This window comes from Phodopus roborovskii, unplaced genomic scaffold, assembly GCF_943737965.1.
Source record: "Phodopus roborovskii unplaced genomic scaffold, PHOROB, whole genome shotgun sequence".
NCBI classification, from domain to species: domain Eukaryota; kingdom Metazoa; phylum Chordata; class Mammalia; order Rodentia; family Cricetidae; genus Phodopus; species Phodopus roborovskii.
The window spans coordinates 50,932,624-51,036,891 of NW_026126517.1; the positions used below are offsets into that span (position 1 = coordinate 50,932,624).

The 104,268-nt window shown below is 44.2% G+C and overlaps 3 protein-coding genes across 4 annotated transcripts; 2 read left to right on the forward strand and 1 right to left on the reverse strand.

Moving 5' to 3' along the window:
• Positions 1-12,170: 12,170 nt before the first annotated feature.
• Mapk6 (mitogen-activated protein kinase 6) lies at positions 12,171-33,502 on the reverse strand. Of its 2 annotated transcripts, none has more exons than XM_051197958.1 (6): positions 33,354-33,502; positions 21,586-22,761; positions 19,565-19,709; positions 17,607-17,771; positions 16,005-16,206; positions 12,171-14,420 (listed from the first exon to the last, which is right to left on the reverse strand). In XM_051197958.1, the coding sequence occupies exons 2-6, from the start codon at positions 22,138-22,140 to the stop codon at positions 13,319-13,321; spliced, it is 2,169 nt and encodes a 722-aa protein (XP_051053915.1). In that variant the 5' UTR covers positions 22,141-22,761; positions 33,354-33,502; the 3' UTR covers positions 12,171-13,318. The 2 variants fall into 2 exon arrangements, with proteins under 2 accessions (XP_051053915.1, XP_051053916.1); XM_051197959.1 differs by lacking the exon at positions 33,354-33,502 and adding an exon at positions 32,690-32,997.
• Positions 33,503-59,294: 25,792 nt separating this feature from the next.
• On the forward strand, positions 59,295-83,994 carry Leo1 (LEO1 homolog, Paf1/RNA polymerase II complex component). Its single transcript, XM_051197960.1, has 12 exons — positions 59,295-59,451; positions 62,990-63,751; positions 66,133-66,237; positions 67,848-67,942; positions 68,968-69,113; positions 70,149-70,233; positions 73,234-73,328; positions 73,787-73,921; positions 74,864-74,999; positions 76,260-76,446; positions 78,470-78,567; positions 83,755-83,994. Exons 1-12 carry the CDS (start codon positions 59,394-59,396, stop codon positions 83,854-83,856), a joined length of 2,004 nt encoding a protein of 667 aa, XP_051053917.1. The 5' UTR covers positions 59,295-59,393; the 3' UTR covers positions 83,857-83,994.
• A 4,031-nt stretch (positions 83,995-88,025) lies between these two features.
• LOC127231701 (RNA polymerase-associated protein LEO1-like) lies at positions 88,026-100,207 on the forward strand. The gene is made up of 9 exons (XM_051197412.1): positions 88,026-88,115; positions 88,741-88,886; positions 89,795-89,879; positions 91,653-91,747; positions 93,240-93,374; positions 94,941-95,082; positions 97,228-97,375; positions 98,757-98,858; positions 99,970-100,207. The coding sequence occupies exons 1-9, from the start codon at positions 88,035-88,037 to the stop codon at positions 100,014-100,016; spliced, it is 981 nt and encodes a 326-aa protein (XP_051053369.1). The 5' UTR covers positions 88,026-88,034; the 3' UTR covers positions 100,017-100,207.
• The last annotated feature ends 4,061 nt before the right edge of the window (positions 100,208-104,268 follow it).

The following is a 104,268-nucleotide window of genomic DNA, read 5'->3' on the forward strand; positions in this document are numbered from 1 at the left end:
CCTTCCATGGCCCCTGCATCAGCTCCTGTCTCCAGCTTCCTTCTCAGTCAGTTTGAGTTCCTGCCTTGGCTTCTCTCGTGGACTGTGACTCAGGATAGGTAAGCCGAGTAAACCCTTTCTTCCCCAAGGTTGCTTCTGGTCATGGTGTCTATCACAGCACTAGTAACCACAACAAAGAAACTGGTACTAGGTGCTGTCCTGTGACAGACCTGAAAGTGTTTCAGGGAGAGTTGTGGAAGGACTTTGGAACTCCAGGCTAGAAAAGCCGTTGAGTGTTCAAATTGGTGAGCTGTTGCGAGAACTTGGAAGATTAGAGGATAAAGCTGTGAGTAGTGTAGATGAGCAAGGCCTGGTTGATGAAATTTCAGAGGGAAGCAGTTTGGGTCAGCTGGAGCTGAATCATTACTTTGATTAAGACGGGACCTGCGCTGTGGGGCTGGAGAGATGGCTTGGAGGTTAACAGTTCTTAGTGCTCTTCCAGAGGGTCTGGGTTCATTTTCCAGCACCCACATCAGATGACTCAACACCTTTGGTAAGTCGTTTCAGGGGATTTGACTCCCTCTGACCTCCACCAGCTCCTGCATACAAGAGGTGCACATAAACCCACACAGGTATGCACATGTGTGCGCGCGTGCTCACACACACACACACACACACACACACACAGTCTTTAAAAGAAAGGAGGAGGAAGGGGGGAGGAAGAGGGTAAGGAGGAGAAAAAGAGGGTGAGGAGGAGGGGGTGAGCAGGAGGGGAGGGTAAGGAGAAAGAAGGAAGAGGAGGAGACCAGCATTAATGATGTGAATTCTGGGAAGGATCCCTTGGAGTAGCACACACAAACTGTGTTCCAGAGGAAGCCAGGTGCTGGCAGCCAAAGTTGGTAGTATAAAAGTCCCCCAAGTGGTACTAGTTTGAAGGCATGAAGTGGTCATGGAGAGCAGCTGGGGTCCCTGAAGAAAGCCAGGAGATACCGTACATCAATAGTAGAGCCAGCCAGAGGCTAGGAGACAACTGTGTGAGCTGCAGACGGTGGAGCTGAAGAAATGGCCCAGACCCTTTGGAAGAGCTCAGGAGACCATGAGTGAATCCCAGACATTGGACACTGGAGTATTTGACACTCTCTGCCTCCTGAATGCTGGGATTGAAGGTGTGCAGCACCACACCCAGCCTTCCCTCAATAGGTCTGCTTAGAGAGTCCCAGAGTTTTATTTTCATTTTTATTTAGGTCTAGGAATGTTTTTTTTTTTTCTTATTTCTTTGATCCATACATCATTATTGTTTAACTTCCACAACTTTGTATGTTCACCAGAGATTTTTTTCTGTTGATTTTAAACTTTATTGTGTTTAGGTAGGAAGCACTGAGTTACTTCAATTTTTCTGAACTTGTTGAAATTTGTGTCCCAGGATGTGGCCTACTTAAAGCAGCTTCTAAGAGTTGCTGAGTAGAATGTTGTTTGATGTTTGAGAAGCATATTCTGTAGAGAGTTAAGTCCATTTGATGTGTGATGCCATTTAATTCTTATTTTTCTGTTTTTAAATTTTAATTTTTTATTTTTATCCAGACAGCCTGTGTATTGGAAGAAGTGGGGGGTGTTGACATTCTCTACTATGTGTCTTTAATTCTAGAAGTGCACTTTTCTCTTTTAAAACATTTTTTAATTTATATGCATTGGAGTTTTGCCTGCATGTATGTTTGTTTTGGTACCCTGGAACTGGAGTTACAGAGAGTTGTGAGCTGCTGTGTAGGTGTTGGGAATTGAACCCAGGCCCTCTGAAAGAACAGTCAGTGCTCTTAACCACTAAGCCATCGTTCCAGCCCCAGTAGTGCACTTTTTATGAAACTGGGCACATCAGAGTTTGGTGCATATATGTTTAAGATTGTAAAGTTTTGAATTGTCCCCTCAATTAGAGTGAAACTTCCTCAACTCTTATGATTAGTTTTAGTGTGAATCGGGTTTTGTCAGATATTGGGATAGCAATCCCCACTTGCTTCCTGGCTCATTTTGATTAGAGTGCTTTTATTTCTTTAAAGTGTTGCCTATTTTAAAGCATATTAATGTTTATTTTTAGACAGCAGAAAGATGGATTTCTTTAAAAAAAAAAAAAAAAGGTTTAGGATTTATTTTGGAGACAAGGAATATGTTGACCTGGCTGTCCTAGAACTCATTCTGTAGAAGACCAGGTTGGCCTTGAAATCACAGAGATCCACCTGCCTCTGTTTCCCAAGAACTTGGTCTAAAGGCATATGCCATCGTTTTGGTGTGTGTGTGTGTGTGTGTGTGTGTGTGTGTGTGTGTGTGTATGTGTATGGGTTTTTGCCTGTATGTATGTCTGTATACCATGTGTGCAGTGTCCATGGATACATCAGATCCCTTGAAACTAGAGTTATGGTTATTAGCCATTATGTGGGTGCAATGAATTGAACCTGGGTTCTCTAAAAGTGCTCTTACCCACTGAGCCATCTCTCTTGCCCCAGATTTTGTTTCTTAATCTATTCATCCAGCCTTTTAAAGTTGTTTTTAAAGGATGTGTTGGATGCAGTCATTTTGTTGTCTTATTGCTATTTGTGTTATTAGTCATACTTTGTTTCAGTGATAATAGATTCATTTGTTTTCTTTCAACAGCCCCTTGGATATGCTTAGTCCTCTCTTCAGGCTGGAGTATTGCTCCCAATATTGCTTAGGGTTGGTATGCTGGATATGAACCTATCAAAATTTTATTTCATTTTCAGCTATGACAGATAGTTTTGCTGGGTACACTAGGCCAGATTAACATTTGTGGTCTCTTAGAAAGTGGAGTGCATTGCCCCAGGATCTTCTGGATTTCAAAGTTTCCATTAATAAATCAGATGTTGGGGCTAGAGAGATGGCTCAGTGGTTAAGAGCACTGGTTTTTCCTCCAAAGGACCTGAGTTCAATTCCCAGCACCCACTTGGTGGCTCACAACCATCTATAATGTGATCTGATGCCCCCTTATGTCATGCAGATGTACAGGAAGACAGAGCACGAAAATACATAAGTAAACATTAAAAAATAAATCAGATGTTGCCAGGCAATGGTGGTGCATGCCTTTAGTCCCAGCACTTGGAAAGCATAGACATGCAGATCTCTGTGAGTTCAAGACCTGCCTAGTTTACAGAGCTAGTTCCAGGACAGCCAGGATTACAGAGAAACCCCGACTCGGGGAAAAAAAAAATCAGATCTTATTCCTTTATATGACTTTTGTTTTCTCTCTTGCTGTTTCCAATACTCTGATGTATAGTGTTTTGAGTATGATATGCCATGGGGAGTTTTTCTGGTTCTGTATTTGATGCTCTAAGTGCTTCTTGCATCAGTATGGGTGTGTCTTCCCTTATTTTGGGGAAGTCTTCTATGGTCCTGTTGAAGATCTGGTCTGTGTCACTGACCTAGAACTGTTCTCTTTCATTTAGGACTATAGTTTGAAGATTTTGTCTTTTCATGGTGTCCCAGAGTTCCTGTATACTAGTCCTTTCCCCTCATAACCTGTGTATTTGAGCGTGTGTGCATGTGTGTGTGTGTGCACGCCTGCTTGCACATGTTTCATATTAGTTGTTTATGTAGTCTAGTTCTTCTATTTGAGCTTCAGATGCTAATATTCTGTCTTATACTTGATCCATCCCCTGAATTTTCGAGTAATTTCAATCCCATCTCCATTCAGGCTTGTGTGCTCTTTGGCATTTTTTATTGAATTTTTAAAATTTTAGATTGTCATTTCATTCAGCATTGTTTGCGTTTCCTTGGGCATTGTTCCAATGTTTATACTTTTATTGCATTTTCTTAAGTTCATTGAGCTGTTCATCTTTAAACTCCTTCAGTTCTTTGAAGTATGTGTGTTCTTTAAAGTTCTGTGTTCTGAGGTCCATCTAGGTAATTCTACAGGACTGGTGGATTGGGGAGGTATACTGTCTTATCTGTCATATTGTTGGTGTTTTTGGAATGACATCTGGGCATGTGGGCTTCTTGTTACTTCTGTATCAGATGTGGAGTCACCAGGCTGGGCTGTGGTGTAAGATGTGCTGAGCCCTATTGAGCCTGGAGGTTGGATGTGGTGCAGGCAAAAGTCATAGGAGGGCTGAGCTGGGCTGTCAGGCAGATGGTGGGTCATGGCCAAAACCTGGGAGTTGGGTGTATGTGTAGAGCTGGCCAGATTAAGCCAGGGCCCTAGATATGGGACCCAGGCTACATCTGTATTGAGGTTTAATAAGGACCAGGAGAAACAGATAGGCCAAATAGATGTTTTTAGGGAGAAATAACTTACAACATAGACAGATGAGCACTAACAGGTTCCTGGTCCCAAGGATGCCTCTGGATGTTCTCCTGTCCCTGTGCTGCAGCAAGAGAGCTCCCAGAGCTCCTTCCTCAGACTTAGTTCCCCCAGGTAACATCAGCCCCTGTCCACACCCCAATGGGCATGGTCTGTGCCACAGGTGCGGACAAAGTGAATATCTCACTACACATCTGGGGATTGGAGTTTGTGTACATAGGATAGAATCACACACGTCAGGCTGGGCCCTGGATCCAGATGTGCAGGTTGGACTGGGTCTGGAGGTTGGATGTGGCATGGAGGGACGAAGTCAGGTGGTAGAGGGGAGCCTGTGTCGACATGTACCATGTGTCCTGGCCAAAGCCTGAATATTGGGGGACTGATTAGGCCAGGGCACTAGATCTGGGTCCCAGACTAGATCTGGGGGTGGGGATGGTGTGAGGAGAGGGAGATCAGGTGGTGAGCTCACTGGGCTTGCCCTGCTGCAAGACTGAATAGACTTCTAGTAAAGAGCAGAGGGACAGTGATACAACCATACCGAGAGCTTCCAGGCAGTGGGTAAAGTCAGGATATAAATCTAGACTAGAGAGGGCTGGAGCCATGTGATGTAGACTGCAGTGGGAGAGGGGGAGTGCATGCCCCAACAGTAAGGGGAAAGTCATTTCCACTCTTGAGCAGCCCAAGGAGTGACATGGTCTGTTTTAAAGGATCTAACAGTAGGTTGAGAGATGACTCCAGTTAAGAGTGCTTGCTGTTCTTAGAGGTCCTGGGTTCAGTTCCCAACAACCACATCAGGTGGTTCACAACTGTCGGCAGCTCAAGCTGCAAGGGGATCCAATGCTTCTTCTGGTCCCTGAAGGTGCTCACGCGCGCACGTATACACACACACACACACACACACTCTCTCTCTCTCTCTAGTCTCTCAGTTTTTTTTTTAAGGCTCAGTCTGGTTGAGTATGGTAGTTTGTGTCTATAATCCTAGTACCTGTGAGGCTGAAGCAGGAGGATTGCTTTGAGTATTAGAATGGCCTGGGTAGTAATAAAGTAAGAGCACATCTCAAACCACCCAAAAGCAAATAAATTGAGTTTAAAAACATAAATAAGTGGCCTGTTTTAGTTTCAAATTGAGACGATCAAGGCATCAACAGGGAACTTGTCAGGATGCTATTCCAATCCCTGATGGTGTCCTGCATCTTATGGTGGCCAGAGCCAGGGAGGCGGTAAGAGGCTAATTCTTGTTATTGCCACTGGACTCACTGATGGGTCAGGTATGGGTTCCCAGAAAAGGAATGTCATATTTACCCAAGCCCCCCCCAAAGGAGCTCTGAGTTATTAGCATTAGGTTCTAGGCAGCAAAGGGCTCTGGTTCCAGACCCCAAGGCTTTTGGCTTCCTGATGAAGATGTTTGGAGTAGGGGACAAAGCAGACTGCATGTGGCAAACCTGGAAAGTGGACAGGCTTTTAGGGATAGAGGGCTGCCCACACGGAACTGTTTCAAGCAGGAGTCCAGGTTTGTGAGAAAGTCTGAAAAATGAGCCCAGGGCTACAGCAGAAAGCCCTGATCATTGAGGAAAGTTTTAATGTGGAGCGATGACTTACTAAAGGTTGTCAGTCACAGTCAGTTTTCTTTGTTTCCACCTCATCTAGGAAGAATTAATAGTCCTGGCAGGACACAGATTCTAAAGATACATTTGTGCCACCCCCAATCTATCAGACTATGGAAACAATGGACTCCCCGAAATTGGAATTTCCTTAGTTGTCTCCTGCTAGAAGGAAAGGCTGAAGGCTGGTACTGGGGGGTGTGTGGTGGTGGTGGGGAGTTGTTCTGGAAACAGATTTACAGCTTGTCAGACTGTCTTGAAGGAAAGATTGGAGGCCAATCAAGGACAAAGGCAGGACCACACCTTGACTGGAACTGTATTTCTGCATACCTCTGGCCCCTTACATAAGCCAGAACCTCATATTAGGACCCAGAAGATGAATTTGGGAGGGAGGCAAGGGGGGGTGTCACTGGACCTCTTGATTTGTTCATCTTCCAAATCTATCCCTTTTTTGCTTTTTAGTAATAATTTCCCCCTTCAGCAGGCCTATTGAAGGCAAATGGCTGAGCCTGGACTATTAGGGGACTGTCAGGACCTAAGTTAACCCTAAGGTGTAACACATGGGTAATTATTCAAATAGGTCAAATGCTATAGAAAACTAAGGGGGGGGGGGACCAGAGAGATGGCTCAGGGGTTAAAAGCATGCACCGCTCTTGCAAAGAACCTGAGTTCAGTTTTCAATGCCCAGGAGAAGCTAACAGCTGCCAGTAATTCCAGCTCCAGGGGCATCTAATAGTCCTGGTCTCCATGAAACAGCACTCATATGCCATACCAAAACACAGACACACAATTAGAAATAAATCTGGCCCAAGAAAGGTGGTTCAAAGGTGAAGAGCACTGACAGCTCTTCTAGAAGACCTGGGTTTGAATCCCAGCATCCAGATGGTGGCTCACAACTCTGGATATGACACCTCTCCTGACCTCTGAACGCTAGGCACACCTGTGACACACAGACATGCAGGCAAATCAAATGTATACAAAGTACCAGTCACCACGCTAAATAGCTTTATTCATAGTGTTGTCATTTGATCCTTACAACAACCTATGAATTGCACATCGATGGCCCCATTTTGTGAACAAGAAATCTGTGCAGGAACAAAGCTGCTAAGCTGTAGGACAAAGCTTGAGGTTTGTTCAGGACTCAGCTCTGAAGCACGCATGCTCAGCACCAGGCACTAGTGTGTCATCTAAGCTGCAGCTGAACTTAGGGAGAGGCCCAAGTAAGGCAGGTGTGGGATTGGCAAGCGCAGGCAGAGGTAATCTAAATGTATAGACGTTAGTCTGTGGTTTGTTAGACATGAAAGGGGGGCTTGGGATGGAGTTTAAAACACAAGGGCTGGTGTAGCACGAGCAGAGTCCCATCACCTGGTCTACAGCGGTGAGGGAGGTGAGGCCCTCTGGGTGCTGATAACTTGCATACCTGCTTATGTCTGCTTGGTAAGGTTAGTGGCACCAGGATGCATCATGGCAGACCTCTGCACTGCAATGGTGCTGGACTGGACTGGAATGGACAGTGCTGTCCAGTGGGTGAAGAAGCCCCACCTCCTTCCACAGGAGCCCCTATTACCACCAGATTCGGGAAGAGCACCCAAAAAGCCACTCTTGGCCTATCTTTAAGGAGACCACTTCAGGCCTTGTGAGCAAGGAGCTTGACAAGTAAACCTTGGGATTCCAATACTTTTGTTTCTTTTATCAGTCAGTGTATTCCAAAGGTTTGAGTCTAGCCCAATCCAGGCATTGTAGAACCTGAGCATAGGGAGGGCTTTTGTGATGTCACATTAAGGGATGAAGAGTCTTCCTCTTGCACTAGTTTAGACCTGGATTGAGCCCAAATGTGAATTCTCTATTTCTCTTTGTGTATGTGTCTCCCATCTGTCTGTGGTTTGTGGCCTGTCTGTTTGAAGTCTGTCTGTCCCTAACAAAAGGCTTTACTCTATTTATTGAACATCACAGAAAACATGGTATGGCAAAAGAACATTGTTGATGGGGGTAGGGCCTGGAGAGATGCCTCAGTGGTTGACTACTCACTGCTCTTCTGAAGAACCAGGGTTCCGTTCCCAGCACCCACACAGTGGCCCCAACCATCTGTAACTCCAGTACTAGGCAATCTGATCACCTCTTCTGGCCTCCACAGGCATCAAGTACACATGTGGTGTACACACATACAAGTAGTCAAAACATTATTTTTTTTTAAACTAAAAGAAATCTTGCCGGGTGGTGGTAGCACACGTCTTTAATCCCAGCACTGGGGAGGCAGAGGCAGGTGGATCTCTGAGTTCAAGGACAGCCTGATCTACAGAGATAGTTCCAGGACAGGCTCCAAAACAATACAGAGAAACCCTGTCTCGAAAAACAAAAACAAAACAAAACCAAACAAAAGAAGAAAAAATACTTTTAAGTTTTACGAAAGGATGTTAATGACCCAAAATAGCACTCAAAGAATGCATTAGCAACTTATATCCACATGTTACTTCCAATATTCATGGTGGATATTTGCTTTCAGGGACTGGAGAGAGTTCAGTAGTTAAGAGCACTGGCTGCTATTTTAGAGGACACAGGTTCAATTCCAGACATCCCTGTGGACACACACGGATGCCTGAAACTCCAGTTCCAGGAATCTCTTTTTTGGCCTCAGTGGGCACCAGGAACCCACATGCAGCTCCAACACCCATGCACATGCTTTTAATTAAAACTTATTTATGTTTGTGTGCATGCCACATGTGTGCAGTACCCACAAATGCCAGAAGAGGGTGCCGGGTTTCCTGGAGCTGGAGTTGTAGGCTGGGGTGAGTGCTGGGAGCAGGTCCTCTGGGAGAGCGGCAAGTGCTCTTAGCTGCTGAGCCTTATCTCTAGCCCCAAAACTACTCTTGCTGGTGTGGTGGCATACACCTTTAATTCCAGCACTTGGGGGGCAGAGAAAGGTAGAGCTTTGTTAGTTTGAGGCCAGCCTGATCTACACAGTGAGTTCTAGGACAGTCAGGGCTACGTAAAGACCCTGCCTCAAAACACTCAAAACAGTAAAAGTTGCTTTCAACCTACTGGTTGTTTTCAAATAATTAACACACATACACACACACACACACACACACACACACACACACACACACACCACTCTGGGTCAGGGTCATGGAAAAATGATTTAAGATAAAAGCTATGCGTTTAGCTTAGGTTGTAAAAGCTGACTGCGTGGGGCACAAGGTTGGTTCTCTTAAAGGCAGGTTAGACTTATACAGGCTGAGCTGAACATACTAGGACAGCACACTGAGTCCGTAGTTTTAGATGATCTCCAGGTATGTTATGGCTTGGCTTCGAGGTCCAGCAAGAGTCCAGTCCCTGACAGAGTCAGTCATCGGAAGAGCTCCCTGGAGGGCTGCTGCTTATGCTATCACGACTGAACACACTGTCCCAGTCTGTCTGTCCAGGTCACTGGATTGTCAGGCCAGGTGCTTTGCATCTCCAAGTTAAAAAGGAGCTTTGAGCTGGGTGTGGCAGTACACGTCTATGCTCTTGGCGCTTAGAAACTAGGAGGGGTTCTCGAAGGCTGGCCTTCTCTGTCTCAGAAGAAATAATGTGGGCCCACCACAATCGACAGCCAAGTGACAGGAAGAGTCAGTGATGAGAATCCAGAACTCAGACCTCCCTATTCCAGTCTCTACTGAGACTTGAATAACTAGAACACAAACAGGTGAAATGGCTGAAATGAATTACTGTACTTGACACATCTGTGGGGGGGGGGGGCTTACATTGGTTTTGACTCATAGTAAATGGGAACTGAAAGGATGAAATAAAGACATGAACAGTTCAGCCTACGGTGATGACAGGAATCAAGTATGTTCTGTACACTATACCACAGCATCTGAATTTAGAATAACTGTAAAGAATACTGGGCAGGCTTTTAATTTAGAAGTGACAGTTAAGTTGCTTTACTTATTTTTGTTTTTAAAATAGCATTTGATTCACAGTTCTCTTTCATTACTTAAACAATGGGTCACAATGTAAATTACACGGCACACTGCTGATTTCAAAACCATGTACTTACGGAACTACCTAGGAAAGGCCAAGCACTTACTGTCATCTCTTAGTGCAGCCAAGAACTAGGGAAATAGCTGTATAAGGCGGCTGCCAACAGTGTTGTCACATTTCTAAAATAAGTACAGGTGAACCAGTGCCTAGCCATATGAAGCTGTGCTTGACTTTCTGTATGTATGAGTGTTTGACTGCATCTATATCTGTTCAATACTTGTGTGCCTGGTCCCTGCACAGGACAGAGGAGGCCATTAGACCCTTGAAACTGGAGTCAAGGAGTGTTGTGAGCCATGAAGTGGGTGCTGGGAACCATAATCCAGTCCCCTACAAGAGCAGTAGTCCGTTCCCTTAACCACTCAGCCATCTTCCCAGTCAATACTTAAAAAACAAATGAAACACCAAAAAACTAAAGAAAATTTTGTGTGTGTGTGTGTGTGTGTGTGTGTGTGTACCACACAGTACAGGTACCTCTGAAGGCCAGAAGTGGTTATCAGAGCCCCTGAAATTGTTGTTACAGATGGTCCCAAGCAGCCCCATGTGTGCTAGGAAGTGAACCTGGGTCTTTTGCAATAGTAGCCAGTACTCTTAAACCCTGAGTCATTTCTCTAGCCCCAATTTGTTATCGTTTTATATTTCATATGCATTAACAATCTGTGGGCTGGCATGGTGACACCTGCCTGCAACCTTTGCACTCAGAAGGCTGACACAGGACTGAAAATATGAGGGCAGCTGGACTATTTAGTGAGAGAGAGCCCAACCCAAAGAATTCAAAGGCAGGGAGATGGCTGAGAATGAAGATGACTGGATGCTCTTCCTGAAACTCCAGTTTCAGGGGATTTGACACTGTCTTCTGGCATCCTCAAGCATCAGGCACAGAGGTGGCACACAAGCACACATGCAGGCAAAATGCCCTCCTAAAAATTTTAATTACAATTAAAAAATAAATAAAATATAAAAGTTTTAACTTTGCCAACAGGACAGATGTGAAGTAGGTTCTGCACATGTCTGAAATTTCTATCAGTTTAAAACAGAATGTTACCATCAATGTTTTATATATAACTCCTATGGTAACTGAAAAGAAAATGCCTACAGAAGGAACACCCCGAGACACAAACACACACACACTACAAGATACAAAACAATAGTTACAGATAGATTAGGATTCCTGAGTAAATGGCAATGAGTTTTTAAAATCCAATTATATGCTATATAAGACTCATGTATATGTCTATCTAGATCCATCTTACCTTACCTGTAGCATAACAGACCTGTAACTCACTGTAAATCAGGTTGGTTCTGACCTTGGGGCAATCTTCCTTCCTCTGCTTTCCAAGTGATGAAATTATAGGCAGGCCCACCACCATGCCTAGCATTCCAAGACTCATCTTAAATATGAGCTGGGGTTGGGGATGTAGTTCAAATGGTGCATATTGCTTCAATATGCACAGGCCCTCGGTTCACTTCTCAGTGAACTAAAATGGGCATGGTGGCTCATACCTATAATCCCAACAGTTGCGGGGCAGAGGCAGGAAGATCAAAAATTCAAGGTCAACCCAGCTTGGATCCCCACAGTGCAAGCATGTTTTACATAGTTCCCAAGTCGTTATCTACCATCCTCTTCCTCTGATGGCTCTAACAGTCCAAATCATTCATGAAAATTCAACCAATACTGCTGCTAAGTTGACATTCAGAAGCAAGCTTCCCAGGAAGAAGGAAACCCTTGGCTTCTCTCAGATGGAAGCATTTCACTTATTTACAGACATGTTGCTCATGTACGGCAGGTTGGTCTTCCTCTCTTGATCCCTTACCACCACCTACTGAACGCTGGGTCAGGCATATACCATCATGCCCAGCTTCCAGGACTAGTTCTTAAAGAGAAGGTGACCTACTGAGAACAGATAGATGCAGGTTTCTCTGCATGGTTCAATGATGCTTCACCAGGCTGTAATAGCCTTGAGATGCAAAGAATTTTTATGCAGACAAACCACCTTTCTTTTTTGGCCTCTTAAGAGTATTTCCATTAAAGATGACTAAGCTTTTGACCCTGATCTTCTATACATGTCAGGCACATTCCCATCCCCAGCATCCAGGGCCGTGTGCTCTGGCAGCAGAATGGACACACCTGGTGTTAACTTCCCCTCTGAAGAGTGAAACAGGAGCAGTACCTCCTGGCCATCTTAAAGGATAGCCAAAAGATACAGACAGGATTCAGCAAAATAAAACAGATGAAACAAACTCTAAAAGACTGAGAAGCAATATGCTACATTTAACCTAATTTTATTCATGCTTGCCTAGGGATGGGGAATAGATCATTCAATAAAAACATACAGTAAAAACGGGAGTGGGGAGGCTTATTATCATGTACAATGTTTAAACTACAATAATGATGTACCTTAATTACTTCCATGCACACAAGTCTAACATTACAAGTTTTTAAAAAATAAACACAATTAAGACTTCTAGGAGCATTTTATAATAAATTCCTAATTTTTCTTTGTAGATAGATCAAGCACCTCCAAAATACAGATTCCTATACACAGTGAGTACTTTACTTAACGTACATGGACAGCCTCAGGACAAGCTGACGTCAAGCCATCAGCTTGGCAGGCAACAAACCATAGTGCCAAATGGAAAAACAGGGCAGTTGCAAATAAACTTAGGGCAGTTACAAATAAACTTAAAACTAAGTTAACTTTTATAATTAAATACAGAAAATATACTGATTTGCTAAAAATAAATAAATGTGATGTATTAACACTTCACTATAAAGAATGAATACCAGGACATTATAAATGGTGAACGAGTCTCAATAGTTTACTACGATAAACGCTGGCTAGATAGAAGTGCATATGCCGTGGAGCACTATGGGTGGTTCATGTTTCGCCACATACTTTTGTTACCTTGAGGTAGATAACACATGTGTACCAAATTCGGCATTCGTTTTCAGTTGCTGCTGGTATCATGTGTCTTAAGAAATGTGTACAGTATGAAAAACTTGAAAATACTAATGAATGAAAAATGTTTCAGGAAAAAAATAGATCTTTTCATGCAATTATGTACAGTCTCACTGTGTAAGTTTCAAGGCAAGGTTTTGTTTCCTGTAAAGCAGGTCACTGGTCTACGAGAATGTCTATTCACCCTAGCGCATCCTGTCTCCTCCTGCACTGCACTGTTTGCTCTATTCTTTGTGTGTGTGTGTGTGTGTGTGCAAATGACATGCCAGTTCAAATGAAAACTAACTCACATGTACAAAAGTCTGCATTTTACAAACTGAGAACTCAGAAAAAAATCCTTGCAAATTAATGACACCTTCTGATTCAAGTAAAAAAAAAAAAATGACTTAAAACATTAGTGATAAAAAAGACACAACACATTTCATGAAGAACAAAGAGAAATGTCTGCTGAGTGTTTAGTTCAGATGTTTCAGAATGCTGCTGTATGTCTTGTGAGGGATTTGAGGGGAAGATTTCATAGCGGAAGGTGTTAACGTGGCCTGGATAGACTTGAGTGGGGACCCCACTGGACTGTGGAATTGCGGGGTGCCTATGGACTCTAGCTGCTTGCTCAGGAGGATCTCCCCATTGCTGTTCAGAAGCCCTGCCTCTCGTCCTCTCTCCCCACGCTTCCCTTCCTCGACTGGCTCAGTTTCTAGCATTTCAGAATCTTCCTTCCTGCTAAAGAACTTGTCCAAATAGCTGGTATATGTGTTCTCCTTCTCCACGTGCTCATCCTTCCTGACCTCACAACAAAACTGACTGATGAGGAAACACTCCTCCCCACCGCTCACAAACTGGCTGTCCCACGAGGACTGATACAAGGCTTCCAACTGAGCCAAATTGGCCATTCCCTTTTCTTGCTTCTCTCGGCTCACTGACTTGGATATCAAGCTTTTCAGTTCTAGCTGGGACACTGAGCTATTCAAGTCATTTAACTTGTCAACAACATCAGTAGGCTCATGCTGGGAACTAAGCTGAATAGTTCCTGCAATGAAGGAGTCAAAGTCAAAGCCCTGGCTCTTCTCCCTTTCCTTCTCTGCCAGTTGCTGGGATGCTTCCTCCAGCGCTATCTGCGCTTTTACCAATCCGTTCCTCTCACATTTTGACTTGCCTTTCTTATCGGATTTTTCTTTACTTTGTTCCTTCCAGTTGGAAAGATCTATAATAAGTTTGGGCTCATAGTAATGGTTAACTTCACTCTCCCTCCACACCAAGTTATCTAAGTATGATGATGACCTTGTCTTGTAGTTACAGGTGTGGCTACACTCCAGATCACAGTACTTGTTCTCATGGTGATCCGGGTACTGCCAGCAAGGCTCGGCAGAGTAGCTAGTGTCAAAGGCGGGATCCTCCAGATACTTCTCTCGGTCTCCATCCAAGTATTTTCGAGGATCAACTTGAACTTCTTCTTCATCGGTAACATCAGACAGAGCTCTTGGGTCAAGCTGAACCTCATCGATATCAAAGTTGTTATGAATAGGCCAGTCATGCTCCGAGAACTGACAATCATGATACCTAAAGAAAACACCACACATTACTCCATGTGATTTCATTTTCAAATGCACAGTGTGTGCTCTCTGTGGAAGGATTGAGTGCTTTTGTTTGGCTTGGTTTTTAGGAGTGAGTCCCACTATACAGCCAGGCTGACCTCACACTGGTGATCATCCTGTCTCAACCTCCCCAGTACCATATTAGAGGTGGATGCTGCCCCACCCAGTTCTGGTGTAAAAGCCATGTAGGGTTTGTGGGGGATAACAGAAGAGAAATCGAGGAGCAGTCCCTCCTGCCAGAATTTATCATCACCATCTGGAAGCTGTGCTACTAATTAAAACACCAGAAGGCAGCATCTGGTGATTTTGCCAACAGAGTACCAAACTTCAAATTTGCTCTCTATTCTCATCCACAGGTAATTAACACTTTATGCCCAAAATCTGTACATCTAACTGTGAGCAAATATTTTATGAATCTTGGTTCCACTGGTAATAAGGTAGCTGAGTAATGGGGACGGCTTCCCGGAACCTATCACCATCTGTGTGTCCTGTTTCTTTCTGCTTATTGACACAGCACAGCAAGGCAACTACACCACACCCAAAGGGAAGCAGACTGACACACTGACAGAGGTTGGAGAACAGGAAGGAGTCAAAAGAGATGAGGACTTAAGTATACTTAAGAGAATGTACATGTCAGGAAATAGTAGGGTAAATGAGAACTGTATTTAGGGGACAGAAAATGACAGCTAGATGAGGTGAGTACACCAACATTGATGAGCAGAAAACATTCTGCTTTAAGTACTTCTGTTTCCTTTAACTTGGTCAAAACAGGGCATCACCCTACAGCCAGGGTAGCATCTACCTCTCCAGCCTCCAGGAGGTATTACTAGGGTTAGCTTAACCTTTCAAAACACAGAAACATGAAAACTTAAGTCTCACCCGTGATTCTCAGTCCTGGATACACACCACATCCCTGAAGACCTTGACTCTACTGGGTGGTATAGGCTAGCAGGGTTGCACAGCTACACCTCCCCACCAGAAAGTTAGAAATACAAAGGAGGCTGAAGAAAGCAGTGTCTTAGTGAATGTGACCCACTCTGTTCATAGCACACAGACCAGACAAGCTCTCCACTGAACTAGTCTAAGCTTTTATATCATCTGGAAAACATTCAACTGTCACATGCACAGAAATCAAAGAACTTCCTATTCCGATACTGAGTCATCTTACCAGGTAAGGTTTAGTCTTGAGATCCAGGGAAAATATATAGTTATCTTCAAAGCCTTGGGGTTTTATCCTCACAATGAAAAACATTAAGTGTGTAATTATACTATTTAAAAAAACTGGCTTTGTAAAACTAGTTTTAAATCATTCAGATTTTCAACCATCTAAAAATTTTAATTACCATGCTTTACTGACTGCTTAAGACAGCACTGTTCTTTCCTCAACAGTAGTACCTAGTGATGAATTCCATAGAAGCCAGTTCAAGACAGTGACTTAACACAAACCCCAAAGGCATCATTATTAAAATGTTAAGACATCTATAAACATAAGCATACAACATAAGATGAGCTGAAAATTCTATGTTTTTCTAACTTAGAATGAATTTACCTTTCCCAGTTATAAATGTGACTGTGTGTTTCATCCATAAGCAAAATATCATCAACTTCATCTTCTATGTGAAAAGGATGGCTTGAAATTGGCTCGTCCGTTGGAAAAGAGTAGATGCTCATGTAGGGATGGGAAAGTGCTTCCTCTGCTGTCAGCCGGTCCATGGGGCTGAACGTCAGAATCTGTTCCAGGAAATCCAGTGCTAAGGGAGAGAGGAAAGGTTTACAGTCTGTTCACCTGAGAAAATGCTAGTTTCATTAAGTACAATGTGTCTAACCAGGCATGATAGTGCACATTTTGTTTTCAGGGGAGGGGCTTTTTTGAGACAGGGTTTCTCTGTGTAGCCCTGGGTGTTCTAGAACCAAGAGATCCACTTGCCTCTGCCTCCCAAGTGCTGGGATTAAAAGGTCTTTGACTACATGATTCTGACACTTTCATGTATCTTACTATCTATCGTGTGCATGTACAGAAGTGTACATAGTCATTATGATACTGGAGGTCAAGCAGAAAGCCTGAGCATGCTAGGCAACTGGTCTACCACAGACACAAACTACTCCGGCCTAAGTATTTTTCCTTCTTCAAGAAAAGGTTACCTCATTACAAGAGAACTACAAAAGTTGAAAACTTTTGACCAAGCATGTCACTCCACTGAGATGAGAAATTAACTATCTTAGCAGTTGATGTAGAAACTTTAATATTCAAGACTGCACAAACTCCTATGTCTAGCGCTTCATATTCCTAATATAAATCCACAAACTCTTACATACTTTGCTCATTTGGATTAATATACTGGCATTTTGTTCTTTTCCATGTCACGAAGATCTCTGCCTTCTGCCTCAATTCTTTCTCATATCTAAATCTCAGCCAGTGAGAAGACTCGGGGAGTATAGGTGCTTGCTGCCAAGCCCAACAACCCAAGTGTGGTCCCCTGGACTACCATGGTGGAAGATGACCACCCACTCTTCTTGCAAACTGTCCTCTGACCTCCACATGTATGCCTTTGCATACACACACAGTAAACTTTAAACATTCAAATGATGGTTTGCTTTTATTTTAGAATAAGGATGTCTGTGTGTGACATGCAAGCCTGATGCCCATGGAGGTCAGAAGGTATCAGGTCTCTTGGAACTGGTTACAGTTATAAACCATCATGTGGTGCTAGAAATTGAACCTGGGTCCTCTGGTAGAATAGCCAGTAAGTCATCTCTAAGCCCCATGAAAATTATTTTAATACAGAAAATAATGAATCACATTCATAGGCATTCAGTAAGCACACTTAGATCAGTGTCTAACACTCACAGACCTCCACTGCACCTAATTGAGAACCAGACATTCAACGTGCTTACTCACAGGAGGTGGAAAAATAAACTGGAAAATGGGATCAGAATCAAGATGGGGTATGTTTTCTAAACTCCAGGAAAGCAAAGAAATAGACTGACTATATAGTTCAGGGGCCAGGTCAAGAGGGAAATGCCAGAGTTAAAGAACTGGCTTCACCTGAAGTCCTACAGACTCTGGGAAAAGATAACTACAGCTAAGATGGAAACAGGCCCAAGCCTCCACACTCCATAGAGATGAACAGCTACTCTCAAGTCACAATACCTTCTCGACTAATTCCCGGAAGCAGCTGAGTTAACGGTTTGTGTGGCTCAGTCATGTCGTTTCGAATGTAAACTGGGATCACGCTGAGAAGCTCCTGACGATCTTCCTCATGCACAACAGGAATAGATTCTAAGATCAGCTGCATCTGTTCAAGTTCATGTGCACCTGAGTGAAACCCAGACACCAGAGTGTAAACACATAGTCAACACTTCTCTGCATCTAGTCTAAGAGTTGTCCTTGGTTCAGCATGAGGCTGAAATGACAGTGTATAAGTTGAAGAAAATCACAAGGTAGTTCAAGTTTATGGTCAGCTCACTGTTTAAAAAATAAAGGTGTCTTAGTATTCAATTCATAAATAAAAACTTAACAACTGGACAGCCACAAGCAAATTAATGAAACTGGACCCCTTCCCTCATAACACACACACAAAATCAATCCCAAACAAACCCTTCTCTAAATGTAAAAAGCTAGAACTATAAAGTGTTTCGAGAAAGTATTGTGACCTTAGAGACTAGTTTCTCAGATATGCTAAGCTAACAAAAAAGACATCTGTTGGCCTTCAACAGATCTAAATGTTCTGTGCTTCAAGACACTGTTATAAAAGGAAAAGACACACTGCACACAGCATGGGAGAAAACAAACTATAACTGATAAAGACTCCATGTCCACAGTATGTAAAGAATTCTTAAAAATACAAAATATAATCCAATTAAAAGTAAAGGATCTGGGTGTTCTATAAAGAAGATATTAAAAAGGCCAACAAGAGACTGGGCATGGTGGCTCACACTTGTAATTCTAGCAGCCAGGAAGGCTACCTCATGAACTGGAGACTAACCTGAGCTACAGGGTAAGATCCTAGTCTTACAAACAAGACGTCAGTAAGCACACTGAGATACGCCCCCTTTCATATGCTTTCACATCCACCAGGATGATCACACTCAAAGAGACAACACTTTAAAGTGCTGGTGGTAATGTAAACAGAACCTTCATCCAACCTCAGTTAACTGGAGAATGTACAACATACCGCTGCTTTAGAAAACTGTCTCCCAAAATTAAACCTCAGTTACCATGTGTTACATGGCTGTTTTATGCCTGGGCATGTATACCCACCCAAGAGAACTGAAAACACGCTCACATAAAAATTGGTATACATACGTTCACAGCAGTATTGTGATGATGAATGGAAAAACAAAATGTGCCTGTATCATATTGGGGAGTATCTGGCATACGCCAAGTGCAACACTGACGTGCACAACATGAATAAACCTCTATAAAACACTGCCATGAAAAAGCAGCCTGTCTGTCACAAGAGCCTAACATGTGGTTCCATCCACGTGGATGAGTGGGTGCAGGATCTAGGGAAAGGGAAGTAACTACTGTCAGAGGGTTAGCTTCAGAAAACGGAGAAGCTCTGACGTTTATAAGACACCAACTACACAAGTGCTGGGTTTTGTCCCAGTGGCTCCACCAATGGTAGGCAGTAACTCTAACACTGAGCCACATCTCAGTGTTCAGTATGTGAACTAGGTATGTTTCTCTTAAAACATACTGGCTTTTTCCTCTGTCTTTTAAGGGATACGAGCTTCCACATTGTGAAGACGCCCCCACTGTCCAAAGGAAACCTGGAGAAGGGGACAACAGAAATCTAGGATTTTCAACAGTAAATTTACCAGGAAATGACTAAACACAGGTTGCCGACAAGAGTCTGGATCCACAAATCACTGAAGTTTAGAAATAAGCTGGCACATAATAGAATACTAGAGTTCTAACTAAACACTAGAGCAACTTAATGAATATGTGAATACATTTTCTCATTTCTTAAGCAATATTAAACACTGTTTTATCTTTTTGCATCTGAATATTCCAGATTATATTAAGTTCTTTGAAATCTTACATAACCTTGCCTCAGAGATAAATGGAAAATGACTTCTGGTACGATTTTCCCCACTAATACTGACCTGCAAAGAGGGTTTTACCAGTCAGCATTTCAGCAAAGATGCAGCCCGCAGCCCACATGTCAATGGCTTTAGTATAATTATTAGGAGAAAGTAAAAGTCGTGGAGATCTGTACCATTTGGTAACCAATCCTTCAGAAAGATGACCCTGGAAAAGAAACACCAAACAGACTTCAATTTCCCATACTTTAGGGAGTGAGTGTGTGGGAGGGAGCACTCATTCTCCAAAACTGTAAAATTTTCAATTACTGTTAATTTCAAGGCTCTTACCATCTAGAGGCCACAACATTCCCTTAATGATGGATATGCCATCTCTCAGATGACTATCACAAACATGCAGAACAGAATACACCGTTAAGACCTTAATGCCAACTCTCCGGCAAGTTCAACTTGTTTCAGAAAGAATCAAGTTCTCACCTAATTAAGGAGCAGGCCTGCTTCGGATCAGAGGGAAAGGTGGGGGAGAGGCAGCTGCAGCGCCTAGCTATCACACTATTCTGCCCCCACCACACCCCACTCCTAACCAATGTCCACTTGGCCTTGCTCCACCCTCAGAACAATACAGACATTGTCCTGGTGGATACTGTTTTGCAGGTCAGCACACTGGACAAACCATGAGTCTGCTTAGGGACACACCTAGGTGATTCCAGGGGTGTCAAGGAAAGGTCTGGGTGTGGCTCCTTCCAGGGCTGGGGCCATGCCTCACTGTGCTCAGCGGGGACTCGACCTCTGCGTTAAAAGTTGTTTATTAATCTGTGGGTGAGGGAGGAGGGATGGAGGGAGAGCCAGCAACCACACACCACAGTGGAAGTGTTGAGGTCAGAGAAGAGCTTGGAAGAATCCATTCTCTTCTACAGTGTGGGTTCCAAGGACTAAACTAGGTTGTCAGGCTTGTTGCAAGGGACGTTTCTGCTGAGCCAGCTCACTGCCTCCCCCTCCCTTTTATGACTGGAGTGAAGATAACCAGTAAGACAACATGCATGGATGAAGATCTGTTTCAGACATGGGCTATGGAATGAATGCCAAGTAACAGAACTTGCTCTAAGGGGTTCTTTGTTACCAAATCAGTTCTATCTCAGTATTTTACTTATTTTATTTTATTGAAACAGAGTCTCACTGTGTAGCCCTAGTTGATCTGATTTTACCTGTCTCAGCTTCCTAAGCACTGGGATTAAAGGTATGCACAACCATACTCAGATGACGTTCATATTTTATTTTCACTTTTATAGTTTAAACATTAAGATTCTACCTAAGATTTCAATTTATAATCAAACAAAAGGCCCGAGTTCTCCTTGGAAGACACTATTAAGTTCTTATATGGAAAAAGTTTTTATAAAGGGAAGTTGCTATGAAGTGAATCTTTTTTGTCTGTATTTAATTGCCAGTTGTTCACAAAAATTTAAATTTCAAACTAAACTCCATTCAAATGAGGTAAATGAGGTATAGTATAGTATGGAGTAGTACAACATCCTCAAAAGAACAAAAGACAACTTAAACATTGGAGAAACTTCTCTCACCTTCAAAATAGGACACCAGACCCAACATAAAAATATGGAACTCTGTATGGCAGCATGTGCTTGGAATCCCAGTATTTAGGAGGCTGCAGATACTGAGTTTGAGGTTAGCCTAGATTATACACTAGAGTCCAGGGCAGCCCGATTACATAGCAAGACCCAGTCTCAAAAAAAAAAAAAAAAAAAAAAAAAAAAAGGCCAGGCCGTGGTGGCACAAACTTTTAGCACTCAGAAAACAAAGACATGTGGATCTCTTTTGAGTCCAAGGCTAGCCTTGTCTACTGAGCTAGTTCCAGGTTAGCCAAAACTATACAAAGAAATCCTGTCTCCAAAAAAAAAAAAAAAGTTGTACACTTCAAAACTTTGATACTAACACACAGCCACGCACTCTGAGAAAATTGTATGTAGCTAGGATTCCACCCCACCTGGAGATTGTAAATGAAAGCAGACCTGCATAAATCAGAAAAAGACACACCAGTTGAGAGGTTGGGCAGATAGTTTCCCACATACCTTATGGGAATAATGAGGATCCATGATCCGTGCCAGACCAAAGTCACCTATCTTCAGCACCAAGTCTTCAGTGTTAATGAAAAGATTAGCTGGCTTGAGATCTCTGTGCAGTACATTTGCAGAATGGATGTACTTGAGCCCTCGTAGCAGCTGATACATGAAAAGCCTGGCATGCTCTTCCAGTAAAGGGCCCTGCTCCAGCACGTTTGCCAAGTCCGTCTCCATGTACTCCTGAACAATGTAGACGCTGTTCAGCTCCGTGAGAGAGCCCACATCGTCTGTTAGCTGGCTTCCACTGGGACCAAGAATCTCAAACACTTTCACAATGTTATCATGGTCAAGTCTTCTAATAATTTTGATTTCACGGAGAGCATGTTTGACGCTCTGGGGATCAGTGAGGACAATTTTCTTGATGGCTACTCTTTTGTCACAGTCATTGTCTACAGCAGAAAAAACCAAGCCATTGCCTCCACAGCCCAATGGTTTTAAGTCCATGTACCTAGAGCCCAGATCAAAACCATGAATGTTCATGAGACTTTCAAATTTCTCTGCCATTTTGAAACCCTTACAATAATTGCCTTTTCCTTTCAAATTGTTGAACTTGTGTAAACAAGGAAGAAAACTGGCATCAAAAGGAAAGATCTCTCAAAAAGGGAGAAAAACAATTCCGTTTCCACAGCACGATGGTTTCTTGATGTTCATTGCAGATGCCAACCAGGCCCGCTGAGTTCCCCTCAGACTTAAAGCTCAAAAATCTCTACTCATACTGAGAATTAAAAAGATTGCAGTGCTCATAGTTCAAGGAAGGGCAGCAACTCTGCAGACATTTAAAGAAAACACTCAAGAAACTCAAACGGAATGAAATGACATACTATGCACTCAGATATACTATGCTGACTGACTTAACATGGAACAAAACTGTGAATAAATATGCACTCGGCAGGCCTCCGTGGACATCCTCTCACAGTGCAGATACATTCAGTGTTGGACTGGTCCTGAGCAGCATTCTAAGGCGCTGGGAAGCACTCGTTCCCTTTGCTTCCTCTTCCTTTGTTGCTGTATTTCAACAGGAAGCCCTGGTGATGTTGGCTGACAGGTATCTTTTGTTAGTGATCAGGTGGCTCCAGCTCACCACAATCACAATCAAAGCTACCGTCCATCTTACTCTGATACAACCTGGATGAAAAGAAAAGGAGGAGAAAGGTCACCACTAGAGGAGCACTGTCCTCTATCTGTACGACGACATGGCAGTGAGGCAGTGAGCAGGGAAAGACTACAGCAGGCATGGTGGCACAGGCCTGTAACCTGCGGAGGCTGAGGCAAGAGGGTTGTTTGGGAGTTCCAGGACAGCCTGGAGCAGATGGAGCTCTTCAGAGTTCTTTAAACACCAAGTTCAGTCCAGCCAGCACTACAAAGTGACACTCTGTCTCAGAAAGTAAAAATTAAATAAATACATCAGTAAAAGAACTTTAAAGTAACATGACATAAGCACATGAAGGAGGGAATGAACAAGTAACATATCCTTGGACCCAAATATTTTTCTTTCAGGTAAGCTCCTAGAGAAATGTTTGCCAATAAACACACAAATGTTTTCTCTTTATGTTGTTGGGTTTTTGTTCATTTGGGCTGTTGGGGGGGGTAATGCCCCCATTCTATAGAAACTGGATATTCTGTTCTAACTCCAGTCAAGACTGTATCAGAGAGGACTTAGTGCAAGTTTACATCTGAGGTAACAGCCCTAAAGGTTGTGCACGAGCACACACACACGCGCCCACACATACACACACACACACACACACACACACACACACACACACACACACACACGAGTCTTGAAAGCACTCTGCAGCTCTCAGGGTAAAGTGCTCCTCCACCCCATCCAGCCTGCTCGTGCTGCCTGAAAGGCTCTAGCCCACTTTGCTCATCTCTGCAGTCAGGAGAGCAGTCTGGGTTAACTGGAACTCAGCCAGCTGCTTTGGGAAGGGACAGGTTGAGCTCTACTCTGTACCCTAAGCCTGGCACAATGGCGCTGTTATCAAATTCACTCTTGTCTGTGATCATGCCTCAGACTCTCTAGTTACTGAGTTCCCAGGGCACAGAAGGCCACAGCTTAGCTACCTGTTCATAGGCATTCCTGAAAAAGCCCTTGCTCCTCAGGTAGGTGCCCTTTCAGGATCTGAACCTCAAGGCGACCCAGTGGTACCACCCAGTATTGGGTGAATCATCTCAGGAAGCCAGAGAAAAACAACATATAAATGCCAAGGCCTAACAGCCTTGTTTTTCACACAGTTCGTATCAGTAACTACTCAGCTACCCTTCATCCCATCATCCTTCTTCTTTCTGGCCAGGACTTCATGTGGGATGGGGGAATAGAAAGCTTCATTATGTAGCTCTACTGTTCTGGAACTCGCTATGTGGACCAGGATGGCTTTGAACTCACTGAGTTCTGTACCACCATACCTGGCTCAAGACTGTTTCTAACATGCCACATTGACCTAAGAGTAAAGAAACACTGGAACAAACAGGACCATGAAACATTTGAGTATTCTTCTCCAGAAGCATTTGGATGTCTAAGGATCTCCACCAGATTTCTGCAGCAGTCAGAATTATGGCCAGATAATCCCCAAAACCTGGTGACTTACTCTAAGTCACAAGAGTTGTTCTCTAAGCTGGTGAAGACACTGCCTTTATCATTGATACTCAGCATCCACAGCCCTCCCGTCCCCATGACACTTTTACCAACTTATCACAGACTCAAGCAGGTCACAGTCTCACAGACATACCCAAAGGAATTGAGGAAGTGCTACCCCAACCAGGACCCAGAAGCACAGAGAACAAAGACATTAACAGTTCTAAGAGGCTGTATCTGCTCTTATTTCATCAGACAGAGTCCTGCATGCTCACCATGTGCCAGCACTGTCTTCAGGCAGTAAGGTATAATGGAAACAAGAGAAAGAACCTGGTTTCAGTCCTGACTCAGAGCAGCACCGAGTCTGAGCTCTTCCCTCCTGCTCACTGTTTCCTACTTACTTCTTCCTCTCTTACAGCGTTCTCATTTTCCCCAAGGTTATTCTTCTGATCCGCTACTCTTCCTCTCCCACGACACCATTCCTCTCCGCTTATGGTGACTGACTGCTTTAAATCAAAAGGTTTGAGTCTAAGCAGTTTTACTAGCATTTTCCATTACTAGGTGCTCTATTAAATGGTACAGAATGGAAAAAAAAGGAAAGAACAAACAAACAAAAACAACACAGCATATCCAATGAGGTGACAAGACATTTAAGGGAGATAAGCCCCATTCTCCCATTTTTTCCAGAATCAGAGGACTAGCCTGGCCACTAGAGAGAGTGTGAAGAAGCAGCCAGCATTTCACTGTCCAGGCAACTCCCTCAGGAGCCTCACTCACCCCGCCGTGAACACACAAGCTTGTCAACAGAAAAAAGCAACCGGTAGATTTCAAGCCCAGGGAGAACACTCAGCTTTGTTCCACTCCCCTTCTCCTGTATGGAGGTGGAAGGACAGACGCCCGACAACCGTGCTCTGCACAACCACAGAAGCAGCCTCTGTGAAGGCTGCCCAGGGAGCCCAGGCATCCCCAAGGAGGTCAGTCAGACCTCCACACACAGTGCCTTGAGAAGGGTCTGGAGCACCGAGGCCGCACTCCACAAGCTACAGGTGAGACTGACCACCACTGGCCTGCAGCTAAGCCTGGTCAGGGCACAGGACCTTACAAAACGTGTTTAGAATCAGAGGCTGACTCACACGAGCTTCCACTCCCAGCTACTCAGAAGGCTGAGGCTGGAGGCTCAGTAGTGCAAGGTGGAAAACGGGTGGAAGTAAGCTCTCAGGTGTCCTGAAGTTGATTCCCACCCTTCAGTCCCAGGAGATCTAACACATTCTTCTCACCTCCAGCCACTATGTACAAATGTGGGACACATACATACATTCAGGCAAAAGGTTCATACACATAAAGTAAATAAAAATCTAAAAAAAAAATTATTAAAATAGCAAGCCTTGCTAGGTGGTGGTAATACACACCTTTAACCCTAGCACTGAGGAGGCAGAGACAGGTGGATCTTTATGAGTTTGAGGCCAGCCTGGTCTACAGAGCTAGTTCCGGGACAGGCAGAGCTATACAGAGAAACCCTGCCTCAAAAAGAAAGAAAATGTGAATCCCTTCAGAAGAGAAGATACCATGGCTGTTCTTGTGCCTGGCAACAGAGCAGAGAACACGGAATTTTCCACTGATAAGGGTTAACAAGAACTCAAACTTCTAAGGAACAGTTTCATGGCCGAATGTGGACCCCCCCCCCCCAAGGCCACCAGCACAAGGAACTCACAGGCCCTTTTCTAGAAAGTGGTCTTTAGTGAGTACCAAAGACTGAGCAAGTCAGGTGTGGTGCCACACTCACCTCTAATCCAGGCACTCGGGAGACACAAAAAGGGTGACAACTCCAAGTGAGGGCCACCAGAGGGCTACATATGGAGACTGTTTGCAAAATAAAAGGGCCAAAACCCCCACCATTTCCAAAGCAGCTGCCCTCTGAAAGTGGGGCCAAGACAGAAGCTAAGACAAATGCCTCCGCAGTATTCCGCATATTCAGAATAACAAGTTCATATTCTCCTAAGGTTGAGCCAAGAAAACATGGGGCTGCACTGGAAAGCAAGAGAAAAGGTCCTGCTGTCGGCCAGAAGCCAGGCTTGAAGCAGAGACCTCCAAGGTTTGGGAAACCAAAAGAACTTCAGAAATACATGTCAGGACATTTTCAAAAAACAATTAAAATAAGGCAAAAATTTCAAAATCAATTAAAACAAGGCAAAAACAAAACAAAGACATCAACTCAGAAGTGAATTGAAGCAAACCAGACACACACACACACACACACACACACACACACACACACACACACACACACCCGCTTTTAAAGCCAATCAGGAGAAAGAAAAGAAGTATGTATCAGGGAAGAAAAGGAAGACTGAGGGCTGGTTATCACTAGGAAGGACACTAGCAGTCTGAAGAAAGGCAGAACAGCAAGGCTGTCTGTCACCAGAGAAGAGTGTCAAAGACTTTATAAAGCATACTACAGATCACAGGATTTTCCATGATGTTCTACCATATACTGCCCCACAGGGTAGCCATAAGCCACAGGCAGTAAGTGAGTAACTAAAATACGACTGACTCCACTGAAGAATTCTCTCATTCATTCATTCATTCTTACGGTACTAGGGAATGAACTGAGCCTTGAGCATGTTAGGCAAGCATTTCATCACAGAGCTACACCCTCCACCCCCAACAATTAAAGGGGAATAATGCCTTCAGTCCCAGCATAGGACAGCAGAGACTGGTGGATTTCTCCATCAAGGACAACATAAAGAAACCTTGCCTCAAATATAACAAACAAGTTGTTTTTTGGCTACAGGTACAGCTCAAAGATAAACTACTTAACCATGCACAAGGCCTTGGCTTCAACTTCTATAACCAAAATAAAATAAATTATTTAAATGCCTACATGTAGCTAATGGCTACTATATTGGACAATGTGCTGTGGAGCACATTGGCATATTTTAAAAACAACCTAACAAAAGGTGAAACTGATGATGGAGGTCAAGACCATAGGAGTAGGAATGCAGGGAGGCGGCTATGGATGGATATGGATGAAGGACAGGTAGAGCATGCATTAAGCCTGGTGAGAACCAAAACTCAGAAGAATACAGGAGTCAAGCAGAAGGAACATAACTCATAACTTAGTCTGTATCTATTACATTAAAGGCATTCTCTAAGTGACAAACAGCTCATCTTACAAGGAGCACAGATGCTTCCAAAGGTGAGGTCATCTCATTAGGTCAAATGGACAGTAAAGCCAGGATCTGGGCACAATAGTCTGTTTCTGGAATCAGAATCCCCCCATTGCATATGGTTTGGGTAAATTTTGCAGAGCAATGACCAAAATCCCCAAAAACAAGCTAAAAGAAGAAATTATTTATTTTGACTCAATTTCAAAATGTCATTCCAAGTCACAGCAGAGCAGGTAACTCATGGAAACTAAGTATAGTCTGGGGCCAGAGCAAGTAATAACACCAAGGCCATGCCTCTAATGACCCACTTCCTTCAAAGATGCCACCTCCCACCTTTAACCAGCCCCCCAAAATGCCAACAAATTATATGTCAAGGGATTAAGTCACTGATCAAATCAGAATCCTCATGAACACACCAGATGTATGCTTTAGTGATCCTGTATTGTCTCTTAATCTAATTAAACTGACAACCAACAGACCACACATCTCTACTGAGAGCTTAAGACCTCAATTTCTGCACCTGGAAATTAAGTACACAGCAGGTCCACCTGGCAGTTACCTACAGAACCAACAAACCTGGAGGGACTAGGCCGAGGGCAAGACTATCAACAATGACCATAAAGTAACTCAGAAAACTTAACTCCTTTGTATTATATTTGATCCAAGTAAAAGAAACAGTAAGAAATGTACATGCATTCTTGCAACTTAGATTAATTAGCTTTACTGAACAGGAAATTGGCACCACTTTCTAACAGTCATTAAAAGATGGTTTAAAAAAAAAAAACCTACCATCTCTTCAAATTGTAGATAAAGAGGGAAGAATTACCAAAATGAGACGCATTATTGAGGATTAGCTAGTTTCAAATTTAATAAAAATACATAGTTAGGCTAGGAATATAACTCAGTTTATAGACAGTGTGCCTAACACACAGGATGCCCCAGCCTCAGTCTCCAGAAACACAGAAAACCTAGTGTAATGGTGCACACCTGTAATCTCCGATGGAAGTAGGAGATTGAGGCCAGCCCAGGCAACAGGGTGACTCTGAGGCCAATCAGGACTACTACCTAAGGCTCTGACACAAACCAAAACAGAAAACTAGAAGTAATTTCAAATACCTTTAATCCAAGCATTTGGGAAGCAGAGGCAAGTAGATCTCTGTGAGTTCAAGGCCAGCCTGGCCTATAGATCATGTTCCCGAATAGCTAAGACTACACAGAGAAACTCTGTGCCTCAATAAACAAGCAAGCAAATAAATAAGTTCAGTTTCTCAGAGGCATCGTCCCTTGTCAAATACTTCATCATCACTCTGGCACCCTGGGACCTCATTGGTCAGCACAAAACAGAGCACTCCCTCATCACACAAGCTCTACCCAACAGTGATTATATATTCAACTTTACATTCACATTTTTCAAGAGAGCCAAGAGAAAAAACAATTCATAAGACCTGGGTTTGGCAAACCATTCCCTAACTAGCTGAGGCCATTCATGTCTCTCTCAGCCAAATGGATGTGCATTCAAGTCACAATAATGCTAATATCTAGCTTCTAATTCACTGGGTCTGGATGAGCCAAGGGTCAGAACCTTTAACCAGCTCCCAAGTGATATGGTCTTAGATCATACTGGCCCTCAGTTTACTTAACTGTCAAATGATGTAGCTGGAGCAAAATGTTCACGTCACCCTTTCAAACACTCACATTCAGTTTTATGGTCGTAGAGGTAGATTTCCTTGAAGTAAATGTTGAGGTTCTTACATCCTAAAACCTTTTTATTTATTCCTGTTGTGTATATGCCCTGTGCATGTGAGTGCATTTGCCATGGCATGAATGTAGAGGTCAGAGGACAACTCTGGAATCAGTTCTCTCCTTTCACCCTCAGATGAAGTTACTGAGATCCATCTCAGGTCAACAGGCTCACCCAGCAAACACCTTAACCTGCCCCTGGGCCATCTCACCAGAGCAACATTCTTTCTCTTTGCCTTTTTTTTCCTTCTTCATATTTCTTGAGACAGGGTTTCTCAGTGTGTGTAACAACCCTAGCTGGCCTGAATTCACTCCGTAGACCAGACTGGCCTTGAACTCACAGATGTCTGTCTGCCTCTGCTTCCTGAATGCTAAGGTTAAAGGTAGGCATGCACCACCATTTAAAAACAAAACACACACAGAGTAAACCATAAACTCTAGCAGCCAAGCATGGTGTCACATGCCTGTAATTTCATGAGGCTAAGGCAGAGGGATTAAGACATTTGTGGCAAGCCTGGGCTATGTAGGGAGCTGTCTCAGCAAACAAAATTGGGAGGGGTGCCTTTCAAGGAGACATACTACATTTTCCAAACAAAATTCATGAAGAGAAATTCACGGAGCCTCTGGCATCAGCTCACTGAAGCGGCTCCCTGGCAATAAGCCATGGGGTACAGTAACATCATTTTTATATTTGTAAAGTCTGAGTACTAAGCAATAAAACTGACCAAGACCCTGATACTGTAGGCAGGTTATAGTCTAAGAGTCCACAAAACAGCCCGCTGGAGCCAGCAGAGGACTGTCAACACTGTCACAGAGAAGTGACTTTAGAGGCATCTTCCTGGTTTCACGGGAGCCCTGAAGTAACACAGGCTCACAGGAACAGAGCAAATAAGGAACTGGAGAGCAGAGAACTGCCTACCTCACAAAGCAACACCTTAGAGAAAGCTTGTTGTTAACTCCTGAATTACATATACCAGTTAATAACCTGCATTTAAAAAGCACGCGTGCTCAACTTCTAAGTAATGTGATGCTTTAAAAAATCTCAATCCTTTTACATTTGTATGTTTGTGTTTCCTTTAGTAGATGACATTAAGTATGAATTAATCTTTGATACAATTTCAAAATGTCTCCAAAGATTTCATTCAAATCCACAACACATTTTACTGCCCAGGAAACTTCCCAAGAAACTTTCAGAGAATGGACAGTCTATAAGGAACAAATGGGGGAGGAGATTTTCATTTATTTCCTCAGGAAACAAAGCGTCTTCTGTCTTGTTTCCCCTCAAATTTTTTTTAGGCAGGTCTCACTATATGGCTCTGGCTGGGCTGGAACCCTCCAAATAAACTGGTCTGTCCCAAACTCACAGTCCTGCTGGGTTCTGCCTAAAGGTGGGGGCAATTCAAAGGTGAGCACAACCCCACCCCCACCTTCCTTCAATCTTCTTTTAAGCCAGTTTGTTAAATGCTGGCCATAAAATATGTTCAAATATCTATTTTATCACCAAGCTTCAGCTTAAGTCCTAATTTTGAAACTATTTATTCATTCAGTTTATCTATTTAAAAACTACTGATTAAAAACAGTGCTTGTAACAATGCTGGTTGCAACTTGTCTTTATTAAAATAGAAAATTTCCCCGGGGCTGGGGAGATAGATGGCTCAGCAGTTACAAGCACTGGCTACCTGGGCTGCTCTTCCAAAGGACCCAGGTTTGATTCCTAGCACCCACATGGCTGCTTACAACCCCCTGAAACTCAAGTGTCAGGAGATACAATGCCTTCTTTGGGCTTCTCTGAGGATAAAAGGCAAATGGTTCATAGACATACATGCAAGCACAACATCCATAACATCCATAATGATAAAATAATAACTTTAAAATACAGAAACTGCACAAATATCACAAGAAAACACTATGTATGTTTAACAGCTCCTACTAAACACTCAAACCTTCTAGAGATTATAAAGATAACTTGTACATAATAAATACTAGTCCATTTCCAACAAGACTATAATGTACTATCTGTCTTTTATAAATAACTTGCTAACAAATATCTTAATGGTAGCCAAAGACCTGTTAGTATCAAACATTTAATTTTGGCAACTAACTAGCAATTGACTCTACCTTTTCTCTCAACAAATGTTATACAATTGTTACCTGTAGGGTATGGATATCCTTTTAAAGGGCAACTTAAGAAGCCATACTTTCGAGGGGGGTAACTATGATATGGACAGAAACACTTTAACCTATCATTTTTTAAAAAGAACGAAAAAGAAAGAAAGAAAGCCACGTAGTAGCAGCGGCAGTGGGCAGGGTGAGTCATCATTCGCTAGAAACTTGCAGCAGTATTTCCGAGCCTCCTCCCACCCGACCCCAACCCCTTCACAAGGTACTCTGAGTCAGCAAGCCTTACTATTTGGTCAGTTAGGAATTCTCACGATGCCTACATAACTTATGTAAAATGCTGCAGCGTTTTTAGCGCTCCCACTTTAAAACGGTTGCCTTTTCTACTGCAAAATGAAATGTTCTTCAAGTCAGTCTCTCCAGATTCTTTTTTAATCACCGAAAGTGGGCAGGCTACTTTTAATCCTCTTCTGCAAATGACTAAATTCCAAAATACCCTCACAAAGGAAGCTGATTTTAAACAATTTTTCATTTTCCAGGGTCTTTTTTTCTGAACAGTAATACTGAAGTGACAGAATAGTCTGCTTAAATCTGGCAAGCTTCGGAGATGACAATTATTGATTAGGACATCAGTAAGCAATATTTATGATGGAATTAAGATGGACTAATTCAATATATATGTTGAAGTATCTTACAAACAGTTTTGTAACTACAAAGCTAAAGCTATTTTTCTTTCACCCAATTCAAAATTATCTCCAAACACCAAAACCTGTCATTTCTAAAACGCTGAAGCTGAGGATAATGGTGCACAGGTGTTAAGCCCAGCAGGAAGCTGAGGCAGGAGAAGCATTTCTCAAAGCCTAGCTTGGACTACGTGGCGTGGCGAGACCGTCTCAACAAACAAACAACAAAAACCCTTTGAGGGCCGGACCGTTTAGACCCTACATTCTTCTCTACTCAAATCATTCTTTTCAACTCAGTTCTCCAACGTTAAAAAGACAGAACGTGGAAAAACCAGAATTTTACCAAAAGAAACACGCCAGAATAAACAACAATTAGAAAATTATTCTGAAGCTAGTTGCTCCTCGTTTGATGGCCTGTGAACACCCTCCCCCCCAATCATCTGTAGCCATAAAAAGTTAATACGGAGACTGCCTCGGGACTCTTAGCAACGAACATGAGCTGTTCAAATACAGTAGACCTCCTAACTCCCCCTTACCAGGTCCCTTCGCTCGATCTTTCCGTACTTTCAAACTGCAGAAAGGTAAAAACACGGACGGAAGCAATCTAATCTAAAGGAGCCTGCTGCACGCAGCTTCCCCAGGCACCTGAGCCTGAAGAGGCCAGGCCAGGGAGGAACAAAAGGCGGCCGAAAGCCCTCCACTCCACACAACTCCCAAGCCGGATTATAACAAGCTCCAAGTGAGGAGGCCTGTAACCGGTAACGTACGTTTTCATCTGGGTTGCTTTTCCGGATCACACCTTAACGTCCGGAAAGGTGTCAGGAGCCCTGTCTCAGGCCGGTCGCCGGCACCTCGTGGACCGCCAAGACACAAACTTGGGCGGACTTAGAGGCTGGAGCAGAGCGCCACGCTACGTGCCGGAGACTTTGCCCGGCCCGAGTCAGCTGAGGCCGAGTCACCCGGGCGGGCTGGGGGAGGAGACAGGAGAGCGTTAGGGAGGCAGCGAGCCAGGAAGGCAAACCTCCGCTGCCTCAAGCGCTCCTGGACCACCGCCCTCGCTTGCGCGCTGGCGGGGGACTCGAACCCGCGGAGCCAGCCAGGCGCGGGCGGCGGGGACTCGAACCCGCGCCACACAGCCCGGAGCAGGCGGCGGGGCCGGCCTGCTAAGCCCCGCGGCGGGCTGCCCGGCGAGGGGCGTGCCGGGTGGGAGGGGCGCGCCGGCCGCGCCGCCAGCCCCACGCGGGGACCCGGCCCTCGCAGCCGGCCGCGCCGCCCGGGCCGAGCGGGCACACGGAACAAAAGCGCCTTTGTTGAGTGGCGGCCGCCCGGAGGGTCACACACAATGGACGCGGGAGCCGGCGCCGCCGCCGGGCCCTCCGCCGTTCCCTCCCGCGCCCGCCCGCACACGGACACACACACAGACACACTCACGGGACTCCTCCGACTCATCGACAGAGTGCAGGGCCCGCGGACAGCTCCCAGGGTCGGCTCAGGTCTCCGGCTGTGCTGGCGGCAGCGGCGTCTCGGAGGCTCTCGCTTTGCCGCAGTCGCCGCCATGTAACCCCGACCCGCGAGAGAGGGCGCGGAGAGGAGGCGGGGCCTCGCGGAGGCACGCCCCTTCACGTCACAGGCTCACTCCACGGCGGCCCCGCCCCCGCCGGCCGGGAGTTGCACGCGCCGGAATTTCCAACGCCCGTGACTACGCGCGCCGCGGGGGCGGCGGGAGCTGCACGATCCCTGCTGGCGGGTATGCCCCGGCCTCAGCTGAACCACCGGGCAGTGGTGTCGCATCAAGTGACCCGGCAGGGCGAGGCTGTGAACGGCAGCTTGTCCCCCCCAGTCTGTTGGGGCGAAGAGGCCGAGAGTTTTAACGTGCTAGGCCAGGTGCTGCTGAACAGATCGGCCCCGGGTGGTGGAGGGAGGCTCCTGGGATCGGTCCCCTGAGGCCTGTCCGGTGCTTCCAGAAGCATCCACTGTAACCCAGGAGGTGACTAGGTGAGAGGGGTCATGAGAGAAGTGTGAGCAAAGACCCAGGCAGGAGAGTGGCTGGCTTGTTGAGGGAGCTGGGACCGGGCGTGTTAGCCCTAGGTACTGAGAAAGATGGATCGCTGCTCTTGCAGAGCTTTGGTAAAATATGTGTTTAGAGATTTAAAAACACAGGGCTTGCCTAGGAGTGGTGGCGCATGCAGGAGTTTCTCTGCGAGTTCGAGACCAGCCTACATAGTTCCAGGACAGCTTGGGCTACAAAATAGACCCTGTCTCAAGAAGAAGAAAAGAAGTTTGTTGGTATACCCCTATGATCCCTGAACTCCGGGAGGGGAGACAAGAAAGGTCAAGAGACGCAGGTAATCCTTGGCTGCATAGTGAGTTCAAAGCCAGCCGGGATTACATGAGACACTATCTTACAAAAAGAAAACAAGAAATTAGAAATTTGTTCAGCCCTTTTTATCAGTGATAATTGACCATCCTAAAGTCTGACGCACAGCACTCCATTATCCACTGTATACAGCAAACCCCTTCAGAGATACACAGTCACTTAAAGTTAAGAGCTTGAGATGAGCCTCAATATTTTCTAATACAAGAGATACATTAAAATAATATACTTTGTGAGACAGCATCTCACTATAAAATGCAGCCTGCCCTGGCACACCTAATCCTCCTGCCTTAGCTTCTCCCAGTGCTTGGATTATAGGCTTAGGCTGCTGAGCCCAGCCCTATTATATTTAAAGCAATACCATCTGAATACCAGGTGTGTAAAGGAGACAGCGAGTGATGCCGAGAGAACAGCAAGATTTCCAGCTCACGGATGCAGCCTGTACTGCACTGTTCAGCTCCACGGGCCCTGCTCTGCTCCGCCCTCCCCCCATTCCTCTTCAGGGTCTCTTCCACATTTATCTTCCTATAATGTCTGGGCACCTGGGGGTAGTGGGAATGAATAGCAAGCAGTAAGTCTTCCCACAAAACGTTCATAACGTAGTATTAAAGACCCAAGTAAGTTACTGGTCAGGCAAAGCTAACCTTATTGCTTTATAGCATTCAAGTACATGATGTTAGGGTTTGTAGTATCATAAGAAAGGTCTGGGTGAGCTAGTTATAAGATTTGGGGGATTTGGTTTTAAGGCAGCCTTTCAGCAAAGGGACTTGACTGGGAATGAGTGATGTAACAGTTTAGGATGGGAAAGGGGAAAGTTTTGAAAGAAGCCTAGGAGAGTGTAATGTTGGATAAGCCCAGTAATCTTTCTGAGGAGTGGGGGTGGCTGTTTATCTGGATATCTGGATGAGTTTGGCCACTATTGCAGCTTTCCAAAAAAAAAAAAAGGGGGGGGGGCTTTGAGGAAGTCCATGCCTGAAAGTGCAATAAAATATTTGCAAATTCATCTTCCTGATTGAGTTCTTCAAATTTGTCATGCATACGAACCAGGTGTGGTGAACGATTGCAGTCACAACACCCTGCAGGCTGAGACAGGAGAATGTTGAGGTGAAGTCAACCCTTGGGGTTCATAAGACTAGTCTGCAAGGCAAGCAATCAGGCAAGGAAAGAGAAAGGAGGATGGAGAATGGAAATGACCAAAATGTATCATATACATGTGTGAAATTGTCAAAGAATTTTTAGATAAAGATCACGTTTATATGCACAGCTGAATTGCATTCATGTTAACACAGCTGGGTTCAGTTCTTAATCCTGTTGAATGAGTGTAAACAGTCTAGTTCCACTAAGGTCTTGTTTTGAAGAGGGTTATTTTGAAACCAGATCTGTCAGGGAGGCCCTAACTGGCCTCAAATTGTTGATGGTCTCACCTCAGCCTCCCTGGTGCTCCACACCTCCACACCTAGCTGCTCCAAGCAATTTGGAAGCTGTATATGTCAATCCTTTAATGAATAGGGAAGTTATTTTTGTGGGTCATGACCAGCAGATTTGATTACCAGAACAGCAAAAAGCTAAAAAAGAGAACACCCCCTACAACAAGAAGGGTAAGTAACAATGAGGCTTTCAGCAATTCAAACTACCAAACATGGGCCATGCCATTATGTACTGCTGAGAATGATGAAACCAGGGCCTGGGGGCTGGAGAGATGGCTGTGTGCTTTTCCAGAGGACCCAGATTCAGTTCCTGGCACCCACATAGCAGCTCACAACCATCTGTAGCTCTAGTTCCTGGGGAACCCAACACCCTCTTCAGGCACATGGTGTAGAGACACACATGCAGACAGAATACCATATACATAAAATTAAAAAAAAAATCTTGCCAGGTGTCGATGGTGTACACCTTTTATCCCAGCACTGGGGAGACAGAGGCAAGAGGATGTCTGATTTGCACAGAGAAACCCTATCAAAAAAAAAAAAGTTTAAAAAAAATCTCAAAAGATAATTTAGAAGACAAAATAACACTAGGAATTTCGAATAAAGTTTCAAGGTAGTCAAAAGAAAAATCAGGGCAATGGAGAAGTGTTTCAGAGGTTAAGAGCACAGGGTGCTATTCCAGAGAACCAGGGTTTGATTCCCAGCACCCACATGGCCATTCATAACCATCTGTAACTCCAGATCCAGAGGTTGCATCATCTTTTGGCCACCACAGACACCAGGAATGTATATGGTGCACAAACATACATGCAGCCAAAACATCCTTACACATTTCTTAATTTAAAAGAATGGCATCAAAGCTAGACAGATCTATAATTCCAGCACCAGTTAAGCAGAAGCAGGCAGATCTCCCTGGTGATGATGATGACGACGACTATGTGTGATGCTACCCACAGAACCCAAGGCTTCTAAATACTAATCTAAATACTAAGCAGACCCTCTGCTACTAAACTACAGCCTCAGCCTGCATCTAGTTCTTTGAATTGAAATGGCTGACATCAATAAGGCTGAAGACCCCGAGAGAGTAGGAGGAGCTATTGTTTCTGCCCAACTTACCCTGTTCTGCTAATGATGGATACTCAGAAAAGCCACACACAACTTAATTCTCTTCCATGTTGAGTAATTCCTGTTTGCAAGTCCAGCTGGTGAGACAAAGGAGCATGGTGTGAACAGAGGATAGAGACCGCACATGCACTGGATCTTACCACTCCCCTCATTAGAGCATTCTCCCGGACCACAGCACAGACTTCTGGTGGAACTATAGCCATCAGAGTTCACAGCTGTGAATCCAAGGGAACTGTGCTATCTGCAGATGAGTGAGTAGGGAGTTGACAGCTCCCAGAGGCTGTGCTTTCCATTAAAACCAGAACTTGAAACACAAGCCATGCACTCTGAGACTCACAAGACTGAAATGTGGCAACATGACCACTCTTGCTTTGTTCCCTGTGCTGGCCAAACACCTGTCCCGAGGACACTTCTAACCAGTCCTTCCTTACGCTTCAGAAACTTTTGGTAGAATGTGTATTATCAAGAGGCAAAACAATAAGGTTGAGTGAGTTTTATGCAGGTTTCTGGCTTCCCTGGTCAGAACAAAACATGCAAAAATATTTGAGCCCTGAGACAGAAACTGGGACACTTTGGTAGGTACATGCAAAAGTTAAGTGCTTATGGTTACATGTAACCTTTTTCTTCAGCATCATCTTAACAAATTGAAACAAAAGGAAGAGTTCTATATTGACTACCTTTAACAGCACTCCTTTCCTTCCTTCCTTCCTTCCTTCCTTCCTTCCTTCCTTCCTTCCTTCCTCCTTCCTTCCTTCCTTCTTTCCTTCTTTCCTTCCTTCCTTCTTTCCTTCCTTCCTTTTACTAGGAAACCACCCACCCCTGGCATCTCCCCAGTCCCTGAAGGAGGTGGGTCAAAGAAAGACTCCTCACTTACTGGCACCCCCCTTACTTCCTGAGCAAGCCAGAAGAAACTACCTCTTACAATCTCTGGAGGATCCAAGACTGTCTGTAAGCCAGCTGCCACACTTGAGGCACACTCCCTGTAGTGACCACACTTGAGGCTTCATTATTCCAAGAGTTAAGTGGGGAGGAAGAAAGAAGTTGGTACTTATAGTGTCTGTGGGGGACACAAATTAGAAACCAGCTCTTACAAACTCATCCCAGCCACAGACAAGGACTGTCTCCCAAGTTCAGAAAAACCAGCACCATCAAGAAGGATGCAAAACTGGGGCAGATACATGTTAACATGAAGTTCTTAACAGTGATAACCTCACTCTGTCCCATGGGAAGAGTCCAGCCCTCTGGAGTTGCAGCTGAAAGAACCTGCTTGCTGCTCCCTGGGTAGACAGTCTCTGGAGACCAGTACTGGCAAGGCCATGGTTGACTAAACAGATGGTAATCCATTAAGGATACAGAGATGACTGTGCTGAGCAGAACCCAAGACTTAGCCTGTCTGCTATTCTCTGGCTGTGTTCATAAATCTTCAGGTTTGACTCACTGACTCTGGTGTTGGCTGTAGTAGTCATTTGGTAAGTATTGAAAATTTAGTATTTTGAATATTACCCTTGCCAGCTACTGCCCAAACTTAGGGATTTGGCAGCAAGTGGTTTTACTGCAGAGCCATCTTGCCAGCCCTTCCTGTTTTTCACGGTTGTAACAGTGCCTGGCATAAGTCATGGCATATTATTTTAGCTTATGGTTTCTAAGGCTCCATGGCCATCTGACTGTTGCTATAGGGCTTTGAGGGGCAGAATGAGGATGCCAGGGCCAAGATAGACCCTCGTAGTGCCACTCCCATCCTCAGCAGCCTGCTCTTTCCAATTAGACCCCATTTGTGAAGTTCTAGCATATCACACCCCCTAGCACCATCTAATAATGTTTGCTCCCTCAGTGGGTAACTTTGCATGAACATCAGAACCCTGTGGGTCTAGTCACATTCTAAAAGTCTGCAGCACATAAACCTCGGGAATACTCCCCATCTACACGGTTGTAGGGATATGCCTCATTATTTATTTCATCACCCTGGTGAATTATCAGACCCTCTCAAGGTTTCCCAGAAGAGCCATCCCATGAGTCTGAGTAATGCTTCATTATTGTCTTGGACAAAATAATACTTTCAGCTGTGTTCTGACTTCTTAGTAGAGCAACTTCAGTGAACAGTCAACTCTAACTCAGGTTCAATTCTTGGAACAAAGCATGGCTTCCAGCTCATCCAGCACTCACTTTCACACTAACGGCCTAAATGAATTGTTCCAAACAGCGCCCTCCCACCCACTCACACGGCTTTGTGCAATTTACCTTCAGTTTAGATACATCTGCTTGGAATTCATTACTGTGCTGAGAGCTGCAGGACATCTTCAGCCCAATGACTTCTCCTACATGAGCTCATTTTCAGTCTGCCCTCCAGCAGCAGTGATTCGTGAGAGCTCCACTCAGAAAGCACCAGGAGCGGCTGGTGTCCATCTGGTACCCTGATACCAACAGCATTCACCAGGCCCGGGGACTGGCTCCACTTCTGCCCCTTAGTTGTTTGACTCCAGGCAAGTAATTTCATCTCCGGACAGTAGAAAGAGCACCCACCTCTCTCCTGCTGCAGAGCCATTCTGAGGGTTTCATAAACTGCTTGTGGGAGAGACACACAGGATGTTCACGTCTCCAACCAGAAGCCTATTCTGCCCACATGGCTTCCTGAAGTTGGCCTGTTCTCCCTCCACTCGCTGCATTCATTCAACACTTACTCTCTGAGTGCCTACTTTATTGGAGGTAGAACATTTCCCCAAAGCTGGGGATTCAGTTGTGTGGCCTAGCACTTGCCCAACATACATGTGGTCTGGATTGGACACCCAACAATAGGAAGGGCAGATAGAACAACTCTCTCCAAACCTTCTGTTCTGGGAAGGTTGGGAAGTTGTTGTTTGCAATGCGTGTCTAATGCATCAGTGGATAGCGACAGTTTTAAAGCATGGAATGCATTGCTTCTCAAAGGCATGATGAAATAATGAGGCCTGACACACGCCCAAGCACATCACTCAGGGACAAAGGGCCAAGCAGTTACCTATATCTCTCCCTGGAAAGAAGGTATGCTTTCTGCTCCCTGGGAAGCAAGTATGCCTTCTGTTTTTGGCCAGGAGAGGTAGAAGAAAGGTCAGGACAGTTAGGGCTAAGAAGACTAGGAGAAGCACACTAGGGTGATACCAAGGTGACTGGAAACTTTGCCATCCCCAGTGTCTAGTACCATCCCACACATGGCAGCTTTCATGCTCTGTAGTTTAGCCTGGGGTCAGTTGGAGCAAAGAAAAAATTTTCCTACGTTGAGAAGCCTTTGCTGAAGGATTACAGCTAGCACTTGTAAAGCAAAGACAAAAGGGTAAATATCCTTGGGGTAAAGAAAGAAAGGAAACATTTTAAAAATGACTTAGCGGGACAGCAAGGCATGCAAGAATGAGAAGGAAGAAAATAAATGACTCCTTCCTGCCTCCCTCTGTGACTCAGAGATAACCCCTAAAAATAGTCACCATACCAGTGTGGAGAAGCTGAGGAACACTCATCTTCGAAAGTTCCATGATGGCTGAGGAAGGGTAGGAACAAAAGGAAGGAGGTAGGAACTAATTTTGATTTTGATATCTTTTTTTTTCCAGCAGAGGAGTGTTTTTTGAGACAGGACCTCAGTATGTGGCCTAGACTAGTCTCAAACTTCAGAACCTCCTTCCTGCCTCACCTCTGCAATGCAGGGATTACACTGTACATAGGCACCCCTGGCTGAGAAACAGCAACTGCATGCCAAACAAGGCCCCCACCCCTACTGTACCTCCAGCCTTCTTTCATTGCTACTTCATAACTTACTGTAATTTTGCTGTTATGAATCATAATATATCTGTGTTTTCTGATGGTCTTAGGTGATCCCTGTGAAAGGATTGTTTGACCCAAAAGAGTCACAACCCACAAATTGAAACACACAGTTCTATAAGAAAACAGGTTGAACAAGCCATGGGAAGCAAACCAATAAGCAGCACCCCTCTGGTCTCTGCATCATCTGGAGCTCCTGCCTCCAGGTTCCTGCCATGCTTGAGTTCCTGTCCTTTCTTTGCTGATGAACAGTTTTGTAGAAGCATAAGCCAAATAAACCCCTTCCTCCCCAAATTGCTTTTGGTCATGGTGTTACATCACAGTAATAGAAACCATAACTAAGACAGAATTGAACCCAAGCATTCTAGATAAGTGCTCTTAACCACTGAGCAATCTTTCCAACCATTCACCCCATTATTTGTAAGACTTACACATTTTATTGCATTAGGAAGGATGAAGCTCAACTTGTTGCTTCAGGCTGTCTCCTACTGAATCTCCTAGAGATCCATGATTTACAAACTCAAATGGATTTTCATCTTTTCAACTTTCCTATGTCAGTATTCTTTTTGGAAAAGCTATTATTATTATTATTATTATTATTATTATTATTATTATTTCAGACTTAGAGAAAAGTTGTATATCTGGGCTGAGGATGTGACTTACTGGTGGGGTATTTGTCTAGCATAGCAGAAGCCCTGGGTTCAATTCATACTATTGTAAAAGACAAAAGGGGCCTGGGCAGTGGTGATTCACGCCTTTAATCCCAGCACTTGGGAGGTAGAGGCAGGCGAATTTCTTTGTGTTCAAGGCCAGCCTGGTCTTCAGACCTGGTCTTTAGAGGAAGTTCCAAGATTGGCTCCACAGCTACTGAGAAACCCTGTCTTGGAAGGAAAAAGACAAAAAGGAAGAGATAGCTCAGCCAGTAAGAGCACTGGCTGCTCTTGCAGAAGATCAGGATTTGGTTCCTATCCCTCATGTGGTAAGTCCAGTTCCAGGGGAATCCGACACTCTCTTCTGATGTTGCCTGTACCAGGCATGTACAGAGTACACATACATATACAGAAAAAAAATCACTGATGCAAATAAGTATAAAAAATAAATAAGGAAAAACTGTCCACACATAGCATAATATTTTTTCCCTATGTGTTTAAGATAGAACCCAAACCCAAGTTTCATGTAAGTGCCCTACTGCTTAGCTCCCAGCCAAACATTCCAATTTTCACCTGAACAATTAGTGTAAGTTGTCAACAAAACACCTGTGGTTTAGAACATTGGCTAACTCTGTCTTTGAGAAAGAACTTGGTGCATAGCTGTTGGGACTGTGGTTGCACATGGCTGTCAATCATTTCCTTCAGCGTTTGCCTAATATGCAGAGAACATCCTTGCTCGGGGAGATACACCTTTCTCCAGTGGCCCAAATCCATTGACTGTCAAAGCAAAACTGGAAAGAGCCAAGTGCATTGGCCTGCATGGGGTCATGCTGTGGGCCTTTTCTGTGTAAGTGCTCCCTGGTGGGGTTAGCTCAGGCCATCAGTCTGCATCTCATTTTAGCTCCTCCTGCCCAGTCCTGTTTCCTTCCCCTCCCATCCACAGATGTTAATCCCAACTGCTCTCTCTAATAAATATCCTGAGCACTGAGTCTGTCTCAGTCTGCTTCCTGAAAAATCCAAACTCCTGCAGCTGGAGCCAGGGGAGGTCTGAGAAGTCAGAGGTCAGACAGGGTTTGGAGCTGGCGCATTCACCATTGGCAAGACAGACCACAGGTATGATGAGTGACAGATGGAGCACAGATAGCCTTTGGCACAAGACAAGCAATTAAAATACATTGAAAGTATCTTCTTGCTCACTTAAAAAAGATTGATTTTCTTTTTCTGTGTGTGTGTGTGTGTGTGTGTGTGTGTGTGTGTGCGCACATATGAATGCTGGTGCCCATACAGGCCAGGTTTCAGTCCCCAACCTAATGTAGGTGCTAGACATCAAACTCATCCGGGTCCTTTGCAAGAACAGTAAGCACTCTTAATCCCTAAACCATATCTTCAGCCCCCTCACTTTTTTGGTTTTTTTTTAGGACAAGGTCTCAAGTAGTTAAGGTGAGCGACAAGCTTCCTATGTAGCTAAGGTTAATCCTGAACTCCTGATCCTCCTGCCTCCACTTCCTGGGCACTGAGATTATAGGCCTATATTACAACACCCATCTTAAAAAGACTTTTTTTCCCCAACACAAAATGGAGGACTAGAGAGACAAAACAGACACAAGGACTAGCAAAATGGCAGATATAAATCCCTCATGTAAAATGACTCAGCCAGGTGAGTCAGTCTTTGTCATCAACCACCCCATGGCAGGCACAACAGATGCATGAGTTAAGTGACCCTGTGGCAGAATGAGACTCTTCAGGACTCAACTACTTATTGCTTCTACCAGTGTCCAACTTGACAAGAGAGACCCATGTAAGCCCCTGGTATGTCATCACACCCCAGGAGACCATCTAGTGACAAAAGCTGGGCTCTTTGGAACCCTTCTTTGGTGAACGATTCATTCTAACAAGAATGGACAAGTATTTGGGTGAGTGTCTTGATTGTCTCATCCCTCAAGCATCACCCTGGGGTTCTGGAATATTCTATTAGCATAGAATCTCACAGAACATTGCATCAGACCAGGGGACTCGACTTGCAACAAAGAAGTGATGGTGGTGGATATCTGACATGGAATCTTCTGTCTCTATTGCTCACCAGCTGCATCAGTGTCTGCTTGACTGCCTCACTCTGCAGATGGAATACCATTTTCCAGGTTGCCTAAGGACAGAGACTAAGGACAGAGAACTTTATTTATTTATTTATTTTTACTATGGTTCTGTGTCTTCAAGCAGGAAGAATGTGTGGACCCAGGAAGCAAACTTGCTATCACTGCCCTGGGTCCCAGATCTACTCCTGCTGTTCTGATTCTATAGGACTAAGGGACCTGGTTTCTATAATGGAACTCTTTCCACCAGGTGATGCAGCACAAGTCCCTTTGAATAACTAACACTAGCTGCTGCCGGAGCACTTTGTGTGTCTGGTATCCAGAGGCAAAGGGAACAGTTTCCCTGGGGACATTACCCGCATCATCAGGACCCTCCATATCCAATAGCAGATCAAAGTGTGGTTCTAGATTCAGACCTGGACCATGGAAATGGCTCAGTTGGTAAAGTGCTTGCTTTCTGAATGTGAGCCTCAGAATCCATGTGAAAAGCCAAGTGTGACAGCATGTGCTTGTAATGGTTAGGACAGGAGGATCTCATTGAACTCACCAGCTAGCCTGCCCTACTTGGTGACTTCCAAGCCAGTGAGAGACCATATCTCAAGTTGTCTTCTAGCCTCCGTATGCATATGGACACATGAGCATGTGAACTTATACACACCCAAACACGCACACAGATAACACAATAAAAATTGGTCCCAGCACTTTCAGCCTGGTTGGGGGCACTATGGTTCCAGAGCTTCTCATGGGTCATTTAAGGCTGCTGATCATCCTTATAACGCGTGTTTCCTTCCTCTAGGCTTGCTTCCTTCTCTTCTCTTCCCTTCTACAGGTGTCAATTTCAAAGGCACTCCCTAATAAACATCCTGGATGCTAAACGGTGACTCAGAGGCTTCTTCCTGTGGAGTCAAAGCTATGAAGACGCCCTGTTGTCCCTAGAACTGTGATGTGTTTTTCTAATGAGAACACTCAGAGCATTTCAGCAAAATCATCTAAATCAGGATTTAACAAGTTTGCCTGTGATCTCCAGACTCCACTGAAACCTTGAAGTTCTGGGTAGGAGGGAGAACTGTGGTTGGAACGTAAAATCAAATTTAAAAATGAAAAATAAATTGTCAAAGTTCTTCATGTTCTGTGTGTGTGTGTTGTGTGTGTGTGTGTGTGTGTGTGTGTGTGTGTGTGTGTACTCGTGTGTGTGTTGTGTGAGTGTGCATTTGCAGGTCAGTACATAACCTTAGGTGTCACCTTATTTTGAGACAGGGTCTCTCACTGACCTGGAACTCTCCAAATACAGGAACTGACTGGAGAGAGAGCCTCAGGGCCTCCATCTCCCAAGCCCTGGGATTCTAAGTAGACACCACAATGCCAGACTTTTCCACATGGGTCCTGAGGCACAAACTCATACCCTTATGTTTGCAAGGCAAGCACTTCACTGACTGGCCTGTCCTCCTAGCCCCAATCATACAGTCTTCATAGTGAGAAAGATCCTTCCAGAAATCACACTTATGTTTAGATGGCAAGGCTCTCTGGTCTGGATTGTTTGACTTGTTTTGTTTTCGTTATATGACTATTGATGTGTAAATGTATGTGTACATGGAGTGCATGAGGACAACTCTGTGGGGTCATGGAAGCCATCCTCTCCTTCCACCTCTATGTGGGTTTTGGAGATTGCATTATGAGCAACATTACCCACTGAGCTATCTCACCAGCCCCTCCTATCCAACACTGAATAGTTTCTTAGTCATTCTTTCACTTTATATAATAATCACATATGCAATGTTACATAATACTCACATATGCTGCAGCCCAGGCTGGCTTCAGACTTCTGCCTCTACTTCCCAAGTACCACAGTGTGCACCACCGTGGTGGCTTTCCTTTGGCTGTCCATGACTCAACAGTTTTCAAGACTATAGACCACTTCCTTTTGTAGAATGCTTTTGAGTTTAAGCTTATCTTGCAACACAGCAACTGTGAAGGGAAATCTCCAGCAATGAACTGCACTGGCTACCACACCTCCACAGGTGGCTCCGTGTCTGTTCAGGTGCCATGCTCCACAAGCATGGATTGCCATCTTTCAGGATACAGAAAGACAAAAATCAAAAACTGGAGTTTTATCATAATTAGATTCAGGCCTTGCACCTTTGGCAAAACTACCAGAGAAGCCACCTTACGTTGCATCCAAGTGGGTGACACATGACAGAGATTTGTTTCAGCAGATGTGGGTAACTGTGATCATTTTTTTAGATGGTGACTGCCAGGACTTCTGTGAAATTACCTTTTTCCTTTGTAATTAAGCCACACATTAAAACTATGAGTAAATAACATAAAGAGTAAATATTCTAGTCTTCATCAGACCTTCATCATTCCTTCATGTCTGCATTGGATGAAGGACTCCTGTTTCATTCAGTAAATTATAATCCATAACTTCACTAGTTTAGTTTGTTTTTTGAGACAAGTCTCCCTACATAGTAGCCCTAACGGTTCTGGAACTCTCTATGTAAATCAGGCTGGCCTTGAACTCACAGAGATCCACCTGCTTCTACCTCTCAAGTGATGGGATTAAAGATGTGAGCCAGCCACCATGCTTACCTTACTCCCTTGTTTTACTTTTCCAGAATTTTCACTTCCAGCTAGTAGGAGCCTGTGCACATTGGCCTCCTAATCCTTTAGCCAATTTTCATTGTGTCTTTTGTACTTCCTTGTTCACTGTGCAAGACACTCCAAGCTTACTAGGTATCTTCCATGCCCCAACCCTTCAGCCATTCTCTTAGAAGTCAAGATCTGGGCCTTACATGGGTTACTTACTCTTCTGACTGTTCATGGGCCCACTGACACATACAGCTAGGGAATATAGGAAATATTCACATGCATGTACATGTGTACTTAATAAATAATAATGTACACATTTAGAGCTATAGTTATTTCTAGACTCATCTGTGTATATCCAAAGTAATATCACTCTTACCTCTGATTCTAGCCCAACTTGACTAGCTTAGGTCTTCTCATTTCCCATGTGAGCAAAAACTATCTCTACTGGTGAAACCTTGGGTCTCCGTGACTTATCTAATCAGTCATTCTGTGTTAACAACCTCCCCCGATGGCCTGTGATATTGTGAAATATAGATTTGGCCTTTAATTTCCTGAGGAACAATGGCTGCTAGGAGAATCTTTTTTTGTTTTTGTTTTTCCTTCCCAATTTTAGTCATTGAGCCTGGTTCTTGACTCAGAGATCTTCAGGCTTGTGTAATTTATTGAGTTACTGCCACATCTAACTCAGGACCTCTAAGTTCTTGGAATTTCCTGAGGTGAATGCATCCTCTTTTGTACCAAGACAACTCTTGACATGTTCCTGGATAGCCTCAAGATGGAGCTGGTTGCCAGGGGAACCAGCCATGTGGTCAGATGGGGCAAGAGCTGCTGAAGGTGGATCTGAACATGAATGGCCAGTGTTGTAAGCAATACTGATTCCTTTTAGTGCTTTTTAAAAATTCTTTTATTTTTCAAGACAGGGTTTCTCTGTGTAACAGTCTTAGCTGTCCTAGAACTCACTTTGTTAATGAGGTTGGCCTCAAACTCACAGAGATCCTCCTGCCTCTGCCTTCCAAGTGCTGCAATAGTGCTTCCTAATGAAATGTCCATAAAACTTGGAGGGACAAGGTGTGAAGAGCTTCCAGGTCACCAGCTGGGGGGGGGGGCAGGGCACTCAGAGGGTACGGCATCCCTGTAACCTCTCTCCTATCTCTCGTCTAGCCAACTACAGCTCCTGCACTAGATGTTCTAAAATGTGGGTGAACATCAGCAAAGTGTTTCCCTGAGCACAAGAGCTGCCCGGGTAAACTAAGCAAACTTAAGGGCTGTGGGAACTTAGACCTACAACTTATGTCTGAAGCAACCCCAGGATGGCTTGAGAGGTGGGGGCAGTCTTATGGCACCACACCCTCAACCTGTGGTTCTGCCTCTTCTAGCTGGAAATTGTCAGAATTGAATTGCAGGAGTCCCTGTCCGTGTACACTGAGGAACCTGGTGTCAGAAGTGTTGAGTGTGTGACTGAGTCAGAAGGACATAGTTCTTTCTCCTATGGCTTGCTCTGTCCCCTGCCCTCCAATGCCATCTTCCTCCTCACCTGTCCTGCAGGTGCCATGGACCTTGCTTTGACCCAGTGCCCTCAGGCAGCTTGACCAACGCACCCCGCAGGCTTCCTCTCTTCTTTCCCTACCCTTTGCCCCGTGTGTTTTACTTTCCTGGTTTTCAAAGCCTGACACCTGGCTCCCTCTCTGAAGGGACTCCATCTTGTCCCAGAATGCTCCACTGGTGTCCCTTCCCTTGTAGGGGTGCCCTCTCTCTCCCACAAAGTCACCCTCTGAACAGAATCCTTCTTTTTCCTCCTGACTTAACCTCCTTTTCAAGACCAATTTCCCACCCAAACTCTAGGCCACTAGTGGGCCCGAAACCTCCACCTTGCTTGGCTCCCACCTAAGTTTGTTCTCTATTGCTGTAACAATAGAACTTAAGTTGGACACTTCAAAGAAGCAAGACATTTAATTAACTCACTGTTCTGGAGACTGATACTCTAAGATCAGATGGTTTCAGCTACATCACACCATGCCAGATGGCATCATGGCAGGAGTACAACACACAGAGAAGCCAGGCAGCAGAGAGGCCTTTTTTAATGACAGCTGTGCATCCTCTTGAAAACAAACTCCCCAATTCTTTCCAAGGGCAAAACCTCTGATGATTTAACAACTGCCTTCAACTCCAGCTCTTAAAGGTCCCACACCTCCCAACATCAACCCACTGAGGCCCAAGCTTCCCCCAATGAAGACACACCCAAACCACAACAGCCCTGCACAGGGTTTGATTTGTGGAGGAAGGGGAGGGAGGAGCAGAGAGGAAAGTAAAAGAAGTGACACACCATTAATCACTTTTCAAGTTTTATTTTTGGGGGACAAAGTCTCATGTAGTGTAGGCTGGCTTCCAACTTGCTTGCTACATAGCTGAGAATGACATAGAACTTCTGGTCTTTTCTCTACCTCTTGAGTGCTGGCATTGCAAGTGTGCACCATGCCTGGCTCGTGCAGTGCTGGGGTCAGACCCAGGGACCTGAACACCAGGCAAGCACTCTACCAACTAAGCCACACCCCCATTCCTCAGGTTCACTTGCAATAAACATGATCTTGGGATTCAGCTCCATTTTGACTTTTGCCTATATCTGCTCGTTATCACATCTGTTAAATTTATATTTGCTAGAGGAGCCAAAGCCGTCAGCCCAACTCATTCTTTTAGTTTTTGTCTTTGTTCTTTTGAGACAGGGCATTGCTACATAGCCCAGGCTAGCCTCCAACTTTTGGCATTCCTCCTGCCTCAGTTTCCGAAGTGCTGCAATTACAATCATAGGCCATCGTATCACATCTGCCCACTCTTTATGATGCCACAAACTCTTCTAGCAGAACCTCCACAGCTCACGCAGGGCAATAGATAACAGCTGACCCCTGGAATCCCCCTCTGTCAGCAGATGTGTCAGATTAACAGATAGGGGCATGGGCAGCTGCTAGGAGGAAACAGAACAGAAGGCAGGAGGCTCCAAGTTTACCCCTAGAATGGTTGTTCATCTAGCACGTGGTGTGTGTGAGTGTGTGTGTGTCCATCCATGTGTGTCTCTGTGGGACAGAGGCCTATGTTTCTACATTGGATATTTTCCTCTATTGGTTTCTACCTCTTTTCCCCATTTCTTTTCCTCTTCCTTCTTTCCTCCCTCCCTCCCTTCTTCCTTTCTTTTTTTCCACAGGTTCTCTCACTGAAACTGAAGATTGCTATTGTGACGAGGCTGGCCTGGGAGCCCCCAGGGTTCACTGTCACTGTGCACCACTTCTGGGGTTACAGATGTGTACCAGCATACCACATGTGGCTTTTGGTGTCAATGCTGGGACCAAACTTAGGTTCCTATGCTTTACCTACCAAGCCATCTCCCTGGAACCCCAACTGCCTCTACATTTCTTTCTCAGTATTTACTTGGGTGCGCGCGCGCGCGCGCGTGTGTGTGTGTGCGCGCATGCATGTGTGTGTGTGTGTGTGTGCTGCACATGCATCTTATTGTGGCACAGGCACAGGTGTGGAGGTCAGGGGACAAGGTCAGAGGATAACATCCAGGAGTTAGCTTTCTCCTTTCACCATATGGGTCTGGAGAGCAAAGTCAGCCAGGCTTGGCAGCAAGTTCATTTGTCTGAGCCATCTCTGCCCATAAATTTGTGCTAGATTCTCTCCCTCCCCCTCCTGGGTCTGGCCAAGGTCACTTTTCCTCATGTATACCCCAAGTTATCTGTGCCTTATTCATGAAGATTCTTCTCTCAGGCCTGTCTTGACATTGCATCTCCAAAGATCACAGCCCTGGCACCCTTAAAGGTACCCCACATGCTACCCAAAGCCTTGCCAGTTTTCCAAGTCTGGACCCTGGTAGAAATTTAGGCATCTGTGACATATATCCTTTTCTGTTTTATATTCTAATTGCCACTCATAAGAAATAATAAGACAGGTGCTATGTCTTTCCCATGGCTTCATTCCCTAGAGAGCTTGTACATAGTAGCAGTTAGACATGTTTGTTACACTGAAACAGCAAAAAAGTTTATATGTGTCTTTCTCTGAGATAGGATCTCACTTCTGTAGATCTGAGATCTGCAGATCTCACTCTGGAATTCTGTAGATCTGACTGGCCTCAAAGACACAGAGCTCTGCTTCCCTTTGCCTCCTGCTTCCCTTTGCCTCCTGCTTCCCTTTGCCTCCTTAGTGCTGGGATTAAAGGTATGTGCCACCATACCTGGCCAATAAAAGTTTATACATTTCTTACTGGCACACTTTCTGTAGCAAGCATAAGACCTCAATTTTCTACCTTAGGGAAGATACTTTCTTCATCTGAAGGCAAGAAAATTAAAATGTTTGCCTTTATCTCCCAGGATCTGTGTTATTACAGAGTTAAAACCCACTCACACTGCAAATTCAGACTTGACCATGTAAGTCCATTTTTTTTTTAAATCTGACCCAAATGGTATTCCATTCTAGCATTTTAAAGCTATGAAATATTGACATATTTTCATTTCCCAGAGAATATATTATTCGTTACTTCCCTATTGCATAAAGTCCTATTTTCATCTGCAGAGACATGGTCCCAATTCCTCACTCCTGGTAGGAATTACATAACGACAGCAGGAGAGCAGCCTGCTTTCTTTGTGCTGGTCTTAGCCTGGAATCTCATAATCTGTTTCAAAGCAGGGCATTAGGGAAAATCTGGCTGGGCTGCTCTGGCAGACATTTTTTCCATTTAACTATTTAGAGCGAGAAGAATCATTTTGCTTTAGTCTTTTGCACACTTGGGATGACAGGGTACTATAGATCTGCAGAGTGGGGCTCCACCAAGTTCAATTTTGAGTGTGTGTTGTTTCTCTCTATGCCATCTGATACTGATCTTACTGTGTTCAGCAGCTGAAAATAAAGACTTCTGGCATTTTCCTCATGCCCAGTCATATTGCTCTGAACGTCTGTTTGTCCCTACTGACCTAATCACCAAGTTATTAGAGTCAGCCATCTTAGGAATTTTAATCTTTACATAAAAGAGAAAGAAGGGCCAGAGAACAAGCCAAGACGTTCCTTCAACATAGAGAAAGGCTTCATGCCAAGCTCCCACATCCTTATCCTCATGACCTGTGAAATGTGACCCACATGGTGAGAAAAGACAATGCAGCTGTGGTTAAGTCAAGAGCTGTGAGGTGGGCCATAGACCCAGTAGCCTATCCCCTCAGAGGACAGAGGCAAAGGGAGATTTGATACACTAAAGAGAAGGCAATGAGACCACAGATGGAGAGACTCTACTGATGTGGCCAGAGGCCAGGGAGTGCTGACTGCTATCAGAAGCCCACCAAGACGAAGGAACAGTTTCTCCTGAGCTGTGCTGAACCCATTTTCCACCACGAGACTGAGTTTCCAGCCCACAAAACTGTGAGTGGTTACATCTCTGCTGAATTCAGCCACCAAACTGTGGTCAGCCACAAGCAAATAAAACAGTAGCCTACCCCTGAAATGTTTCTATCTTTGCTGCTTTCCTTTTTGAGCCTGTGTATTTTTAAAATCCCATTTTATCCTTTATAATATGTCTTCTCTAAGAAAACAACTCTCCATGTTCTTTTCAATTTCCTTAGATGTTGGCTTTCAGACTAATTTAACAAACATTCAGCAGTCATCTATCGTGGGCCTGGAATGTTTAGGCACCACTATAGGGAACACAAAGCAAAAGCATACAGCCTGTCCTTAGGTGTCTGTAACTAGAAAACAGTTTTAATAATGCTTATACCCAATGCATGATAAAATGCAAAGGTAAGAGCCAAAGCCAGGATGGGCTGGAGTTATGGGGAAGGATGGAGGCTCTGTGAGGGGGGCCTGGGGTGTGGGGGTGGACTTGAATGAATGAGCAGACCTTGCTGGAAGACACTGGGACAAAGAAGACTTCAGAATTCATCTTCTAGTCTTTCCTGAAGTCTCTCCCCACTTTCATTTCTTTCTGCATTGAACAAGTAACCTAGATTCTTTTTCTCCTTTTGTGTCCGGGGCTATGGATTGAAGCTAGGGCCTAGTGTTTACTAAGGAAGTTTTCCACCACTGAGCTACACTGCCAGCTTCTTTTATTTTGAGGCACACAATCTTGCTAGGTAACTCAGGCTGGCCTGATATTAGGGATTCTCCAGCCCTCACCACCTGGGTGGCTAGGGTGATAGGTGTGTACACCAAGCACCACAGGATATCTCTTAGTACATTTCAGAAACATAAAATTGTACCACGACGTGCCTCTGTAATCTTATACCCAGAGAAAAGCTTTGCTAGCAATTCCAAGTATCTTCTTCAGGCTTTACCCCTGCACACACAGCGATATGTTTAGGTAATTGTTACTGGAATGACAGCATGGTGCACACATTCTTTCCCTACCTGCTGTGAACAGAGAAGAACAGGGCATTTTTAAAAGATAATTCATCTTTGGCAACACACACAGATTTCCCTAATCTCATTCTGATCACATGCTTTAGAAAAATCACACTTTTCTAACCACATAATGGACTGTGCTGAGGAAAGAAGCGGGGGCAATGGGGAGGAAGAAGGAGGGAGAGAAGTTTTTTTTTAAAACAATGATCTGAATAAACATAGGATGATGGGGAGGGTGTGGAGAGATGGCTCAGCTGTTAAGAACACTTGCAGAACACCTGAGTTCAGTTCCCAGAACCCACACCAGACAACTTGCAACTCCTGTAACTTCTGGACTCTGATGGGACTGAACTCACATGCATACTCTCATTCACATACATATATACATAACTAAAAATAAAATTAATTAAAAGTTAGAATCAGGGTCTGAGGACATAGCTCAGTTATCAAGTGGCATGTGTGTGGCCTGGGTTCAATCCCAGCATGGCAAAAGTAATTAAAAGCACAGTGTGGTGGCTCACACCTGTTACCCCAACACTCAGAGGCTGAGGTAGAAGCATCTATATAAGTTCAAGGCGCCAGGTGGTGGTGGAGCATGCCTTTAATCCCAGCATTCAGGAGGCAGAGGCAGGCAGATCTTTGTGAGTTTGAGGTCAGCCTGGCCTACAGGGTGATTCCCTGTCTAAAGAAAAACAAAAGTAAATTCATCAAGTAAAATCAGTACAAATCAGAGTAGGGCACAGTAGTAGCTGCCGAAGTCAGGGACAGGAAAGGTCTTTTCCCTGCTAATCAAGATCTTGGACGATGCTGATAAAAGCGAACCCTCTTTTTACCTTGGACAGGCAGAAAAATGCAAATGATGTATAGAAAAGTGAAAATTAAAGCAAACAGGCCAAACCACCCAGAATCCCTAAGAGTCAGCAATCACCACACATACATTTGGCTTGTTTCCTTTTGGACATTTTCCTGTGGAAACATATGCATACACATGCATTTCACAAAATGAAGACAGGAGGGCTGGTGAGATGGCTCAGCTGGTAATGCACTTGATGCTAAGCCTAATGAATGTTCTAAATTTGCCCTCTAGAACGTAGAAATCTTCTCATCTCCACGTGTGTACCGGGACACATGTGCATGTACACACACGTAAACACAAAATGTATAAAAGTAGTAAGCTTGAAAATAAAAAAAAATTAGAATAGTACAAGGAATTTTTATGACACAATGTATGTAAGGTGTGTGTGTGGTATGTGTGTGTACAGTGTGTATATGTATTGTTTGTGGTGTTTGTGCATATATGGTGTATGTGTTTGTGGTGCTGGGAACCAAACCCAGACCCTCAGACATTCTAGTTACTACTACTAAGCTACATAGGAACCCTTAACTTAAACTACATTATAACTTATTTGAACAATTCTCCATAGTTTTTTGTTTGTTTCAGTTTCTGATCATATGACTGTTTCTATGAGCCTGCAGGCGATGGTGGCCCAGGCCTTTGATCCCAGCACTTGGGTGGCAGAGGCAGGCTGATGTCTGTGAGTTCAAGACCAGCCTGGTCTACAAGAGCTAGTTCTAGGGCAGCCTCCAAAACCACAGAGAAACCCTGTCTTGAAAAACCAAAAAAAAAAAAAGAATGTTTCTATGAACATTTTATCCATTTACTTACATACCTGTCATTTTTTTCTCAAAATTAATTTCTAGGGGCTGGTCTCCTCAGATGCTGCAGGCATATGGTGTATACACATACATGTAACTAATAAACAAGATAAATTTTTAAAAAAATTACTTGCTTCTGTCTAGAAAACTCTAACTTGCTCCCAAGCACTAGGATTAAAGGTGTGCACCACCGCCCCTCAGTCTAACTAATAACTAGTTAGACAAGAGATTTATGGTGTTTGTGGGACCATCTGTATGCTGTTTCTCTCTGCTTAGTTTTTCTTGCTATTTTAAGGCAAGAGTATAATCTATTCCTCCATTCAAATTTTGCTTCCCTGTTAAGTAGTAGATAATGGGTATATGCAGAAGTAGCTCACTTGGTATAATACCTTCCTTGGCTTGAGGTCCTGATTTGATTATCTATACTCACACTATGTAGCAGCAACACAAACACATACATACGTTCCCATATTTGAAAGCCAAATTTACCCGAACATCAGTATGAATCATAATCAACCTAAAATGTCACACCCATTAAAGGTAAGGGACTATCCCCAACTGTCATTTCCTGATAAGTAAGGAGATAAATTACAGTAAAGAAAACTTTTAATGGACTCTTTAGGGGAAATTTTCCCATTTTATGGTGCTCAAGAAAAAGCATTTCCCTAAAAATGTAGCAGTCGTTATTATATACCCAATCAGCAGCCAGATGTAGTGGCACATGCCTGTAATCCCAGGCTGAGGTTGGAGGGTTATGAGTTCAAGGCTGGTTTGAGATACAATGAGTTTCAAGTCAGCCAGGGCTATATAATGAGAGGCTATTTTAAAAGAAAACAAATAAAATCCACCAGAAAACAACAAAAACAAAACCAACCAGTTTCCCAGGCACAGAGTGCTTGTCACTGCTCTCTGACTTATTGAGAGGCAAAGGCAAGATGATCACTTGAGCCAAGGAATTCAGTGCCAGCCTGGGGGGGCGGGGAGGACACAGATCTCATCTTTAACACCAGAGTGTCTAGCTGAAATGTATTTCTGTACTGTTTGCTAGTCAAAGGAGGGACATGGCTACACTTTATTTTAGAGGTTACAAAGAGACACTTTCTTCAGTCTGCTTGCTTCATGTTTTTTTCCCACAGGCTCACACAAATATCCAGCTTAAGGAACACCCGCTAAGGGTGGGCATGGGGCTGCTCCTCCCTCCCCCCCCCTTGCAGGTCACAGATCTCTTCAGCATAACATCACCATCTTGTGGCCTTTTGCCACATTACGGTTAAGACCTCAAAGCTTTTGAAACTGAGGCCTGAATCCAGTCTCCTCCTGGTAACTCCCTTGTGAGAGGAGATACACAGTGCCAGCCAGCCACGCACACCAGTTCCCACCCTCTGCTGGCATCTCAGTGTTTACTCAGGATTCTAAAACACCCAGTTAAAAAAGTGAACAAACCAGACAGGAGCAGTGTTACCATAAGGAGAAAGCTTCAGTTTTGTCTTTGAGCTAAGCCTATTTCATTTTATTTTATTATTTATTTATTTATTTATTTAATTTTTTGAGGCAGAGCTCTGTGTAGCCCTCAGTGCTAGGATTAAAGGCGGGGACTTTTAAGCCCAACTAGCTAAATCTATTTTAGTAGTTTCTTTTTATTTCACTTTCTCATAAACTGGACATACTGATGCAGATGTGCATATTCCTAGCACTTGGGAAGTAAAAATAGGAGGTTAGAAGTTCAAGGCCTTCCTCAAAAAATGTAAGTTTAAACCCTGCTTGATGCTAGGTGGTGGTGGAGCACACCTTTAATTCCAGCACTCAGTAGGCAGAGGCAGCCGGGTCTACAGAGCGAGTTCCAGGACACAGAGAAACTCAGCCTCGAAAAAACCCCAAACCCAATTACAACACCACCACTGCACATTTTTCCTTCCTCACCCCCAATCCCCACCCCCGTCGGCAAAAAAAAAAAAAAAAAAAAAAGCCCTGCTTGGGCTACAAAACATGCACATTCATGTACATTCACTGTAGGACTGTAGGGGAGTGAATTTTCCTGACATTTTCCTGTTTTAGAAGTTGGGAGTGTTCTCCCAGTTTTGTCTCTATATGCTCCCCCACTATTTTATTGGGCTTTTAAAAGATGTTCTTTCATCATATTCCTCATCTCTGTCGTCCTCTGGTCTCTCCTTCCGGGTACTCGGTCTCCATGGTAACCTTACAGCTGTCACTCTCCTCCTAGCAGGTCCCGCCTCCTCTGCCTGTTTCTTCCCACCCCATCCCCTCCCCTTGCTAGTGCAGCCGCTGACCTCATCCTGCCTGCTGGCTGAGGTCTTTCCAGGACACAGCTCCCTGGTAACCCATATGGGTCAGGAAGTAACCAAACCCAGCCTTCTCCCAAGCCCTCAGCGTTGGAGAGGAAAGGTCCCAACAAACGAAATGTTCACCTTTGTTTCTCTAGAAACGCCTTCTGATTTAATAACTTTGGTTGCCGTGGGTTGTTTTTTTTTCCCCTTTTTTCTCCACACAAATACACATTTTCATAGGAAGTATACTCAGACATTTTCAACATTCATCTTTCCTTGCCCAAACTCTCATATGCATAGGGAACTTACCAGGGCTTTGAAGTTGACAATCGAATCTCCTAAAAATCCAGCTGGTACATGGCAGTGAGAAAACATGGAGATTAATACTTGTCATTGTTTTAGAAAACAGCTTAAAATTAACTTTGGGAAGTGTTGTCTACTTCTAGATACCCAGAAAACTCTTCCATATGGAAATTAGCTTCCCATTCAAATAGGTTTTTTTTATGATGCCAAGTACACACACACACAAACACACACACACACACACACACACACACACACAGTGAGAGAGGAGGAAACTAACTAACATGACTCAGTTTAAACCATATTATGCATTTCCCACTATGATTATAAAAACAATCATCAGAATCCTCCACGACAAATTCCTAGTTTACTTTCTATTGCTGTGATAAAACACTGACTAAAAGCAATCTGGGAAAGAAAGAGTTTATTTCCTATGGGGCCTCTGGTAGTGGATCAGTATTTATCTCTAGTATACTAATGGACTTTGGGAGCCCATTCCACATAGGGGGATACTCTCTCAGCCTAGACACATGGGGAGGGCCTGGGCCCTTCTCCAATTATGTGACAGACTTTAAAGACTCCCCATGGAAGGCCTCACCCTCCCTGGGGAGCAGAAAGGGGATGAGATGGGGGCTAGTGGGGGGAACAGGGGAAGGTGGGGGAACTGGGATTTACATGTAGAACAAGCTTGTTTCAAATTCAAATTTAAAAAATTATCAAAAAGAAAAAAGTTTATTTCACCTTACAGTTTACATTGCATCATGAGGGTGTCAGCAGGGACTCAAGTCAGCAACCAAAGCAGAACCACACAGGAATGCTGCTCCCTGGCTTACTCAGCTTTACTTCCTGCATGAACCACCTGCTCAGAGGTGGTACTGCCCACAGGGCACGGGGCGCATGTCCATCATGGGTCAAGAAAATGCCCCCACACACTTGCCTACAGGCCAATCTGATAGGCAGATACTCTCCCTCTTTGCAAATGACTCTAACTTACGGCGAGTTGACAAAACAAAACCCCTAACCAGCAGGCCAAATTAGTAGGAAAAGCATAACACAGTCTGTCTTATTAGAAAAAAAATTTCCTTGCTTATTCTAATATATTTCTATTGTAAAAAAATAAATCTACAGAACAGAACAAAATAAAATCATTGCACCCAGAGCTAATTATCATTGGCATTTGCTGTCTTTTTAGTATATCCGGATTTGACCTTAAGTTTAAAGGACACTTTAGACAAACCCAGAGGGTATAAAAAGGGGGGGCAATAATAAAGCAAGAGAGACAGCTCAGCATTTATGAGCATGTCGTGAGGGTATGGGGTTGGTTCCTAGCAGCCATATTAAGTGGTTCACAAGTGCTTGTAAACTCCAGTTCCAGGGGATCTGATGCCCTCTTCTGGCTTCCGCTGATACCTGCATGTGTTCGGTACTCGTAGAGACAAGCAGTCACACACATATGTAAAAATAATGAATGCTTAAAAAAAAAAAAAAAAGACATAATTAGGGACTGGAGAGATGGCTCAGAGGTTAAGAGTACTGGCTGCTTTTCCAGAGGTTCTGAGTTCAATTCTTAACAACCACATGGTGGCTCACAACCATCTGTAATGAGATTTGGTGCCCTCTTCTGGCATACAGGCATATATGCAGGCAGATAATAAAAGAGATAATGAAGGATGCCATTTCCCCTTCACTATTCTCCTGTCCTCAGGTTCCTCTATTAGGAGGCAACCACAGTTTCCAGCCTCTACAGGAGTCTTCTGGAGAAAGACGGTCAATTGGTATTTTTGTTCTCTTGAGACAGGTTCTCTATGTGGCCTAGGGTCTGCCTCTGTCTCCCCAGTGCTGGGATCAATGGCCATTGTGTCTGGCTCACAGTTTTAATGGTAGCTCTGAATGTATGTTATTCAAAGTTTTCTTTCTTTACCATGTATCTTAGACATATTTCTTTTCCAGTTTAATTTTTTTTTTCGAGGTGGTCTCTCTGTATAGCCCTGGCTGTCCTGAAACTCACTCTGTAGACCAGGCTGGCCTCTAACTCCGAAATCTGCCTGCCTCTGCCTCCAAGTGCTTGGATTATAGGAGTGCACCACCACTGACCGGCTTTGCACCTTAATTTTAAAGATAGGATACTTTAACTGGACCTGGAGTTTATGGATCCGGTGCTGGGATTACAACTGGCAGAGCCGTACCTGGGTTTAAGTAGGTGCTGGGGTTTCCAAACCTAGATCTTTAGGTTTGCAGAGCAAGTCATTTTGTTTTGTTTTAAGAGGAGGGTTCCTTAAGGCTCCCACGCTGCTCTTGAATTTGCTATATAGCTGAGGATGAACTTGGGTTTCTGGTTCTACCTCTGCAGTCCTGGATTACAGGCATGCATCGCCACGTCTGGCTAGGGCTCTCAATCCTTTTTATTTTACTTTGTTTGTTTATTTATGTACTTATTTTTGCGACAGGGTCTCCCTATGTGGCTAGAACTCGCTATGTGGACCAAGCTGTCCCGGTACTCACAGAGATCACCTACGTCTGCCTACCCAGCGTAGGGATTAAAGGTGTGAAGTTTCCATGAAGTGGAGGCCTGCTGCGGCTGACGGGTTCTAGACGAGTCCGCCCCGCACACCCAAGCTCTTGCAAGGCCGCCATGCAGCGCACGCAGCACAGGAGCTTAGACACCCGGGAGGCGGAGCCCGCCGAGTGCACGCGGAAACTAGGTCACAGAAGCAGAGTAGGCCTTTGTGCGGGTCTTTACGACACTGTCGTGTTCGGTCGGCTCCGGCCGTAAAGTAGGCTCGACTCGTCCAGGCCAAGGCCGCGGACCGAGCTGCTATGGCGGATATGGAGGATCTCTTCGGGAGCGAAGCTGAGAGCGAGGCGGAGCGCAAAGGTGCGGCGGACGGGCGGGCGGGCTCCTCGGATGGGCGCACGGGGTGCGGAGTTGCTTTCCGGCCGGAGGCGCGCCGCCGGGCACCGTGGTGCTTCCACGCTCTTGCCCAGCGCCCCCTGCATGCCGGGCGGTGCCAGCCTCTCCCGGGAGACGGGCGCGGAGTCTGAGCCTCGAGGGCCAGGGGCCAGCTTGGGCTCGTGGAGGGTGCAGTCCGAGGACGTGTGGGCTGTGCCCCGCTGTGCACGCCTGGCCGAATGAGGGGTGGCAGGGTGTAGGTGGAGACCTGTTCAGCGTTCATCAGGCCTGATAACGCCCTCCTGAGTCGAAACAGTGAGATGATGGGGGACTGCAGATAATCATGAAGGGTCCTGGGGGTGTGGGGGGGTCAGGGTGGAGCTGTATAGACGGACTACGCACTGGGGATGAGTGCCCTTGGAGAGCCAGTTCAGAAAAACCTTGTCTGTGGTGTAAGAATCGGGAAGCTTGTGGGGTGTCTGGAGAGAAGTGACAGATGATTTGATGATGAATGAATGAAATATGTGGTGCATGGAGGCACTTCTAGCACAGGTCTATGAATATTTGAATTTGAGATATGAATAGACGTAATTTGGGATGAGGAAAGACCCAAGACCAACTTGAGAATTCTTGCTGCCTTCCCGGGGCCCAAATTAGCCCGTATAAGTGTCCTTTTCCTTGCCCCTCCCCAGTTTTCATCAGCTCCAGTTTATATGTAATTACTGTAGCGAAGGGAGCAGTAGGTACAAGTACAGAGACCTGAATTCTACTGTGAGAGCTCTAATCAGGATAAGCCTGGAATCTCTCTGTACAAATTCCCACCCCACAACTTTTTCGAGTAGTTTCTCTTTGTTTATTCTTGCCTCTTCGTCTTCCGTGAGGTTTTCATTTCATTCATTCAGTAAATAACGATGATTTTCGAGCTATCTTGCTGGCTTAGTGCTTTTTGGGTGCACAGTTGAATAGACCAATTGTTAGTGAATGCACCCTGTGTCAACACAAGTCACAGGGAAGTGGTGTGTAGAGATGATGGCAATTCTATCTTTTCTTCCTTTTGAAAACTTATTTTAAGGTCATTACAGTTTTCTTCTTTACGTTAGTGGGTGCTCTAAAATTTACTTCCAGGTCTGGTATGCTGTCCTTGACAATGGCTCTTTCTTGAAGTTGGAATGGGTGTGATAGTTGGAATGGGTACTTGGTGGACCTGCCTGCTTATCTGCCTTCCCCTCCTCCTTCCTTTCCATTTCTCCTCTTTCTTCACAGGATCTGCTGTGAATGTTGCCTGTGTTGACTTTATATTCCTGATTCTCCTGCCTCTGTGAGTGCTGGTGCTACATATATGTACCTCCACTCCCAGCTACTAGTTGTTTCATATTTTTTTTATTTCTAATGTGAGTTGATCTTGTGTCTTCTTGCTATCCCACAGCTAATATATTAGCTGTAATAGTTTTTGTGACTTTTAGGGGTTTCTACATGTGAAACCATGCCATCGTGATTAGAGACAGTTTTACTATTTCTTTCTCTTACCTGTGTATTTTACTTGCTCCGGCTAGCACTTTCCTTATAAAATGGGAGTTGCAAAAGTAGATATTGTTCTCGACCTTAGAAGGAATGTATCTAGGTTTCTAGCATTTTTTTAAATCATTGTTTCTGTAAGGCCAATAATGACATCCCTACTCCCATTCCCGACTTAAGTAATTTGAGTCTTATACTGTTTTTCTTGGACAATCTGTCTAAAGTTTTAATTTTATTAGTTTTTAAAGAATAAACTTGTAGCCAGGCATGATGATGGTGCGTCCTTGTAATCCTAACACTCAAAAGAGGCAGGAGGGTTGGCACAAGTTTGAAGTCAGCCTGGTCTACATACCAGGTGCAGGCCAACTAAGACTACAAGAACCTATATGATGGGAAAAACAAACCCACAAGCTTCTGGTTTTATTGACTCTTCACTGTTTTTCAATTTTATTTTCTTTGCTATTCCCTTGCTGCTGCTATTTTGGACTTCCTTTTCTTGTTTTGGTTTTTTGAGACAGGATTTCTTACATAGCCCTGGCTGCCCTGGAACTCACTCTGTAGACCACCCTGACCTTAAACTCAGGAGATCCATCTGTATCTGCCTCCCAAATGCTGGAATTAAAGGTGTGAGCCACCACCACCCTGGCTTGGGCTTTATTTTCTTTTTTCTGAGCTCTTATGTTGTAAAGGTAGGTAGTTGATTTGAGATGTTTCTTTTTCATGTAGGTGGTTGTGACTATGCATTTTCTTTTGAGCAACACTGCTTTTCCTTTTGTTCCCTAAGAACTGGTGTAATGCTATCATTTTCATTCATCCCAAAATAATTTCTAGTTTTCCTGTGATTCATTAAGTCCTTTAAATTATTAAATTTTCTTTGCAAGTTGTAAAAGTCTAAGTCGTGCTGAATCATGGCTCGGGGGGTCATGTTCCTGACTAGCACCTGCCAGGGTCTGTTGTCAACACCATAAAAAGAAAAATAAAGGTGTTCTTGTCTGACAGTCTTTCTCTTTCAACATTTGAATGCCTGTTTTTGCTTCTGCGTTTTGTTTGTTTTTGTTTTTTGGGGCAGGGTTTCTCTGTGTAACAGCCCTGGCTGTCCTGGAACTATAGCTCTGTAGACCAAGCTGGCCTAGAACCCCCATAGATCCATCTGCATTTGCTTCTGCCTCCCAAGTGCTGGGATGAAAAAAATAAGCTGTCATCCTTTTAGAGGATCCCTTGTATGAGACAATCTTGCTGCTTTCATGATTCTTTGATAACTTGATGATATGTTTAGGTATGGATCCCTTTAAGTTTTTTCAGTGTGGTATTCATTGAAGTTCTTGGATGGGTAGATTCATCAAATTTGGGTCATTATTTCTTTAGCTTTTATTATCTTTTAGGATTCCATAATTAATATAATTAATGTATATGTGGTGTACTTATACAGTATTTTTCTCTGCTTATGCTTTTAAGCTCTGTTCATTTTTTTTTTTTTAATCTTTTCTCTTTCTGCACTATTTCTGGTTCCAATGGTACCTGTACCAGAAGTGTAGGACTGTTTACTTTTTCGTGTGGATGAACTAGGCGGTGAGGGGTGGGACTGGGTAAGGGAAAACATGAAGAGGTCTACATTATTTATTTATTTATTTCAGCTTTTTTAGACAGGGTCTCATGCTGTAGCCTAGGATGGCCTGTAACTTACTGTGTAGCCCAGGCTGGCCTCAGATTTGAGTTGATCCTTTTGCCTCAGCCTCCTGAGTTGCTGGATTATAGTGGGCTGCTGTGCTTGATTACATGGATTTACCAGTATGGGCTAATATGCTTGTTTACTGGGAGTCTGCTAATTTTTCTTAACTGAGCATTCTCCTGGTTCTTGAAACTCCTTTGCCTCTGGGACACTGAGAAAGTTAGCTCCGCCAGTGTTGCCAGTTGGTAATCAGTGTTGCCAGTTGCCTCTTAGAAAATGGAGATGGACTTTTAGTTTCTGACTTTGTTTACGCCACCTTGTGTTTGCACGATCCCACAGATTCTGATTCTGGGTCTGACTCAGACTCTGACCAGGAGGAGAACGGTGCTTCTGGCAGTAATGTCTCTGGCAGCGAAAGTGACCAAGACGAAAGAGGTGATTCAGGACAGCCCAGTAACAAGGAACTGTTTGGAGACGACAGTGAAGAGGAGGGGGCCTCCCACCACAGTGGCAGCGACAATCACTCTGAAGGGTCAGACAACAGGTCAGAGGCATCTGAGCGATCTGACCACGAGGATAATGAGCCCTCTGATGGAGATCAGCACAGTGGATCTGAAGCCCACAACGATGAAGATGATGAGGGTCACAGATCAGATGACGGGAGCCATCACTCAGAGGCAGAAGGTTCTGAAAAGGCCCAGTCAGATGATGAAAAGTGGGACAGAGAAGATAAGAGCGACCAGTCAGACGATGAAAAGATGCAGAACTCTGACGACGAGGACCGGGAGCAAGGGTCTGATGACGATAAGCTACAGAACTCGGACGATGACGAGGAGAAGATGCAGAACTCAGACGATGAGGACCGGGCCCAGCTTTCTGATGATGACAGACAACAGCTGTCTGAGGAGGAAAAGGGGAATTCTGATGACGAGCACCCTGCAGCTTCTGATAATGATGATGAGAAGCAGAACTCAGACGATGAGGACCGGCCACAGGTGTCCGATGAGGAGAAGATGCAGAACTCTGATGACGAAAGGCCACAAGCATCAGATGAAGATCGAAGGCAGTCAGATGATGAGGAGGAGCAAGACCAGAAGTCAGGTAAAGATTCACGGGAATTTGTGCGGCTCAGTAGAAACATCTGGGTGCAGCCACTCCCCCTTCTTGTTTCTTCCTAAAGGTTTTTTTTTTTTTTTTTTTTTTTTTTTTTTAAATCTTTAAATGGATGGGTGTGTTCCCTTCATGTGTGTTTGTACACCGCATGCATGCAGTGCCCATGGAGGCCAGAAGGGGGCGATAGGTCCCCGGGAACTGGAGTTACAGCAGGTTGTGAGCACTGCATTGTTGCTGGGACTTGAACCCGGGTCCTCTGGAAGAGCAGCTGGTTTTTAACCACTGAGTCATCTCTCCATTACCTGTATTCCCATCTTTACAATCCTGTTTTTCATTTTTGTTTTCTCCTCTCCTATGCTTTTATTTTCACCTTTTTAAGCTTTAACTCTCCCTGCATTCTTTAAATTTCCATTTGTTTTCACCATCTTCCCCATTCATTCATAAACTGACTGGATCAGAGAAAAGTACTAAAGAGTCTTAGAGTATGGTGTTAGAGAAGCCAGATGAATTGAGTTGGTTCCATTTTCCTGGGTCCTGGGTAACTAACAAGCACACATGCAACAGATTTGCCTGCAGTTACTGATGTCATCATTGAACTATCCCGTACAGTAGTACTGAGATGTGGGTACCATGTTCCATCTTAGAATTTGTGTGTGTGTGTGCACGTGTCTGTCTGTGTCTGTGTGTGTCTGTATGTAATAATGGTTGTGTGTATGGATTCATGTGTCGTGGCAAGTGGGTGGAGGTCAAAGGACAGCAGAGCACAGTAACCTGATTTTTGTCTCTGGGTCCCCTTTATAATTGTCAGTTAAATTACTCAGCTCTAATCAGTATTCTTCATATAGAATTTGAAAATATTTTAGACTTTGCATTCTATAAGTCACCCCAGTTAGGTTGAAGTCTTTCCAAAGTGGCCAGTGGATTGCTTCATGTCTGTAGGTGACTGGACAAGTTAAATTACAGTTTGGTTCTATCCCAGGAATAGGGAGATTTACCCCTATAATATCTCAGGAGGGGCATTCAGAACCACATTCTGACTTCTTTTTTAGAAGAGGGCAGGGTATTTCCCAATATGGGTATAAATTGCCTAGACTGTGCATAGGGCTCCGTAAGTATTTAGTAACTAGTTCAGAATAGGATTCTTCATGAAGTTATCAGAATGTTTAATGCTCATACAATACTGGCAAAGTAATTCAAGAACAGATCAGAGAGAATCTTCTTTTTTGTTTTGTTTGAGACAAGGTCTCACATAGCCCAGACTGTCTCTGCTTACCAAGTGCTGGGATTACAGGCTTGTGCCACCACATTCGGCTCTTCATTAAGTTTTTAAGGGAAATAATTACACTATCTAGAAATCTAGAAAATAATCATAGATTTCTCTTTCTCACAGTTTTGCCTGTCTTCTATAATGTGTATAATTTAATCATAAATTTCAATACAGATTTTCTCATCTCTATGAAAAGTTTTTAGTTTTAGAAATCCAAGTTCTTTTAAAAAATTTATTGGAGACAGGACCTTGTAGTTTAGCATAGGCTAGTTGTGAACTCATAAATCAACTATTTTTTAAAATTAATACATGGCCCAGCACTTGGAAGGCAGATGGAAATAGATCTTTGTGAGTTCAAGGCCAGCCTGGTCTACATAACAAGTTCCAGCCAAAGTACAAAGTATAGGAGTGTGTGTGTGTGTGTGTGTGTGTGTGTGTGTGTGTGTGTGTGTGTGTATGTGTGTATGGTAAGGTTGACTTTGTATTGTTGGTTTTGGAGACAGGGCCTCTCTGCATATCCCTGGTCAGCCTGGAGTTTATTGTATAGCCCAGGCTAACCTTGACTTTGCTGCCCTCCTTCTGCTGCTGCTTCTGAACTGCTAACATTATAGGCATGCACCACCACACCCAGCTTTTTTTCCTCATTGTAATTTTTTTTTTCTGTGATGGGATAACCCAGGGTCTTGGCCATGTAAGACACACACTCTACAACTGAGCTATACCTCCACCCTTTTGTTTGTGTGCAGTTTAATTAGTGTTGACATGTTTATAGATTCATGATACAGGACAGCATGTTATGAGACACATTTCATAGCCACATCCCTTGCCTGTACCTAACCTCATCAGCTACTGATCAATTCTATCCCTTTGCTTTTGTCTCCTTATGCTGCAGTCTCATTAGTTCTAGGATTACAGGAACTGTCTCTGCCAGGCTAGGTTTTCTTCTTTGACTTAGCATAATACATTTTATACTGATACAAATTGTTAACATATAATCATCCTTTTTTATTCCCTGATGAACCGGATTACATTGCAGGAATGTTGCAGTTTCTCTGTAAAGCTTGGATGTGCTTATGCACATTTTCTGATTTTGCTCTTTTAGAGTCTGGCAGAGGCAGTGACAGTGAAGATGAAGTCTTACGAATGAAACGCAAGAATGCAATTCCATCTGATTCAGAAGCGGAGAGTGACACTGAGGCGCCCAAAGGTAGCCCTTCTGTTTCTTCTGTGCCCGTGTCTAGCTCCTAACTCTGTGCTTTTAACTGTGGTGTACTCCCAACCCTGGAGACTGCATGACTCACAGAAAGCTGTGTGTATGTGTTCAGTGTACTCTGCAGCTCACACAGTTAAGGAGCTGTTTCTTTGTTTACAGTTTGAGTGACTTTATGGGGGCGGAGGACTGAGCCTCTGGTCCATTAGGAAGTGACACTGCCTTCCTTCAGTGTGAATAAGGATAGTCCTAGACTATCTTATTGTTCTCAGACTTTAGCAGTTTAATATTAGTTGAAGGAGTGAGTGGTCTTTTGACTGGGTTACACTGAGAGCTCATTCATATAAATGAGAGTTAAGGTTGTTGTAAAGGAGGATGTACATGTTCATCTCTGTAACAGTTTGCCAACGGCAGATGGCCACTCAGTGAAGATGTTAGTATGAAAATTACAGCAGGCCAGATGGGCGGTGGTGGCACACACCTTTAATCCCAGCACTTGGGAGGCAGAGGCAGGTGGATATCGGTCAGTTTTAGGCTGGCCTGGTCTATAAATCCAGTTCCAGGACAGAGAAACCCTGTCTCAAAGAAACAACAACAGAAAAAAAAGTTACAGCAGACACAATTGTGATGGATGCTTCACTGTGTGCAACTGTTGCTATGCTGCATGGTAATTGGAGAAATCATCTTAAGGAACACAGTAACTAAGGCAGAGTTTAGAGGGTCAACTATAGAAAAAAAGGAACCTATACAAAATAGCAAACACGGGTTTACTTAAATGTCTGCTTAGTAGTTCCATGAGTGCACTTTAGGATCAGATGACCTGCTGTGTTTGGTCCTTCAAATTATTGCTTGTTTTTTAAGATATAAAATGGGGGTGATGCAGACCCTCTTTACAGAGTTGTGGGAATTAAGTAGGCTGTGTCATCTTGTTCACTGATGTTTTTTTGAGGCTCTGCTGTATACTGGGACAGTTCTAGGCATTGGGAGTATAGCCATGTTTGAACTTGCCACCCGGTGCCTAGGTGTGCAGATTGATGAGACAAGTAAACCTCACAGGTAAAGTAATTGGATGGTGATATGAGCTAAGGGAATACTGAGGGAGCGGGTAGGCACGGCCATGTTCCTGTTTTATCATATAATGAACTTCAGTTCTCTGTTCACTTTTGCCTTGCTGCCCAGCAATTTTGTTCTTTGTCCCAGATCGTACCTTTACCAGTAATTCTAATTTCTATAATCTCAGTTTTAAACAGAGGGCTCTCTGACCACTCTTCTTTTTGTTTATTTGCTGTTTTGATGGGTGCCTCAGCGATGTTCTGCCTGTGTCTGCCTGGCTAGACACAGATATGTAACTCTGACATAGAATGTATTAGCCCACATTTGAGGGTCTAGCCTGAGAGAAATAACTGGCTCCTGGACAGTAAGGGAAAAACAGAAGAAGGATACAGAGATGGAGGGAAGAAGAGGAGCTTCCTGTGCTTGAGCCTGTCTCTGCACACACATGCTACAGACTTAGGCTTGTGCCATTTCCTGGAGCTGGCCCAGAACTCTTGGGACTAGTAAAGTGAAGAATGGTTGTTAACACTATATTTTTTCCTTCTGCACTGAAGACAATAATGGAACCATGGATCTGTTTGGAGGTGCAGATGACATCTCTTCAGGGAGTGACGGAGAAGATAAGCCCCCTACCCCAGGACAGCCTGTGGTAAGTCAGAGTACTAGCTTGAGCTGGCCCATATTCAAGTGAGACAAAGTCTCCGAGGTGAAGGGTCTCTTCCTCTAGGAAGAGGAAGTCGCTAACTGGATTGTTGTATGAAAATGCAGTAAGTAGATGATGGCCTGTAGGAAACTTGGTTCCAAGGAGGAGTAGATGTGGCTGCGGCTCACATGAGGTGGTCCTGTGCCACAGGTTGAGATCATGAGGACCTGGCATTTGAGAACCTTTCACTCTATTGTTTTTCTTATTCATGCAAATAAAAGTATGCTGTCAGGGCTAGAGCAATGACTCAGCAGTTAAGAGCACTGCCTGCTCTTCCAGAGGACCCAAGTTCAATTTTCAGCACCCACATGGCTGCTCACAATTGTCTGTGACTCCAGTTCCAGGGGATCTGACACCCTCACATCAATGAACTTTAAATAAATTTTTAAATAAATGGGTACTGTCTTAATTATTTTTCTTTCATTCCTTTCTTTTTAATTTTTTAAAGTTTTAGAAACAAGGCCTTGCTATGTGGCCCAAGCTGATCTCAGACTCACCCTGTGGTGATAATCTCTGATGCCATTAGAATGACTGTGTAGGTGCTGACTGATAGAATATTTCTGTTAGTGACCGTTTGGAAGGTACTAGATCACAATGCTCTGTACTGACACAGCCAGCCTTGTCTTGCTTTTCCTGAGATGTTCTGCAGATAGATGAATAGTGCTGAAGACTGAGGGTACATTAGCCCTAAGATAATATCTCAGTTTGGTTCTTGCTGGTCATGGTGGCTCATACTTGTAATCCCAGTACTTGGAAGGCTGAGGCAGGAGGATTTCTGTAAGTTCTAGGCTAGCCTGAATGACAGAGTGAGATCTTGTCTCAAATGAAACAAAGAACAAAGTAAAAACCACAAAGAACATAGTAATAAAAACCAAACTGTGTTTCTTGCTCCCCTGAGTAATGCAATGTGGAGCTCTAACTGGGCTGACACCTGGTCCCCATAGCTCTAACCTTCTGCCTTCTTGCACTAGGATGAAAACGGCTTGCCTCAGGACCAGCAGGAGGAGGAGCCAATACCTGAGACCAGAATAGAAGTAGAAATCCCCAAAGTAAACACTGACTTAGGAAACGACTTATATTTTGTTAAACTGCCCAACTTCCTCAGTGTAGAGCCCAGGTAAGGAAATCAAGATGTCTTCTGGGTGTTGGCTAGAAATAATGTGAGTATTAGCCAGGTGGTGGTGGTGCATGTCTTTGATCCCAGCACTTGGAAGGCAGAGGCAGGTGGGCCTTTGTGATTTAGAGGCCAGTTTGGTCTACAAAGTTTCAGGATAGCCAAGGACTGTTACACAGAGAAACAAAGAAAAGAATTATGTGGGTATATGTGAATGTATTTTCTTTCTTTCATTGAGTTGATTAACATTTATATGTCTGAAAAGTAAATCAAGCATCCTGCTACAAAAGCATGGCCTAGTGTTTAGGGAGACTCCCTGATTGTGGCTGTTGTTAGCAGTTTGATACTCTCTTATGAATGAGGGGACATGGACTCCCTAAGATACTTAGTAACTCCTGTAGTGAGAAGCAGTGAGAGCTCCTGGCCACTGTAGCAGAATTGTCACACTAGGACTCTAAGGGTGAAACAGCTGATGAGGATTCCTAAGTTAATACTCAAAGTCTTGGGTAATTTTCATATCCCCTCCTCCCAGGAAAATGATGTTGGCAGATACACTGTATGTGGTCTTTTCTTTGGAAGACTTATAATATGAAAAGTTGAGAATTTTTTTTTTTTTTTAATGTAGCCCAGACTAACCTGGAACTCACAGATCTGCCTGCCTCTGCCTCCCAAGTACTGGCATTAAAAGTATATACCACCATATCTGCTGTTTGCAATGTTTAACTTTGTTTATAATTTATTTCAAGTAATAACAGCATAAAATTTTAAACTTTAGCATATTTTTAATACTTTTTTCCCTTTTTTTAAATTAAATTTAAATTTGAAACAAGCTTGTTTTACATGTCAATCCTAGTTCACACTCTCTCCCCTCCTTCTCTGCCCCCCCCCCCCGAATACTTTCAAGTTGAGCTTCAAACTATTTTTGAGCATTGTGGTTTTTAAAGTTATGATTTTTGATATAATAGGTCATGATAACTATAACTGCAACATGGCAGTGCTCTTTATAAAATTAATAGCTTATTTTAAAAACACCTTTAGGCCTTTTGATCCTCAGTATTATGAGGACGAATTTGAAGATGAAGAGATGCTGGATGAAGAAGGGAGAACCAGGTTAAAACTGAAGGTACCACTCACTTTTACAGAGGGAATCTGGGGACACTAAGCTAAGCCTTGAGCTCTACAGATGGTCTTGTGTCTCTTGTTCTATCAGCCTGACTAATCATCTGTCTTCTCAGAATTCTTTTGCTGCTCGGGATCTAATCCTGGGCCTCTGCATATTCTTCATGGAGCTGCATCTTCAGTCCCTGACATTGCTGCCTGGGGACTAAACCTGAGCTCTTGCAGCTTAGGCTTTTTTGAAAAAATTTTAAGGCAGAGTCTTACTATGTAGCCCAAGTTGGCCTTAAACACACGCTCTTTCTACCTCCACCTCCTGAATGCTGGGGTTACAGGCATGAGCCAGCATGCCAGACTTGACTTTGAGCTTCTGCATTCCCAGTAACACCATCCTCACCACATGGGACAGCTTCCTAAGTGTCTTTGTAACATTGGTGAAGATGGTCCCTGTCAAGGGCACAAGTGTCTAGAGCTGTCAATAACCACTGTGGAGATGGAGGTCAGGAAAGGAGGAGGGGCGTGAAAATGCCAGTGATTTGCTTGAGGTCATACAACTGCTAGGTCTGGACTGATGGTTTGGAATTATTTGCTCTGCCCTTCACTGTCTTTGCACTGCTGGCTCATCTGTCAGTGTTATTTGCGTGGAATGTGTGTGTGTTGGTTTAGAGTTGGCAGAATTAATTTCTCATGGCCATTTTAATGCCTCAGACTTCATTTTTCTGCTTCTCGTTATTTCCATCATTTATATAAATGAACATGGTAGGTCTTTACTCCTTTTGGAGTTTTTCCATTTTCTGTCATGGTGCAGCAATGAGTATCAGTGTACCCACTGTACGTTCCAGTGTGGCCATCATAGTTTAGACATCAATATTTTGCTCTAAAATCTCAAGTGCTTTGGAGTAAAGTATCGGTGTTTAAAATAGGTAGCTCTCCTCTGGGCTCCTGGGGTGTGATTGAAAGTGACCCTAGATTTGTTTCTTGAGTGATGGTTGAGACTAGGTGAACAGTTGTAGAGTTAATTGGTGGCACAGTTAAGTTCTTTAATGAGCCGGGAACCAGCTGTGTGGCTCTCTGAGGTTTTGTGTCTTTAGAAGTACTTCCATGTGCTTCATTCCTGTAGAAAGAGACCTCATAGTGCACCCTCAAAGACATCTTCCAAAGCATCGTCTCAGTTGATGATGCCTATGCTGGTTTGACTGAGGAGCATCTTCTCAGTTGATGATGCCTATGCTGGTTTGACTGAGGATGGCCCTCATAGGCTCATATATTAGCTACTTTGTCCTCAGTTGGTGGAACTGCTTAGGGAGATTTCAGAAGCCCACACCATTCCCAGTCTGTTCTCTGCCTTGTGCTTGTTTATGAAGATGTGAGCTCTCAGCTACTGCTCCAGTGCATTGCTGTCTACCTGCTACCATGCTTCCTACCATGGTGGCATGAACCCTGACTCTCAATCTGTGAGCCCTAAGTTAAGTTCTTTCTTTTATAGTTTGTCTTGGTCATGGTATTTTATCACAGCAATATAAAAGTAACTAAGACAATACCTATATACATGTTCATATATTTATATGTAGCTAACTGTCTTAGAATTTCTGTTGCTATGATAAAACAGCATGATCAAAAAGAAGTTTGGGAGGAAAGGGTTCATTTATCTTACACTGTCATATCAAAGTCCATCGCTAAAGGAAGTCAGGGCAGGAACCTGGAGGTAGGAACTGAAGCAGAAGCCACCGTAGGATGCTGCTTACAGGCCCTGTCCTCATGGCTTGTTCAGCATGCTTCTTATACAATTCAGGATCACCTGCTCCAGTAATGGTGGTGCCCAGGGTGAGCTGGGCCCTCCTATATCTGTCGTTAATCAAGATAATGCCCACAGACTTAACTACAGGCCGATCTGATGGAAGCATTTTCTCAATTAAGAGTCCCTCTTGCCAGATTTACTTGAGTCACATTGACAAAAAACCAGCTAGCACACTAACCTGCTGTACATAAGAGGGAAAACAGAAATATTGATAGGTAGTTTTACTTTCTTGTTTTTTGCTTGTTTGTTTTGTTTTTTGAGACAGAGATTCTCTGTATAACAGCCCTGGCTGTCCTGGAACTAGCTCTGTAGACCAGGCTGGCCTCGAACTCAGAGATCCACCTGTCTCTGCCTCCTGAGTGCTGAGGTTAAAGGTGTGCCCAGCAATTTCTTAAATTTTAAAAAATGAAATACATGGTGTGTGTGTGTGTGTGTGTGTGTGTGTGTGTGTGTGTGTGTGAGCATTCACATGCCACACATGGACTTGGGATGTTTGCTTCTCCTTATTGCCATCTTCATCTTCATTCCAACCCTGCTGCTTTATACAGGGCCTTGCTTTGTAGCTCAGGCTGCACTCAGACCCACAGTCCTCCTTCTGCAGCATCCTGTGGGCTGGAACACAGACCTGCGCCATAACACCTGGGTTGTTTTCATCCTTTTAGTCCTTGTGGATGAGTGTACTTCTCCCCCCCCTTACTGTTATTTTAGTATGTTTCCTGGATGTGGCATGACAAAGGCAGGCATTTAATGTGTTGTGTTCTCCTGGAAGGCCCAACAAGTTTTTAATTTCCATAGCAGTTACTCATTTTCTGATCTGTCTGGCATTTTTCCATCCTGCAGGTGATAAGTCCCCATATGTGTGTGGGGAGGGGCCTTCCCTGGCTCAGTGGGCCAGTAGGCAGAGTATTTAGGTCTCACTTTTACTGGTTTTTATATCTGCAAGACTACTTCCTCTACATATGTGTCTTATCTCCAAAGTCCTCTTTGAGGCTCAAGCTTTGTCTGCTGTGCCTCAGAGTTTTTCTTGTGTCTGTGCAAATGCTCTGGCTGTGGGCTATTGTCGTCATCATACCACTTCTTTTATCCCTGCTCTTAATTTAACCCAAGAGGATTCACCATTGTCTATTTTTCTGTCCCGTACCTACTTATGCTTATTCTTTGACTGCATGTCTCTGGAGGGGAATTCTAAGGTTTTGTATTTTAAAACAGGTAGAAAATACAATAAGATGGAGGGTGCGCCGAGATGAAGAAGGAAATGAAATTAAAGAAAGCAATGCTCGGATAGTCAAGTGGTCAGATGGAAGGTGAGTGCCGCATGCCTGGCATTAAGCACCCAGAACAGTTGGGAAAAGAGAATGTCACGGGGCTTTGACCTTACTCAGGAGCCAGCTCTGGTTACAGAATCTCATTAGTTACTCCTTGTGATTGCAGAGAAAGCCTAAGAGAAATGATAGTTGGAGGTTGTTGGATCTGATGGGAGACAATAACCTAATGTGAGTTTAGAATCTTAACCCCTCCCCTCAACTCCATTTATATTACTCACAGTGGGAGGAAAAGTATCCTTCACTGGGAATGAGGTAGAGGCAGGGCCTGAACCAAAGCAGATGTAACTTCAGGGAAGTCAGTTTCTTCCATCATGGTGTCTTTCCTCCTGCACTTTGTATAAACAGGGAAACTGGTTGCATCACATTTTTAGGAAAGTAAAGCTGGAGAGCTTAAAAGCCTTTAGCTTTTCACATGCAAAGTGTTTCTTTCTCTCCAGCATGTCCCTGCATTTAGGGAATGAAGTATTTGATGTGTACAAAGCTCCACTGCAGGGTGATCACAACCATCTTTTCATAAGACAAGGCACTGGGCTGCAGGGACAGGCCGTCTTTAAAACGAAGCTCACCTTCAGGTAAGTGCCCTTAGTAATGTCCTTTGTTTTTCGATGCCTGGTCCCTGTGATGGACTCCAGCACAGTCCAGGAGCTAGTTCTTGCTTCTGGAGGCTTGTTTCTGGAGCAGAGGCTGCTTTCTTGGGAGCCGGGTTCTTCCAGCCAAGCTTGTGAGAGGCTGTGATGTAAAACAGAGTGTTGGTGTATCAGCTCTAGTGACTACTGTCTTTCCAGGAGAGCTAAAGTGTTTGTGTCTATGCTGGTCAAATGTACCCTTTTTTTTTTCAGTAAAAATTGACCTGGAGACAAACTAATAATCAGGGCTTGTGTATGCTACTGTCAGGGGAAAGGCACTGAGCTGGGGGATGTGAATCCTGGGTCTGTCCCATTGCCTAGTGCTGTTGCAGTCAGACCTTTGTGGGAATGTGTCCTCCTGGAAAACAGGACACCCTGGGCACTGGTGAGGGCACTGTGCTTTCTTCTTGAAGATAAACAGACCCCCTTCCTGGGTGATACTTAATCTCTAGGGAGCACCGACTTTTAGACTGGTAATGCTTAAACTAGGCTTTGGGATCTGATCTGGCCTATGTCTGTTTCTCCTTGTGTGACCTTTGACAGCTTTCATTTTGTGGGATTAGCTCATGGGGAAGCTGTGACAAGTCATATGCAGGGTGATGTGCAAGCACAGTGTCTGTCCATTAACATGCTGGCGTCTGGCTGTCTCCTGACTCTGGTGGTCGTGCTATATAAGCCACCTTCACCCCAGCTTTCTCTCTTTCACTTTCTTGTCCCACTGAGCCAGAGAAAGGAAAGCCCACAGTCCTTCAAGTAGAATATGTGATTTAGTGGTTGTGCCTCTTGTTTGACTAGAAGATAGCTGCTGTCTTGGTGTTTTTTGTGATGTGGGTATGACTGGCTCACAAATATATTCATAAACTGGGGGATTTCTGTTCATTCCCACAGGCCTCACTCTACAGACAGTGCCACACACAGGAAGATGACTCTGTCACTTGCAGATAGATGTTCAAAGACACAGAAGATTAGAATCTTACCGATGGCTGGTCGTGACCCTGAGTGCCAGCGCACAGAGATGATTAAGGTATGTTGGGTAAACTTCCTGGGGGAGTCTTTTTGTGTACTAAGAACAAACTGTGGGAGCTAAAGAGATGGCTCAGCAGTTAAGAGCACTGACTGCCCTTCCAGGGAGAAGACCATGTTCAATTCCCAGCACTCACATGACAGCTCTCCACTGTCTGTAACTCCAGTTCCAGGGGACCCAACACCCTCCCCCATACATGCATGCAGACACATAAAATCAAGAAAAACCCAAAAAACAAAAGAAAAGGAAAAAAAAAAAAAAAAAAAAAAAAACAGATTGTAGCCAGGTAGGTGGTGGTGGTCCACACCTTTAATGCCAGTACTTGGGAGGCAGGGGCAGATGAATCTCTGTGAGTTTGAGGCCAGTGTGGTCTACAGATCGACTTTCAGGACAACCAAGGCTACACAGAGAAACACTGTCTTAAAAAACAAAAAGAACAGATTGCCCAAACTGTGTGCTCTTCTGTTTATTATCTCTTATTGAACTTCTCTTCCTTCTTCCTGTGACATAGGCTAGGTTAATTTCCTAAGCATTTATCAAGATGTGGGGATGGTAATAAAATAGATGCATGCTGTTGTCCCACAAACTGGTCACTGAAATACATGACTTTTCAGATGTCAAATACCACTAAGTCAGCTACACTAGTTTATCCTGTCAGACTCAGCAGGCTAAGGAGGAGGTACAGCAGTACGAGCAAAGGCAACCTAAAGCAGAGTCTTGCAGAGTTGTGTAAGGACTTTTTTTTTTTTTTACGGTATTGAGGATTAAACCTAGAGCCTCAGTCATTCTTTGGTTATGAGTTCTGGGCCAGCCAGGTGTATGCTAAGATCTTGTTGGAAAAACAAGGCAAGAAATTTATTTCACTTACACCTAACAACCCAAGTTTAATCCTCAGCATCCACATGGTAGAAGTATAAAACCAGCTCCTGTAAGCTGGCCTCTGCCCCCCCCCCCAACTAAATAAATAAGATTAATTAAAAAAAAAAGTTTGGAGACTAGAAAGTCCAAGAACAATCGAACAGCAGCTGGTGGGGGTGGGGGGACTTCTTGCTGCATTCCATTGTGTTGGAAATCATGGCGATGCAGAGAAAGCAAGCTTGCTTCTACAATGGCTGGTCCCATGACAACCCGTCAGTCTGTTAAGTCAGTCTGTTAACTTACCAGTCAACTCGTGAATCAACTAGCTGGGGTTGAGTTTCCAGCACATGAAGTTGGGGTCACTTTCAAACCATAGCAGCTGGCTTATTTGCTCTCTTACAGAAAGAGGAAGAGCGCCTGAGGGCCTCCATTAGGAGGGAGTCACAGCAGCGCCGCATGAGAGAGAAACAGCACCAGAGGGGGCTGAGCGCCAGCTACCTGGAGCCTGACCGATACGATGAGGAGGAGGAAGGCGAGGAGTCCATCAGCCTGGCAGCCATCAAAAACCGATACAAAGGGGGCATTCGAGGTGAGCGTGGCGTGGCACCTTGCACATGAGCATGCTGCCGGCCATTGGACATCTTAGAGTCAGGGTGACCTAGTGTCTCCTGCCAAGTCTCGGTGAGGAAGTCCTTCTATACTTGTATGAGGCTCCCTTTCAGGTGTTTTGTTTTTGGAGGCTTTCCTTGGATAGGTCCCCCTGGCCTGCCTTCTGGGCTTTGGGGTTACAGGGATGTACACGTCAGGCCCCTTGCAAATTTACCTCTCACCCTTCTGATTTCCAGTTTGAAAGGTTGGTGGCTTTTGTTTTAAGAAAGGGTCTCATTCTAGTCCAGGTTGTCCTCAAACTTTCATCAACCCTCCTGCCTCAGCTTCTCTAGTGCTGGTATTCCAGGCATAAACCACCTTATTCAGCTAAGTTGCGGGTTATCAAGAAATGCAGTTATGGAGAACACATGTGCTTTCTTTTGCCTTCCTGCCTGCTTTCTCTAAGCTGTGTTTTGCAGATCCCCTCCCCTCAGTGTTTATTTCAAGGTGCTTTGCATTGATTCAATGCATACTGGATCCCAGACAAACGTATGATATTCTGTTTGGTCTCTAAGTGTTCTGATGTATCTGCTCTTATTGATGAAACTAATGGCTCACAGCTGTCTGTAACTCTAGGCCCAGGAAATCGGATGCCCTCTTTTGGCCTCTGCAAGCACTAGGCACACAAATGATACACAGACATACATATAGACAAATGCCCACACATCAAATAAAATCAATAATGTTTTAATCAGAAGCAGCCTGGATTCCTGAAATCCCCCTGCTTCAGCTTCCTTAGTGTAGATTACAGGCATGTATCACTGTGCTCAGCTGATTCTGCCTCTTTTTAATAGAGTGACTTTTGAAAGGTTCCATAACCTCTTTGAACTTCTCGTGTGTCAACTGAGATAAAACAGTGTGCTAATGGTGCCTAGAACATGAGCTAAGGATTGAACAAGGAGTGCGCTTGCTGCTGATGTCAGTACATAGTAATGGATGTTCCTAAAGCCACTTTGCTCACCTCATCAGCTCTGAGCAAGTAACCTCTCATTGCCAGACTGTCTGTAAAATGAGAAATGAGGTTTGTGTGGCACTGGGTATAAAACTCAGGGCTTAATGCATGTTAGAGAACTGCTGTGCCACTTGTGTTCATCCAGCCCTTCCCCGATTCATGCTGACAGAGCTTTGGAAACCATATGTACCATATTATGAGGATGTGGATGCATGCATCCTGGCTTTATCTCGGCTGAGTGATGTTTTACAAACACCTAAATTCCCCGTTATCTGACTGCATTTGGTCATCTGACCTGTTATATCTTAGCTATTTAGAGAATTCAGTACAGCAGCCTTCTTCATGCTTATTCATCACAAAAATCTTAATTGTAACATTTTGTCAGAGATGCATTCAAGATTAGGATATTTAACATTCAGCTCACTAGAGATTAAAACGAGGTAGATGAGTTCGGTGGTTCTCATCACAGTATAATACTCACCTAGCAAGAATGTAGGGACCTGGGAAGGCATTATATTTGGAAAGAATAGGTTTGGTTCATTTTAACATATATAAAGCTGTGAGGTAAATTAAACTGGGGCCAAGGAGGCTCAGTTGTTAAATCACTTGCCACAAAAGCATGAAGACTGGAGCTCAGGTCCCCAGAACCTGTGTGATCTGGGGGCCTGCAATTCAGTTTTGGAAGGTTGAGACAGGGAATACCCTGAGAAAGCCGGCTAGTGAGACCGGTCATAATGGTGAGCTCTGGGCTTATATGAAGACCCTGTGTCACTGAATAAGATAGGAGAATGACCAAGGATGACTCCTGACATCCACCTCAGGCCTCCACATATGTGTGCACACATATACATCACACACTCATTCATGAAAATGGAACAAATACAAATTATTTTGTTCCTCTGTGAAAAATGTATAGAGAGAAGAGAACTGAAGGTATTTATTGGAAGGAAAATTCAGGAATGAGTAGATTACTGTCTGTGAAAATGATTCAGTCTAATTCCTTCATTTTCAGAGGAACGCGCTAGAATCTACTCCTCAGACAGTGATGAGGGCTCGGAAGAAGACAAGGCTCAAAGATTACTCAAAGCAAAGAAACTCAACAGTGATGAGGTAAGCTGCATGTACTACATTTTAGGTTACCTTATACTTAGGGCTTGGTTCCTGGGATGACAAAGAGCCCTGAGACACATATAAATGAGTTCTCCATGAAGGTCCTAGGCCACAAGTTGCATGGGGTGAGGCCCACATTTGTGTAAATACTCATTCCATCCATGAGGCCCTGCCTTTGTTCTGCTTATTGTTGTGTGACAAAAATTTTCCCTGGTGAGACACACAAGTCTATTCACCTCACATAGGGAACTCATGACAGACTGAAGTCTGTCTAATTTGGTGAACCAGTAATCTTTGGGGATGAATTACAGGAGTATGGGTGAGGGGTTACTTAAAAGATCAGAAATGTCTCAAAGACAGCTGCATCACCAAGGCCCACTCAGTATGGTGACAGCTCACAGAAGCTGGAAACTTGAGCACATTGCTCAGCCTGCAGGCAGCTCAGCAGGTGGGAGTGTCCTTTGCAGGTTCTAAAATTCTTCCAGCAGCTTAGCTAGTTTCTGCTTCTTCCTGCCAGCTGGGCTGGCCTCAGAGTCTTCTCGGCTTGTCTGAATCCTGGCAGCTCTGTTCATCTCAGTCTTTGTGGCTCAGCTTCACTTTGTCTTGAGTGAGACTCAGCTTTGATTGTTCATCCTGGTAGGGACATGTGTAGTGAGTCTGGTCAGTTTCAGGTACTTCCTCAAGCTATTTTGAGTTGACTTTCCTGGTGAAGGAACTTTGTGCAGGATAGAATGTTTGAATCCCAGAAGACTGCTACACAAGGCTGACCTTCCAGAAGCCCTCCTAATCTTGGGGGTTAGCATTTCAGCATAGGAATTTTGGGACACAGACCACGGCATCTCCTACTGTTTCTTCTGGCTGTATCTTATGGTACCTTTTTTTTTTTCTACATTTGGAATGATTTTGATTGATTTACTGAGCTGATAGCAATGGGATTTCTTTTTTTTAAGATTTATTTCTATTTGTGTGTGTCTCTGTATGTGTATACATGTATGTGGGTGCCTACAGGGGCCAGAAGAGGGCACCCAGTTCGCTGTAGCTGGAATTACAGGTTTGTAAGCAGCCTGACATGGGTGTTGGAAACAAAATTTGGGTCCTTTGCTAGGGCCACAAGTGCTCTTACCCGCTGAGCCTTCTCTCCAGCCCCTCCATGGGAATTTTTGATGTCTACATTGATTCATTTCTCCAAAGATGATTTTTGGGTTTAGTTTTTGGGTTTTGGAGTCACGTGTAGTTGAAGCAGGCCTTGAACTCACTGTGTAGTGTGCCTGACTTGAATTCCTGATCCTCCTGCTAGTTCTGAGATTACAGGCACAACCAGCCTGGTTGACTTGCATGTGTCTCTGCAAGGTGCTCAGGGTATCAGCTGCCCGGGACTCCTTGAAGCTGAGTTCTCAGTCTGAGGTCTTGCTGATTTGGCTGCGAAGCCTGACAACCAGGTTTGATCTGTGAATGCCACATAGTGGAAGGAGAGGTTTGACCACCAGATTGTCTTCTGACCTCTGCACACATGTTGTGGTACATATGTACCACACACACACACACACACACACACACACACACACACACACACACACACACTCAACACAAATGAATACTTTTTATAAGTTTGCAGACTCATGACTCAGAGAAACTGTGCTAGACTTATATCCTTTTTTACACAAAAGGCTTTTGGCTCTTGTCTCCTGTCCTGCCCACCTTGCAAGGCATGAAGGCCAGTGTCGATGATCATAGCTCAGGGTCTTTGGGGAGGAGCCTGTTTCAGTACCTTGCTTCTCTCTGCCTTCCTGCTTTCCCTTAGTTTGGCCTCTGATGATGCTTTTCTTTTATTTTACCAATCATCATTCACTGTTTTCAGTGAGAGGGCTAGTCTCAGGCCAGAATGCAGGAAATGGATATTTTCCTGTTTTGCTTTTGAGCCATTTTAATTATTTTGGGCTTTTATGAACTCTTATGTGAAGCAAAATTATGTTCTCATGTTAAAGTTGATTACCACATTTAATATTCCATGATGTTCTTGGGAGTAGCTTACTATAGACAGAATTTGTTAACATCATTCTGCAACATGTTTGTTGTGAATTAAAAGAAATAACATCTCAATAGTGCATTTACAGTGTGATGAACAGTTGGCAAATGGGGCTCTCCTCCAAGCAGATGCTTAATCCTCTTCCTCGGCAAGCAGAACCGTGAAAATTGAGAGGTGCCATGGAACTATTTAGTCCTCATAAAAGATAAGCCTGTTAGCCCCTCCTGCGGCAGGCTGGGCTGGGAGAGTGCAAGCCTTCCAACTCTGTCTTAAAGAAGCTTCTTTTCCTGGTTGATCCCCCCCCCCCCCCCAGCACTCTCTCTGAGTGCTTTCCTGACAGCGGTGTTTTACCTCTGCTTCCAAGCCTTTTCCTGCTGCCTCTTCCTATCGCTATAGCTTAGGCCATGCCTGTGGGAACCTATGCTTCTAAGATGTGGGGGAGCTATGCCAGCTTTGAAGGTAAGAGCAAATCTAGATTACCCCAGGCCTGGTGGTTCATACCCATAGCCCCAAGGTTTGGGGGGGCTGAAGCAGAGGCTACGGAGTGCCTTCCAGACCAGCTGTGTTATCTGAGACTCTGTCTTTAAAATCAAAGGTGAAAAGAAAAGTCTATCATAATTTGGATTGTTGGATTTGGATGCTGCCCAAACTTTCTAGGTCCCATTTGCATTGCTCTGGGACAGATCAGCTCACTTCCCCAGCACGGCTTATACTTCCTGCCTGGGAAAGTTCCTATACTGTAGTAAATACAGATAGGAGTGTGGGAACAAAGTGACATCTAGCTAGACAGGAAATGCTGCCTTTCCTTCCCCGCCTAAATGGAGAGGAATGTAAGGGAGAATGCTTTATCCAACTCCTCCATTTTAGTAAGTAAAACCTATCTCCTTCCTTCAAAGACAGTGAAACAGGGGGCATTGTCTATTGGCTCCCTGTTCCATGGGGTGGGGACTAGAAAAGTTGAAAGATTCAGATGGAGCTGGAAAGCAAAGGCAGGAGAGGCGCAACTTCTTACTTAGCAACAGGCTGCCTGCTGAGAAGGGTTAGTTAGAAGGGCCTGGTCCTCTCTCCCCTCTTCTGCCTCTTTCTGGAAGCCACTAGCAGCCCTGTCTTATGTCACAATCTGTGAGCTGCTCGTGTCTGTTGGAACCTGTAGTCATGACTGCATTATCAAGAGCTAGTTCAGTCTTAATGTTTTTGTTTCACCCATGTGTGTTTTAGCTTTGTTCAGTAAGGCAGCATTCTGCATGCCTAGTTTCATGAAATGAGGTCATCCTGAAGGCTCCGTTGTAGAGCTGGGATGGGTCCTGTGCTGTTCTTGCTTGTAGCTTTTGGGGGAGTTAGTCTTGGCAGGCTTTCCACTATTATTTACTCCTGACCTGGATCTGTCAATGTTTAGACTTCCTCAGGAGAGTCCTGACCTCAGGCTGCTGCTGGACCTTGTCTGAGATGTTTTAGAAAAATGTCATACATGTTTAGAAGTACCATGGAAGTTCTTTCTGCTACTCAAATCTAGTCTCTAACATTAAAGAACTTTAGAGCTGGACAACAAACACTGTTTATGTGCAGGCATGTCATGTGTTTGCAAGATTCTGCAGCAGGAAGCAAAGTCAACATTGCCTTTGCTGACAGGGCTGGAGAGGACTTCAGTTTGCTCTAGGCTGGGGAGTGGAGAAGGAGGTAACTTGTCACATCCTGGGGACAACAGCCTTCCAGTATTGTTAATTGGGCTCACTTCACTGCCCTCCCAGCTGGGATGTACATGGAGGAGGACCTTCATGTCCTTGTATGGGTTCATAAATTTTTTGAATCCTCCTATGGCACTTCTAGTCTGTAAAAAATACATTTGCAATAGAAAGGCAAGAAACAGGTGTTGGCTGTCATGGAGGTCAGGAAAAACATGGGCATGCCAGTTTGCATTTTATATCTGGAAACATGCTGTGGCCTTCCCCAACTCATTTTCAAGCTGTCTGTCTGTCCACTGAAGCTGTTCTTGTGGTGCCAGTAACCTGGTCCAGGATCTCACTCATCCTAAGCAAGCAGCCTGCCTCTCGACCATGTAATCCAGTGCCATCATTTCTTTAACTCTGGTGAGGGGTTGGTTTGTGACAATTCTGAAGTGTTAGCCAGTGTCAGAGTTTATTGAAGGAGTGTTGACTTAAATACGAAGCCCAATTCTGCCTGTCGAAGTTGTTTCTTAGAAAACTTGCTGAGTTACGTTCCTATTGGAGGGTCGTGCAGGATGAATTTAAGTCATTTTAATAGATTCTCTGCATGTATATGCATATATATATATATATATATATATATATATATATATATATGCCTTTGATGTCTTTAAATATTTTCTCAAAAATCTTTATGATGTGGGTTTTTAGTATATCCAAACAAAAATTATTTTTAAAAATTGGCACTTACTAAAATAATGAATTTTAGATGGAAAAGAAGATGAATGCTGGGAAAGGAGAGATACTGTTGATGATGGACCTGATCATGGGGAAATGTTCAACAGGACAAGTGAAGCCTCATTTTAGATTGAGACTGTGTGTGTGTGTAAGGGGGGGGGGAGACATAGAGGTTCTGTGTATGAGAGAGAGAGAGAGAGAAGAGAGTATGTGTGTTTGGATGAATGTGTGCCATACCTGAGAAGCCATCTTGTTGGTCCAGGTAAACCTTATTTGAGTCTTAACCTTTTCTAGAGCAGAGCCCATTGCCCATGTCCTTATGGCTTTCTGGGCCTACAGTGGTTTCCTTGTAGAAGACAATTTGCTGAGCTTGAACTCTGCAAAGTTGTCCTTTTACTTTTTTACTGTTTGTGTGAGAGAGTCCCACTTGTAGACCTGGCTGGGCTGTGAATTCACTCTGTAGTAGACCAGGCTTGTCTATACCTCTCAGAGATCTGCCTGCATCCGCCTCCCAAGTGCTGGAATCAAGCATGCATCATCATGCCCTCTTTTTTTTTTTTTTTTTTTTTTTTTCTATATGGACAGGGATCATGCCAATCTTCCTGTATCATTCCAAATTTTAGTATATGTGCTGTCAAAGCAAGTACCTGCAAGATTTTCTTTTAAGTTACTTTATTAAAGAGTCACTCAACTTAGGTAAACTTGCCTAGAAATGTTCTCTTTTGACATTGAGACTGAGAAGTGTGTTTGCTTGTTTAGGAAGGTGAATCTTCTGGAAAGAGGAAAGCAGAAGATGACGACAAAGCAAATAAAAAGCACAAGAAGTATGTGATCAGTGATGAAGAAGAAGAAGATGACTGAAGTACAAACTGTGAATGCATTTTATATATTTATTGTACAGCTTGTCTATAAATACGATGTAAACATGAGTTATTTTGATTGAGATTAATTAATTTGTGTTTGTGAAAATTTAATTGTAATAAAACATTTAAAAGCAAATCCCTATGCTTAAGAAATCTGCTTTTGGGGGGGGGGGGAGCAAGCTGATTTTGCAAGCATTTTACAGAGTCCACGTTAGTGAGTTTCTGCTGCTCTGCCACCCCATCCTCTCATCCCACACCAAGAAGCCTCCTGACATGACTAGAGCAAGACAAAGCAAGGCGCTTTCACTCACACAGAGTTCGTAAAGTACAGGAAAAGCCCCCCAGTAATTTGTTTCCTTGGTCTGCCCTAACAGAAAATCACAAAGTTGGTTGATTTAAAACAGTAAAACCTGGGCTGGAGTGATGGCTCAGTGGTTAAGAGCACCAGCTGTTTCTCCAGAGGCCAGGGTTTGATTCCCAGCACCCACATAGTGGCTCACAACTTGTGATCTCTATCCCAGGGGATCCTGTGCTCTCTTCCACTCTCCTTGGGCCCAGATATACACACAGTGCACAAACATGCTGGCCAAACATCCAAATTCATAAAATTAAAAACCATAGAAATGCCTGGCATTGGTGGACCATGCCTTTTAATCCCAGCACTCAGGAGGCAGAAGCAGGCGGATCTCTGAGTTTGAGGCCAGCCTGGTCTACACAGGTTCCAGGTGGTTGTGAGATGCCTGGTGTGGGTGCTGGGAACTGAACTCAGGTCCTGTGCAGGAACAGTACACAGTCTTGACTACAGAGCCATCTTTCCAGCTCCTAATTTTGATTTTGAAAATACTGCTTTACAGGAGCTGAGGTATGGCTCTGTGATTAGAGTGCATGGTAGCTGTTTTTCTTAATCCTGTATCACTGTCCCAACCCTTTCCTAACTTAATATGTTAAGTTCTTGTGTATTTTGTGGCTTACTGAGTTGAAACTCCTGTCCCTAGCATTAGAACCCTTATTTGCTTCCATCATTCCCAAAGCAATATGTGCCCGTGTGTCCCTGCTATGTGGCAGTGACCAACCTCCCCTATCTCCTAGCCCGTTTGGGATGCTGTGCTCACCTTTACCAGCTGCCCTGTTGGGGGCGCTATAGGAAGCTGCAAGGCTGGATAGCCAAGGAGAGACTTACTCCTTCCTGTTTGCTGTTAAGGGGCTTCAGGGGGCTTCCTGTTGGTTTGGAGTTCCTGTGAGGGGTCCACCAGCGGTTCTTTACCTCAGGAGAGAGAGGCAGTTCTTTCCACAGCAGCAGAATGGTGTGGAGTGCGAGCAGGAAAACCAACCTCCTTTAGCCCCAGAGTCATCAGGACAGCGGACAGCTCTTTCCTCGGGTATGAGGGGTCTCTTAAAATGCCTGCTTTGAAACAGTGTCGCTTTGTAGCCGGCACAGGCTGTCCTCAGTGGAAGTTCTCCTGCTTCAGCCTCCAGAACTGAGATTACAGACATGTCTGAGTTATTTCAAGTTTGTTTTTTTTTTTTTTTTGGGGGGGGGGGAGGGGGGAGGGTATTTGCTTTGGTTTTTGAGACAAAGTCTTATTTTGTAGTCTAGGACAGCAGTCCTGCTCCTGTCTCCCGGGTGCTGGGAGTTAGAACCACCATACCTGGCTAAATATTTAAATTCTACCTGTGTTTTCTCAGGCCTAAAAGTTGTTCTCTGTATTTAGTTATTGTTGTTCTGATTTTTTTTTTTTTTTTTTCTCCTCTGAGACACGGCTTCTCTGGGTAGCCTTGGCTGGCCTGGAATTCATTCTGGAGATCCACCTGCCTCTGTGTCCCAAAGGACTAGGATTAAAGGCACCTGCCACCACCACCTGGCTGCCAAATGTTAAGTGTATTAGATTTTTATTTGTTTTTAAATTTTTATTTATGTAGGCAGTGTTTTTGCTATATGGCCCAGGCTGTCCTTGAATTTATGTTTTTGGATTTTTTTTTTTCCTCCGTTTGTTTCTATTAAGGTCCCAATTGCTAGGATTACAGCATGAGCCACCACCATGAGTTCTTTTGTTTGTTTGGTTGTTTTTTGAGACTGTTCTCAGTATGTAACCTAGGCCCCCAAACTTGGCAATCCTTCTGCTTCACCTTCCTGAGTGCTGAGATTTTAGGTGTGCTACTATGTCTGGTTTGCTGACACATTTTTAGAAAGAAAACAATTTAGGAAACGTTTATAGCATTAATTTTTTTTCTGTAAGGATAAAATACCTTAAAGAGAGTCTATCACAAATCTGCCACATTAATTGATTTGTTAGGGCTTATGTTAAGTATGTCCAGCTATAAAAACCCAATGGAGCCTCTCATTTTTTGGGGGGGGGGTGTTTTGAGACAGGGTTTCTCTGTATTGCTTTGGAGCTTGTTCTGGAACTAGCTCTGTAGATCAGGCTGGCCTCGAACTCACAGAGATCCACCTGCCTCTGCCTCCTGAGTGCTGGGACTTAAGGTGTGCGCCACCAACACCTGTCAGTGTAGCCTCTGGATTTCAAATATTTTTTAAATTTATTTTTGTTTTTTATGTGCATTGATGTTTTGCCTGCATGCATGTCTGTGTGAAGGTGTCAGATCTTGGAGTTAGTCAGGTGTAAGCTGTCATATGGGTGCTGGGAACTGAACCCTGATCCTCTGGAAGAGCAGTCAGTGCTCTTAACCACTGAGCATCTCTCCAGCACCTTGTTTTTGGTTTTTGTTTCATTTTTCGAGACAGTTTCACTGTGTAATCCTGGCTGTCCTGGAACTCCCTCGGTAGACCAGGCTGGTCTCAAGTCCAGAGAGCTGCCTGCATCTGCCTCTTGAGTGCTGGGAGTAAAGGCATGTGTTACCCACCATGCCCAGTTTTTAAATTAAAAAAAAAAATAGGTTTTTAATTAAATTACCAATTTGGGTTTCTTAAAAGAAACAGGACTGTTTTATTTCTTCTTTAGTAAATTTTGGTGGTTTGTAATTATCAAATAACTGGGTCATTTGATTTAAGCTGTTGATTTTTTTTGTATTATCCCTCCTATTATTTTGAATAGCTGCCCTTTGTGGAATAGTCTTCTTTTGCTCAAGGTATTTGCTGTATGGGTCTTTTTGGTCTTTTCAGAGGGCCACTGAGGTGGCTCAGTGGGTAAGGATGCCACACCTGAAAACCGGTTTAATTTCCAGAAGCCACACAAGTAGAAGAGAACTGACTTCAAGTTGTCCTCTCTCTCTCTGTCTCTGTCTCTGTCTCTCTCTCTCTCTCTCACACACACACATACACACACACACACACACACACACACAGAGAGAGAGAGAGATAAATGTGCTAAAACCTTGGTGGTGAATTTAAAATCTAGGATATATTTCAGGGCTAGGATTGGTTTTACTTTTTTGGCAGTCTGACCTGTTAAACTGTTTACTGTTTCAGGATGCCAGTCTTCATGTGCCCAGATAATAGAGTGAGTGTGAAGCTAGCTCATACAGCCCCTGTTTCTCATCACATGGATGGGAGTCCCCATAGGCAATGGGCATCTTCATATCAAAGGCAACTTCCCTCACAGTGAGTGACTCAAGAAAGACAAGGCAGAAAACACACACACACAGAGCATTATTCACCGTCCAACTTTGGAACTGAGGCAATAGATCACTGATCCCATAGATTAGCTGTGGTATGATGGAGAGGGTGCAAGAAAGGGTCACAATCAGTGGAATCACTGTTTTGAAGACAGGGTCTCATGTAGTCCAGGCTATCCCCAAATGCTGGGAACCATTCTCAAAGTGCTTACTCTGGGGACTTTACCTCCTTCCTTCTCTAACGACATTCTAGTGGTGCTGCTAAAGGTCAGGCGTGGAGAACCAGCTGGAGATTTGGTCTGTGAATACTGGAAATGTGTTGAACTACATAGAGGACTCTAGTTAGGGGGTTGGGGGAGCATTCACTCTTGCAGAGGACTCAAATTCAGTTCCAAGAACCCATGTCAGGCAGCTCACAACCCTCTATAACTCTAGGTCCAGGGAACCTGACTTCCTCTTTGCCTCCACTGGGCACCTGCACTCATGTATATGTATTATTACCCTCCACCCATGCACATAATTAAAAACAAAAATTTTAAAATAATTTGCGTTAGACCAAATCATAATGTCTGTTCCCTCCACCCTGAAGATTATAGTGGGAACATGGATCTGTTTGGAGATATAGATGACATCTCCTCAGAGAGTGATGAGGACCAGCGAACACGTGTTCCAAGACAGCCTGTTGTGAGTAGTCAAGCAATCCTATCCGATCACAGAACTGAAAGCTAGGAGAAAAGGATCAGACAAGGTCCATGAGAGGTTTGTCTCATGCTGAGGCAGTGTTCATAGAGGACTAATTGGATGCTCACATTCTTAGCTAAATTGGGCATCTGGGAAATAATTAGAAGGCACAGAAGGAACCATTAGAATGAGGCCAACGCCAAGCTCAGGCACAGGGCTGAGACTCTTGACATGCAAGCCTTTAGTTTAAAAGGTCTTTCTTACCCACAGCTATGCAGTGCTGTATGGGCAATGTTGACAGTCTGTTCTGAATTTAGTAGTTACTTGGTAATGAAGGGTTGATTTATAGTTCTCGAATGTCATGCAAAATAGAAAAACAGTTATGCAACAAAACACACCTTCCTAGTAATGCTTGAGAGTATATCTTATTCCCCATGGAATTTGTTGTTGTTTTTCTTTGTGGGTGTGGCTAGGATAGGGTTTGGGGGGGAGAGGCCTGGACAAAGGGATGGCTGGTTATCCATAAAGTGGTGTCTGACTTCTTTTCAAACCTGTGTCTGCCACATAGAACACATCTGGAACATTTCTCCTGTCTCTTCACAATCTCCCATTCTGACCCCTCCCTTAGGGCGGACATGGAGTACCTCAGAACCAGCATGTGGAACGGCGAATTTCTGAAACCAGAATAAAAATAGAGATTCCCAGCATCACTTCTGACTTAGGAAATGAATTATATTTTGTTAAACTACCTAGATTTCTCAGGATAGAACCCAAGTAAGAGAACTGAATAAAACATTCAAGAGATTGAAAAAAGGAACTGTATAAAATGTCAGTCAACTTTTAGGAGTTGACCCATCATAAGACGAAGGATTTCTCGTGTGGCGGAAAGCAAGAGAATAAGTAACTGCAGAGAATTAGGCCGCTAGCAGTCTTAGCCCTTTGCTCTCTGCTGTCAATGAACAGGTGTCATGTGACAATGTCACTCATGTAAAACTGAACATATGGAATGAGAATGAGATGCCAGAAAAATCATGGGTGGCCAGTGTAAATGACACTGAATGTAGACCAGATAGTAACTTTGACAACAAAATAGTGTTGGCTGTTCTCACTGAGGTACACAGGCACAAACTCCATGGGGTAAATTTTTATCCCTGAACTAAAGAGAGGTCTCAGGTTTTAATTTGTTGTTAACTTTTACTTATTTGTTGTTTTAAAATATAAAGATGCCATGCCCAGATATTGGCTAATTAAGCTAAGGAATTTTTTTTTTTTTGAGACAGCATCTCACTATGTAACCTTGGTTGTCCTGGAACTACATACGCAGACTAAGCTGGCCTTGAGATCCCCCTGCCTCTGCTTCCCGAGTGCTGGGATTAAAGGCAGGTGCCACCATGCCTGGCTCAAGAGGTCTTGTTTTTTGTTTTGTTTTGTTTTTAAAAATGTGAAAGGGTCAGGTATTTATAAAAATCTGTTTCTTCAAAGAGGATTTTGAATTAAAGCCCTGTTTAGATTTTATTTCAGGAAGTTTTGTCTTAAAAAAGAAATTTCAAGAACGTAGTCATTGGCATACTTCCTGAAGGGTCTCATGAAGTCATCTGTCGGCTGTGATGTATGTGGTAGAGACAATTGGTTTATAGTGTCAATCAACTATTAATTATGACTAATATGGCAAACATTTTTAGGCCTTTTGACCCTCAGCTTTATGAAGATGAATTTGAAGATGAGAAAGTGCTTTATGAGGAAGACAAAACTAGGTTAAAACTAAAGGTATTATTCCATATTCTATTCCTTTTTTCTTCTAGTGTCCCCTCACCTTAGCCATCTGAGGAGCTGTGGCCACAGGCATACACTACATGCCAGCCTAAGTTCCTCCATACATTCCCCCCCCATACTTACTTAACTCGTGTGTGTGTGTGTTTTGACTGCATGTAGTATGTACGTCCACCATGCTTGTGCCTGGTACCCACAGAAGTCGGAAGAGGACATGGAGGTCTCTGGAACTAGAATTAATGGATGGTTGTGAATCACTCTGTGGATGCTGGGAAGCAAACCTGGACCCTCTGAAAGAGCAAGGGTTCTTAACCACTAGTCATTTCTCCAGCCCCCTAAGTTTTATCTGGTTTTTTTTTTTTTTTTTTTTTTTTTTGGTTTTTAGAGACAGGGTTTCTCTGTGGCTTTGGAAGTTGTAGACCAGGCTGGCCTCGAACTCACCGAGATCCACCTGCCTCTGCCTCCCGAGTGCTGGGACTAAAGGCGTGCACCACCACCGCCTAAGTTTTTTTCTTTAGACAGTAAACTCAGGGTTGATCACAGGAGACCCAAGCTTGAGAATGTTCCTCATGTTTCCTGTTTACTCAGCAAATAACACTAGAACATGGAAGTAATGGCAGATGCAGATATTTAGGGCAGTAAAGCACACACCTTTCCTCTCTCCTCTAGAATTGACACTTTGCTAATGTTTTCAGTTTTTATTTTTATCTTTTATTTCTTTGAGACAGGGGGGTCTCTGTGTAGCCCAGGCTATCTTGGAACTCCCTCTGTAGATCAAGCTGGCCTTGAACTCAAAGAGATTGGCCTGTCTCTGCCGGGATAAAGGTGTGGACCTCCATTGCCCAGATCTCAGTGTTAGGTTTTAATGGAAGTAAAGGTAGTAACCGTTGAAACTCATTAGCTGCCCTCAGATACACAATGTTGTAGGCGTATGGGCCTGTCTTCCCACGTTCTCCTACAAATATCCTAGCAGCTTCCTCCCACCTGTCATGGAGACTTACTTTGTGCACAGCAGCAGACCTAGCCATTAGGGAATTTCTCTTGAGAATACCTGGAATGACAAAGTACTACCATTGTTAATGTAGACATGTTGCCTTCTCAAAACAGGTGGTAACTCTAAGTATGGTCCATTTTTAGTGGTCTTTGTGACTTGTAGTTCTCTATTTCATGAGTTAATTTGGACTCAAACACAACTAAGCATAGGTCTCAGATTTTCTCCCAGACAGGTTTTTTCTATGTAGCTTTGTAGACTAGGCTGGCCTCAAACTCACACTGCCTGCCCCTGCCTCCCTAGTGCTGGGATTAAAGGCATGCACCACCACTGCTCAGCTAGGTTTCTCATCTTAACTTGCTGCTAGGTGTGTGTGTGTGTGTAAAACAGTGCTGGGAATAGAACTGGGGAATCTCATACGTGCTAGGCAAGTGCTCTGCCTCTGTGTTACACCTCAGCTCGTGTCCATTTCCGCTTGCGTGGACTAACGTCCTCCCTCCTCTTTCCTGTGGAGCTCTTAGCTGTGGCTACAGGCTGTATCCTGTTCAGCCTCTCCTCCCACTGCTCTGACCTGGGCCTCAGGAAAAGTAAACAGAATGCAATGCCTGGTTAGCTTAACCGACATGCCCAGACACCTGTAGTAAATTGTTGACAGTGCTGCTGAGTCAGCATTTTCTTACCACCCATCAACTCTTAGCATATGATTAAGAATCATTTGAGGAACAGAAAACCAAATAGCTGGCTAAATTGGTTGCCTAATACCTCGCCTTTCAAACCAGGTGGAAAATACTATACGCTGGAGAATATGCCGGGATGAAGAAGGGTATAAAATTAAAGAAAGCAATGCTCGGATGGTTAAATGGTCGGATGGAAGGTGAGTTCTGGAACACCTGAGGGAGGCCTGGGTAAGGTGGGATTTCTTATGTAGGACTTTGTTGAGAAAACCTGGGCTGCTGGCATTACCTCAGAAACGAGAGAGAGAAGCAGACAGAGTCAAGGCCTTACAGCTGGGCTAGTGGAAGTGTGGGGATCTGGCCTGATTTGATCAGATCCCTTTGCTCTGTCTTCCTGGCTACAGGCATAACGTTTGAAACCTCAGGGTAACTTGAAATAACCTTTTTTGGCAGTGCTGGGGGTCAAAGCCAGTGTTTCCTATGAACATGGCAAGTGTGGTACCCACTGAGCTATGGCCCTAGCCCCTAAGCTGAAATTATTTGAGAACTCATTTCAGTTTGCTAATTCAAAGATACAGATGGAAAGATACTGTAAGACAACGCTGTTTCAAGCTGAAAAGTATGTTTTACCACTTCTGGCTCGGAAGTGTATATTAGTTGCTTTTCCATTGCTCTGATAGAACACAATGACCACTGCAATTTAGAGAAGGAGTTCACTTGGACTTACAGTTCCAAAGGGATAAGGGTCCATCACGGGAACTGTGGCAACAGGCAGTAGGCATGGTGGTGCGAACAGCTGAGACTCATATCTCTCAAGCCAAGCAGGAACCAGAGAGTGAGCTAATTGGGTCTGGGGCTCTGAAACCTCAGGACCCGCCCCCAGTGGCATACCTCCTTAGCAAGGCCACACCTCTTAAACCTACCCAAGCAACGAGAAAGGGGGCCAAGTATGCAAATTTAGGAGTCATTCTTATTCAAGCCACCACCAAGAGGAGAGACTTCATTTTTGTTTGTTTTTGAAAACAGGGTTTCACTGTGTAGCCCTGGCTGTCCTGGAACTCACTCTGTAGACCAGGCCAGCTTTGAACTCATGGAGATCCACCGGCCTCTGCCTCTCAACTGCTGGGATTAAAGGCCTGTGCCACCACTGCCCAGCTGAGACTCTTTCTTAAAAAGCAAAAATGAAGCTGGGCAGTGGTGGTGCATGCCTTTAATCCCAGCACTTGGGAGGCGGAGGCCGATAGATCTGTGAGTTTCAGGACAGGCAGTGTTACACAGTGAAACCTTGTCTCAAAAAAATATACCACCACAACAAAAAAGACAGGGTCTCACCTGGTGTGGTATCACACATCTTCAGCCCTAGCACTGGGGTGGCAGAGGCAGGCTGATCTCTGTAAGTTTGTGGCCAGCCTGGCTTACATAGCAAGTTCTAGGACAGCCATGGCTACACAAACAAGACTGTGTGTTCCATAGTCTGTCCTTCTCCAGTACTCACTTTGTAGCTGACCCTGACTGTGGGCTCCTGATTCCCTTGATCCATCTCCCCAGTGCTAGGGTTACAGGCAAACACTTCCATACCCAGCTTGGAAGGAGGCTATTGAGAGCATCTTTTGTTTCTATGACTTCTATAAGAGGTCAGGGTCCTGTGCTAGTCACTAAGCATCCTAATTCCGAATTGTTTCCACTCTCCAGCATGTCCCTGCATTTAGGCAGTGAAGTGTTCGATGTCTACAAAGCCCCACTGCAGGATAACCACAACCAATTGTTTATACGGGAAGACACTGGTCTCCGGGGACAAGCCATCTTTAAATCCAGACTTACCTTTAGGTAACTTTCTATATACACATGTTGCTACTTGCAGAGCTGTGATGCGAAAAGCCTGACCCTTTGGACTGACGTCATTCCATTGTACAGCTCACAACCACGTCTGGTTTCAAGACAAGTTTTGAAAGTTGACTGCAAGTTTCTCAGGGAACCAGCTCATGCTATGAAAACTTACAAGGAACTGGTTCGTGGCTTCTTGATGGCCAGTGCATTTTCAAAAGTAGCTGGTGTGTGCGTACAACAGGTGTGACCAATTGCCCACTCAAGACACCGGGCCAAGGCCAAGCAGATGCAGGGCCAGCTTTGCTTTGGCCCATCCTCTCTTTCTTTCTTTCTTTCTTTCTTTCTTTCTTTCTTTCTTTCTTTCTTTCTATTATTTGTTCATTTTATTGGTGTTTTGCTTGCATGTGTATCTGTGTGAGAGTCTCGGATCTCCTGGAACTAGAGTTAGAGATAGTTGTGAGCTACCATGTGAGTGCTGGGAATTGAACCCAGGTCCTGTGGAAGAGCAGCCAGTGCTCTTAACCACTGAACCATCTCTCTAGCCCCCAGGCCCACCCTCTTAAAGACATACCTTACTACTATGGCTCCTTTGAAGATGCTGGAGTATTTTAAATCAGGTTGTGGTCATGGTTGCACAACTTTGTAAATTAAAAACTTAAAAGAGACTGGGGTGTACATCATTAGTAAATGTGTTGGCTTTTAAAGAGACTGAACAACTGAAAGGGTATATAGTCTTGAGGGTCTCAGTCTCACTAGTTTGCAGTTTCCTTAGCTATAAAATATGTGTCACAGGGATGTTGTGTTAAATAGTTCATAAACCTGGCACAGTGAGTGCTCGACCTTCCCACTTAGGAATAGTTTTTAGACGTATCCTGAAGCATGTGCAGTTCTTAGTTTTTGCTTTCTACCCTTGCTCCGAGCTCTACCCTGGGGTAGTATTTCACCGCTTGGCACAGTTCCTTTCCTTATGTCCTTTCTTCAGTCTTAATGACCCAGTTTCAAGCTGTCTTCCTATACGCAGGAAGGAACCTACCGTTTGTGACCATGCTGCTACGTAACCCAGGCTGGCTTTGAACTTACCGTCCCTCTTCACCTCAAGCTTGCAATCCTCCTGCCTTTGCCTGGGTGATTACAGCTTGCTTCCATGCTGAGACCCTTGTCTCATCCTGAGCTGTTGAGGCCCCTCATGCCATGGTGGCTTGCTTTGTTTTTGAGACAGGACCACACTCTTGGCCACCTACTTTTTTTTTTTTTTTTTAAACCATCCTACTTTATTGGGTGGGAGGGAACATCTTTTAGTTCCCTAAATGTTCCTGTAGTAATTGCTCCACCTTGTGGATCTGAGATCTCATGACTCTTGTCTATGATTGCAGTTGGGTGTATTTGTGAAAGCACTTGATCTGGCCACTGGATTCTCCCCTGGTACTCTGGGTCAGTTCACTTTACTTTCCCAGAGTGGTGAGCTGAGGGAAACTGTGGTCCTGCTGCCTCCTCTCTCTGCTCAAGTGTGAGGTCATGGTGTTCTTGGTAAAACAGACAGATTATTTCCTGTTCACTTCCTGACAGACCTCACTGTACAGACAGTGCCACATATAAAAAGATGACCCTTTCATTTGGGAACAGAAGTTCAAAGACACAGCTTCGAATCTTACCGATGGCTGGCCGCGACCCTGAGTGGCCTCGCACAGATTTGATTCAGGCATGTCAGGTAAGCTTTATGTTGGGACCTTTTGTACCTTAAGGGCTATTTTCTGAACTTAAAAAAAAAAAAAAAAAAAATCACCAAGTTCTTTGGGTACAGCTTAGCAGCAGAATGCAAGGCCTTGGGTTTGACTCCTGGGTACCACAGGGAGAAAAAAGAAGAAAACAGGAAGGTGAGACTCGTTTGACACTGGCTTAGCTCTTTCTTTCTTTCTTTCTTTCTTTCTTTTTTTTTTTTTTTTTAAAGAAGAAGCTGCTGCCACTGTTTAGAGTAATGGGTTTATATACCCAAGCCAGGGGATGGGCTAAGCATAGGAGGAAGTCATGCACCACCCACTCCTAGGGTCAAGGTACCTGCACTGCACACTGGAAAGTTCTGAAAACAACCTTGTTTGCTCAACCTTGTCTGCATGGAAGTTCTACAGCTGGGTGGGGAGAAGACAGCTGTAAGGGACAAGTACTTAAATTTCCCAACAGTTCCTCCCTTTTTATTTTTTAATAAAGCGATACCTGGCTTAGGTCACCTGGGGAACAAATACCTCACCCTTGTCATGGGGAAATGCTCCCATCATTCCGTGTCTTAGGCAGCATTGATCCTGCTAGCAGTTGCCCTTCATTGGTTATCACTTCTCCAGCATCTGCAGCCACTTAGACTGACTTAGGTTACACTGCCAAGGCCATGAGTGTCTGTCAGGTGACACTTGCCTGTCTATTGTACTGGTTGCAGAATCCAGATGCAGGCACTGATACCCAGAACCCCAAGTAGGGATAACACAGTAGACCCCGACCAGTGCTGTACCCATTCCCTCACATGGGACATGAAATTTTACCAATTTTGTTTTAAAAACCCCCTTTTCAGTCATTTCTCTGCAAACAGTATTTGGGATTTTGGGCGTCATTCTTTCCAAACTGCTTCCTGCTGGTAGGGGGCGCTGTTGAGGGGATCCTAAGAAGACACAGAAATCCTAGCTGTAGTCTGGAGGGCTGCCTTGTCCAAGCTGTTTTGAATGTAGGATCACCTGGAACACTGTTTCAGGGGGTCTTGCTTGATCAAACCATATTAGTCTGGGAGGAATCCACAGCTTTTCATTTTCTGTGGAAACAAAAATAGAAATCCTTTTCCCCAGTAACCCGTCCTTAGACTTAAATTTTGGAGTCAAAGCATGTTTAAAATCTATAAATTGGATCAATCCAGCAGCATTTCTTTTAACAGTTGTTGCTATATCCTCATCTCCCTTATCTGAAGAAAGACCCTCACGACCTTGTCCCCTATGAGTTTTTTATGACAATGCAGCAGCTTATGGCAGTTCTTCCATTCCCTCTATTAAAGTTTCCTCCTGCTACTTGGACTCAGAAGATGTTAACCATTTTGTATCATTCTCTTTACTGGGGGTCTGACTAATTGTTACTTTTCGTTAGTTTCCTCCTCTTTGACCTCTCTAAAAGCCTCCTTGGTTGTCTCTAGTTGTTTTTTCACTTTAACTTGTCTGTTAGTAAGGCAACTTTGACTAACTCCGTCAGGACCCTCTTTATGTGGCTTCTTCTGCAAGTCTGATTTCACTTGCTCCCAATCAGGAACATTAAGTCCTCCCCTGGTCAGAAACCAAGGACTAACTTTCTCTATGGTGTCTGCAGCTTTACTCTTAATGTCTGTTCCTTGTTGTTTTAAAATCTCTCGTATTTGTTCCTTCCTTTCATTCTTACTTGAAGCAATTCCATATTGTTGTACGTACCTTGTTTACTCCAATGCGCTCCTGCCAGCTGCAGCTGCCTCAGCTCTTTTTAACTCCAAAGGGTGGCATGCTGGGCGTTCCCAAGGAGTTGGCAGTCTCCTTGGTCTGTTGTCAGACCCTGGGGTGTATTATTTGCATTGAAGACCACAGTAGGAATGTCTGGGAAGCTCGGTGGGGGGAGCTTGGGCAGCTTAGGGGGTGTGCACAGCCAGCTTCAGCTGCCCCGGAGGGCCTCTTCTTTTCAGAAAGGGTTCCTCAGGCTTCTGAGTTGTGAGTGGCATCAGCAGAGGACGTATACCGCTCCCGGGGGCATCAAACTGCTTTAAAAACGGGTTTGCATGGTACCGCAGCCTGCAGAAAAGAGTTCATTTCTTTTTTAAGTCCAAAGTTTGCTTTATTTTATTTTATTTTTTAAACAGAAAAAAGAACGCCCCAGGATGTCTACGAAACAGAACTTACATTTGAAGAGGAAGAACCAGCCTGGTCCAAGTTCCACCATCCAGCAGCCTGACAGTGATGATGAGGAAGAGGAGGAGGGAGAAGAGGAGGAGGAAGAAGAGGAGGAAGGCAAGGCCCCCAGCCTAGTTACCTTTAAAAACCATTACCTGGGAGCAGTCCACATAAGTTAGTGTTGGTGTCAGATCTCATTTCAGTAGGCAGGGACTAGTTTTGCTCTGGTGGGATCTTCATCTTGCTCATATTATTTATTTAAGACTAGAACACACAACCCCTTCCATTTTACTTTGGGCTGGGCCACTCACCCATAGAAAAGGTTAATTGAAAATAAGACCTCTCCAGAAACCATAATACCTGTTCTACATACAGTATATACCTGTGGACAGAAATGCATATATTAGCACAATTAAATACTCAGTATTTGGGGGCTGGGGAGATGGCTTAGTGGTTAAGAACACTGACTGCTCTTCCAGTGGACCTGGGTTCGATTCCCAGCATCCACATGGCAGCTCACAGCTGTCTGTAACTCCAGTTCCAGGGGACCTAACACCCTCACACAAACACACATGCAGGCAAAACACCAATGCACACAGAATAAAATAAATGAATTATTAAAAAACAAAAAATATATTATGAACAACTGGACAAGGTGGCAGAAGCTTCCAGTCAGTAGTGTGGAGGCTGAGGCAGGAGAAATTGAGTTGGAGGCTAACCTGGGCTGCTACTGAACAAGTACCAGGACAGCCAATGGAGACCATCTCAAAAACAAACAAATGAAACCTCTACAACAATGTGTTTATAAGGCTTTGGGGTACCAAATAGTGCTCAACCTAAGACTGCCCAACCAGAGAATGTCTCAAGCTGTCATTCAGCTCATGTGAAAGTTCTTTCTACTGAAACTTAAAAAGGCAGACAAGCAAAGAAAACAACAACCAAACAAAAAGCCAATATTTTGTTTATTTCTCAAAAAGTATAGTGTGAATGACAATATTCAGTAAAAGTGAAAGTCAGGAATAAGTCTTCCACTTTGAAGGCTGTTCTGGGAAGATGCAGCTTGAAGAGCCTGGCAGAACATGCTGGGAGTAATGACGCAGACAGGCCAGTGAGGACTGCAGGAGGCAGGTTACTGGGGACACACCAGCAGCGTTATGGGCAAGGATGGCACAAGAGTGTTGGACCCTTGCAGCCTGGGTGAGAGGGCAGGAGCTTATGAAGGGACCGCGCTGGCTTTTATGCAAAGCAGGAAGTGCCTAATTACAGGGAACAAATACCGAAGGTGTCACCATATTGCTGGCACTCACGGTATCGGATCTGTACAAAAAGCTCCATAGCTATTTTGATGGTTGTGTTCATCTACAGTGTGCTGGAAAATGGCAGGGAAGGCAGGTGAGGGTTATACATATGTGTGTGTGTCGGAGGATCATGGCTGCAGCCAGGCAAAGGTGGGTCCCTCCCAAGGTCAACCCCGTTCCTAAAAACTGTTTGCTTTCAGAGAAACAAGCTCCACCTTCCTCAGATGATGATGATGATGAAGGATCTGAAGAAGATAAGGCCGGAAGATTACTTAAAGCCAAGAAACTCATGAGTGACAGGGGTAAGCTACATCTGTTCAGTTCTAGGGTGACCTCGTATCCAGAGCCAGCTCTCAGAGCAGGAGCACAGCTTACGGTTCACTGACACAATTGACACAAGTAATAAGAGCCAGAGACTCTGCTGTCTGGCAGGGGTGGGTCTCAGGAGGCCACACAGACTCCTGAAAAAGTGAAGAGAAATTTGCAAAACCACAGGCCAGGGTGAGGCATCTCAGCTACACAGAGAGGGCATAAGGCAGGGCAGAGGGTCCTGAGGCAGCAAGGCTCCTCTAGAGAATGGCAAATGCTGAGTGTGGAGAAATGGGTGCCTGCTGTTTGGATAGCATGGCGCAGCAATGGAGGGCTACCTCAGGCTGTGCCAGTTCCCACGGTCTTTGTTTCCCTTCTCTTGTAAGACCACAAGGACCCTGGATGTCATGATTACGCCAGAGGCCCCATGCTGTCGATCCTGGGACATTCAGTACCTCTGAGCACTTAACTTGCTCCAGGTTAGGAGCAAGGATAAACATCACAGTCATATTAATGTTTAAATAGTGGCTACGTGTTAATTCATTTATATGCGTATGTACACCTGTAAACCTTTCTAAACAAAACCACAAGCATACCTAAGCATTCTTAAAATTCAGTCTTTATATTTTTTTATTTGTGAGTGTTTTCTTTGCATGCATACCACATGTATGCAATACCTGTGGAGGCTGGAAGACATGATGGGACCCTCCACCCCTCATCTAGAGTTACAGGTGGTTATGAGCTGCCACGTGGGTGCTGGGAACTGAACCCGAGTTCTCTGAAGGAACCATCTCTCCAGTCTCTAAAATCAGACTTTAAAATACTTTAATTTTATAGAAGTACTGAGACAAAATAATGTATTTCAAATAATGTGACAGAACTACCATATTGAATGAAAAGTATCCCTCCTACCATGATACCATGATAGCCACCCAGGGAAACCCAAGTCCCAGGAGACTAGCTGCCCAGAGATGGTGATGTGTGAACACAGGTCTCTAGGGCAAATTTCTCCTGCCAGTTCTAAAATACTTTGGACAAGGCTGCCAGAAAAAAAAAAAAAAAAACTTATATGAATTTTATAACCTATCTTTCATATTTCTTCAGGGGATGAACCTTCCAGAAAGAGGCCAAGGGGTGAAGAGGAAGACTGAAAAGTAAAAGGAAATGTACACTGGTGTCTATCAAATTCAAGTCCTTAGTTTTCTGTTTGCGTTGGGACTGAATCTAGGGCTTCCTGTCTGCTGAACATGCATTCTACTACTTAGGTATACCCCCCCAACCCCTCAAATATATTTAAGTAAGAATGATTGTTTTGACCCACATGAACCAATGAGATGGTCCATGCAGAAACCATTCTCATACACACACACACACACACACACACACACACACACACACACACACACACACATATTTTTTGAGAGACTAAGCTGGCCTGGAACTTGGGACACACAAAGATTTGTCTGTCTCTGCCTCCCAAGGGCTGAGATTAAATGTGTGTGCCACTACACCCGACCCCATTTAAATTTTTATAGCACTATAAAATACACAGTACATAGTAAAAACATTTTGGTTAGATTTAGCTCCAGAAAGAGCATTTGGATCCATTCAGAATACAGGGGTCACATATCATGTATCCTGCTTATCAGATAATTTGCATAATGATTCATAACAGTAACAAAATTAAAGTAATGAAGTAGCAACAAATAATTTTATGGTTGGAAGGTTCACAACATAAAGGTTGAGAACTCCTGCTTTACATGGTGATGACTCTGAGCCTCTGATATACCCAAGGACCTCTAGGCCAACTCTACAAACCCTGTAAAAAAGCTCAACATTTGAAGGGCAAAACGGTTTGGCACTTTTGTATTAATGTGGTTAGCTATGCAAACTGTTGGTCCCTGGGCTCAGCACTTTTACCTGGGTTGTTTGAGAGGACACATGAAGGCACTGATCCACGCGCCTCCTGTTACACTTAGGAGAGCTGCAGCTTGGGCAACTGAACCTCCCTGACTCACCATCCTCAGAAGGCCAAAGAACATGGCCACCTTTACTCATAAAACAGTGATTTTTGACCAGGTATGGCTGAATTACAGCTCACGCCTAACTATAGCACTTGAAAGACAGAGAGGCAGGAGGACTGCTGTGAGTCTGAGGCCAGCCTGAACTGTAGTGGGACCTTGTCTCCAACAAGCAGTAATTTCCTATGGTTCAGTTGAATAACAGCATTCATTCTTGTCTGTCCATAAAACTAAGCTGACATATACAAAAAAACAGATAATATAGTCAGGCAAAGGACATTGGGTGTCAGTTGTACCCCCACCCCTACCCTGTCCCCGCAGTCAGTGGGACACGGATGAGAAGATGTATGGTTCAAGAGGGAAACGCATGGTAGTGAGGCTACAGAATTCCTCATATTCCTAGCGTCAAGGTTCAGTCCTAGTGAGGGCGTGGAAACAATTAGCTCCTTCTTGCTGGTCCTCACATGGTGGTGACTCTCCTGTCTCTTCTTAGACACATACTAGTTCAGGATGAGAGAGTCCCACTTTGGGAAACTTGTACACCCCTAATTGCCTTCCCGAGGCTCATCTCCAAGTCCCAACACTACTACTGTACGTTAGGGACCTCAGAACAGAAATTTGGGGAGGATAAAAATTTTGAGTCTGTAATAAGAGTGTATCTTGGGAATTAATTAATAAATAGGACTAGCATACAAAGCAGTGGGCTTCGCAGTGGCATTGTCATACATGTATTGTTATACTTTGTTCTCATCCACTCCCCTCCCCCACAATAAGCATGTTCTTCAAGGAGAATGGGATGAATGTTGGAATTCTAAAACTAAAGTGATGTGATTTTTTTTTTAAAAAAAAGTCTGAATATAGGATATTTGATGAACTTTAATAAAGCTATTTGTATCAGTATTTAGTATATTTTAAATGCCTATAGTCTAGTCTTCAAAAGAAACTTTACCCTGTTATAAACTGGGTGGATAATACTTGTTATTTAAATGCCAGAAAATTCATTGTTTTTCCACTTACAAAGCATTTGGTGTTTTGATATGTTAGTATCAGAGAAACCTTATTTGATACCCAGCTTCAAAGGACAGAGAAACATGCATTGTCATAAAGCTCTATTCAGGTATTCAGGCTTCAAGCAAAGCCAAACCAAATTCATCCACAAGACTGAGACAGAAATAAAGCAGGTATGTGAAATCATACTTTATGACTTTATGTTATGTGTGTGCATACTTTTTCTCCCTCTGCCTTCCAAAGGCCCATCTGCAGTAGTTTAGGGAGGATACAAAGACTGAGTCCCTACCAGATAGGAAAGAGTAACCTGGGAATCAGTAAGCTTTTTTTTCTTTTGGTTTGGTTTTTGAGTCTGTCTATCCTGGAACTCTCTTTGTTGTAGATCAGGCTGGCCTTGAACTCACAGAGATGGTGCAAGCCATCACATACCTTTTTTTTTTTTGTAAACTTCCTTTTAGAATTTAAGCTTGAGGATAGGACACAGAGCAGTGGGTGACCTTGAACCAAACTCTACTGCCTCAGGCTACGTGCTGGGATTTCATGCCAGCCAGGGAATCACTTTGTAAACAGCACACAATCTGAAATCTCAATACTACTAAATAAATGTATTACTCAGCTGGGCAAAGTGATGCATGTCAGTAGTCCCAGCTACTCAGGAGGCTGAAGCAGAGCTCATTGAGTTGAAGGCCAGACCAGGTAACAGCGAGAACCTGTCCTAAAAACTAAAGAAAAAGGAAGAGAAACCTCACCATCTTCTTTTTCTAAGCAGAAATGAAATAAACTGTTACAAATTGCCACACATACCAATTGAGAAACACCTAGAGGGAACTTGCTCCTTCTTGTTCTGCCACAGTCAACAGTCAGTGAGGAGGCCATTTGCAAACCAGATCTCAGTCTGCTGGCACCCAGGCCTTGGCTTTCCAGCCTTTAGAACTTGAAATTTCCCATTGCATCAAGAATAGTATTTACTAGCCACAAGAGAAGGAAAAGGATGACCCGCTGAGGGGAAAGAGAAACCTGTCTGCTGATGTTTCAGTCTCTGCCTCCAAGGCGGTGCCTGGAAATTCGCACCCTCAATAGCACAAGGCTGCAGTGTTGACAATAGCCTACACCACATAAGACATGGGGAATGCTGCACAAGATGGACCAGGGACCAGAGCCAGGATGTCCTACATGTGACAGGAAACCTTTACCCAGACTAATCTTAACAGTGTGGTTGCCTAAGCATGGTTTGGGAAATGACAATGCCTTATGTGACAACAGGTGAAAGGCTAAATGTGAGCCTCACTATCAGGCCCTTTAAAAAGCACATTGCCAGAAACTGCAGGAAGTGGTGGTGTCCAAGCAATACACACAAGGGTTCTACAGTGCCAAGGGAGGAACAGACATAAAGATACACAATAACACAAAGTCAGTGATCTCAGTTTGCCATGCTGACTTACTGACTAGAGAAGACACTGTTTTGAGGGCTATGGTTTTTTCTCAAACAAATCCAATCTGGAGAAACTAGGCTCTTGGCATGTGGAGCAGCTCTGCCTCATACCAGGACACTTCTCTTGACCCATGTGGAAAGGAGTCAAGAGCTGGAAGTGTGTCAGGACCGAAGACAGGCTTCTGGGCTGTCATGGCTCAGACTGATCTTGGTGGCAGGGGAGCTGTGTTCTCTGAGGTGAATACAGTGGTTGGAGAATGTGGGGGGTTTGCAAAGCAATGGCCCCCATAGCTCATAGATTTGAATGCTTGGCCACCAGGGAGCGGCACCCTTAGGTGTTGAAGGAAGTGTTGTCATTGGGGGTGGGCTTTGAGGTTTCAGAAGTTCAAGCCAGGTCTACTGCTGCCTGCCAGTCCAGCTATAGACTCTCAGCTCCTTCTCCAGCATCTTGTCTTCTTGTATGCCACCATGCTTCCATCCATGATGATAACGAACTAAACCTCTGAACTGTAAGTCAGGCCCAATTAAATGTTTTCCTTTATAAGAACTGCTATGGTCATGGTATCTCAGATGAAAACTGCAGGAAGTAAACTCAAGCATGGATCTCATTTATGAAACACCAAAGAAAGAATATGCTGAGCAGATCCAGAAGGTGAACAAAATGCATGCCACCCTCTGCTTCACCCAGAGGGTAGGGGCCATCAGTGTTGCAGATAGAAGACTAAGAGCAGGCACTAGAGAGTGCAGGCTGGAGGTCTTCAGTGGGAAGCCGGACTGGCTCAGACTATGGCATTGGCATTTGCGGCTGGAGATCTTCAGGAAACACAGGCATTCTTTAAGTGCAGAGAGTGGTTCGGCCTACACAACTAGCTGCCTTGACCGTACACGGCCTCCACTGTATTTTCTTAATAATCAAAGTTGAGATGTGAATTATTAGGGATT

Bases quoted from the DNA above. Each gene is read 5' to 3' on its own strand.
- Mapk6 (XM_051197958.1), bottom strand. From the start codon at position 22,140: ATGGCAGAGAAATTTGAAAGTCTCATGAACATTCATGGTTTTGATCTG. The intron at 19,710-21,585 runs GTATGTGGGAAA...TTTCTTTTCCAG, and splicing joins ATCCTCATTATTCCCATAAG to GGTCATCTTTCTGAAGGATT. The intron at 16,207-17,606 runs GTATTGTGACTT...TCTCTCCCTTAG, and splicing joins TCCGGGAATTAGTCGAGAAG to CACTGGATTTCCTGGAACAG.
- Leo1 (XM_051197960.1), top strand. From the start codon at position 59,394: ATGGCGGATATGGAGGATCTCTTCGGGAGCGAAGCTGAGAGCGAGGCG. The intron at 69,114-70,148 runs GTAAGGAAATCA...AAACACCTTTAG, and splicing joins TTCCTCAGTGTAGAGCCCAG to GCCTTTTGATCCTCAGTATT. The intron at 73,922-74,863 runs GTAAGTGCCCTT...TCATTCCCACAG, and splicing joins AAAACGAAGCTCACCTTCAG to GCCTCACTCTACAGACAGTG.
- LOC127231701 (XM_051197412.1), top strand. From the start codon at position 88,035: ATGGATCTGTTTGGAGATATAGATGACATCTCCTCAGAGAGTGATGAG. The intron at 91,748-93,239 runs GTGAGTTCTGGA...TCCACTCTCCAG, and splicing joins GTTAAATGGTCGGATGGAAG to CATGTCCCTGCATTTAGGCA. The intron at 93,375-94,940 runs GTAACTTTCTAT...ACTTCCTGACAG, and splicing joins AAATCCAGACTTACCTTTAG to ACCTCACTGTACAGACAGTG.